The 144,179-nt window shown below is 27.8% G+C and overlaps 3 protein-coding genes across 4 annotated transcripts in view; 2 read left to right on the top strand and 1 right to left on the bottom strand.

Moving 5' to 3' along the window:
* Positions 1 to 9,657, top strand: part of LOC101237004 (RNA-binding protein Musashi homolog 1) — a 50,264-nt gene extending 40,607 nt beyond the window's left edge. The window contains exons 9-13 of one of the 2 annotated variants that reach the window (XM_065816279.1): positions 1,732 to 1,801; positions 1,937 to 2,104; positions 2,178 to 2,291; positions 8,461 to 8,505; positions 8,585 to 9,657. In XM_065816279.1, the coding sequence (XP_065672351.1) occupies positions 1,732 to 1,801; positions 1,937 to 2,104; positions 2,178 to 2,291; positions 8,461 to 8,505; positions 8,585 to 8,808 (621 nt within the window). In that variant the 3' untranslated portion in view covers positions 8,809 to 9,657. The remainder of the gene's footprint in view (positions 1 to 1,731; positions 1,802 to 1,936; positions 2,105 to 2,177; positions 2,292 to 8,460; positions 8,506 to 8,584) is intronic. The other variant, XM_065816278.1, reaches the window with a different exon arrangement.
* Positions 9,658 to 17,517: 7,860 nt separating this feature from the next.
* Positions 17,518 to 19,110, bottom strand: LOC136089509 (uncharacterized). The gene is made up of 4 exons (XM_065815551.1): positions 18,990 to 19,110; positions 18,389 to 18,554; positions 18,242 to 18,321; positions 17,518 to 17,935 (listed from the first exon to the last, which is right to left on the bottom strand). The coding sequence occupies exons 2-4, from the start codon at positions 18,483 to 18,485 to the stop codon at positions 17,663 to 17,665; spliced, it is 450 nt and encodes a 149-aa protein (XP_065671623.1). The 5' UTR covers positions 18,486 to 18,554; positions 18,990 to 19,110; the 3' UTR covers positions 17,518 to 17,662.
* Positions 19,111 to 42,829: 23,719 nt separating this feature from the next.
* On the top strand, positions 42,830 to 111,205 carry LOC101237349 (NCK-interacting protein with SH3 domain). Its single transcript, XM_065816277.1, has 12 exons — positions 42,830 to 43,050; positions 60,836 to 60,945; positions 68,959 to 69,543; positions 69,626 to 69,752; positions 76,524 to 76,685; positions 79,755 to 79,841; positions 79,992 to 80,130; positions 83,609 to 83,689; positions 98,176 to 98,298; positions 109,626 to 109,718; positions 109,815 to 109,987; positions 110,484 to 111,205. Exons 1-12 carry the CDS (start codon positions 42,880 to 42,882, stop codon positions 110,670 to 110,672), a joined length of 2,040 nt encoding a protein of 679 aa, XP_065672349.1. The 5' UTR covers positions 42,830 to 42,879; the 3' UTR covers positions 110,673 to 111,205.
* The last annotated feature ends 32,974 nt before the right edge of the window (positions 111,206 to 144,179 follow it).

Genomic DNA, 144,179 nt, shown 5'->3' with positions numbered 1-144,179 from the left:
TTTAATGTTAAATATATTTTTCTTATTTTTAATCTTTTTTGTTTTTGTAGTTTTTATTATAATTATTGTAATCATTGGTGTTATTATTTTTAACTTGATTATTATTTATCTTATTTTCTTGTTTTATATTTAAATAATTGTTTTTTGTCATTGTTAGTTGTTAAGTTTTATCACATTTTTAACTGTTTGTAACTGTCTAACTTTGTATATTTAGTTATTGTGCTAATAAAAACAAGTAACTTATTATTTTTATTGTTATTGTTTTTATCATCATTTTTTATTATTATTATTATTATTGTTATCATTATTACTATTGGTATCATTATTACTATTGGTATTGTTTTTTTTGTTTTTTTTTTAATTATAAATATTGTGATTCTTATGTTTATTATATATATTGTTTTTATTATTATAACCATTATTGTTTTAATCATTGTTTACTTGATGTTAGTAATGTTACTAATTGTAAACAACCTTGTAGACACCATCTTTTTCGAAAATATATCGATTGAATGATGTGTTATATGTAACCTTAATGTGTTAAATATAACATTGATGTGTTACAGTTTAAACTAGTTTAACACTAATAAAAAGCTATGTATTTAATAACATTGATTATTTTGATTACATTGCTGATCTTGGCGTATTTATATGAGAAATTTAAATGAATAAACTTGTTTCTCCCCACAGCGTCCTTGTTTATAAAGGTTTGTGTTTCCGAGTTAAAATGTTGAGAGAGGATTGTAACCACAATAAGGTAGCCTCCTTGACTGTAGTGGCCTCAGCCTTGGGAGATGAAATCTGCTCTGATAGCTGTTATTGTTGCTTATAATAGTTAATAATAATAGTTAATAGTAGAGTTAATAATTGATTTAGTTAATAATAAAATAGTTTTAATGTTAAAGTTGTAATAGTTCATAAAATTACAAAAAATCTTTAAAAAAAACCCAATATAACCCAGATTGCCTAGGTTTTATTGAATTTTTTTAGGCGGGTTTTTTAATGCCAATCCTGATCTTAAGGGAAATCTGATCCTGTTGTCTTGAGTGGAAATTATTCATTTGCATCTTTCAAAGTTATGCCAAGATGTTCAAATGAGCTCACAAGAAGGTATCATGAGTGTATATAACATATTTGCTTATGATACCAAAATGTAATATATATATGAGCTATTTATTTATATAATATATATAAGGTATTTGTTGAAATAATATTTTTTTCTATAACTAGCAAAAAAGTATCATTCCAACTAGTCTTTATTGAGTTTTCTAGGATTTCTTTTCACTTAAGGTGATTCCAAGAAATTTATTTCTATTTTGCTTTTGATAACCTTTAATTACCTTTCCTCAATTTTGGATTTCTTTCAATAATCTATGTAACCAAGTAAATTTATTATCTTTTCTTGTGGATAAACTCTTTCTTACTGCTGTTTTTTATAAGGTGGATATATTTTTAGATATTTTTTTTCAATTTTGGATTTTAAACTGATTACTTCTAATAAATATCAAAATCTGTCTGATGATGTGAAGATCCCCTCATTATTTTAATAACTATGGTTATTGTCTTTAGAACATCATTTTGTTAATAAATTCTTACTAATAAATTTACTAATAAAGATATATTTAAATAATTTCTTAAAAATATATAGATAGTTTTTTAGTTTTTATTTTTTTTTATTTTGTAAATTTGTAAACAAATCAAATAATATTTCAAAATGTTTTAAATATTTAGGTTGAAGTTAAAACAGTCCACATTCAACCAGCTAAAGATGACAACATTGATGCTGACAGCCAAATACAAAGTAGGTTGCTGTTCTTTTTGAGTTTTACTTTTTAATTTATTGTACTGATCTTTGTTTTTGAAAGTTAAATTTATAATTTTTAGTTAGTTGTTATCTTATTAATGTTTATAAATTAGTAAGGCAATTTTTTTACAGGTCCATCCTTGCCTTATGTACAATACAGTCAGCGTCCTGGTTTTTATCAAACTTACCCATCAGGTTTTCTAGGAGTTGGAGTTGGTCATAGTGGTGGTGGAATAAGTCCTCAAAATTTTTATGAGTCCACATATGAACCTTCTCCGAGTGGAAGTACCTCCTCTGCAGGTTAGTTTACTATTTTATGTGGTTATTTTATTTTAGTGTTTTAAATATTAACAAGATTTTTGTTTGTATGTAGCTTCTATAGGGTCTGCAGGGTATGGTGCTAGAGTTAATGCATGGGAACATCCTCAGCGCATGTCTTTTATGGAAGAATATCCTTATATGGCTTCTCTTTATCCAGCAATGAATGGTAAATGCACGTTTACTATAGTTTTATAATTGTGTAAATAGTAAAGTTTAGAAAATGAAAAGAGAGTGTTTACTGTAATTTAGAAGTTTTTAATGAAGGCTTTATTATATTATTATTATTAATGAAGTCTTTATTATAAGTTATTACTAAATAACAGTTAATATAATAAGCTACGTTACATAATTGTCCCATGTTACCCTTAATATTAATCTAAGAGTTATTTAGCAATAACCCTCAGATGTGGTTTTGCAGTAATACTCAATACTTCAGGCTTATTATAAAGGGTTGCAATTTGCACTCGCTTTTCAGGTATTATTTTGCATCGGTATTGTAATTTAGGAAACATTGAAGTGTTATCTGGATGGTAACAAATTTCCGCAAATTGACTACCCCTAATATATATATATATATATATATATATATATATATATATATATATATATATATATATATATATATATATATATATATAATATATATATATATATATATATATATATATATTAGGGGTAGTCAATTTGAGGAAATTTTCAAATCTAAAATACCATACACTCTAGATTTGAGGCAAATATTAAAAAATCAACTCCCAAAAAACTTGAGCTCAACAGGACCACTCAATCTTTAATGCAACATGTTATATACAACACACAATTTTTCATATTTCTCATCACTTATCACATCTATTCTACTAATTATGTTGAGATTATTATCAATATTTTATTATTTCCTAATCTTATGAGTCATTATGCATAAATAATTTTTTTAGAAAATTAATAAGTTAAAAATAAAATAAGTTGGCTGGAATTCACAAAAGCTAATGTAATACTTCATCATCCACTTAAGTTATTGCATCAGTATTGTACAACTGCCAAAATTAGTGCATCATCCTGTAATTTTAAATGAGTTCATTGTCTTGAATGAAACTACATTTTAAAAACACATAATCCGATAGATATTTTCGAATTCGATTTATAATGGAGCCTAGAAGTCAAAATGAAGCATGGTGTGTTGGTCAAGCTACAGCTGTGATCATAGAACAAAAGTTGCCATCTAAAAGGCAAGTTTTGCAAACTTATTTTTTCTTTAAAAATAACAACAATGTAAGAGAAAGTGCAGGCCTTGTGACAGATCTGCTTCTAGACTTTTGGCAAACAGCTAGAGTTCCGACAAAGCAACGTTATCATGTTATAACACAAGTTGAAAAACTTGTTGAGAAATACAGAAAGCTGAAAAAGAATAAAGGCCGCAAAACAAAAACTCAACAAAAAATGAAGAAACTTTTTCTCACGAAATACAAGAACTATTTGATATTGCTCATGAAGTTGCTTTAAAATTAATCACAATAGAAGATGACAAGACATTTCTTATACTACAAAGAGGAGGAAGAAATGGCAACATGAGTTCAGTTGATTGTGAGTTGTTCAAACAAGAACAGGATATTTTTGACAGAAAAAAGCAAATGAAGAAAGATAAACAAAAGAGCTAAATAGTAAAGAAAAAAAAATGTGTTCAACAGTCACAGACCCAATTTTGACAGAATCAAACTCCTCTCAGGGTACTGATAATGAAGTAGATGACTTAGTTCCATCAATAGCAAAAAAATAAAAAAGAGGGAAGAAACAAAAAGAAAGTGATAACTCCAGCATTTTGTTCAGCTCTTGATTGTTTGAAAATTCCAAATCGTTCTGGTTCTTGATTTTGTCTACAATTTGTCAAGGGTTAGGTGCCAATATTGAACATGTTTCAACACCATATGAATCTCTTCGATATGCACATATTGAAAATGGTAAAGAAGTTGCAAAAAGAATCATTTTAGAATTCAAGCCACAAGTTCAATTAACTGTTTATTGGGACAGAAAATTATTACCTGATTTGAACAACAGAGATAAAGTGTATCGGCTGCCTATATTAGTGACAGGATATGATTTAGAAAAACTGTTGTCAGTCCCAAAACTGGATAGATGCACCGGTGAACAAATGAGTTATGCAACAGAACAAGCTTTAAAAGATTGGAACATTTCATATGACAAAATTGTGGCACTCTGTTTTGATACTATTTCAAGCAATGCAGGTATACATGCAGGTGCTTGTACCTTGCTGGAAAAATTAATTGGAAAGTCTTTATTATACACAGCCTGTCAACACCATGTTCATGAAGTGATTTTATCCCATGTTTACAAAACTTGCTTTGGAGCATCTTATGGTCCAAAGGTCAAGTTTTTTCTACGATTTCGTGATCAGTGGAGTAAATTCAATTCTGAATTTAGCTCTTAATTGATGTAGATCTCAAAGTGTATGGTTCACTTGTACCATCAGCAATAGAATTTGCTGTAAATATGCTGCTAGGAACAAAATAACCTCACGATGAGTACAAAGAATTTTTGCAACTGTCAATAATTTTTTTAGGAAAAACTCCTCCAGGTCAAGGCAAAATAACCTTTCGTACTCCTGGTGCTATGCACCACGCATGATGGATGGTAAAAGCACTCTACTTTATTAAAATATACTTGTTTCGACATCAATTTCATTTAACAAAGAATAAAGAGAAGAATCTTCTATGATTTTCAATTTTGATTTACATGGAACACTGGTTTCGGGCTCCCATCTCTTCATCTGCTCCTCACAATGACCTGACACTGATTAAGAAGTTGGATAATTTCAAAATATTTGACAAAAAAGTTGCTGAGTCTGCCATAAAAGCCATTGTAGGACATTTATAGTAATTAACTGAAGAACTTGTGAGTCTCTCTTTTTTTAGCAATGATGTTGATAACCTAACTAAAGAAAAAATGTTGATTGCCAACTAAAAAGAAACAGGTAAAAAGGCTTGAAGGTAAAGGATTAATGGATACAATTGTAAAAATGAACTTGGATGACTTTGTAACAAATAGATCAAAATATGTGTTTGAAGTGTTTGGAATAAATTGTACATTTATGAAGGATCATTGCCTAGACACATGGAGTACAGTAACTGAATACCAGGAAGCATACAAAGTTGTTAATTCTATGAAATTTGTGATTGACACAGTTGAAAGAGGGGTGAAACTTGTTTCAGATTACATAAAAATCTTGACAAAAGATGAAACTCAATTGCAATATGTTTTACAAACTTTTCCAGATGCGAAAGTCCACAATTGTGAAGGCGTTAATGAAAACAAGTGAACAATCAACAAGTGAAAACAAGTGAACAAGTGTATCGAAATCTGATTAAAATAAACATTAAATTTGAATAAAAAAATTAAAACTTTGCATCCAAAAAAACTTAAAATACATTCGTTTTTATTTTTTGTTGACCCTAAAATCTGATAATATCAAGTTCATTGAGCAACAATATTTTGATATCAAAATATTATTATAGTGTTTTGATAAAAAAATATTATAATAATTTTTTGCACAGTTTATTTTTTATTTATAAGAAACACAATAAAGGGTTGAGAGTCCAATTTTGAACACTTTTTATTTTGTATTTTTTGTCACCCTAATATATATACATACATGCATACATACATACAGGAGTGGCGAAACAGTGGGGGTTTTGGGGGTTTCAGCCCTCTCACTTTTAAAAGTGTGGGGTTTTTAGTAATTATAGCCCCCGCCCCCTCCTCCACTCTTCAAGTCTGTAAAATTATTATTTTAAAAGTTTTTACCTTGTTTTAAATCACAACTTCAAGCAGCTAGAGGTCAATTAGTATTTTATATTTGAAATACTAACTTAACGTATTTGCTTCGAATCACGTTTTACAAGCTTCTAGGGAGCAATTAGCGTTTTGTATTTGAAATAATAAATTTATGTGTTTGCTTTAAACAGTGTTTTACAATTCACAAGGGAACGATTAACAGTTGTGAATATTATATAAATCTATACATAAGCACATTTTACATAATTCACAATTCCTAATCTTACGACTAGGATTTCCTTACAACTACAAAGAGTCATGATGGAACCATCTCATAAAAAACAAGGAACACTGATTTCTTACTTTGTACATGACAAGCATTCTTTAAGTCCAACTTTACCAACGAACGAAATTATTCAAGAAGGAAACAACATTGAAAAATCTTTTCCTGCTGTGAGTGGAATGCCCAAAAAACAGAAATAATTCCTGCCGATATTGAAGCAATCAAAAAATGTATGGCAAACAACTTAAATTTTTCAATGAAAAATGGATCATAGATTACCCTTGGATTCATCTGTCATTCCAAAAAGAAAGTATTTTGCTATATTTGCATTGGTGCTGTCAATAAAAATCTGGTATCTTTTGCAAAATCTGGTGAACAAAATTTTTTAACAATTGGTTATGAGTATTGGAAAAAAGCTGTAGAAAGACTGAGAAAACACAACCTATCATCATTTCATAAGGATGCACAGGAAAAATTATTTACACTACGTACAGCAGGTTTAAAAACCATACATCAAATGATAAGTGAAATGCATGATAAGCAATGCAATTAGAATTACGAGTGTTTAATTTGTGTAATCTCTACATTAAAATGTGTTACTCAACAAGGCTTAGCTATTCGACGGAATGATAAAATTGAAGGCAATCTTAATCAGTTACTTTTAATGAGGAGTGAAGATTATCCACCTCTATCGAGCTGGCTGTCAAACAGTAAGTACATGTCTCATGATATTGTTAATGAGATAATAGAACTAATGGCAAATTATGTGCTAAGAAATGTACTTAGTGTTTTTAAATCGAGAATTCTTTCTGTAATGTGCAATGAAACTCAAGACATTTTCGGTATTGAACATATGTCTATATATGTTTGATCAGTTTCTGAAAATTTTACAATATACAAAGATTTTCTTGGTCTCTATGCAGTTGATGCTACTGACAGTAAGTCGCTTTTTTATGCAAAATGTTTTATTAAGATGTGGACTAGACAAGAAAATGGTGCAGGTGCAAAGTTATAATGGTGCCTCTTCAATGTCAGGGCATCCAAGTGTTGTTGCTAAACTATTTCAAGATGATGTCAATGAAGCGATTTTTATAAATTTTTACGCACATCAACCTTGTTCTTCAAGATGCTTGTAAACAAGTCAGTTGTATGAACGTGGAACAGGAATTGTGCCAGCTGTTGTATAATTTCCATTTGTTTATCTCCAAAGAGACTAGGAAGGTTTAAAAAATTACAATGCAATGTACTTGACGAGGATGTCATGCAAATCAATTTAAGTGCTCTTTGTCCAACTCATTTTACTGTGAACCAAATCATATGGTTCAATTTTGGGAAATTTTAAAGTAGTTGTTTTAGAGCTTCAAGAAATTTCTGAATCAAATGATCCTAACAGAACTAAAGCGGAAGGCTTCTTTAATAAATTATTATCATTTCAATTATATTTTGGGCTTTGCTTGGCTTATGATGTGTTTGCAACTGTAGAGCAAGTCTCTCGACATATGCTATCTGGTGAAGTAGATGTTCAAACAATTGCTTCATCAATGGTGTTATTAAAAATTCATATATCATCTATGAGATCAGAAACACTTTTTAAATCATTTTTTGAATCTTGTGTTAATAAAGGAGTTAAGAAATTTGGTTGCAATTTACCTCATCCTTCTTTACCTCGCCGACGTTTAACTCCTTGCTTTGATGATAATACTTTGAACATTTACAAATGGGACACGATCGAATATTACCGAGCTCAGTATTATGAGGTACTTGATGTTATAGAAAGTCAATTAAATTAGCGGTCGACCTCAACTCAGAAGCGATTGAATTATCTTCTACTTGTTCAATTTTATAACTTGAACACCGCGGAAATAGATGTAAAAGCTATAGCAAAAGATTTTATAAATGGAAAAAGTAAAGACACCAGAATTTCTTACTTTGGAAAACGTTAAATTATTTTTAGAATGTAACATATTCTTTTGATTTTAAATTTAGTGAAATATGTTTATAGTTGATATTATACTTTATTGAAAATGGGTGCATGTGGTTTTCTTTTAAGAATAACTGAAAATGAATATTAGTTTTATAAAATTTGCAAAATATTTTTAGTCCCCTCTCCCCCCTACTTTTTATTGATTGGTATTGAGATCCTAAAAAGTTGAGGTAGAGAGTGGTAAAAGAAGAGAGAACAGAAGCCAACTTTTTTCTTTTTACGAACTATTTAGTTTGTTACTTGAAACTTTTTTTAATGAGTTTTTATTTTTACTTTCTATTTCAGACCTCTTGCTATCACCGCAACAACAGTATGCTCTAAGATCTAAACGTAAGTTTCATTTTTCTATTTTTACATTTTGTTTAACTTAAATTCTATTTAACTCTATTTTTATAATTTTTTTTTTCAGGTTTTATTCCAAGGCAATTTAGTCCGGCTGCTCTTAGTTATTCTATACAACCTTCTACCTCTGTTGATCATACAAACTTCAATCCAACGCCAACTGCGTTTCAAGGAGATCCTGTGTCATATGGATCTTCTTCGTTTTCAACTATACCTGCTGCTCCCGTTCATCCTTTTATTCCCGGATCCAATCCTCAATCAGTATCTTTACAAGGTTTCGCTTCAAGATGATTTTCTGATTCAACCCTTAATCGGTTTCTTCACACGATTTTGCATCAAGATGGTTTCTGGATCCAACCCTCAATCAGTTTCTTTACGAGGTTTTTTGCATCATAAATTGCATTGCGTTCATTTTTACCATTTATAGAACAGATGAAAAGATTTTCACTTGGAGATTTTATTATTTTGTTGGTAGTGATTTTATTTATTTTATTGGTCAGTCTGTTAATCAAACCAATTAAAATGATTTGGTTTGGTTTTTTTTATTGGTCACGTTGTTAATCAAACCAATTAAAATAATTTGGTTTGATTTTTTTTATTGGTCACACTGTTAATTAAACCAATTTAAATGATTTGGTTTAATATTTTTCTACTTTTACTCTAACTTTTTTAAAATTACAACCCCTTTGCGTAATCACAATTTATTTTAATATTTTTTTAAAGCTTTTTTTTGTTTTTAAATTTTTTTAACCCTGTTTCTTTTTCTTTCTTTTTTTATTAAGTATTAGTTAGATAGGCATCGTAATTGGAAGTAAATAAAAAGTGACATCCCCGGTAGCTTAAAGAAAATTATTTGCTTCTATTATTCTAAATGCTTGCTGGTGTTACCATCAAAATAATTTAAACCAAGCTGGCAATACCAGCAATCGACTTTAATATTTACTGTAAATGACGAAATTATTATTTTCATTTTAAACTGTGCATGTAAAAAATTTTCTTTCTGTCTTAGCTGTTAAATATATTATAAATAACAAGTGCGCATATTGTAAAAAAGAATTTATTTTTTCTTATAACTGTGGTATTATATAATTGTATTATTTTTAGTTATATTTTAAAAATTATTGCTTTGCTGTTAACGTATACTCGCGTTTTTCGTAATCCTGATTTAATAAATTATTAACACTTTTTTTAATAATAAAGCACACAAAGTTTTATTTAAATGTCCAACTTGGTGTTTTCAGTTTAATAAAAACTTTTTTTTTTGTTGATATTTTTTTACATATTAATGTAGAAAAGAGATTTAAAAGAGACTTTAATTTATTTACTTTGTCCACTTTATTATATTATATTATGTATAGAAATATATATTTTCAAAATTAAAATTATACACGTACACAGGCTTGTGCAACTAACTTTTTTTATACTATAAAAAAGTTTCAACTAAAGAAAAGGTTATGAATTTTTTGTTTGGTTTTTATTTTACTTATTGTTATTATTATTTTTTGTTTCTTTTCTTCAATTAGTTAAATATTTGTTACTTATATCGAGTACCTGAAAAAATTTCTCATTTAATTTCGAATCCTGATCGAGTTTTTATATTCATTTGTTTGGGAGTAATTTAGTTGAGATTATGAGAAAAAAGTTTACCGTGTTGATATGTTTTTTTTTTTTTTTTAACAAATTATGCACATTCTGTTTGCAATGTGTTTCTCGAGGAGATTATCATCAACTATTAATATAGATCAAAATTTATGTTTCAAAATACTTTAAGATAGTCGAAAATATATTTGAAATTTTGACATAAATATGGCGAAAAAATGTAAGTTTTATTTGGGAAAGTATTTTGTTTTAAAAAAACCGAGCCTTTTTTTCTTATTACTTTTTGATTTTGAATTGTTATTTTGGTAAATTTCTTTTTTTTCGGGTTTTTAAGAGTAGATTTAAATTAATTTCTCGTTTTATTATTTCAATTTAACAGCCATGTTAAAATATTTATTTATCTAAACCTTGGTAGAGTATTTTTTTAATGACATTTAAAAGTATCTTTGTTTCTTTTTTTGTTTGTAAAAATCTAGATAAAATTTGTGATATGCTTATTTTAACTACAAATATTTAGTGACAGTGGTGTTCTATCTAGTTTTGTTTATTCTATGTTGCAGAGGATGGTTATTAGAAAAAACATTTTTTTTTTTCAAAATAAAGCCCCCCCTCCCCCCTTCTTCCCTTTCTCTAACGCGTAAATATTTCAAAACATTGAAAACAAAAAAAACATTTAGTTTATTTGAATAATTACAATATTATGGAGTAGCGTAAAAGAAAAATTATACGATCACACATTTTTAAAATTATTTATATTATCTACAAATAAACATCTATTTAATTCTTCAGGCATACTATTTACCTGAAAAATTATCCTGTAATTAAAAAAAGCAATTGCTTGCTTTTTTAGTTACCCAGTAAATAAAAAAAACAGGCAATTGCTGTTTTTATTTACTGGGTAAATAAAAAAAACAATTGCTTGAGTAAAAGCAATTGCTTTTTTTATTTACCCAGCCTTATGGCTGGAGAAGTAAAAAAACATTTTTGTTTTATCGCTGAGCAATGTGTTCGTAAGTTTTTTCAAGTAAATAGTATGCCTTAAGAATTAAATAGATGTTTATTTGTATAATATAAATTTTTTTTTTTTTTTTGTTCTTTTTATTACATTATAAATAAGCATTTCGTTACAATATTTAAAATACAAATATATAATAATAAAAACATATATATATATATATATATATATATATATATATAATTATCGTTATTAAATAATAAAAGAACGCGGGAACTCGTAGAAGACCATACGGTCTTGTCGTCGAGTACCTCTAAGAAATGATCGTGTTAAAATTTATAAAATATTTACAAGATAAGAAATAAGTTAACGAAGTAAGAAACTTAAAATATTCCGTTACAAATACAAGATACATTATTATATATTACAATTGTTAATGATGCATATATAATTTTTATAAATCAATAGTTAAATAGGGGGTAAAAAGGAAGATCACTAAAAAAAAAAAAATATCAAAAGTATATTGTTACATCTTCAATTGTAAAAATGAGTTCTTTAAGCTTTCGTTTAAAAGAAAAGTAGTTACTTTGATGAATAAAATCCTTAGTAAAATTTTTTAAAACTATTTTATTCCATAAGAATGGTCCGCGATAATCAATACAAAATTTAAAAAGATTTGTTTGAAAAATGGGCTGCTTTATAAAATTATCATTCCGCAAAATGTATTTATTTTTATCTTTCGATGAATTATGGAAAGAAATAGGGGATGAATTGGTTTTACATTTAAACATAAAACAAAGAATATTTAAAATGTTAAGCTCATATATATTAAAAACTTTCATTTCAAATAATAGAGGCTTGGCATGAGTATAACGGTTTTTAAAATATATGAGACGTGCTACATGCTTCTGCTGACAATAAAGAGGTTTAAGTTTAACTTTCTTTGCACTACCCCAAGCAATGTTTGCATAGTTTATGTGACAATGAATAAATGAGTGATATAATTGTACTAAAGTACGTTTATTTAAAACATTTCTTGCTTTGTACAATATTCCTATACTTTTTGAAATTTTACTTGATAAGTTTTTAATGTGACTTTTCCATGTAAGATTTTCATCTATACAAACATTTATTAAATAATTTTAAAAATGTGTGATCGTATATTTTTTATTTTGAAATAATTACGGGGTTGTTTTTTTATTTTTTAAATGACTTCATTTGATTGATCTATTTTAAAAAAAAACTTTGTCAGCCTTATAAATTAAAATCTGTGTGTGAAATGTCGTTTTGATTCAGTTTTAAACTGTGCATAAGGATTTATTTATTTTATAATGATGCTTCAAACTGGTAACTTGTCAAAAGTAAAATGAAAGTTTTGTTTTGTAAAATAAAGCTCAAACCAATAAAAAGTTATAAAACGCGCCGGCTAAACATTTTTATATTAAGAGAACTTTAATTTATTTATTTAAGAAAAATAAACTTTTACATATATTCAAAAATGATACTTTTAATAAGTGATCATCAAAAATAAAACGTAATATAAAGAAAATAAAAAAATCTCTCTGAAATAAATCGCAACTTCAGGTCTTCTCGTTTAAATATCTGTTTTAACTTCAGGTCGCATGTTTAAACATCTAGAGAGTTTTTATAATTATGTGTGATCTTTTTAAATTTCTCTTATAATGCGACTACTACACGTACATTTACTTTAAATAGAGGTTTAACTTGAATGCTTTTCCAACTCATAAATCAGCCTTTAATTAAATCAGCCAATCACATCCGCCTTTAAATAATTCACTCTCTTGATTTGTTGAATTTTTTTTTTGTGTTTACATTCTTTACATTTTTTTTTTTTGTGTTTACATTCAACTACCATGTAACTCTATTTTTACAAATTGTTTAGGAGAATGAAAAAACTAATTAACTTTGAATGTAGAGAATAAGTATCATTCAGTCAAATAATTAAATAGCATAAGAAGTGCTTTAATTTAAATTATTTTGCATCAACTGTTAGAGCATTTTATAATTAGAGCTGTACGTTTTAATAAATATAATAACTTTTGTTTTTTTTTCTAGAAGAAGAAATTATTTTAAAAAATAGGAACCTTATTTGATGGTTCTTGTTTTTTTGTAGGATGGTTAGTGTTTAACTACTTTTTTATTCTTAAGTAGTTAATTACAGAAACAATATTAAGTAAATATATAACAAAAAAAAATTACAAAATCGCACGCTTTAAAAACAAAAAGCCGTAGCGATAAACGCGAGTTTTAAACAAGAAGTAATTACAATATTTGGTTGCATTAATAAATAATGCAACACTGGCCCCCACTTAAGTGTCCCTATTCACTAAGGGTATGTTCTTTTCATCAATAAAGGTTATTTTTAAAATTTTATTATCAGGAATTTGAATAGGCTTCCAATAGATATAATTTGATAAATACTCTAATTTAATAAATACTCTTCCAATAGATATAATTTATTGATTGGCCTTTTTATAATGTGAGGTTTATTACCAGAAATACATCTAACTGATGCTGCACAAATCTGATTATCATTTGATGATATTAATTCCTGTACGATCCTAACTTCCAATTGCAACGCAACGTTTTCGGATCATCTATTATAACGATATCACCAACTTTAATGATATGACCGGAGCTTTGCGACTTACAATATTTATGAAATTCTCTTAGTTCAATTGAATATTCATTTCTCCATCTCTGCCAAAACTGCTCCAGGATGGTTCTACTATGATAATATTGTTTACCTAAGTTGTGTTCTTCCTCAAAAAGAATATTTGAATCCAATGATTCTAAGTTAAGTTTACGTCTAAACATAAGATGATTAGGTGTTAAAGACTCGTTACCAGGTGGTTCATAAACAAAGATAATAGGCGTGTTGTTAGTTACAATTACTATTTCAGAATGAATTAAATGCGTTTCTTCATAATTTAATCTTGATGTAGTATGTATCTTTTTCAGAGTTTGTTTTATTGTCCTAACTATTCTCTTAAAGAATCCACCCCACCACGGCGCTGCAGCCACGTCGAAACGCCAACGGATACGATTTGAAGACACATAGGCTTGAGTTTCATCTGCATAAAAATTTGTACCATTATCACTGACTATCTCAAAGGGTGAACCATAACGTCCAATAAAACGACGTAGACAACGAATACATGACTGTGCAGAACAATCAGAAACAAGATCTAAATGAAGAAAACGTGTACAAGAACATCTACTCGAACGTACGTGTACACAATAATCTACTCGAACAATCGAGTAGATTATTGTGGTTCAATTTTTATTAAAAATATTTATTATGGAGATGAAATGTGTAAAGCTTGAATATTTATAGCATATTTATAGGCATATTTATTATTTAATCTTGATAGAGGTAAAGATGGTGAAATATTTATAAGGCTTTTTATCATATCGTCTACATACATAGCATTTTTTGATAAGCTTCCTAATAGTATTTCGAGCTTTCGGAATCCAAAATTTTGAACGCAACTGAGTTAATTTTTCCTTTACTCAATTATGTTTACCTAATGAGTGATAATGTAAAATTAATAATTCAGTAAACAAACCTTTTTTAGGTAAAAATATAGGATGCCTTGAATTGTATGGAATTGGGGCATTACTAAGTCGACCTAAACAACAAACAACACCACCTTCAATGAAAAAACCTAAACCTTTCTTAAGTTGATTGTATGATTTTAGTAAATTTATGTTTCTTTGAATATATGCAATCCAAAGAATTTCAGCAAAGTCTAGTTCAATAGCATTAGCAGTAGAAAAAAAATCTTCCACATCTATTTCTTTTTTAACTATAGGATAAAACGTAAAACAAATGAAGTGACTCTCAGGAGATGGTTATAACTTTTAAATCTCTCAATATGCACAAACTCTAAATTTAAAGGAGAATCAACTGATGTCATCAATGTTGCAACTTCAGCATGGAAAGATAATCCCTGTTTTTTAAAATTAAAATATGGCCAGGAAACAAAATTATCATACAGAAACTTAGCACCCGTGAACCAAAGTTCATTAGTTTTAAATCACTAAATTTCCTACCACGCGATATAATATCTGTTGTGTTTTCTTCACCTTCAATTTAATCCCAAAACTTAACCTTGTTAGTAATAACATGGCTTTTAATTCCAGCCTTGGAATTGTACTTTTACTTAAAGGAGAAACTCTAGATCTAGAAGTGACCAGACAAGTGCTGTAATTATTATCAGTGCAACATCTCAAATAAATGCAACAACCATGCGCTTTTAGACTTGCATCACTAAAGCCATATAATTCAAATTTGATATGATCTGGTTTATCAAACAATTTCGCATGCCACCTTGGCACAAATACAAAGAGCACAGAAATTAAATCACGAACAAATTAATCCCACTCATTCAGAATATCACCATCTATTATAGCATTCCAACCAAGTTTTAGTATACAAATAGATTGAAACAATATTTTACATCTCACAATAACAGGATTTAAAAGTCCTAGCGGATCAAAGAAACTTGCAATAAATTTTAGAATGTCTCTTTTTGTTGGTTTAGTGTTAACTGTAGAAAGAAGTTCTTGAAAAGAAAAAAGAAAATAATCTTCTGATTTATTCCATTTCAAACCTAAGAATTTTGAAATATTGCACGAAGCAAGTTGTCCTCTTGAATCAAATCGCATAACTCTTTCGAATTTGACTCAAACTTCCTACGATTAAAACCACCTTCTTTTAAACATAATTTGGATTTTTGATAAAAATAAGTCCTTCAGAAACAGAATCACTACTTGTATTTAAATCATCTACATGAAGTGATTGAATCAATTTTTTGACAAACTCAGGGTCTTTATCTAGATAATGTTCTGTATGAGTTAGAAGCGTTGCAGATAGTAAAAAGGGCGAAATAGTAAAAAGGGCGAAGATATTACACCAAATAAAACTCTGCATAAACGATATGTACTTAACACAGCTGAATGTAATTTAGTGCTATTTAAATCAAACAAGTCATCATACCATATAAAACGCACAAAGTTACGGTGCTTTTCAGCTAACGATATATTTAAAAATGCTTTTTCAATATCCGCAATGATGGCAATTCGCTTTGAACGAAAACGTACTAATACTTCAAATAAAGAAGTTGTAAGAAAAGGTTCAGAAAATAAGCAATCATTCAATGAGGGATCAGACACAGATGAACTTGCATCGAAGACTACACGCACTCTTGAAGTCTACTTATCATCACGAATAATTAGTTGATGCATCAACTATAACTGTCCACTATATACCACATGTGGTATATAGTGGACATCACCAACATTGCTATCAAAATTGGACTCGTTCAATAATGCCCTTTCTTAATTGATCCTTGATAATTTCATAGTAAGATGTAAATGATTTTGAATCTTTAATAAACTTTTTTTCCAATGCCAAAAACCTACTTTTGCTTAAATTATAATTACCACCTAACACCGGATGATCTAACTCAATGGCAACTCAACTTCATACCTTTGGCCATCAAACTTTATACTGTTTCGAAACTGATCACATAGAATTTCATCACTTACATTCATCTTTTTATCATCCCACAGCAAATTAAAATCCTTTTTAATTGCTAATAGACAATTAACAAATTCAGATTCAATTTTTATAACGTGTGTTGAAAAAACAGTTGAATCTATCCCATCTCTTTCAACAATCATAGGTCCGCTAATAATGTACCCCACTTTTGATTTAATACCTACTGGACCACTAATTCCTCTAATGACCTGATTTTCCACAAATTTCCATTAAAAATTAGCTCCAATCAATATATCAACAGATAAAGTTTCATTTAATTTATTTTCACCAGCTAACCTTAGACCTCTCAAATGACAATAGTTACTAAACTCTTACTAAAATCGGTTTTTCAAAAAACCAAATTTGGTTTTACGGCTTGTCCCAATAAACGAACCAAATTTGAATATCTAGAAAACCAATTTATTCTGGTTTTACAGAAAACCAAATTATTTTGTTTTCTGAAAAACCAATTTGAATATCCAGATAATCAAACTAAGCTGATTTTCTAGAAAAACGGCGCTATTTGGTTTTCTGGATAATCAAAATTGGTTCGTTTATTGGGACAAGCCTTAAAACCGAAAATTGGTTTTTCGGCAATAACGATAAAAGTAATATTTTATGTCAAAATGCTTAACACGAAACGCAATTTTCAATGCATTTATGATTATTTTACAAAACTTAACTTCATGAGTTATGTTTTTCAGAATAGAAATATTCGGCCAGAGATTTCAATTTAATACGAAAACTAAAGTTTAATAATTTATTACCATATTTATATATATTTTTGATACGTATTTATATACATTATATAAGTAAATGGTGTTATATATAAATTATATTCTATATAGAAATATTTAAGTGCTATGGAACATATTAATATTCAACTATATCATTTGAAAAAGAAAAAAATTCTCTATAAAAACAACTAAAAGTTTGTAAGCGAGTTCAAAAAATAAACTTGATTTAAGAAAAGTTTTTGAAACAAATTAATAACATCAGTATATTATTGAGTTTTATAATTTATATTACAAGTTAATACAACTAGCAATGTTTTGAATGTTGCCAGGAAGTTTACCATTTCGTTCCAAAACGTAATGCTCTAGAAAAGACAAGGTTTTTTGGAGTTTCTTTGGATATGCGATATCAAAAATATAATATGAACAGATGACAAGACTCAAGCCACAAGTTATATCAGGAACAGAAATGCTCACTGTCACCCCGTCAACTACAAGACTTATTCGTGTTGGATTTATAGCATCTCCCTCAATTTTCAGAGCTGGGGTAGGATAGATTGGATCCTAATAAAGAGAAGCATAGTATTAACAAATATTGAAAATTGCATTAGTTAACTTTATTTAATAATAATAATAATAATAATAATAATATATATATGCAAATAATTAGAATAAAAAAATATAAATGTTAAAAATATTAAAATGTATATTAAGTAAAAAAAGTTGATTTTAATTGTTTGAGTTTTTAAATAATAAAAAGTGAACTGAATTTTTTCTATCAATTTTTATTTAAATAAATGAATATTAAAATGATTTAGATGATAATGATATACAATCATTTAAATAATTATACTGATCAACAAAACTTACTAGCGTCATAGTGAATAAGATTGTTTCTTCGCCACAAAAAATGCTTGGAAGAATTAATGCATGCAGGTTTTTCATTGTTGCTAAAAATAGGAAAATAAAATTTCAGTAACAATTAAATAATTTTAATGTTAAATTAACAATTATTACCATCACTAATCTCGTCCAGTACCTCATTGCACAATGTTTTCCATCTAGCTAACAAAGGTTTTTTTAAATCTATCAACTTCTTTATTCCCTCCTTCATTCTACCCAATAATAACAAGTAGTTATTATCAATATCTTTATTTGTAATAGCTCTTGCTGCTGCAAAAAGCTAAAAATAAAACAAAGAAAATGATATCACAAAGCTGCTAAATAAAGAAAATAAATATTTACTCCCACCCAAATATTGCAGGGGCAGTTCTAGAAAAATTTGGGAAGCGATACCCCAGAGCAGCATAAATAAAAACACAGACTAATAAAAAATTGAATTAATACAGAAATATTAATCTTGATTTTCCCACGCCAACGAAGAAAAAAAAAATCCAACTAATAGTCTTATTTAGTTTTAATATAATTTTAATTTTGTTATGCATTTTATATATAACTTATGTTTATTTAAAGAATATTTTTTATAAAAGTAATATAACAAATGAAATTTCAGGATTTGCATTAAATTGGATAACTATTACTCATATCATGAACGTTGCGGTTTTAAGACAACATTAACAGAGCAATGTAGATATAAAATAAATAATAAACCACTTACAAATTTTTCATGGTAAAGTGCTGGGAATTTATTTAGGACATCCAAAGTTCTTTCATATTGGAATGTATATTTTAATGCCTCAAATGACAAGACAATCTGGTGAGCCAAAAATTCTTTATCAGGTCACAGTTTTTGACACTCATCAACCATGCTTTTTATAACATCTTGAGTTATACCATCATCCACATTCTATAATATAATAATTAAAATATAGTATTTTTTCATATAAATATGTATTAATTTTGTAACATCATTGATATTATTAGTTTTAATTATACAGTTAAATACTCACAGAGCCATTGCAGTGATGAGGTTTTAGAGAAGGATACTTTAGGAAAAGCTCATTTGCTATTTTGTAGAAGTTACTTGTACTTGGAAATCTATAAAGCATTCACTTTGGTGAAAAGCAATAAAATATTTTTATTGCTTTTCACCAAAAAACTTATCACGAGGGGGCAATGTCAGTTTATCTGACGGAATACTAAAAATAAAGTTCAAGACGTTAAATTAAAGACCTTAGTGCTAAAAGTCAACTTTCAGCACATCGAGCACATTTCTTATATCCCAAATTTCATTTTCATTTAGTTTACGACTAATAATAAGATTAAGGTTATCAGGTATTTTCTCAAGTAACACTGGGATTTACAAAGGGCCATACATTGAAGAACTAATTCCAAGGTTTTCTAAACTGCGAACCTGGATTTCAATTACATCTAAAATTCTTCTTAAAGAGTTGACATTGTTTATGTTAACTACACGCTCTAGAGATAAAAGTTTTTTCATGTGAGAAGATATCGATATTTATTTATTTGAAAAACGATCTTTCAAAATGTCTAATGCAATTATATAAATATCATTGGAAAGTGATAAGCCTGTAATAGCAGATAATGCTTGACCTCGGACAAAGTTTCCTAAATAAGTCATTTTTTGAATATTAGACAATTCATCATTTTTGTTTATAGCACAGTCGAAGCTTTTAAAAAAGGAATGCCAATTTTCTGTTTTACCATCAAATGGTTCAAGCTTTAATGCAGGGAGTTTAACCACCTTGTTAGTTTTAAATGTAGCAACAGAACTGGAATCGTTATTTATTAAATCAAATTTTTTTAAGAAAGTATTAATTTTCAAAATCTCACGTTTAAAGTTTAGCATAAATTGAGTAACAGTTTCATCATCGTGTTGTAACTCGTTAACATCTTCAATTGGAACAGAAATCTCATCATCGAGTGTTTTAGTTTTGTCAAACTTTTCTGATGCTGTGTCTTGTAAGGTAATAAGTTCATTTAAAAGTTCTACATTATCAGCTCTTATAAGTTTATTTATTTGATCAAATATTTTAATAATTGAATTTATGTTCAATGTACGAACTTGTCGATTGGTAGTGATATTAGACATCAAAGACCAAGTTTTAAATAAAAGAATAGTAGATGTAATACTTGTCTTCAGCGCAATAATCACTTCAATAGAAAAACGCCTATAATATTAACATATCACAGAAAAAACATAATAACAACTTAGCTTCAAGTATCTGGAAATATCTTAAGCACTCAAATAAATAAACTTTCAGCATCTTTAAATCAAATAATTCTCCGTGGGCTCCATGTTTAACTACTTTTTTTAAAGAAAAATAAAAGTTTGAAATTTACATACACTGCTGTGTTCATAATCTCAACTTAGTAGCACAAGATTCTATTAAAAATAATACAGAAATTACGAATTTAATGAATCTATTTCAATAATAGATTACATATGTCCGATGGTCTCCAACACACTTGAAATATTTCAACAATTTTTGCAACGAAAAGGATGTAAAAAGCTAAGCATCATAACAATCATTTTGTCTCTTTAGCTGGACCCTCAGAAAACATCTATTACAAGATGATTCGATGGCGATTAAAAACTAAACCGATTGCATATTGAAGATTTTTCTTAACCCAATTCATGAAGTTAACTTACTTTTAAATAAACATATTATTTAAAAAATAAATTCACTCTATTTATACAAAATGTTGAAAATCATTAAAAAATAATTTAAGAATGGAAATTTTTAATTTATAGTAGGCACTTCAGTCCATTTTATGATCTCGTAATATAATTAAGCTAAAATGTTAATTTTAATTTTATTGCATTCAAAATGTTAATCTTGTTATAAAATGGGTTTAACCAATTTTGTAGCAATTGTGGTTGTCAAGAAAATTTCTGGTTGTCAAGAAATTTGCATTTTTATACTACCTAATTTGACATTTTTTTAGACAAAAAAAATGCGTTTTTTTATTTTAGTTTTTTTAAACATTTTGCTTTCCAATTGTTTAGATCATACTCTCTTAAAATTTTGCAAATTGTCTTCATTAATAATGCCAAATCTTTCCCAATAAAATGCTCCATAAGTATACCCTAAAGTTCTGAATTAGGACCATTGCTATTCCTCATTTTTATAAATGATCTTAATATCTAAAATTTTAAAGGCTTATTATTTTGCTGACAACATAAAATTACTCATAACAAACCAACCATTAAAAAAAATTAGCAAATATATTAATCATTTATCCAATCTAGTTACATGCTGCACTTTAACATACTAAGTTTTAATACCAACAAAACTGAACTCATCATTTACAAATCACATTAATTTAAAAAATATAACAACCTAAACTTAAAATTAAAATATATAAAAACCTAGTTTCATTAAAATATCTTAGAATCAAAACTGACTCAAATCTATCCTACTCCTCTAGTCTTAAAAACTTAACGGTGAAATTGTGTAGCAATATAAACCATTCAATTTTTGGATCACATCTCAGATATGCTTATCAGGTTTAGGGACAAACCAAGTCTCGTGCATTTTTTAGATTATTTAACCTACAAAACAAAGCTTTAAAAATAATATACTTTCAACAATACAATTTTAACTCTGACATCAATTACTTTCTTAAAAAAAAAATACTCAAAATGTGTGATTTTGAATCAAAAAAGTAAGTAAACCTCCCTATAATATCTTCAATCTTTTATTAACTTTATTTATATATATATATATATATATATATATATATATATATATATATATATATATATATATATATATATATCGTCGTTGGCCAGGTAATATCTCACTTAAAAAAGCAAAATTTTACAGGAGACTTATATTATAATTTGGAGAATTATATTATAATTTGTTAGTTATTTGTTTTTTACTCTTACTTTTAAAACCTCATTTCATTGAAATATATAGTTTTTTCAGTCTCCTGTAAAATTTTGCTTTTTACACAAGTGAGATATTACCTGGCCAACGACGATATATATATATATATATATATATATATATATATATATATATATATATATATATATATATATATATATATATATATATATATATACATATACATATATGTGCATTTGTATATGTATGTATATGTGTATGTGTTTGTGTGTAACTTATATTAAAAACTAATAAGAAATTATTTAAATACAAAAAAAAAGTTTTTTACTTCAGATACTTTATGATTATGTGTATTATTCATTGTATGTAACACTAAAAATTGACCATCTTCAGAAGCTTTAAAATTCAGGTAGAATGGACAGTCTTTTTAAAAAGTTCTATAATTATTAGCACAATCAAAATTTAACATAAGACTTTTTTATTCGGTTAGTTATTGGATTATAAGTTATAATCCAATAACAATTATAATATAATATAAATCAAAGTAAATTTCTATACTTTGCTAAAAGAATAAACACAATAACTTACAAGTTTTACGCTTTCCTTGGCCACAACATTTAAATTTTTGACCACTTTAAATGCAACAATACTTTATAAAACAATATTTAATATCAGCTGCCATTAAAGCAGCTTTTTTAGGAATGGATTTCCTAGCAGCCTCAAAAGTTCTAGCATCTCTTACCCACAACTTTATAAAAGAAGTATCTTCGTACTTCCTAATAGCTTCTTTTAAAACTGCAAATGATGCAAAAGAATCAGAGCATGAAAAAGCCATAATTTCGCTAGAAACACAATAAAGTAAGTTATGAAAGCAGCTATATGAAAAGTACTTCGAAAAATGTGGTAAAAAAAGATAAAAAATATAAACAAGATTAAATTTTTAACACGTGACATTCTTAGCCAATAAAACGGACTTTCGGTAGGCAAATTTTTATTCTTTTGGCTACCGACTTTCGGTGGGCTATCCACGGCGGTTTTTTTTACCATCATAACAGCGTAAAAATTTTAAGCAACGACTTTAGGCAATAATCTATCTGTTACCATTAAACAATATACAAATAAAACAACTTTCAGTTCACAACTAATCTTTAGAAAAAGTATATACAGAAAAAATATATATACAGAAAAAATATATATAGCAGAAAAATATATATACATTGATATAGTCATAGACACATTACACATTAATATAGTCATAACTCTATTACAACATTAAATTATAAAAAAAAATAAAACACAAGGTTGCCCAATTTTAAATTTTCTTAAATATTATAGATACGATATTATAAATATTATAGATCAATATAAACGATATATATCTATACATATATGATATATGAAATATATATATATATATGTATATATAAATATATCTATCTATCTATCTATCTATCTATCTATCTATATATATATATATATATATATATATATATATATATATATATATATATATATATATATATATATATATATATATATATATATATATATATATGTATATATAAATATATATATATATGTATATATTTAAACAATATAAATAATATAGATTAATATATAAGACTAATTTATAATAATATTATATAATTTATAATATATTTATAATATAATATTACTAATGATATATAATAACTATGTACGATACGTTATAATAACTATAAACGATATAGACATAAATATTATAGAATAATATATATAATAATATTATACAATTTATAATATATGTAATATATTTCTAATAAAATATTACTAATAATATATATAACTAGTAATTATTTCAAATAAATTGTAAAATAGGTTTTTTACAAAATTATAACCTTTCCGTTTTCAAGGTCATCAAGCAATGGAAAAGTCCATACTTGATTTTCCTCAGTCTCATAAACCACATTAAACAAAGTTTTTTTTAAGTTAGGAGTTGACTCGTTTACTCGAAGAACTTCACCTGTACACCAAAAGTATTTTTTAGAATCGATTTTCATTATTTTATCTTGAATAAATTTTCCAACAAGATAATTAACATCATTTAGAATGACAGCCAAGATGTTTGTTTTTTGTTGATTTGCTAATTGAGACAGTCTTGCATTCTTTAATTTTTCACTTAACTCTTCTTTCTGTTTTCAATAAGAATAACTCTTCTCTCAATGGGCTCTGGAAAAGTCCTTGTTCTAATAACTGATTGTAAATTACTGAACAAATCATAGTTTGTTAAGTCTATTCGCTTACTAACATGGATTTTAGTTTTGTAAAAATATTTAGGTTCACATTAAACTTCCATAACATACCTATAAAAATCCAACTGTGCTCTTAATATTTTTTTGCTTTTCAACAAAACATATTCATCATCTCCTTCTTTTGAGGTCAACCACACCTTCGTCCTCAATTTTAACAACTCATTAACCGATGTAGCTTTTTTTAAGAAGGCTTTATCTTCAGCTGTTTTTTTAGCTTTATGCTTTTCAGACAACCTTTCACTCATTTCAAACTTTAATTCTAAATGACGTTGTTTGTATTTATCTTTTATTTTATTAAAGTTTGTTGAAGCTTTATTTAGCAATGAGTCACGCTCATCTAAAGTCTTTTTATCCAACCAGTCTAGTGTTTTGTTTTTATACCGCATAGTATAAGCTTGTATAGTTTGCATTTTGGCATTTGGCTTGGTATGAATTAAAAGATCCAATACTGCAAAGTCACTTTCTGACGCTTTGTTTGTTGTTGGAACATTCTCTGCAGCCTTACTTATATTATCAGAAGGATGCCAATATTTATCTCCAAGAAGTTGATCAGCAGATTGTCTTTCCAGAATAACTAACAAAGAATGACAAATTACTTCTAATGTCTGCTGTGTTAAAATATTTAAATCAGTGTCATTAGTCTCTTCAAATAATTTATCATACAAAATATCTTTATGAATATTAACATCACTTGGACTGAATATAGGTGTTTTCGAGAACATAATCGATGATGCATTTTTACACAAATCTGAAAGTTTCATTTTTAGGGTTAACAAAAGTGGATTCATATCAAGAATACTCTTTTGTGATTCAATTATCCATCAAAGTGGACCTGTAATTATTTTATCAACTATTCCAAGAGCCCGCACTTCTGCTAATTATAATTTGTTGCTAATATCTTCTTTAACTGCAAGTAAAAGATCATTTTGATTTGGCCAATTTTCAAGAAATTCTAAAATATCTTTTGAATGAAAATACAAAGCTGCAGCATTATAATATAATTATTAAATCTGTTACCAACAAAGGGTGCAAGCATACACTTTCTTTGTCCTTTACCAGCAAGAATTGCATTAAAATACCCAGCAACTCCAGCTTCATCACTTCCCCTTACATGAAAAGCTTTACATGCAGTTCTTATTAATTTAGTGTCACCCGATTCAGCAGTATTGAATGCAAAAATATTTTCATAACTACTACTAATTTTTCGAATGAGTTAATTGTTTTATCAGTTTCTGTTGCAAAGTTAGATAAATGCAATTTACAAAAAAAATGAGACATTTCAATGAAATCTGCTTGCTCACCTTTTTTTAAACCTTCCCAGTTCTTTATAACTTTAGGCAGTAACTTTTTCCTCATATCTTTAAGCTTAAAATTAAACATTAACTGGCTGGATTAACTGGTCCAAGATCAGACATGGTAGTTTTAAAAGAACATACAAGGTTAGAAAAATCGTTTTCCTTGCTACTACTTTCTAAAATGTCACATATATTATCTAATGTTTTGGTTAACGCATTAATAGTACAATCTGCATCACTGCCAGCCATTTCACATAATACAAAAGATAAAGTACTTCCATTTGTGGTAGTAACTTGGAAATTTTGAAAATGTCTATGATGTTTAGTGGTACTGTCACTGTGAAGACAATGCCCGAATTAATTTCTACAGTGTTTATCATTTCTTCTGCAACTTGAAGTTGAGCAAGTGCTAAAGCCTCAGTCTTAAATTGAGATTTTGTACCAATTGAGGGAAGCTTCTCTATATCTATCTTTGCTAGTTTTTTTAAAACAATTGTGATAACTTCATTAACTTTGTTCATGCTGACATTCAAAGAAACTAACTCCATAATAACTTCTCTTATATCATTAGAACGCCTTCCGTTTTGAAATGTTATTATTCTGCGATCATGGAGAAGAGAACTTAAATTAAAATCCTTATTTTCTTTGCTTAATTCTCTAGTGTTAGGAGAGTCGGTATCCTTTTCAGGACTATTTATTCTTGTTTACATAATACAATTTTTTGCATGTAATTCTTTTTTTCTCATGAAGGAGTGCAACTTTATTGTTACTTTTTTCAAGCTTAACTAACGAAAGTTTAACTCTTTTATTAAGATTTTTAATGACTTTATTATAAAAATCTTTTAATTCTTTTATTTTCTTATTTTGTTTTTTTTTTAATTGATGAATCTTTGCTTTATTACTTGCATGTAATAGTTTATATGTCCTTCTAGGATCGTTATATGTAAATTTTTGTTTTCATATTACGAATACGAACATTAGCAGATTTGAACTTACTTATACAACCAGATGAAGTAAGTTTAAATTTTTTAAAACAGTTTTTCGAAGTTTGTTGGTTCAATTTTCTTTTTTTACCCTTCGTTTTACTTTTTTCACTTGATATACATAATTCACAACTAGTTTCCGAAATAGGCGGTTTAAAGAGCATCAGCTTATATATATCTCTTCTTTTATTATTTTTTTTTAATGATTTAAATTTATCTACAACAAATTTAATTTTGTCGTACAAGCTCAAATTATTTTCAGTTACTGAAAACAAATTGGAGAATCAGCTTCTGAAATTCGAGCACAACATTTTCAAAGATTTATCACTCTAGCATAGATACCAATCATATATTTCTTTATTATTCATTATGATAAGGCTAATTTTATACAAATACTGTATTATACAATTAAATTTTTACATTGTTTTTGCAAATTAGTTACCGAAATAATTTTGAAGCAATATTATGACGGACTGAAAGGAAGAAGAGGACGGGATTAAACAGGTTTTAACTTAAATTTAAAAATTAAGCTGAATACCCGAATATTAGCAAAAACTTTATTTTTTTAAAGTTATTTTAGATCAACTTATTCATCACAAAACCTAAAATATATATATATGTATATAAACAAAGAAAAATAGTTATATATTATTTTAAAGGATGCTAGAACACAAATAAAATAACTTTAAGCTAAATAATTTAAATAAATAATTACAAAAACTTAATTAAAACCGCTCCTACAGCCAGATAAACTGATATTGAAAATTCTAGCAGATATTTTATGAAAGATTAATCATTTTACTTTTCGTAAAACGTTTTACTATGGCATAATAAATTGAAAAAATCGGTCTAAATTTAATCTGAAAAAGTCTTCTTTATAAAATATAAAAAAATATCTATATAAAAAAACTTCGCATATTTTGTCTACGGAATTTGTCACGTGACTGAAGTGCCTATTTTTTTGGCTTTTTCAAATATCGCAGTTACTGCACGTTTTGCAGTTTTAACCGTTAATTCAAATACACCATCATAATGAGGTCCTAACATAGCATTGCGTTTTAGCGCGTTTTAGACTTTGATAAATAATATTATTAATTGATTTACCATAGTATTTTACAAAAACATCAAACACAACTCGGGTGTTTGTAGTTGATTTGTACATATTGAGTACGCTTATTTAAATAACACTTTACCCATTTTAAAACGACTCCTGTGATTCCGTATGATTCGAGCTTTTTAATAAGAATTTGATGGTCATGTTTATTTCAGAAACATATAGCACGTTTAGTTAATTCTTGTGATCGACGAACTCATTCAAAGCCTCTCTCAAAAGTTGCAAAAGTGCTCATTTTACCCAGACCACTTGGTAATATGAGCACTTTAAATAAGCTCAAAAAAATAACAATAATTAAGTAAAAAAAATACCAACCTGACAATTAGAACTAATTTTTGGAATATAATGATTCGTTATTAACAAAACCCATCAATAAAAGTTAAAATTTTAAGCCACTTTTTGTTGAAACAATACTATGTCTTCCGCAAGAAAAAAAAAATTAGTTCGTTATTTTTTTAATTTTATTAACTCAAACCTTTGAACGATAAAAATTCAAATTTTTTGAATTTAAATTGCAGAAAAATATTTAGTATAGTTAAAATACGATAAATTTTTGCTATGTTTTTTTTTTATTAAAAAGCAATTAAAACCACAGCTATTTTAGGTTTTTAAACTAAGTAATTTCAATGAAAAACACTGGGTAATTTGAGCATGCTCATTAGGGGGTTGATTTTTCAACTTTTTTTTTTTTAAATCAATGGGTATATTTTTAAAAGCTGACATTTTTATATTTATTTATAAAAATGTATACCTTAAGATTGCAAAAATGTCACCCGTAAATATGAAATTGTAATATGAAAATAAAAAATTGTAAATGTTTTTTAACAATTTTTAATGTGTAGCACAAAGATATTGTAATTATAATAATTACAATATCATTGGTGTAGCGTGATACAAATAAACAAACATATAAGTATATAAGTTTGAGTATACATTGTTTGAATGCATCCGATGTTATCAATTTATGCAAGCACAAGATTGAATTATTGTCATTAGGAGTCAAGATAAACGTGTTCCAATCAAGGTGATTTTTTGTGTTTACTAGATTTCATTTTAATTTTGTATGTAACTTAAAATTATTTCAATTTACTTTATATTTCAGAATGTCCAGAATAAGCTCCGAGATAGTTGAAAAACCTGAAAATATCAAAGCCTGGACAAAAAATCTAGTCCACTTTGAGAAATCAAAATCAACAAGATCTCACATACACAAAGTTTTGCAGCCACTCGGCATTATGAATAAAATGCCAAAAGCTTATTCTGTTATTGGTCGGTATAATTACTTATCAAATTTAGAGAAGTCAGTGTATTCCAGATGTAAAATGGTTGGCGCAGAATTATCTGATTTATGGCTTAAACTGAGTTTACCAAAAATTAATGAAAGGTCTATAACAAAAAAAGTAGAAATTCTTATTAAGAAATATCATTCTGTTCAAAAATCCAAACAATGTTTTGAAGAAAAGTGGGATTATTTGATATAACCAAAGTGAATGGTAACTGGCTTAGCAATGAAGATAAAGAATTTTATATATTACAGGTGAAAACTGATGGTCAAGCTGGTTATTGCACATCAAAAATTGTTAAAGTACATCCATCTAAAGCTGGCAAGAAGAGAACTATCATAGCTGAAACAGGTACGGTAGAGGTCAGTGATGACAATAAAGGAGACAATGAACAAGATGATGAGCAAGATTCTGATTATAATCCGCCAGGCCAAAAAACAAAGAGAAAATATGAGAACACCACTGTTGCTGTTAACTTAGTTAAGAAGTCAAAACTAAGTATTAAGAGATCAGCAGAAGTTTGCAAAAATTTATCTGAATGTGGTGTTAATGTGCAAGCACCATCCAAATCTGGGGTTTATAGAGCTACAATGTCAGAAGCTCAAAAAATGGAAAAGCATATGATAAATCATTTAAAAAATGATGATTGGGTGTTGCATTTTGATGGTAAAAGAATTACCGGGATTGAGTATCAAGTCTTGATTTTAAAAAATGCAGAAAAGGAGGTCAAGTTAGCCATTTTGAAACTGGGTGATGGTAAAGCTAATAGTATTTACAGTGGAATAGCTGAAGTGCTAGATAAATTTCAACTATGGATTAGTATTAAAGTTATAATATCTGATACCACAAGTGTTAATACTGGAAGTAAAAATGGAGTTGTAAGCCAACTTCAAAGAGAGTTTGAAAGAAAAAATCTTGAACCAGTTCAATTTATTGGTTGTCAGCATCATTTGTTAGACACAATTTTGAAGCATTCCATGAATAAAATTTTAGATGAAGGAAAAAGCTCATCACCAGAAATACATGACAAATTTATTGTAAACCTGCAAAAAAACTATGAAAATTTAAAATCAAACTTAAAGCAAGGTGATAAAATTTGTAAAGTAAAGACTAATAAATGGAGAGATGATATGGACTTTTTTGTTTGAGTTGGTACAAAGTTACCGATACATGAAGGTGAATGGTAGCTATCCGGCTATAAAATTCAAAAGTCTGCCATCATTGAACAATGCCAGATGGAATTCAAAAGCAATCTATGCTCTTCTGGCATATCTTTTAAATGAGTCGAATAATAATCAACTTCGCATGGTTTGTGACTTCATTACATCAGCCTGGTCTGATATATGGTTTTCTGACATGCAATACTCAGAACATAATTTTAACAATTTAGAGCAAGCAATAACTTCAACCACAGCCATGAAAACCTTGAAAACATTTTGGTCCCAGGAGCCCAGTCGCATACAAGGAATTCAGAAATCTAGTATCTGTGCGGAAAGAGTCATAAAAATTATGCAAGAAATTTATGCAAAAGATATTGACAAGATGAACTTCAGATTTATTCTGCACAACAACTTTTAAATTGCACAAACAATTGATCTTTGTATATTAATGAACTGAAAGTTTTGTAAAAACAAATTGCTATTTTTCTGTTAATTTGTCGATTTTTACGTTATATTTTTTTACTTACGGGGGACATTTTTGAAACTTTAGTCAGTAAAACTTTTGCAATTGGTAATCTCATGTAGAATGTCAGATTTTGGCACTATACCCATGTATAGTTGTAAAAAAATCAACCCCCTAATGCTCATATTACACAAAAATGGCATCATTAAATAAAGTCAAAACTAAATGTTTTTATGTATTTTTTTTTTCAAACAAAAATGGATTGAATTTTTAGCTAACATATTTTCTTTATGAAAAAATTAGTTTCATTATTTTAGCACCAAAATTTCGCGCCGCAGGTTTATTCCTGGTTAATGATATATTAATTAGATGATAGCCGCTAATTACTGAATATAAATTTACATTAACTGTACTGATTCCTGTTATCACCACATAAAGTCGATTCAAAAAATACAAAGCAACTTTAACTTCACTGCTTAAATCTAAGAAATCTTTAAGTATTCTCATATTACCAAGGTGCTCATACTACCCTAATCTACCCTATATAATATTCTTTGTTTTATGTACAAATGTAAAACGCAATTATCTCCGTCTCCTTTACAAAGTTTATTTATAATAAACAAAAAAATTAATACGATCTACGAAATGATAATTTTTTGATGCAACCATTTTCGAAAGATTATCTTTGTAAATTTTGTATATCATTTCGTGGACCGTATCTTTGGAACAAAATTGTCTTAAACAACTTTGATTTTTCTTTTTAATGGAATTACATATCTTTTAAAAAAGGTTGAAAGAAGTAGTTTTTGGTATTGACAATATACAAATGTACTTTTAAAGCCTTTTGAATTTCTTTTTATCTATTATTTATAGCGGTTTATATGACTTGTGATGTATGACTTTAATTGTATGATTTGTATTTCAATTATTTACGATCTGCAAGCCTGTTTTGCTATTATATTGTCTGTCTATATTATCTATAAGAATTTAAAAAAAAAAAAAATTTTTTTTTTTTAATTCTTAATTTAAATTTTTAATTTTTATTTAAATGTCTTTTTTCTTGATATGATTTGTAATTCAACTATTTACGATCTGCAAGCCTATATTGTTGTTATATTATTTTTCTACGTGAGTTTTGTTTAGCAAATGTATTTGTATTGCAATGTATTGTAATGTAAATGTATGTCATTAAAGTTCATATCTATGGTAAGTGCAAGTTCAATAAATAGAATTATTAACCTAAAAAGATGTCACCAGTCTTTTACCACCTCAAATAAGATTTATTCCTCTTTAATGCTGAAAATGATCTCTTGGCTAAACAATCGGACGTAGGAAAGCATAGATATATCCTTAATGCTATATATAAGTAAAGAAACAGTTCTTGAAGTTTATCAGTTCTGATCATTTTACAAATATATTTTATAGTTTTAGATCTTGTGTTAAAATCATTAAATGACTTATGAATTGTATATACTCGTTATCAATTGAAGACGAAAGATCATTTTTATATTTTAAAGCATTTTTGTAAACTTCACATGATTATAGTTTTATTATTTGAAATAAAAAGTTGAATTTTTTATTTACTTCATCATAGCAAAATTTTTTCCGTTTTAATTCAGAATTTAGTTTATCAATAGTAGCATAATATCTTAATCCTTAAAGAGTTTCGAATTTTAAAATTTATTTCTCGTTTTCTTTTTTCATCTGCAGTTAATTTTCTTTTTTTTTGTGTCCCGAAATATTGATTGCTTTCTCTTTATAGATATCAAACATACTCCTTAGATCTAATACATATCGAATTAACAATTCGTATAAACTTACAACTACTTCTAATTCAATCTCAACAGACTGCAATTGTTTTCTAGTATATCATCCATAATGTGGTTATTTTAGCTGTTTCAAGACTGTTCAAATTTAAATATATACTTCATAAGCTTCCGATCTTGTGATTGACTTTTCTGATTTATCATCTTTGATAAAAGACAGTGCATTAATTATTTAATTTCAATTTTTGTTTCAACTAATACTTGCATCGGGTCTTGCTGACCACCTCGTATCTAATAGTTATTTATGTGATACATTTTCTGTTTTAATTTAATTGTTCAGAAGTATTTCCCATTTATATGTAGAAGCACTGAGTAATTTATAGATATTTTGATACAGGACAAAAATTCAGAAGCATTTCTACAACAGTCCACAGCGCATTAACCGACAAGATTTAAAAAGTGTGCCGAACATGGTACAAATATAGCTAAAGGATTAACTTCTTTAATGCGAGCTTGAAGTCCTGTATATCTACCAGACATGTTAGACACATTGTCGTAACTTTGACCACGTCAAATATTTATATCTAATCCATGCATTTTAAAACTAATAATATAGTATCTCTGCTGATTTTTCAGATTTATGACCAGAGTTGGTTTAAAACCCTAAAAATCTTTCTACCAGACATCCATTCTTTTGAACATACCGAAAAATGAATACAGTTGATCTACATGGTTATGTCAGGAGTAGAATCAATACTGGTGGAAAAATATCTAGCTTCCTTTATTTCTGTTACTATTTGTCGTATAGCATTATCTGCCATTATACCTATAAACTGCTCATATATATTACTGATAGATACGATGTTGAAACTTTTTCTTTATTGCCAAACTTTTTAATATGCTGTGTTAAAAAAAGATCAAACTGAGCAACGTGACTTTTATTTATCAAATCAACGTTTCGATAAAAACGTTAATTATGTGAAACTTTATGTGAAACTTGCATGTGGACTTTGATTATGCTATTCTGCCAACCATACACACAAAATACATTTCTAATGTTTATAAAGTTGGATTTTCAATGTTTACATTCTCGTTTAAAAAAACGCGCGTATATTTATAGGCAGAAAAAATAAATAATTGGAAATTTTGCCGCAAAAAACTTGGAGATATTTAGTATCTATAACTTGGTATAAAATAACTATTTTACAAATTTCTAAGATTCTACCATTCTGACGGCTGGCACTCTTATAAAACTTGGCGCCTGTCGCCAAAGCCCCCTGGCCTCCTCCTAAATACGTTTCTGCAAGTCGAATGTGGCAGTAATAATCATTTTTTGGTTGATTTTTAATCATCTTTTGAATAATTTTCTCTCGAAAGTTTAAATCCCAAGTACATGAGGTTTTTTCTCTTCGTTCCGTCATATATTTTTTTAAGTGCAACTTCCTAGACAAATGACGAATGCCCAAGTCCTTATTTAATTTCTTTATTTAATTTCTTTTGATTCCAGAAAGTCGTATTTACTTGAAAAATTAACTAATAACATAAATTTATGACGTCATCCATTACGTCAATAACTTCGTTTTACGTCTTATTGGCTAATCAATTCCCGTAAAGCCGTTCTCCATTCAAAATTTTTTGCGCTTTGGAGGATATTTCCGCGCGGAAAAGTTCTTTGAGCATGCGCAAACAGGCAGAAAACTTCAAGCGGATTTTAATCTCCATTCACCGCGTGGAATTTTTAAGTGTTTTTGCTTGTTGTTAAATAAAATAGTTTTAAACAGAAGGAAGTCACTAAAAAAAAAAGAAAGCTTTATAGCTGATATTAAAAAAGCGTCTCTTATTGAGAAAATGTAGAAAACAGAAGTTTAAAAATTGAGAAACGCCAACTTTCATCATAATTTTCTGCTAGCTTTTTTTACTGTTTTCACTGTTTGTGCATGCTCAAATAGCTTTTTCGCGCTCCAAAGCGCAAAAAATTCTGAATGGAGAACGGGCTTAATCGATTTTTACACGTGGTTTATCGTCTCCTAAAAGCTGAATAATCTGATATTTAGCTTTTGTAAAAACGTAAGGTAAGATATTTTACTTATTTATCTTATCTTACGTCCTTGGTTTGTGTGAAAGCAGACTTTAAAATAATTTTCTTCTTGTATAATACCGACACTTTGTTATGCACAGTTAAATAATCTTTGATTTGTTGACTTGATTTTTGATTTCTTCTTTTTAATATTCTTCCGTAGCAAAGAAACTATTCTTTTTTTTTATAAACTATCCAGAGGATAGTTTATAAAACTCATTTAACTAATGTTTACTTGCAGAAGTTGAGTGACTTTACTTGCAAATATTTAGTGACTATATATTTAACTTGAGTAAAGTAGAGTTTGTCATTGTTATTAGCGAAATTATTTAATCTGTAAGAGGATCCATTTAATTAACTTTCTATTGCTTTTTTTCGAGTATTGTGTGTTATAATATTTCGATTTTTTCGTATGCTTCGAGTATTGTGTGTTAATAACTTCTCGCATTTCGGATATTGTGTGTTATTTTAAACATCAGCGCCATAGTTCTTAACGTCTATCAACTGAGTTTCGTTTTTGGAATTTCATATCAGGTTATAAAATTGGTTAAGTTCTCAGCTGTTTTCGGCTGTTAAAACTTTATTGAAATCTTCAGTTTTAATAAATTAATACTTTTTTTCTTCTTTTAAATCATCTGAAAGTTCATTCTCAAGTTTTTATAAATTACCACGCGTACACACATACATATATATACATGCATACATACATACATACATACATACATACATACATACATACATACATACATACATACATACATACATACATGCATACATACATACATACATACATACATACATACATACATACATACATACATACATACATACATACATACATACATACATACATACATACATACATACATACATACATACATACATACATACATACATACATACATACATATATTATTATACATTTTCTTTTTGTTTAATATGAAGTTTTACATTTACATATATTTAAATTTTTATACTTTTGATATATTATAATAATATATTTTAATTTCTTTTTAAAGACTGGGAAAGTAATTGATAAATTAAAATTAGGTAAAAACGATTTTGTTCCAGAGATTAGGTACACAATAAGCTATACAGAAATGATTGAACTTTGTTTGACAAAAGGGTACATAGAGTAAAACAAAAAAAAATTGCGCCAACTTACCCCACCACGGGGTAAGTTGGCGCAAACTTTAAAAATGATTAATAATGTACTATTAAGTGCAAAATTTATAGAATTTGTTTTACTATCAATTTTGGCAACAAATTTAAGCCAAAATTTAACATTACTTTTAGATGGTACCAAATATTAGTACGTATAACAGCCAAAATAGTATTCCACTTGTTATCTGTGAAAAAAAACTAAAAAATTTTTTTTTGAATTTTTTTGTAAGAGTAATTTTTTTCAATATTGTTAAAAATTTATAACAAAAAAAAATTAATTTTATAAAAAAAATTTTTTTTTTCCATAGTAAATGCTATGAGCCAACTTACCCCAGGAAAATTTTGTCAATTTAACTCGAAAGCCTTTTTTTCAATGAACAGTCTATAGATCCTGAAAAACGGCAACTTTAAAAAAAGTTTGACTGGATATAGTAAACCAATTGTGACTGGAACTTTTACAATAATTTTTTTTTCATACGACCAACTATTTTCTTTGTAAAGTAAAAAGGAAGCGATGTTCCAAAAGTTACGATTTTGTCCAAAAAGCACATAAATTTTAATATCTCCTATGCGCATGTGCGAATCCTGACAATACTATAATGAATAATGAAATGATCAATTAGTAAGGTTCTGTTTAATTTTTGTCACTTTCTGATGAAAGGCTCTGAAGATAAAGGCAGTTCGTCAACTTACCCATGCAGCCAACTAGCCCCGGTCTCCCCTATACTTTGTTTTTAAGGTAAGAAAATTTTTAAAAATGTGTAATGGCGGATTGATTTTACATCGAAGTATAAAACATAATATTTTATATACATTCACTTCATAATTAATACTAAGTCTAATATTTTCAAATAAAATTTTTGAATGTGAAAGACGATTTTCAAAATAAACAAAGCGTATTAAGTGTTTCTGACGATGATAAAGAGTACGCAACTTACTTTTGCTTGCTTACCCAAGTAGTATTTGCATAGTTAGTATAACAATGTATAAATGATAAATAGAGTTGGATTACAACTTTTTTGTTCCGATAACTTCTTGACTTATATAGAGCTCCTATATTTTTAGAGAATTTAGTGCAAGTGTAATCAATATGCGGTTTCCATGTAACATTCTCATCAAGATAAATGCTAAGAAAACTAATAAAAGTTTCCTTTTTTTTTTGGCAGGGTTATTGGTTAAAATTTTTTTTTAAATATGGCTTGAAACAGAATGTATTTTGAATTATCAAAGTTTAAGGTCAATTTGTTACATTTAAACCACTCAGATACGCATTTAAGTTGTTTATTCATATTAGAAAACAGCTCATCAATATTACAGCTAATCTTTGGAGTATTACAAACATAATACTCTAAAGATTAGCTGCTTTACTTAAATTATTAATATAAATTAAAAGCATAAGAGGGCCTACAATAGAGCCTTGTGGAACACCACACGTTATTTCAACATAGTCACTTTAAAGGTCGTCCGTACAGGGAACAAACTGCTTTCTATTTGATAAGTAACTATGAAACCATTTTAGCAAACCATTGTTATTGATTCAATAGTATTTGAGCTTTCTAAGCAATATTTTATGGTCAAGTGTTGTTAGACCGAGCTGTTGGGGTCAATTTTAATAGAACAGGTGAAAGTAGACGATACTGTCTTTTTTTGCTCAATATTGGACTTGCTTGAGGATAGCAATATCAGACTGTAAATGCGACGACCAGGCTTGCACATTAAACTTGAGGTGGGGGCGAATGTAAATAAGATACAGTGTGTGCCATAAATAAAAACTACGACTGCGATATGTTTTTTTGAGTTGCCATTGCACTCTATTCTCTATTGATGCGGCTGAATCGACTTGCGGTCTAACGTTAAGGTCATTGAAGACCATCACACCAAGGTCTCGTTCGACTACAGTCTTTTGGAGTGGAAAATGCGTGCCGTCAACTTTGGCCATTGAGTATTTGTGCGTCAATTTGTTACATGCGCGACCAACATGCATTACTTTGCATTTCTCAATGTTGAAATGCATGAGCCAAATATGTGCCATTCCACTGCTTTGTCAATGTCAGCTTGAAGAGTGATGCCGTCTGACTCGTTTTTAACTATGCCAATGATTTTACTGTCGTCAGCATACAGTTTCATATAATCAGTGATGTTGTCCGGCAGGTCATTAAAGAAGATTACGTAGAGCAATGGGCCTAAGACCGACCCTTGAGGCACGCCACTAATGACCACTTGCCATTCAGATATGATGCCGTTGATGACCATTCGTTGACTTCGGTTGCATAACCGAGCTGAGATACAGTCTAAGAGCGCGCCTTGAATACCGTAGGCTCTTAACTTATGAAGAAGGCGTTTATGCGGCACTTTGTCAAATTTCTTTGCAAAGTCTGTGTATATGACGTCTGCTGCGTAGCTGCAATGAATTGCATCCCGAGTTTCTTACAGGTTTGAGAAGCAACCCATGCGATGAACAAAGCCATGCTTTGGAATAATTAAACCATTGGCAACACAGTGTTTAATTTGGCTTGTTTGAAAAATACCTACTATCATTTTGCATGGAATAGATGTGAGCGAGATAGGCCGCCAGTTTGATGCATTTAGTTTACTCCACTTCTTAAAAATAGGTGTTACATCCGATTTTCTCCATAAGTCGGAAACTACACTAGTCGCGAACGAGCACTTGTAGATAAGCAAAAGAGGTTTGGCAAAGGTAGCTGCATATTTACTAAGGACCCGTGCATGTAAGCCGTCGTACCTGGTTAACTTTCTTTTATCAAGGTGGTTGAGGCACTTTTATAAAATATCGATAGAAAAACTTGCTGGGTCAATAGCAAAAACTGCTTCAGTACAACTTTTAAAAGCTGGCAATGGACCTTTGGGCTCTAAAAAAAAACCCGAATGAAAATAGTTATTCAACAATGAGCATATATCGACGGTATCGGTAGTGGTGTTGCTATTACCTGTTTCTACCGATGTAATAGTGTTCCTGACGCTAAGTTTGCTTTGCAGATGTGCATGTAAGCGTTTAGAGTTACTTTCGGACTCTCTTGCGAGTTTCTTTTTGTAGTTGTGCATGGCAGATTTTACCATTTTAGTAACGTTTTTGCATGCGATGTGATTTTTTGAGTAATTTGTGCATATCGCAAATTGCATTAATGTACTTGGCCCAAGAGGCGCGTGTAGCCTTGACCACCTTAGTATAATCTAGTGTAACCCATTGCTTCTGTTTCTTAGTGAAGGGAGTAGTTATTGATGGGATGTATAGTTTGATGGTATTATTATACACGTCTACTAGGACCTGGTAGTTATTTTTTGCATTTAAACCAGTGAATTCTCACATTTTCAAGATGCAATTGAGAACTTGAAAGTTGTAATTAAGAAAAGTAAGATGTGATTGAGAAATACAACATGTAATTTAGAAGTCGCAATATGTAATTAAGAAACACAACATGTAATTAAGAAATTTTAAAATGTAATTGAGAAACCTAACATGTAAATAAGAAATCGCAAAATGTAATTTGAAAAACAAAAGTTGTAATTAAGAAATCGTAATATATAAATGAGAATACGTTATTTGTAATTGCGAATTCAATTTAAGCTTAAAGGCCAAAATAAAAGATCTTGGACATGCATTTTAATAAGTTAATAGTATCAAATTTAGCATTTGTAAGCACCAGCAATACAGTAATATAGTAATGCAATTCAAAGATTGTTTTGTTATTTGTCAATACACTATGAATACTAAGTCTGTAATTAAATTAAATCCGCGCAAGCATTTATTTCAACATATTTGTTTACAACCACTTCTGGAACAACCTGAACCACCTTGTCCAATTTGTAGACATGAAATACATACAACTGAACAAGTTGAAAGAAAACATTATGTTTTATCTTCATCGAATGATAGAAGAAGAGTAATTGAATGCGCTGAGCGAAACGCCTATTGGGTGACTCTGGCGCAAACTTTAGGTGTCAAATATAAGACAGCATTAGAAGAGGTGGTTTTAAACCAAAAAAAAATTAACCGATGATCAAATCAAAGAAACACTAACATGGATTGAAAGTGACTGTCAGTTAACATTGGTGGCTATTAAAACAAGGATATTAAGACAATTTAATATTAGCGTCAGCACAAGGAAGTGGTTTTTTAACAAAACGTTTTTATTTATGACTTTAGTAATCCCGTTAACTTAGCAGTTTTACAAACCGCGGCTACACCTTTTCAAGATGTAATTGAGAACTTGAAAGATGTTTAACATTGGACTGTAGGGTCCTAATCGTAACAACTGAGCCGGTAAATTATAACTTAATTACAACTTTTGTTTTTCAAATTACACTTTGCGATTTCTTATTTACATGTTGGGTTTCTCAATTACATTTTAAAGTTTCTTAATAACATGTTGTGTTTCTTAATTACATATTGCGACTTCTAAATTACATGTTGAATTTCTCAATCACATCTTACTTTTCTTTATTCAACTTTCAAGTTCTCAATTACATCTTGAAAAGGTGTAGACTAAAATCTGTATCTTGTTTATATTATTCTGCTATTTTACATGAAAAGAAAATATATGTAAATAATAATGAAAAATAAAAACTGCGTTGACTGTAGCTACCACTTTTTTGCATTCAACCTGATGGTTTTTAGCACGAATCTGGCGGTTTTTTGCATTAATTCTGGCGGTTTTTCTTATCATAATAAAAAGTTTTGGTTTTATTCTTTATGTAATTTAACTTTCTTATACAAATTAAGCTCGTTTTCGTTTTAATTTTTAAAACTCTAAAATGCATAACACACGAAGACAATGCTCAGAAATCAATGTTGAAGTAAGAAATTTGATCATTAATCTTGTAATTAACGAAGGGAAAAGTGTAAAAGAAGTATCGGAACTCGTGCATAGAAGTGAGACTTCAATACGACGCCTGGTTCATCAATATATATCAGCAGGTAATATTAATCATGGTATTAGAGGTGGTTCTAGACAGTCAAATTGTACTGATGAAATAAGAAATAAGCTGCATGAGTTAATTGGAGATAACAGAAACTATAATCTACAGAAGATAAAGATAGAATTGGGAATTGATGTTAATGTCTCTACATTATGGCCATGGTTAAAAAAAATTAAATTATACATATAAAACTTTATGACCCTTTAGTGTAAGACACGAGAGGTAAAAGGAGGAAGAAAAACATATTTTTCATGGTATTTAAACTTGACATTGCATCAACGTTACAGAAATATCATTTATATTGATAAAAGTTCGTCCAACCTTCATATGATAAGAAAACACGGGTACATTCTCCAAAGAACTACCCCAAATCAACGTGTATTGTCATCAAGAGGCCGTAACATAGCCATGATATTAGCATTAAATTGTCTAAACATAGTACAGAGTGAAGCAATAATTGGCGTAGGGTTGACAGCAGATGTTTTTAAAGGATTTAAAGGAAAAAGAAGAGTTTACCTTGGTGATGGAAAACGTTAACTTTCATCATTCATTATCAGATTTTTATCTGATAACTCACCTTTTCTAAATCCTTGTGATGAGACATTCTCGAAAATTAAGAATACTACAAGAGGACAAATAGCTCCAATCGAGTGATTGATAGTCACTATTATTGTTATTGTTATTATTATTGTTATTATTATTATTATTACTCATCGCTATTGGACTATTCATACTATTTGTTACACATCTAAATTTATTTTTAACTGGAGTATGTAGAATATTTTATATTACTTATTATTTAAGCAATTCATAACATGAATTATAAAATTGATGTAAATTTTGAAATTGCCAGATTGAATGCAAAAACCCCGCAGATTAAATGCAAAAAACCGCCAGATTAAATGAAAAAAACCCACCAGATTCGTGCTAATAACCACCAGATAAAATGCAAAAACCGGTAACACCTTAGATCCACCCCTTCCACCAAATTGTTTGAGTCCTGGAAAAGTAAAAGAATGATTTACTTGTTTAATATTTGGCTCGCCAACTCAAATGCAAAAAACTGTTATGGCGGGAAATTTAAATAATTTTTAGCAAACTTTTTTTTTTGCCAATCAAAATGCCATAAACAAGACGCGTTTATTACGTTAGAGGCAATCCGCCGGATTATCCGGTGAGCTAAATTTTTTTATTTTAACAAAACATGGCACTTCAGTCAATCAATCAATCCATGTACTGTTTACAATATAGTACAAAATATTATAATATTTGATTTCATTCAATCCTAATATATATATATATATATATATATATATATATATATATATATATATATATATATATATATATATATATATATATATATATATATATATATATATGTATATGTAAATTATGTTAGTGTATTTTACAAATAGAGTGCTCAATGATCTTAAAGAGCAGAGCAATAATAAACTATTAAAAAACAATAATAAATTAGCAAAAAGTTAGATAAGTGTTTTTACTCATTTATATATATATATATATATAAATATATATATATATATATATATATATATATATATATATATATATATATATATATATATATACATATACATTTATATATATATAATATATATATAAATGTATATGTATATATATAAATATATATATATATATATATATATATATATATATATTATATATATATATATATATATATATATATATATTTATATATATACATATACATTTATATATATATAATATATATATAAATGTATATGTATATATATAAATGTATATGTATATATATATAAATGCATATGTATATATATATATATATATATATATATATATATATATATATATATTATATATACATAAATATATATATATATTTTATATATATATATATATATATATATATATATATATATGTATATATATATATATATATATATATATATATATATATATATATATATATATATATATATAAATGTATGTATGTATGTATGTATGTATGTATGTATGTATGTATCTATGTATGTATGTATGTATGTATGTATGTATGTATGTATGTATGTATGTATGTATGTATGTATTAAAGTCTTTTATTATTATTATTATCTTGTTTAGTTTATAAGTTTTTAAGTATATTTCTAAGTTGGTTTAACCTTTTGTGTTTGTTAGTTATCTTAAAAATAAACTATGTATAAATCAGTTTATGCATTTAATGGTGATCAAAATGAAGATGTTTTAAAGTTCAACAAAGGATGTTTGTTTAATCTTCTCGAACAAGTTGATGAACACTGGTGGATTGCTGCAAATGAAGATGGCTATTGTGGTCTTGTACCAGCTTCTTATCTTGAGATTAATAAGGTTTTTTAAATTTTTTATTATAGTTGCCATAGTAACTAATATGACATAATTGCCTTGATTGCCTTGTTGGATTACATTATCATTATTTTGTTTTTATTAATCTAGCATAAATAGCATAAAAAAGAGTCTTTTAACAAATTTTCAATAACTTATTTTAAGTCTATTGATTTTTTGTAATCAATCTATAATTAAAAAAAATGAGTTAAGTTAAGTTTATAATAAGTTTATGAGGTAGCTTATGTCTCCAGTGCTGCACCCAACGTTAGTTTGGGTAATACTGTTTATGCCAGTTGTTCTTTCTCTCCCTAACCTCATCTGCTATTTACCCAGCACACCCCATCAAAAAAAATTAATAGACTGACTCTAATAACTGTTTCTTAGCATTTAAAGTTTTTTTTATTTTTTTGTTTTGATTCACTCTCAACAAGGCTAATTTAGAAATCAATTATATATATGGTTTCCATGTAAGGTCAGTAGTAAACAATATTCAAAGTAGATGTAAAGAAGAGAGCTCAGTGAGAGTTAATATCATTCAATAATATAGGAACATCAACAGTACTGCGATAGTTGTTTGCAATAAATAACTGAGTTAGTGAGATAAGATTCAAGATCGAAAAGAGAAGACTTTTTGTCAAGATAGGATTATAAAGTTGAGTCATTAGCAAAAAAAGTTATGTAAGGTTGTCGGGAAGATCATTAATGTTTTTTTTTTTTTTTAAGATTATTCACCTCCCCAAGGCCCGAGGGGGGCCACTACAGTCGAGGAGGATACTCATTTTTTTTTTTTAATATATATATATTTTTTATTTAGTCGTTTATTCGTGGTGCAACCCTCTCTCAACTCTTTAACTCCGAAACACGAACCTTGCCGAGCAAGGCCGCTGCGCGGAGAAACTAAGTTCTCCAGGTACTTCCAGGGACGTGGTGGGAGTCGAACTCCGAACCTCTCGCTTACAAAGCGAGCGCTCTTACCACTACACCACTACCGCAATGTAGATAAGAAACAAAACAAGACCAAAGATAGAACCTTGAGGTACCCCAGAAGTTACTGGAAATGAAAAAAAAGATGGCTGGCCTTTAAGGATGGCTTTAATAAAGCTGTTAGAATGAAACGATTTAATAATCACAAAAACCTCCCCAGATAAGCTTATTTTCCAGCAGTCAGGTAAACAAGGCTTAGTCAAACATTTATTAAACAGTTTAAAGAGAATTGAAGAGAGTTCACCAGAACAATTTTGTATATGACAAGAGTGTTGCCTGGACCAGTAAACGACTGGGGCTGATATTTGACTGGGACCGGGTTTGATAAAATATAGTCGGGGCAGGGGCCAGGTTTGTGACCAAACATTTGAATAAACTGAATAAACATTTATACATCCTAAAGTATATTTTTTTTGTTCAAAATTCATGTTATATTTTTTATATATATGCATATATAAACATCATTATAATCAACATGATTATCATAATTATTACCATCTCATTATGATCACGATCATCATTTAATCATCTTCTCTTTTAGCACACAGTGGGCCCAGAAGTGGAAATAGAGAAAAAATATTTGTTTGAGAAAGTCTATAAAAGTTATTTATTCAGAAAGTCAGATAAATTTGTGGATAAATAAAAAAAAAATTATGTTTCTAGCTAATTTCTATGTGATGATATGCAATTTTGAAATTGATGAATTTTCAATTTTTTTGTGTATCTATAAAAGTTTAGTAAATTCGGTTAGTTTCCATTCAAAATGAATTTACTGACATGAAAATTGATAAAACACTTACGTAAAAGTTGTTTTTAGTTTGATATGTAATATATTTTTGAATAAATAAATTAAAAATATGTTGTTTTTTTTATTATTTTTTTCTTCAAAGCTTTTAAAAATTAATTATGTTATTATGTTATATATTTATGTTGTTATTTTTTACAAAAAATCAGATTAAATCTTAAGTTTTTTTAAAAGTGCTAACTTGCCTCTACTGTGTCATACATTTTTAAAATATTTAACATTTCTTCTTTTCAAATATTTTAAGGAGAACTGAGGCAAGTTAGCACTTTTTTTTTATTCACATGACTTAAAAAAGTTGAACAGTGATAATTATTTTTTCCTTAAAATATGTGAATATTTTACTTTTAGTTACAAATATGAACATTTTAAATTTTTTAATATTTATTTAATATGGTTTTGTGTTTGTTTCAACAGAAGTAAAGTAAAATAAAAAATAAATGTAATGGAGGAAAATAAAAATGTAAAATACATCACAGAAATAGATTTATTCACACAATTTGTTAGAGCTGACAAAACTGTTAAGTCAAATTCAGTAACATATTCAGCCATTAAAGAAATACTTTATAAAGATTTTGAACTATCAGTTAATTCATTGGAGTTCGAAAATGTGTGTGAAAAAACATGGAAACGTTATAAACGCCTGAAAGAGAAACATTTCAAGAAAAATGGATATGCATTTATACTTTCACAAGCATCAAAAGATATCATTTATGAAGTAGAGGATGCTTGCATAACAGAACCATGTTTTTCAAAACAAAGAAAGTCTTTTACAGAACTGGGTGATAAGATGAAAAAGGAGAGGACACAGGAACTTCTCAATTATATAAACAAATCTATCACTAATGAGTGCCCAGAGTTGCATGTTAACCAGTTATTGGGTTACCTTTTACATAGAGTTAACACAAAAAATAATAAAAGTATTGCTCGTGTTGGAAATGCTATTTTTACAAACCATATGGAAACAATAGATATCTTTAGTATAGATGAATCCATTGCTCTAATGCATTCCCTTACATTAAGTAAAGAGCAAATGAGAAAATTAAGATTTCTTTTTGCTTCAAAAGGCATATATTTTCCAACAACCAATGAACTGCTTGAAGGAAGAAAAAAATTGCGCCCTACAATTAGTAATGTTTTGACTGGAAGAGGTGTTTCTGTTCAATACAAAGAGCTTGTAAAAATGACAATTGATTCTGTTTTGAATATTATTAAAGATTCTTTTATTCCAGTAGATGGTGATGAGTATCAGATGTGTTTTAAGGATGGTTGTGATGGAGCAGGGCAACAGGTATCAATGAAATCAAAAGAAATGATTGAAAGCAAATCAAATATCTTTCAATATGGTCTTATTCCTCTGAAACTAATATGCCATCGAGATAGTAAAAATATGACCCTGTGGCAAAATTATTCACCAAATGCATCGAGATCATTACGTCCTGTGTTTTTGATAAGAGAAACAGAAACTAATCAAGATTTGCTAGATCTTATTGTCCCAACTACTGATAACGCACGAGAAGAGTTGAATGCTGAAGGAATGTGTTGTCTATTTGGCAAAAATTATATCAATGTCAAAATTTATATTCAAGATACAATGAAGGATTTAAAGTTTAAACGACTTATCAGTGGACTAGGAGGTGCAGATTGTATACTTTGCAAAACAAAAACTACTGAATGGACAGATATTAGGAGAGTTAGTGAAGGATTTCCGATTGATCGATCATTAGAAGAAACTTGGATGCTGTACGAAAAGCTAGTTAATAAGGATGGTATCATTCCAACTAAAACTGGAGATTTTGCCACACGAAAAGGACTTACTAAAAAACCACAAACCAAATCTGACCAAAAAAGCATATGTATAACACATTCATATATAAACAGCACTACCTGGTTTTTAAAACTACTTTATAGGTGTCATATAGATTACAGACTTTGGGTTACAAAAACTGGACCACTTGGTGAACCAATACGTAACGCAAAAGACAGGGTTATTACTAAAATAAAAGAAAACACTGGACTGCGATTAGATATGTGTTGTAACTCTGGTGAGAAGGGAGGGACATCTACAACAGAGTCACAAGGTCGTAGATTTTTTTCTGAAGAACTAATTTCCAGCATAAATGATCTATGCTCTCCTATGTACAAAGAAAGCTTGTTATTACTACATTCTCAAATCAGTATAATACTTCGTATAGTTTCTTGTCAGCGTAAAATTAAAATAGAAAAATTTCAGGAGTTATGCAATAATGCTACACTTAACATTATTACAAATATGCCATGGGCACAAATTAACCACACTCTTCATGAAGTCCTTCATCATTCAGCTGATTTAATAACTCTAAACGATGGTTATGGCCTTGGCAATTTATCGGAGGAAGGTCTTGAAGCAAACAACAAAGATATTAGAAACTATTTAAAACTTCTCTCTCGTAAGACATCACATCTAGAACAACTTACAGATGTAATGAGTCGTCTTTTAGAGAGATCGGATCCTTGTATTTTAAACCAAATTATCCATTCGCATCCTCCAAAGTTATGCGAAGATTGTGGTTCAAATGAGCATACAAGTAGATCTCATGAGCGTATGTTTTCAAAACCAAAGAGATATTTTGATGATATGTTTGAAAACCTTATTTATGATTAATTATAAAGTTATTAACATTTTTTACTATTTTAACTTTTTATCTTCAAATATATTTTGCAAGTTCAATTCATTAGAACTCTTTCCTTATAATTTTATTATACTTACATTATTTTAAATCCAAATTTGACAGAATACTTGTTTTAAAATACTAAACTTCTTATCACTAGAATAGTAGAAACCAGACCCCCATATTATTTAAACTTTTGAATTTTTTTTTCTTTAAGTATATCTGATAAATTACTTTTTTAATTGTCATCTAAAAAAAAATTTAACTTTGAGTATTTATCAAAAAATACTAATTTATCAAAAATGACCAAATATGGTAATTTGAACCCAGTCCACAAATTTAGTTTAATATTAAAAATTTTAATTTTCCTATAACCAGCAAAAAAATATCTTTCTAAAAAGTCCTCAATGAGTTTTCTAGGATTTCTTAATCATTAGTTATGATCCTATTTCCAAAACTTATCATTCTGGGCCCACTGTGTAGCAAATACCACACCATATAAATACTAAAGTTTATATAAATATGTAAAGATTATGTCAGCATCTAAATAAATAGCAAACATGTATGTTCATATTCATAATATGTATGCATAAAGCGCATATCGGAAGCTTTTATTCCTTCTGGAATAAAAGTTTAAAAGCTTTTGTTCCTTCTCTTCGATTTTAAGTCAAGCCTCATTTTACTCCACATTTTTCACCATCTTGACCAGTTGCTTTATTAAACTTTAATCATTTTAAAAATCTTTTTTACAAGAACATCTCTCTTAGGAACCAATAGAGTAGAAATCTTACTCTTATTTGATTCTTGAATCTAATGGCCATACTCTTACTGCCAGTTAAACAGATTAACCCATTGTTAAACATCCAAATCACTCTGGCTTCCAATGCTTAAGTTAATTCTTAATTAAAAACTTTTACAGCTTGTGCTCCAGACAAGATTTCCATCATAGTCTTAAAAAAGTGTTCTCCAGAACTCTCTTCAGTTTTTGCTAAATTTTCAAAAAGTGCTAAATAAGTGGTTCTAATTTTTCAAAACACTTGAAAACACTTTGACCTCTCCAACTATCCTACGAATAGTCTTCACTCTGTTTTTAGTTTTTTTATATAAAGATTTTGAGATTGATTTATTTATTTCTAACTGCAGAACAAAAGTTATTCTTGAAGGCTACACTCTTCTTTATTTCAAGTAAATTTAAGAGTATCACAAGGTTCTATCTTTGCTCCTGTATTGTTTCTTATTTACAATATCGATCTTCATGAAAATTTTAGATCTAAAGTGGGTCTATTTTTAACTGCTTAGAACAAGCAGCTGGTTTTTAATCTGATCTCTCTTTTGTAACAGCTAAGGCTTACAGTGGCTTATAGATTATAATTCTGAACTTAAAATTTACAATTTTTGTTAAACAACAAAACTCATTTACTGCAAAAAAATATTGCAATAATGTTGGCATTCTTATATTGATAAATAACAACCCTTTTACTCTTAGACAAAGCACATTGTAAATGTAATTAGACCTGCTTTATCTTCCAAGCTTAAGCCACTCTCCCATTGTTGTAGGTTGCATTTCTTTCTTTCTTCTTCAAATACTATCATTTTAAATGCTCAAATGAGCTATCATCTCTATTATGACAAACCAAAACTCATTCTTATTTGGCTTCTTATTCAATAAGTTGCATCCTTTTACTGTATCTGTCCCTTCATGCTATAAAAACTTTTATTAATCCAGTTTTTTTCCTTGCGCATCAAAAAAACCTTATACCTCTTACCTATCTTCATGTTTTCCTTTTTTATACAACCTACAACTTTTTAAGTCTTTTAAAGTTAACCGTTTCCTAGTACTTTAGTTTATTCTGTATTTAAAGTAACTCATAACTTAATATTGGTTGCTTGTAATATTTTTGGAAGTAGATTAGAGTTTAAAAATATAAATATATGCCAGTATTTAAGTAATTAGTAAATGTAAGCATAAAATTATAATATATAAAGTATTAAAGAAAATTTTTCTAGCCCCAGCTATCAACCCCTGCTAAATCTTATAATTTTGCCGGGGCCCAGGCCAGTCACATACTAGTCTGGACCACAAGACGTGGAAAATTTCAATTGAGATATGACTTTAGCAACAGAAGCTGGAGTGATTTGAATGTCTAGTATTAGGTTAACCAATGCTAGACATTCAAATCAACGCTGTTGAAAATTTTCCAAAAGTCTCTAGAGTCTAACTTCTGAAATAAGATACAAGATTTAGTGAACTGAGAATAATGGAGCTTAGCATCTGACAGCACCTTTTTACATCTATTTCTTGCAATAATAAATAGCTGTTTGATCTCAAGAGAGTTGATCTTTAAAAAGATCTCCAATTTTGAAAAAAATGATCACAATTAGATATAGCAGCTGTGCAAGAGGGTGAAACTCATGGAGTAAAATGAGGCTTGACTTGGAACCGATGAGAAGGAATAAGAGCATCTATTCCTGTCTGAAGTTACGTAGGAGGCACATTTTTCAGCTGAGAGGGAAAAGATATCAGCCCATAGACCATCACAAAGAAAATCGCAAAAAGAATCTCAGTCAGCTTTAGGATAGTAGTAAGTAATGTGAGGATAGGGTGAGTTTGAATAGGAAGTATGAGGTGAAAGATTTAAAGCCACCTAAAGGAAAAAATGGAGAAACTTAACACAAACTAGGATCAGAGACCAGACATAAATCAAGAGTGAAGGTAAGTGATTGGGGCTTCCAGGAAAGCGAGTCACAAAGGTAACTATCTAAGTAAGAGATTAAGAAATGCAGAAGTTATTGGTTTTAGTGCTAGCTGGGTCAGTGGTGTTAAAACCAAGAGGGGTAAAGAAAGAGGGCATGGTCAATTTGATCAGAAATTATATCTAAAAGAGTGCATTCTTGGGAAGAAGGAGAGCAATAAAGAATAAAGAGAATGGTGATAGAGTGAAAAGGTGCTAAGCGGAAGCACATAAAAGAATGGTCAAAGGATTCCAACCTGATTTCATGACATATAGGTGAATTGATGCGTATGTATATCCCCAAGCCAAGCATGTGGCTATTGGAATCTTTGCAAATCAAAGGATAGTATACTTCAACACTGTGATCAGAAGAAGGAATAGCAGAATTTAAATTAGTTTCATTAAGAACATGCATAATTTTGCAAGAGATAAGATTCAACTGATGAAGCAGATTATTAGTAAAAGATATATTAAAACAGTTAGATGGTGGGGATGGTTTTTTATGTTTAATATTTCATCTATGCCAGCCTAATAGATAAAGGGGTACAAAGCAAATTGTTAATCGAGGTATTAAAAAATATTTTATTACCTTTTTTGTAATTTCACCATTTTATTTCTGTTTCTAAGCCTAATATTATTCTTACAATTCTGCTTTTTTTTTAAACATCTTTTATGTTTGATAAATAGCGTGTTCACCATAGAGATTTTTTCAAATGATTATAATTTTTCTTTTTTTAATTTGCGATTGTAATATAACTTTTTTTGTAGCAGTTTATAAAGCATTTCAGTTCTCAGATATCACTTTTTAAAAAATATAAAGTATAACTAAATTTTCAGTTATGTAATGACATGTTTGTCTGGCAGTATGGGAAGACTTGTTTTTGCTAAGGGCAACTTAAATTTAGAAAAAAAATTGCGTCGTTAGACTGGCAGGGTGACTAGACATCTGTTTTTCAGAAAATAGTATTTAATAATAAAACTATATTTTGAACTATAAAGATTTTATTGTTTTAAAGAAACTTTTTTTTTCAACATCACTTCCAACAAAACTTTGTTTTGTTGGAAGTGATGTTGAAAAAAAAAGTTCCTTTAAAACAATAAAATCTTCACTTCCAAACAACCATTATTAAGTTTGGAAGTTACTGGAAGAGAAAAGATGAAGTTTATAGAGCAAGATAATAATTGACAGATGACTTGAAAGATTGCAAATTAAATGAATAAGGAAAATAAGATGAAGGAAGTGAATTTTAAAGAACTGATGTTCGAGGAAAAAAACTAGATGAATAAGAATTTGTGGACCACTAAGGAACAGTCACAGTAAAAGAATGAGACTTAATTGAATGAAGAGTAACACGAGAATGAATTTAGTAGATGGCACAAGAGACACTAGCTCTTTAGAGCAGTGCCCATTATAGTAGAAAATAGAAAGAAAAACAATGTTGCGATGTGTGATAATGGTAGGTAGTTGGCTGCAAGAGCAGGTTCAACTATGTTTACAATGCATTTTTGCATTGTAAACTTAGTTACAATACATTTTTGCATACACTGTAAGAAGAAAGCTTATGGAGAAGGATAGCACGCCAAACTTTATTAAACGCTTCTGAAATGTTGAGAGCAATAGCCTTAGCCTCTCCACATCTATACACAATAATGCACAATAAAACCTATCAATTATTACCATTAACAAATCAGCAGTATAACGAGAAGATTGAAATCTTTATTGATGATCAGAAAGTAAGTTATTAGATTCAAGATGAGAGATTAAGTGTTTGTTAATTAAGACCCAAAAGGGTCTGGAAGGGATGGTAGTGAGACGAGTCAGATTTAAAGTAGTTATACACTGTGTTGCATAAAAATGACTGACTAAACAGGTAAAACATGCAGGGAGTGTACATATATAAACTGACTAAATAGGTAGAACATGCAAGGAGTGTACATACATCGACTAAGGGTTTCGGTTTAGGCAGGCAATAAGTTTATAAAATAGTTTGTGTTAAAAAGTGTTGTAAAAATCAAGGGAAACACTTATTTTAACAAAAAAAGTGTTTATCTTGATATTTAAGATTTATTCAGTCATCAATTTACCCAAAACTTTAAACGTTGGAATAGATTTTTGATTCTATCATCTATCTATTTTAAATGCACACTTAGGATAATTTAACAAAAGTGCAGACTATTTCAATGTGGGTAGTGAAAACAACTAAATATTTTATAATTAAATATTAGTATTAATAACTTTTTATTTTCACATGAAAAACCTGTTTTTTTAAAAAAAAAGTTTTTCTTACAAATAAATAGCAATTAGTAATAGCAATTAATAAAAGCAATTAATAAATTTAAAAATAAATTGCAAGTTTTCTCGCTTTCCTGTGCATTGATAAAAACAGTAAAGTTTAGCAAAAACATTTGAAAAATAAATTTAAAAATTATCCATGTTTCTAGCACAAATTATAAAGTATTTTGTTATTATACTGACTCAAAAAAATTGCGAAAAAATTATATATCAAAAAATGTTTTTATTTTATTTTTTTACAAAATTTAACTTTCTTTAATTTTCAATTTTTTTAGCTTATTTTATTTAGATTTTCTATTTTGTATAGTATTTGTTTTCTTTCTTCAAGTATTGCTATAAAATAAATATAAATTTATTAATATCTAATATAAATTTCATATATATATATATACAGGCTTCGGCAGGAGTAAAAACCGCACGGGCTATGAAAAGCCCGTCACAAATAGACTTTGCGGGCTAGAAAGGCCGCTCGTCTCGATGATCTCGCACGGGCTTTTACAACTTTAAATTTTTTTTTTTAAAGTTTATAAATTTATCTTCTAGTTTTGAATGAAAATGTCATTGAATATGAAATATTTTGTGAATTGAACTAAAATAATAACTTAGAGAGCCAATTGTTTGAGAGCTAATTAGAAAAAAAAATCTTTTATTAATAAAAGTAAATGAGTTGGATACTTTTCAAGTTTCAATAATTGTTTTTCAAAGTTTTTTATTTGCTCAGAGCTATTTTTGTTTCACGCGGGTTAGTTGTTTTATGGTTGCTTTTATTTAGATTTGTTATTTGAGTGAACTTTATTTAGTCTCATGTTCATTTTTTTTCTTTATTCCAGATATAGGCAAACCAATAAACTTGAAAACGACAGAAAAAATCATAGAAACAACCATGGCGTTTCATCACGTTTCCTTATTTAAGCATCCTGATGTGTTTTTTTACCAAAGTCTATTTTAGTATATTATTAGTATATTTTTTTACCAAAGTTTATTTTAGTATATTTTAGTATATCGTGCTTCTTTAGTTCCTTCGTTTCTAGTGAATAAAAATCTTATAGAATGATAAAATTTTCAAAATCTTACTGCGACTTTTTTAAGCTATAGCCACAAATAGTTTGAAATCTTTTTTTTTTTAAACCTTAAATGAATGAGTTCGATAGTTTAAGAATTGTTTGGTAACTAATGTTAATGTTTCAATTCAATTGTTTATATACTTATGCATTCTATTGGGCGTGAAAACTAAAAACTCACTTAAACTGTTTATAATTTGCTTTATAATTTTTATAACTTCGCTTTACCTATGCCTATCCTGATCGGAAATAGTTAATCTGATACGTAAATAAAAAAATTTGAAATCAAATTTCTCTAAATAAAATTAATAAAAAGTTTTTATTTAGAAGTAATATTAATTTTTTAAGATACCGGGCTTCCATTACTTCTTATACAATATAAGCATGTATTAAATAATTCTTATACAATATAAGCATGTATTATATACAATATAAGCATTATTCTTTTTTATACTGAATGCAAACTTTACACCATATCTTCACAACAAAAATTGTTCCATTCTCCACCTCGGTTTCTTTTCCACAGACTCCATCTTTACCCCAACTTAAAAATGTTGTTAGTGTAACTCTTCTACCAGGAGATGCCATTACTATCTTTTCTGAAAAACTAGAAAAACTTGAAAACTTGAATGACTGGATAACTTGAATAACTTGATAACTACAAAGCAGACACACTATTTATATTATTCTATAAAAATTGATTAGCCGTCTGTTGATTTTTAATGAGATATTTCATTTTTAATAACGAGTTATACAATTGTATATTAAATAAGCTGCTGTCTCGTTAAGAAAAACCATTAAGTTAACGCGGAAGTTAACAGGGAAATAATTTAAATGTCTTTAAAGTAAGACAAACTAGTTTATCGAAAAAAAGATCACATGGATAATTTTTTTTATTATCGTTATTATTATAAATACCAAAACCCAAAATAAAATCCTAATTTATGTGCATCAAATGCGTATATTTCCCTTTTTTAATCAAATAATTATTAAATTTATAAAATAATACGGTAACTCGAGATTATATCGATTCGATATTATACTTGATATAATACGGTAATTCGATATTATATCAATCAGTTATCGTCGTTTGAAAAACTGTACGATTTAGTTATATTATTTAAATTGTTTAAATTATAATTGTTTAAATTTTACATTAGAATATAAAAAATTATAACATGGATTTTGCTATCCATATTAAAATTATGCCATAAGAGAAATTTTAAAAGAGTACATAAATAAAAAAACATCATAAAGTTCACCTTATTTTTTACATAAAATTTATTTTTGAGACGGGCTTTTTTTGGCCCGTCTAAACTGACTTAGACGGGTGCGGAGACGGGCAAGGGCCATAGCCCGTCATTCCTGCCGAAGCCTGTATATATATATATATATATATATATATATACATATATATATATATATACATATATATATATATATATATATATATATATATATATATATATATATATATATATATATATATATATATATATAAATGTTAGGGTTGTCCACTATGCAAATTTTTTTCAAAACACTGGGATTGAAGTTTTTTCCATTCTACTATTAGGGTGCTATGTAAAAATATTTTTTACAAAATTTTAATAACTGTTCTAGAGCCCCCTTAATGCACCCAAAGACAAGCCCCAAATTCATGTTTTTAACAGTAGCAAAATTGCATGCATTTATTACAAATTTGGTTAATAACATAATACTTTTAGATATTGGTATAATTTATTATCTTATAACTGTTATGATAATTTACAGCAATATAATGCTAAATATAGTTTATTACAGTGAAATAAATTTAAAATAATAATGCTGACAAGAAGTGGCAAAGTTTTAGAAACATAGTGCAAGTCAACATCTTTGCCAACCAGTTTAAGTCAGTCTTCAGATACTTCCATATTGACTTCGCCTCCTTCATCCACAGGAAGACCTACTACTCATGCATCTACGAACTTTTGGCTGATTGGACACCCATCACCATTAATTACTGGTTCCAAGCTGCCTGATTGCCGACAAATTTAAAAAATTTTTCTTTTCCTAAAACATGATGAAGAAAATGTTCGAAACCATATAACAAATTAAGAAATTGGGCATACAGTTTTGACAATGTGGTCACTTTTTGGAACATGGCCAGAAAGGTCAATAAAGAGACAGAAAGGCAACCATGGATGGTCATGATAAAATTTTTGAGATCAAGGCACAATTGCAAGCAGTAAGATACAATTGGAAATTGATACTAAGCGATAAAGAAAAAGAAAGACTAGAACATGACCGCAGACTGGATGATCAAGATAATGAAGACATGGAAATCAACAATGAAGAACAAAAAGTGATCAGGATATTGCATTTGCTGTTACGTAAGTAGACTTGAATTATGAACCTCCAATGGATAGGCGATCAGAATTTGTTAATCTTTGTAAACATTCCCTCAAGAATTATGCAATGTGAAGAAATTGCATCAGCAGCCAACAGGCTGAGGCTGTCCGATAATCAGACAACTATGATTGTATCCACGGTGATTAAAGCAGCTGGTGGAAACTTGGACAATTTTGATATATGAAATATCTTGATTTTGAAACTTTAGAAATTGAAGGCACCTGGTTGAAAACTATCAAAGAACGACTATCGTGAATGTGCCGAAAACACACTCATCATATTTGGGCAAACTCGGTCTTGTGGTGTACATTTTCTGAAACTAGGAGCCATCCATTAACACAATGGATGGCTTAAAACATCTATGCTGGCAAAATGTTCGTGTTTTCAAGACAAATGTCATATGTGGAGATAAAGATCACGTTTTTAGAATGAATCGATTTCTTTCACTTTTCCACACACCAGCTTGGACAAAAGATAGCATTGGCGTTGAAGCGCCTTTCAATGATCTGCAGCTCATTCAAGACATGATAAATTTCAAAGAAATAGACAAGAATTATGCTGATGTTATTCTTTCAAAAATGAATTACAATCACCTATGGTATTTGACAGAGGAGGTAGTTCCATTTGCTTTCTTCAGTAAACATGTTTCATCCTCTGTGAACTGGAGATGGCTGCAAAACTCTTAAAAAGTCGAGTGCTGGAGAGTTTTTGTCTTGGAAAACCGAATTTTTGTAAAATCATTCATCAAACAGTTTTGACAAATCTTCTGGGACCTGATTTCCACACATAATTTAGTATTCTTGGTATCAACACAGACTGGCGTGCTAAACCAATTCACCAGCGGACAGAGCATCCAGGTTACCAAGAAACTGAGAAGTTTGTTTGTACGGTGAAGGTCGTTTATGGTACTGCAGAGAGAGGAGTGAAACTGGTTTCAGAATTTGCGACCATAATTACCAGTGATCTACAACAAAGAGCATGGCTGCTGCAAGTTGTAGAAAGTCACAGAAGCAATAGAGTCATACTGACAAATATGTATATAATTTGCAACATGACTTGTTGATTTTATATCAAAAAAATGACAGTAAATGATACACATGTGACTCATTGCCATTTTTTCGTTGCTTTTTAACTGAAAATTACCATAGTTTTAAGTTTAGGGGCGTTTAGGGGGCTCTAGAATGGTTGTTAAAATTTTATAAAAAATATTTTTAGATTTTCCAATTCTACTATTAGTACCCTAATAGTAGAATTGGAAAAACTTCAATCCCTGTGTTTTGAAAAAAAATTTGTACAGTGGACAACCCCAGGATAAATATATATATATATATATATATATATGTATATATATATATATATATATATATATATATATATATATATATATATATATATATATATATATACACACACACACACATATATATATATACAAATATATATATATATATATATATATATATATATATATATATTTGTATATATATATGTGTGTGTGTGTATATATATATATACATATATATATATATAATATATATATATATATATATATATATATATATATATATATATATATATATATATATATATATATATATATATACACACACACACATATATATATATATACAAATATATATATATATGTATATGTATATACATATATATATATATATATGTATATGTATATATATGTATATGTATATATAGCAGGCCTATGTATATATGTATATGTATATATAGCAGGCCTTGTTTTGAAGCGTTAAGCTGCTTACAATTTACTTATGCGTTAAGCAATTTTACGTACACCTAGAGCGATTTCCATTAAGTAACTTTTTATCATTTTTTATCTTTTAAATTGTTCTATAAGCAATAAAATAAGAAAAGCAATTAATTTTATAAAAACCCACATTAACTTTTGTATAACCATTATATAAAAAAGTTTGTTACAAAAGTTTGAATAACATGTTAGATATAAGCGCTATAAAAACTATGAAAAATTAATCTCTATTAAGTTAATTATTTTATCGAAATATTTAGTAACAAAAAACAAAATTGGTTATATTGACAATTTTTATTTTGTAGGTAAAGTTATTAAATGAAAGGTAAAAAAAAACCATAAAAAAAGTATATACAATGAAAACTTTTTTTTTTTTTAATTTTAATTAGGTGCGCCAATAAAATCTAAAAGCGGAAGAGCATTTAATTAGAAGTTCATGCCTCCTTCCTAACCGATGTTGCAAGACTTGCCTAGAGGTGGGGTTTGAACCACGGATCCTTTGTTTCTTAAGCTAAATTAATAAAAATGTATAATTTTATTCTTATAAAAAAAATATTTAATTTCGATTTAAAAAATATATAATTCAATTCTGATTAAAAAAAGTATATTTAAGTTAATTATTAAATTAAAAATTAAAAGAATTGCATTGGCTTAACTGTCAAATTTATTCGAAAATATTGTTCATTATTTTAATATTTGTTAATTCTTAAAAAAGAATTAGCTCATTTTTATTGCAATTGTTTTTTGGGTTTTCCTTTCTCAACATTTTTTTTTTACTCAGAATTAAATTTTTAATAAACCTGTTCTGAGGCTGCATCAAAAGTTTGCACTAAATGTAAGCTAAACTTTTTTTAATAACGCAAGTTATAGCGCAATAATTATCTTTAAATAAATGATATATACAATGATATTATTTTAATAAACGGTGTTTGGAAAAATAATCTTTGCTTTCACAACAAAATCATTTATAAGAATATAAAGTTTTAATAAGGTAAATAATTAGCGTAATTTTTTTTATTTGTTACTTGCTAATTTTTTCAAAATAAAAAATCATTTTTAGTTGCAAGCCCCAATTAGAAATTTAAGAAATTATCATTAAAAAAATTTAACTTATTTTAATTCATTTATGCAAATGTTGAGAAAAGAAAGAAATTTGTTAATATCAAACATTTTAAAAAAGGTAATATTAAATTTTGTTATTTCCTATTAAAAAATGAAAAATAAAATAAACATTCCCTTATAGTAATAATAAAAAAGAAGTTAAATAACATTTAACTTGATTTGCGGTAATTTATATTGCTGCAGTAATTAAAAAAAGTTAATGTCTTTGAAAAAAAAAAGAATTTTATGACGTCAAATTCACTTCAGGCTATTGTGCCAAGTTGTTAACATGTAACCCAGTACAACCTGCTTCATGTCCTACTGCCTTGTAGGATGGGCTTTTTTAGGCAAAGGCTAGGAGTAGACAACTCTGACTTAAAATACCCTCTGTCTTGGGCATATATCAAATCGATTGCAAAATTTGTATCTGGTAAGGTTGCATCTCTTTATCTTGCTTGACACTTTCTTACTCTTGATTATATTCTTTACATCTACAAATCTCTACAAGTCTCTATAAATCCATCCTTGTATGGAATATTGTTGCCATATCTGGGGTGGATCTTCTAATGATGTCCTTTCTCTTTTAGATAAGGTGCAAAAACATATTGTAAACATAGTTGGACCTGCTTTTGCAGCCAACCTCCACTCATTATCACATCATCATAATGTTTCTTCTCTTCCTCTTTTCTATAAATACTATAATGGGAACTGCTCTAAAGAGCTAGCGGCTCTTGTGCCATCTACAAATCATCATTCACATGTTACTCGTCATTTAATTAAGTCTCATTCTTTTACTGTGACCTAAAAATTCTTATTCATCTAGTTTTTTTCATCGAACATTAGTCTTTTGGAATTCGCTTCCTTTATCTTGTTTTCCTGAGTCATATAATTTGCAATCTTTTAAGTCATTGGTTAGTTGTTATCTTTATAACTTTCATCTTTTTTTCTTCTAGTAACTGACTCTAATAGTGGTTGCTTGCAGCCTTGTAAGAAGTGAAGATGTTGGAATAATATATATATATATATATATATATATATATATATATATATATATATATATATATATATATATATATATATATATATATATATATATATATAATATAGTAAAAAAAAAGAAACTCAAATATCAAAAAATTATTACACTCATTAGACCTATTATTACACTTAATCTTAAGGGATCCTCTTTTTTTTCTCATGGTTGTTAGAATTAAGTGCGATTGTTTTGGGGTGCATCTAATTAAATATACTGTGGCAATCCTTGCAGTGTTCTGTGGCTCCAGAAGCATGCCAACTGCCTTTTATGCTGTTTACCTGATGCTCAATACTTCTTTGTTTAATTTTCTTTTTTGTTTCTCCAATATAAATGCCACCGCATGTCTGCGTAAGCTTATACAAACCTGGATTGCTGTTTAGTAATAATTTGGATTTGTTATTGCATAAAGTTTATAATAAATATGTTTGTCGAAAATCGACATAAAAGATCAGAGAACTTGAAACAAAAAATCTCAAAATCAAAGACAATCCTGTTGATGTAGTTGTTGATAAAACATGGTTACTTAACAATAAAACTCCCATAGGTTCCAAGACTAGGATCAAAATTAAGGAAACAGCTCAACAACGCCAACTTTTAAAACAAATTTATGTAATAACAAATCCTAAATATTACCAAATAGCAATCTGGCTGTGTATAAGCTTATGTGCTCATGCATTGGTGTTTATATTGGAGAAACAAAACAAAAAAATTATACAAATAAGTATTGAGCATCAGGTAAACAGCATGAAAGGCAATGCTTCCAGAGCCACAGAATACTGCAAGGATTGCCATTGTATATTTAATTGGATGCATCCTAAAACAATCACGCTTAAATATTAAATCAAATTTTCAGCAAAAAATATATTCTATAAATTTCTCTTTTTGAAAACTATTTTATTTTCAAAATTTTCCACAATTAAAAAAAAAAAAAGTAATATCAGTTTGTTTATATGTTTTTAGATGTCACCTGATGATGTTATTTTGTCGATTGATAAATCGATTCAAGGAATTCATAAGCTTGCAGCTCACAAATCAAATGGACTTGATGCTTGTGACCTTCACAATTTACAGTAAGGTTTTAGTTATTCTTTATAGTATGAAACAAATTACTGATTTAAACTTTAAATGCAGAAATATTTTATGGGTTTCTATACTCTGGCAAATATTGGTTTATTTTCTTACAAATGCCATTTTTTAAGTAATTGAAACACTTTAAACTTTGATTGGTAATAATTCTTCACTATATATAAGACATGTACCACAGGAAATACGCAAATATTCTATTTATTCAACTATTGTATTTTGATATTAATGTTTTATATATTTTGAAAGTAAATATATTAATATTCTTAAATTTCACTTAAGTAAGTTTGTGAATTTGTATAATCGAGAGCGCATGCACTTTGCCTTTTACACTCGACATTAGCTTATGCACATTCTTTGGCTGGACTTTGTTGGTAGCTTTTATCTATTTATTTTTAAAGTCTTGGATGTTTTTAGCTACTTTTACCTGGAACCTTAGTTTTCCTTTGACAATAGCCTAATATCTTTTGATAGGACATAATTTGGGACAATATGGTAAATTGCAGTGTTTTTCAACAAAAAAAAAACTTTGTTTCTTAAGCTAGTTTAAAGTTGTCTCAGAGTAGTAACAGGCTTGGACAGGAATGGTGTGCGATTGAATGCTATTGTTGACCACACAATTTTTTTTTTTTTGACTACTTAATTTTTTTAATAAAAACTACAGAAAAAATTAATTTTTTCTGTAGTTTTTATTAAAAAAATTAAGTTTTTATTTAAAGCGTTTGCGTAAAATAAAAACTTAAGAAAAGATCAATAAATAAAAGTTATTCATAACATAACTTTTTTTTTTATTGCATTTAAATTGTTAAAACATCAAAATAGCAGTGGTCAAGTTGTAAAGAAAAAATCTATTAGCATTGTCAGTTACAGAGTGCGATCGCATGCCATTCCTGTCCAAGCCTGAGTAATATACTAAATTGGGCCATGAAGGATTACCTGCACAAGTCCTTAAAATCGGAAATTCTCGAGAAATTCTTTGATGTATGTTTCAGTGTTAATTGTTCCCCTAGTCACAAAGTAATTATTTTACTTTCACCACATTTACAAATTGCTTGCTAAACTAAGAATTTTTTACCAAAATTTGCATTTCAAAGCATTTATATTTGGAATTCAGTTTCTTGCAAATAATTGCTGAATAATATTAGTGTCTTGGAAGAGATTGGAAATATGCAACCTAATAAGTTTCAGCTTCAATAATCAAATAAGATTTTTTTGCAAATAATTTTTTATACAACATTTTCTTTTTTTTCTTTACGATAAGTAATTTTTTTCTTTTTTAATATTTATAGCCACAATTTCTCTATATAAAGTAAAAACTAATTTTCAGTTTATTTTGGCGTTTACTTCTGCTTTGCTTTATTTTCACTTACAGTGAAATAATTACAGTTTAATCGTCTCTTTATACTTGCAGATAATCAACAATTACAGTTAATTTCTTTAATGATGATTATGTTCTCTATATGTTTTCTTTGTTATTGTTTCTATGGCCACCCTAATATATGCATCAGGTTTTGTTTTAAAGTGTTAATCTGCTTGGAATTTACATACACCTAAAGCAATTTTTGTATGCCCAGAGAAGGTAAGCAAAAGAATGTTTTTTTTTTGTAGAGCGCAAGAACCAAATAAAATTAAGATTTTTATGTTAAAATGTTATAAATATAATAAGTATTCAAAAAAGGCGTCACCTTATATATTCTGAATTTTTTTTACTTGTAAAAAAATTCAGAATATATAATAAGGTGATTTCTTTTTTGAAATTATTACTCGTGTAAACAATGTGAACTTTTTTTCTAGTTTATCTAAGCTGTTTATCACTATGACATTTTTGTTCTCCTATTGAAATGACATTTTACAAATTCTTAATTTTTAATTAATAAAGAATTTTGGTAAAAAAAATTTATTAGAGATATTTGTTGAATTCTTAAATTTTTAGTTATAAAATATTATTAGATTTTACACTTAACAAATTTACAGACATCATTTTTTAAAGATATTTGCTTAATTCTTAAATTTTTAGTTTGAAAATATTTATAGACTTTACACTTAACAAATATACAGAAATCATCAATTGTTAGAGATATTCATCAATTGTTAGAGATATTAGAGATCATCAATTGTTAGAGATATTTGCTGAATTCTTAAATTTTTAGTTAAAAAATATTTATAGATTATACACTTAACAAATTTACAGACAGCTTTTTATTAATTAAAGTAATAATTAATGTTTTATGGCAATAATTCAAGACAGATGGCAATTAAAATTGTCAATGTGTTGCAGCATGCGTTAAAAAATATATTATATTTAATATTTCCCAATTTATGTCGTATTTGGCAAGTATTTTAAATTAAAACTTGTCTCTTAAAATTACAAATCAAAAAACTACCAATATTGACAATAAAAAGTTTTTTATTAAATGATTTCAATTTTAAAATTTATTCAATAATGCTACACTTTTTTGCAATCTTGACCAATAATTGTTTAATTTTAAAAATAAAATAAAATAAGCAATACATGTTTTACAGAATAAATTTATTAAATGAATATAAATATATTTTCGCATGATTAAATAAGAATTACAAGAATACTTGTACCCGATGAATCGTTTAGCTAATAAATGCTGTTAATTAAACCATAAGGTTAACTCTTTTGCTACCAGCTGTTTAAACAAAAATCTTTACACATATTTTTAAAATAAAATTTGGATGGCATAACATTGACAACTAATTAAAGTTCAAATAGTAAATCTTTTTAAAAGCATGACAAACCATATATCAATAGAAAGCTAAACAAATGAACTTTTTAATTAAATAAGTTTTTAACACATGTCATTAAATAATAAGAAATGCAAAGTGCTTAAAACCATTGTTTTATAAATAGTAATTAAATTATAAAGTCTGTAGATTGGGGCTTATATTTTAAAGACTTTAAGAGATTGGCTAACATGGAGATGGTGAGTTTCAAGTAAAACAACAAAGTTTGTTTTTCTAGGTATACCTTTATTATTTTGTTTTATTTAAAAAAATTGTGCCCAAACATTTTTTTTATTGTTCTCTTTAATATGAATACAACTTGTCTCAGCACTTTGGGATCCCTTTAAGCGACTTTTTATCATTTTTTAACTTTTAAATTATTCTATAACTGGTAAGATAAAAAAAGTGATTATATAAAAAACCACATTAACTTTTGAATGACAATTATCTAAAAAAGTTTGAATAACAATTATGTTAAATATAGATGCTATTTACAAATAAAAAAACTCAATTAAAATTAAAACTATGAAAACTTAATCTTTATTAAGCTAATTATTTTATCGAAATATTTAGTAACAGAAAACAAAATTGTTTATAGTCAACAACGATTTTTTTTTGTATACAAAGTTATTACACAAAACATTAAAAAAAACCATTAAAGAAATATATTTAAAAAAACTTTTATTTATCATCTTGCGAGCACAAGTATATTTATACAACTTTTGATTGCAATAAAAAAAAATGTTTAATTTTTTTTAATAATAAAAAATAAATTAATCATAGAAAAAATTTAAATTTTATTTTAACTTTATTTTATATTATGATATTTTATTTTTATTTTGTTTTTATTTTATTGTAAGGATTGATTTTTCCACTTGAAAACGCTTATACTTTAGGCTTGAAGCAAAGATCATAATAATATTTAATTATGATAAAAAATATAATTTTATTTAAAACTAGTTTAATAAATATATATATAATTTTATTCTGATAAAAAAAAAATTTAAGCTTATTAAAATTAAAATAATTACTTGGGCTTAACTTAACTGTCAAATTTATTTGAAAGTATTACTAAATATTGTTCAATATTTCAATTTATTTTAAAAAATAAATTAGCTCATTTTTATTGCAATTGTTTTTTCGGTTTTCCTTCCTTAACATTTTTTTTTTACACAAAATTAAATTTTAAATAAATGTGTTCTGAGGCTGCATCAAAAGTTTGCACTAAACATAAGTTAAACTTTGTTTTATAACGCAAGTTAAAGCGCAGTGATTATTTTCAAATAAATGATATATACAGCGATATTATTTAAATAAATAGTGTTTGGAAAAATAATCTTTGCTTTCACAACAAAATCGTTTATAAGAATATAAAGTTTTAATAAATAAGGTAAATAATTAGCGTAATTTTTTTTATTTGTTACTTGCTAATTTTTTTAAAATAAAAAATCATTTTTAGTTGCAAGCCCCAATTAGAAATTTAAGAAATAATCATTTAAAAAATTTAACATTTTAATTTATTTATAAAATGTAAATTTATATATACATATATATATATATATATATATATATATAGAGAGAGAGAGAGAGAGAGAGAGAGAGAGAGAGAGAGAGAGAGAGAGAGAGAGAGAGAGAGAGAGAGAGAGAGAGAGAGAGAGAGAGAGAGAGAGAGAGAGAGAGAGAGAGAGAAAGAGAGAGTCTTGCATGGTAGTCAAAAAGTTTCTTCCATTAACTGTAGTTTTAAAGAGAGTGTTAATAAACCAGAAAAAGTTTAAAAACTTAAATAATTTTTTTGTCTTAAATGATAGACTGCCTGCATTAACCAAACCCTCAGTCGATGCAGCAGCACTCCGTTGCGAGTCAGGCTATAAGATAATTTATGTAGCAACACTCTGTGCATGTTTTACAGTTAAAAAATAAAATAAAAACATTCAGAATGTTTTTAAAAAAACATTTTTTTCATTTTAAAGACAGGAAAAACTTTTTTTTTTAAATTATTTGATAGACTGCCTGCCCCAACCAAACTCTGAGTCGATGTAGTAGCAATCTGTTGCGAGTCAGGCTATTTGTCAGTCGATGTAGCAGCACTCCGTTGTGAGTCAGGCTATTAAATAGTCGATGTAGCAATACTCTGCGCATATTTACAGTTAAGAAATAAAATAAAACCATCCAGAATGTTTTTGAAAATATTCACAATGTTTTTAAAAAACATTCTTTCAGTCTTTAAATTTGCATTTTTGTGGTTGAATTACTTCCCGCAATTAAATCAATGCGTTTTGACATAATCTAACCTTAATTTTAACAGCTTCAATATCACGAACAAGCGAAGAGCCATTTTTTACCACAAACATGTTTTCTTAGCTGTAAACTATAAGAATATATATATATATATATATATATATATATATATATATATATATATATATATATATATATATATATATATATATATATAAATAGCTGTAAACTATAGGAATATATATATATATATATATATATATATATATATATATATATATATATATATATATATATATATATATATATATATATATACACACACATGCACACACACAAATATATCATCTGATCAGTTGTTTTTTTATAAGTAAGTTCTTATAAGTCAAATTTTTTACATCCCATTTTGAGTTAGTAACTTATTGTCAGACAATCAATACAGTTTTCGATCCTTTAACTCTTCAGCAGATTTGCTAACTAAAAAGATTTTATTGTTCATTAGATGGAGGCATGCTGGTCTTTTCCATAAGCTCTTCATATGGTATATCTGGGAAGTTTTTGAGATTATCAAATTTTTTCTTTCTAACCGCTTTATTAAAGTCATCCTTGAAGGCACTCTTCTTCATTTCCAATAACTTCTTGGGTACCTCAAGGTTCTATCCTTGGGCCTATTTTCTTTCTTTTCTACTTTAATGATCTTCCCAACAACCTTACATTTCAAGTACTTAAAGTAGCTCTTTTTGCTGATGACTCAACTTTTTACTCCTATCTGATCTCACTTTTGTAACAGATTGGGGTTTGCAGTGGCTTGTAAATTTCAACTCAAAGAAAACTCAGTTATTTGCTGCAAACAACTATCACAATACTGTTGACATTCCTATATTAATGAATGACAACTCTTTCACTGACTCCTCTTCCTTATGTCTTCTTAGATTATCGTTTACTACTGACCTTTTATGGAAACCATATATACAATCGATAGCTAAATTAGCATTCACTAAGGTTGCTTCTCTTTGCCATGTTTGCCATTTTCTTACTCCTGTTTCCATTCTCTACCTCCACAAATCTCTTATTTGTCTGTGTACCAAATATTGTTATCATATTTGGTTCTGGCTCATACAACATACAACTTTTCAAGCCTTCTGTCAACCGTTTCCTTAATCTATAACTTTTTTTTTACTCTAGTAACCCTTAACTTAATAGTGATTGCTTGCAGCTTTGTTGAAAGTGAATCAGAATTAAAAAAAAAATAGTAATAAATAAAATAAAAAAATGCAAAAGATAATAATAGAAATTAAACTGTTTACTCAAGTCTTTTTAAGAAAATTTCATATTTTATAAAATCTCTTTTATATAAAATTAAACCTTGTTATTTTGAATGGCAAAAAAAAAAGTTCAATCTGGGAAACACTATCAACAACTAATTAGAAAAACTATGAATACTAACAACTTTCTGTTGTTACATTTGTTATTTGTAATATATGTGCACATTATTTTTTATTAATATTAAATTAAGTTGCAGTAACACCCTTAAGGTGGAAAATTGTTTTCTTTTTTTATTCTGATTCACTCATAACAAGGATGCAAGCAACCACTATTATGTTGGGAGTTATAAAAAAAAAAGAGTAGAGTTATAAAGCAAGGAAACAGATGACAGAAGGCTTGAGAGGTTAAAGGCTGAATGAGTCAGAAAAACATGAAGTTGGGAGAGATTCTGAAAGGTTAAAGTGCAAAAGAAAAAAGCTAGACAAATAAATTGTTTGTTTATATAGAATGGTTTGTTAATGTTTTATAAATCAATGCGTCTTTTGCTAAAGTTATTTCATATTTGATAACACTATGGCAAAAGTTGTCATGGAATATTTAGTTATGTGGCAGTAATACACTTAAAGTGATTAATGATATTGTTGATTTAAATAAAATGATAATGGTTTGTAATTGTCAATCATTGTGTCTAAATCTTTCATTTAATCATTAATAATTTAATTAATACTATCTTACAGCAATGATCTTTTTTTTTGTTTATGGTTACTTTGTATAAACAATATATATTTTTTAAATTTGTTATTTTGTGTTCACAAGTTTTTTTATAAACCAAATAAAAATTTGAGGACAACTTTTATTGTTTTGTTGTCTAAATTTCATTGAAATAAAATGAATTTTAAAATGTTACATAATTATTTGGATTAATTATTTTAGTTAGTTATTCTGATTAATTAATTAGTCTAGACAAAATTGTTCTCAAATTTTATTATTCTCTAGTTGTAAAGTTACTAATCATTTTATTTTAAAAGTTAGCTAATGTTTTAGTTCTTATAATAATTTTATTTGTATATACAAGCCTTCCCAGGTAATGTGTGCGGTTTTTTGTTTTGTATTTCTACACATAAGTATTTTTTTCAGACAAGGTCACGGCTGTTTGCAAATTTTATTATATTAGGCATTGCTAAAAAAAACTAAGTTTCAAAAACAAAGAAAGCAAAACTAACAAAATAGGAAGTTAAAATAAATTTAAACAGAAAAAAATAATAATAATAATTTAAATAATCTGGGTACTTTTTTTATTTCTGTTTCTTGAGGGTGGTTGTTATTTTCAGCAACAAAATTGGATAAGGCAAAGCAAAAAAAAAAAAAAAGAAAGTTTCTAGTCAACATTAAAAAAAATGATTTTTCTATATTTTATTTGTTTTTTAATTAGGAAAACAAAAATATAAGTTGCTATCTGTTTGTAAAATATATTTCTATTGTTTTAATGTAACTAGTATATATTGTTCCTATATAAATATGCCTATGTAATTCATGCGTATATTTTTATGTATTTCATTTGTTATTATATTTATTTGTTTAATAGTATACGCACATTTAGCTTATTTGGATAAGGCATATGCTTCATACACGGAATGTCTGTGGTTTGAGTTGTCTAAAATAAAATACTCATGCGTGGACATAGAAGTCAAAAACCTGCACGCATTTCCCGGGAAGGCTTGATATATATAAAAATATAATTTTAGAAAACTATCCAATAACTCGAAGATAATATCTCAAGGTACTTCTCTTTGGAGCAATTTTCAAACACCTCAAGGTAGAGTTCATTTATCTGGTAGTAATGATCAAGGTTCATTAATTGTTCAGGCACCTCAAAAAATAAAATTAGACACAGTAAGAAAAGGCAAATCACCAAAAAGATATTCTGCTCCACAGCCACCTACTCAATCAAATCCCAATTTGCAACAAAATTTACAAAAATGTAACGAAATAAAAGTAAATATTAAAAATGATAAATCTAATAATATTCAGGTGGGAAGTGGGTCGTACAATAGTGTTGATTTAGTTTTTAAAGAAAGTAGTACACAAAGCAATTCACACACAAAATGTTCTCAAACAACCCCCTTATTGGAATTATCGCAACCTATTACAAAACTTCCTGATAGCTCACAAAGTATATCTGAGAAAGGTTCTCAAAAGAGTTCTGTAACTTCTTTCAATACTTGTAATTTAAAAAACTTTTCTTCACCTCAAGCATCATTAGCTAATGCAACTTCAACAGTGGTACCGAATGATCTTGGAAAAATACTTGTTGATGGCGTTCGAAGCAGGTAACATTTTAATTTCTTTTAAAAATTTCTTGTTTAAATAGTTAAATAAAGTGGAATAATTTTCTACTCTTTTTTTCTTTAGATGCAAAATTAGTTTTAATAAATCTCTAATTGCTGTTCGCTACGTTCTTAACCAATTAGGAAAAGACATAAGTTCAATTGAAGAACTTGTTAAAAATATTCAAGCACAAATTGAAGATGATAAATTGGTGAGACTTTTTTCTAAAGGTTGGTATAATATTAGCGTTTACAGGCCTTGTTATAAATAAAAATTGCTTAACGCATTCAGTTAATGGAGTTTTTGACTTTATAAAGTTCTTTATATTTGATTTTCATATTTAACGTCATTAACTTTTTAAGCAAAATTAGTTTAATTGAATAATAAACTCTAAAGAATACATAAATGTTATTATGTAATAATTGAATAATTAACTTAAAACAGTGTAAAAATGTTGTTATATAATAATTGAATAATTAGCTCAAAACAATGTAGTAATGTTAATATGTAAAAATGTTATCTAATGTTAACTTTGATTCCTGTTTTTTAAAAGCATAAAAATATTTGTTTATTTTCTCAACATTTGACATCATCATGTTTTGTCTATAACTAAATGAATAAAAAGGATTTTATTTTGTGGATAGGTATTAACAGATTATAACAGTTATTTTTATTTTTAGAAACTCAGCAAGTATTTAACTGAAAACTTTAAATATTCTAAGAAAAAGAAACCAAGCAATAGTTAATTTTTTTACCAGGAATTTTATGTAAAATTAATCTTTTTTTTTTACAAAATGATTGATATACGCTTGTGTTATTCAAATGTGTTATTAACACTTGTGTTGTTTAAGCAACTTTAATGTATGCTTTATTCATATTTTTAATGTTTAAAATGTATTTTATTTCTAGTAAATTAAAAGGTGGAATAAAAGCCTTATAGATTTAAACAATACATTATTCCGGTGAAAAATTTGCTTATTGAACATTATATACTAATAATCGCACTAAAATTTATAATCAATCAGGTTAAACCTAAACATTACATGATTATTTAAATAATGAAGTATTTTGAAGTTTCCACATTCTAGCAAAAAAAAACTTTTCTCATGGTTTTTATAAGTTTTTTATATTTCAATTTAAATAGAAAAGTAAGCTAAAATTATAATTGGAAAATGGAAAGAAAAAAAAAAACCCAGCCCTTTTTTTTAACATAGGAATAAGGTCAGCAAAAAAATGCTGACCTCAGACACTTTTAGGTTGGCAGTTAGTTTAGGATTGCAGAATTGTTATAAAGAACTTTTTAAAAGCTTTTTAAGTATATTATTTATTAATTTGAGAAGAACATTTAAATGCGAACAGTGGAAAGTTAATCATTTTTGAAAAGTTTACTAAAATTAAATCCGCTGGTGTCATGGAATCTACTGGGGCTACAAAAATTTTGTTTTTAAGTAAAAACATTTGCTATTCAAAATACTTTGTCCTATAACTGTTATTAGATGTTTCAAGCTGCTGTTGAAATATCTGTGTACTCTACAAATATTATAAATAATGTTCTACTTTTAGTATATCCTGATTGAAAAAGATTATATGGAATATACAACTTATATGGAATTATATAAGCAAACTCAGTATATTTTAATTTTAAATCAAAACCAAAAAATTTACTAAAAACATTTTTAAGCAATTTATATAAGCATAGTTATTAGGCATAGTAATTATTCTGCATATAATATTTTTGTATAGTAACCAAGGGTGTACGACTCGCGGATTTTAGTGTAATTCGGTCAACGGGAATTATGGGATGCCTAGTACAGCCAGATTTATAAACAAATATACTTTTACAAAGACAACTTCAGGTTTAATTTACTTTAAAAGCAAATGCTTTGTTTCAACAGCGCTGATGGAGCTGAAATATAATAAATAATTTAAGCATAGTAGTATATTAATAGTTTTTTATACTATTACGTTTGTTATTTATTTGAATAAAAAAAGTGGCATTATATTTAACGTTGGTAAAAGTAAGTAATAATTATGTTTTTTCTATTTATTTTAAAAAGAAATACACAACTGTCATAAGTTTTATTGAATTATGCATTACTGTTTCTGATATGCACATTTCAATTCTTAACTGCCCTCTACAGTATACAAGTAGGTTTGCAACATAACTGTATGATAGTAACAAATAATTTCAATTAAGTTTCTTTCAACTAAGTATATAATCTACTTATGAATAACACGAGCCATTTTCTTAGGACATTTTTTTTTACGTGGAGCTATGTTGTGATTGTAAAACTTGACATAATAATAAATCCGCATATCAACAAAATTGTGGATCAGTTTTTTTTCCAAATGCAATGCATGTTCAGGATGAAGATTATAAATGAAAGTAAATTTGCAGTCTTTCTTAATTGCTTCAATAATAGTTCCTGCTAGGTATTTGTATGCAAATATTTTCTTAATGTGCATAAGAAAAATGGCTTCCATAGTTTGTACAGCTTTATACAAGAAAGAATTTGGTTGTAAATAATTAATTCTTCCATTACAATTCTTGATACTGATAAACTCTTCATAAGGATTACCAGAGATTTCAGAAGGTGGCTGAGACAAAATATTTCTGCATAATTGACATAAAGAAACTTTTTGGATTAGCCAACCAGCAAGATAACACAGAATCGGTTCTACAGTTTCAGAATAAATTTGTAAAACTGAACCCTGAATTTGCATTGGAGGATTTACATTACATTTGTGTGCTAATTTTGTTTCATTGAATAGTGAATTATTCACTATATTACTTTTTTCATTAATTAGATTAACACATGTTTCTAAAGTTATTGCTACTGTGAAATCTGATTCTGAAACACAATTTGTGTTTGACTTAGTTTGCTCAGTAGATAAAAGAACCAAAGCATTTTGGTATGCAGATTTAAACTGTTTTGACGTTGGTCTGTCATTCCAACCGCCTTTACTTCGTATTATTGAGAAAAAATTTTCAATGCAGTCTTGATTAAAACGGGATGTGCAAATAAATGGAAAACCTTCTGCAAGAAACTCTCTGGATAATAATATAATGTTGTTTATTGTTGTTATTAGTCCCCAATGGCTGGAAATACCAGTCTGGCTCCTAGCTTTTTCAGAATACCATGTTGAAATCCAATTTTTGATTTCTTCCAAGTTTTTTATAGTCTCTCCTTCAGTTAATGCACATCTAGCTGGTTTGTCGGCAAATAACTTTCTAGAATTCATCATATCAAAAAGAGTGTCAATTTTTTTAAAGAACTCACATGTTGCCAAAGCATCTGATGGTAAAAGCTTTGCAATTATATACAAGGACATAGCTGCTGAAACTTGATGGCTGAAAACTTGTGTTGCCAATTTTACTCGCATAGATAATAATGGTCCAGGTTCCAGGTGGCTTTCTGTCAACTTTGGTGCAAGTCGAACTGGGTTTTGCTTGTCTATATTATACAAAGAGTGTAAGTATTTCCATGACACAGTTTTTCCATTTGTAGTTATATCATGCCGAATCAAATTATTTCGTAGATTTTTTATCAAGTGTGGAGGGTCAAAGATTATGTACACTTTTGCTTGAGCTGTAGGATGAGATATATATGGAGTTGTTTTACTGAATCCTAGTAACTTTAAAGCTGAAATATTGGTTGTATGTTGGTCACACACTAAAGCTCGTACAATTAATCCAGTTGAGTGCAGTTTATCGATGGCTTCCAATATTATTTTTGATAGTTTTTCTGAACGAACACAACTGTTGCTATAAAAATATGCAACAGGCTGCTTCCACTTTGTGGCAATACCGCGAATCATTAAAACTAAAGCTTGATTTAATGGCTTTCCATCTTCTTGAATGCCTATAATATGATCAAGATCCCTTTCATAATCTATATGTTGCTTGATTGACATCTCATCAAATACAAGACAACAATTGCGATCAGGGACATTCATATAATCAACTTGCATTTTGAGTAATGCAAAAACTTTTGCAGAAAATCCAGGCTGTAATTTTCCAAATGCTTTTGACAAGAAAACAAGAAGTGTTGTCTTACTTGGCAAAGTAAAAAATTCTCTCAAGCAGCGAAATGCCTGTGGACTATGATACATAATCCGTAGCGAAAGCAGTTTATCATGAATTGTCCATCTCTTTCCTTGTTTTGTTCGTTTGTTCATTCTGAGTTGACTCTCAAAAAATTTAACTTGATCTTTGGACAGGTATCTCTTTGCAAGTTCACTAATATGCTCAATTGATCCATTGCATTATTTATTATGCGCTTTTAAAAACAATATTTTTTTTTTTAACCGATAAATTTTCACACGGTTTAAGTGTAAGGCTTTTTGAAGCTTTCTCAATTTTTTTGTAGTTTTTTCCTTATCATCAGATTCTTCTGAATGTGCAGTGTCTGCACTATGAAAAATTGTTAACTCTTCAGACTGATTACTTGTGGTTTTTTTACTTTTTTTTCTTGGCTGAACTAGAAATCGTTCTATAGGTGCTTTTCTTTTGACAGAGATTTTTTTAGGAGGATTTGGTACATTGAAGATGGTTGGGATTGCTGATAAAATAGTCCTTTTGCCTCCAATATTTGTTGTGTAATACTGGGTTGGCTCAAAATGTTCACTGCACAGAGCATATGATTTATTCAGTTCTACTGAAGTTTTGTTGTCAAGATCTTGACGGCGGCAATTGATAACCCACTTTTTACATCTGAAATTAAAAGAATTATACATACATACATAACATACATACATAACTAACACACACACAGACACACAGACATACATATATATATATATATATATATATATATATATATATATATACACATATACATATATATATATATATATATATATATATATAAATATATATATATATACACGTATACATATATATATATATATATATATATATATATATATATATATATATATATATATATATATATATATATATATATATATATATATATATATATATATATATAATATATATATATCAATTAATTTCAATACTAGAAGGAACGTCTGAGTTGTTTTGCACTTGCAGAGCTCAGTTAACAATCCATACAACAGTTGTACAATTTTGGGCCAAAAATGGCTCAAAAGTTGTCTACCATACAGTTATGTTATAAACCTTCTAGCATACTACAGAGGGTAGTTAAGGATTGAAACGTGCATACCAGAAACAGTTAACGGTATAAATCATGCAGTTTTTATAATACTCCCTGAAAATCTCTTAACTAACAAAAGAAACTTTAAAAAGTCGTTAGAATCAACCTATTTTTGTCTTTTGGAAATCAAAAAAATGACACATTTTTATCGACGTTTTTCCCTCGTTTATGCTGACAATTAACAGCTGCACAAAATCCAGCAGACATGATTAGGTAATCTTTAATATATTTAGTTAATTAAAAAGTAAAACCAAAGAAAAATCAATTAAAAATGACTTTATCAACCAATCACACAATTTAAGTTAAACGATTATAGGTATTCTGTGGCTTTTGTTTACAATCTGGCTGTACTACACATACCAGAAGCCTTTGCGTCACCGATAACGCAAATTTAATGGATATTTTGCGGAGTCGTACACCCTTGATAGTAGCTATTTGACATGTTAATTATTTTGTATAGTAATTATTTTGTATAGTAAGTAGTTACTAAAATGTCTTAAATTTTATTATAAAAATGAAAAAGTTTATTTTTTAAATCAAATAATGCCTCAAATTCAGGTTCAAGACAATTGTGTTTGTTGCAAATAAAAATGAAGTACATATTTAAATAGTTCTATGAACTGCCACCAAGATTACCAAAAACAAAGTAATAAATAAATAGAATTTTTAAAGTTGGGATTAAGTTTTGGTTGAAACTTTTTACAAATTAGTATCTAGTCTCAAAATAGAATGTAATTCTCGCTTTCCACTTTTTATGGATCTTATTTTGATCTAGACTATTTTTTTGTCTACTCAAATAGATTTATTTGGTTTCAAATCTGGTGATAAATCTGACCAGGGCAATAAATCTACTTTATTTTCTTTCATTCATGCTTTGACTTCATGAGCTTTGTGAGCAGGCATATCTTGTTAAAACCACCACCATTTGTTGTGATCAAACACTATTTGTTTATATCTTGTTAAAACCACCACTATTTGTTGTGATCAAGCACTACCACTATTTGTTGTGATCAAACACCATTACTATTTGTTGTGATCAAAAGCCACCACCATTTGTTGTGATCAATCAGCATGTTTACAAGCAGCTCTCTAGTGTAGCTAGTAGGTGGTGATTTGGCCTATATAAATGGTACACACTTGCTTCCATTTATCGAAATACCACCCGATTCTTTTTTTGGACCACTCTGATTTTATGAATTGATCTCTGGTTGTCAACATACATTTTCTAACAACTTCATAAACAGCAATATTTTTTCTAACTAAAATGTTTTTAACTGTATTTGAGGAAAAGTGTTTTTCATGAAGCAATAACTTACTTGATAAAATATGTAACTGTTTTCTTGCTCTGTATTTTTTTTACATTCTGGGTTCTGCATGATGTTGGATACCAACTGTTGTCATTTTTAATGTTTTCAGAGTATTTCTCTGAAAATTTCTATTCTCTGAAATCTTCTAGCATTTTATGTTACTGATCATGGGACAAATAGTAAGTATGAACAATTTCATACCTATTATTTATCACTTTGTTGTTGCACTTGTTTGCAAGTTGAAGTTTCAGATGCATCACTTACTGTGATATAAAAACTTATAGAAAAACTATAAAAAAGTGTTTTAATCATTCTTATAAACACACATTATGAGTGTTTATAAGAATGAAAACAAATTATTGTTGCCATTTTATTATTTTTATTTTTACCATTAAATTCATATAAACAAAGTTTTTTTCTTTTTGCTTGTTAGAATAATATTAAAAGAAGTAATTTTTAAATTTTGGGATGTTTGACTATACATTCTTTTTGCAGGTTGATTATCATGGAAGTTTAGCTGCAGAAGATATGAATCATTTAATTGACATTTTTGATAAGTTAGTTAAACATAAAGAAGATTCTCAGCAGAGGAACTGGTCAATTCGTGAAGATTTCAGCGAAATTCAAAAATTATTGTCTCAACTTATAGAAACTTTGGTAAATTGTTGTTAATTATTTTATATTGTTAAATTATTGTTTTTTTGTGTGTGGTTTTAATCTTTTTGAGTGTTATGGCAACTAAAGGTGTATTATTTTAGTTTTTGAAGTGTCTCTGCTCATAACTAATGGAATATATAACTAATTGAATGTATGTGTGTATGTGTGTGTGTGTGTATATATATATTTTTTTTGTTATTCACCTCCTCAAGGTCGAGAAGGCCACTACAGATGAGGAGGCTATTTAATAGTGGTTATAACCCTCTCTCAACTCGCGGAGAAACAAGTTGAGCGCGGTACTACCAGGGACGTGGTGGGGGGTGGGGATCAAACTCGGAACCTCTCGCTTATGAAGCGAGCGCTTTACCACTACACCACTACCGCATTTATATATATATATATATATATACATATATATATATATATATATATATATATATATATATATATATATATATATATATATATATATATATATATATATATATATATATATATGTGATACCGCATATATATATGCGGTAGTGGTGTAGTGGTAGAGCGCTTGCTTCATAACCGAGATGTTCCGAGTATAATTCCCACCACAATCCCTGGTAGTATTGCGCTCAACTTGTTTCTCCGCGCAGCGGCCTTGTTCATCAAGGTACATGTTTATAGAGTTGAAAGAGTCGTGAGTTATAGAGTTGAGAGAAGGTTATAACCATAAGTAGCCTCTTCAACTGTAGTGGCCTTCTCAGCCTTGGGGAGGTGAATTGCAAATAGACCCATTGTATCATCTATTGGAACCTATAACTACCAACTAGCTAAATTTATTATCTCCATTAATAAACACTGAATTTTGTGCAAAAGATTCATTTTCCTTCGTTTTAAATGTTTTTTAGTATCATACGATGTAACCAGCTTATATACCAATGTTCCGCTTCAAGAAACCATTGAAATTGCAGTCTATTTAATTTTTATCCATAATAAAAACATTAAAATTACTAAAACTGTTTAAAAAAACTAGTCTGATTCGCTACTTTGCAACCACAGTTTCTTTTTAAAGGACAAACTTATGATCAAATCGATGGTGTAGCAATGGGTTCTCCACTGGCACTTGTTCTTGCCAATTTGTTCATGGGTCATTTTGAAAATAAATGGATTAAAAATTTCAATGGTGTAAAACTAGTTTTCTACAAAAGATACGTTGATGACATTTGTGCTGCTTTCCAGTCAGAAAATGATGCATATCTTTATCTTAAATATATAAATAGTAGAGACACAGTTCTATTTTTTTTTACTATGGAACAAGAAGTAAATTCAAAAATATCTTTTTTAGATGAAACTCTACACAAAACTAATTCTTCAGTTACCCCTACCGTTTTTCATAAAAAAGCCTATTCTAGTCTTCACACTAGTTTTTATAGTTTTACTCCATTTTCATACAGAGTTAGTCTAATCAAATGCCTGATCAATAGAACATTTAAAATTAATAGTACTAAACTTTGGTTTCACTCGGACATAAACGACCTCTTTAAAGTATTTCAGAGAAACATGTACCCATCTTAGCTCATTTTAAAAATATATAACTCTTATCTAAATAAGATTAATTCAAATACGTATTTGAATTAATGTTGTTATTATTCACAACCAAAAATCAAAGAATCTTTGTCTTATTTTAAACTGCTGTTTTTGGGAAAAATATCTGATTCAACTAAAAAAAGACTGATTCGATTGCTAAAAGATATTACCATCCAGCAAACATTAAATTAGTATTTACCTAACTAAAAATTTCTAAATTCTCTTCTTGTAAAGATCCTATTCCTCTAGAGTTCAAAATGTTTATGGTGTATAAATTTGTATGTGCAGGATGTAACTCTTGTTATATAGGTGAAACTACTTGCCATCTCAAGACCCGGATATCTGAACATAACAAGAGTAATAAAAAGTCTCATATCTATAAACATCTCCATGCTAATGAAAATTGTTTCATGCAAATAAGTGATGAGTGTTTTTCTGTTTTAAATTCGGCATCTAACAAATTTGAGTTAAAACTTAAAGAAAGTATGTTTATAGAATGGTTAAAACCTAATATGAATAAACCGGTTAACCATGTACAAATGACACTTTCTGTTTAGCTAGTATTTTTTATACATATTGTGTATCTTTTTAACCTATTATTTTGTTATTTACTATTTCTTTAGTATGACACTTTTTAATTGATTTATTGTATTTTTTTAATTATATTATTATTGGTTTGATTCCTTAACTTTGATTTGATTATTTTATGTATTTTAAATTATCTTGTTTTAATAAAATGTAGTATTGCTGATAGTATAAAGCATTTCTTTTAATGTGACAAAAAACAATGGTCTGACTGATTGATATAACACAATCGATGCAACAAAATCAGAAGTATTATTGATTTAAGTTTTGCAAATGATACTTTTCCATGTTTTTTTTTTTTTCTTTCTCATATAAAGCAAACTTATTGACTCAATGAGGAACTGAGCTATACATAAATATGTTTCTAAACTGTTATTTTTAAGTCAGAATTGTTCATAAAAAATTGAACTCAAACTAAAAATAAAATGTGAAAAGAAAATGCCAGAAGCATATAAGATATACTAGATGTGTATATAGGATATCTTCGATGTAGCTATAAACTTATTAGATGTGTATATAGGATATTCTAGATGTTGCTAGATGTAGATGTAAACCTATTTTTTAATCTAATTAATAAAAGTACTTTTTTTTTAATTCCAAGTTTGAAAGAACTTTACTCAAGTTGGTTTAAAATGATTATAAGAATATATATATTTTCTTTTAACTAGCAATTTTAATTAGCAAAATCTTGAAACATTGTCTTTTTTTTTCAGATATTTTATTTAAATAATGAAATATTCGGCATTACCTTGTACGTTACATTTAGCACAAAACATTTTTTCATGAAGGTTACCCATTTCCAGGCCTTTGCATGCAAATAGAATAATATCTCAAATAGAAAAAAGTTGTTTTATGAATAAAGTTTATAGATTAGTGTTAAAAAATGTGTTTTAATTGTTTTATAAAAAATTTTGTTTTCTGCAGGATGAAATTGACCCATGTATCAGTCGTAAGGTTCTTCAAGATGATGAATATCGTTATTTATGTGAACTTGTTATTTATTACCAAATGGCAAGATGTTCTTTAATTGTTTTTATGTTTCTTCAGTAAGAGATAATTTTTTTACTGCATTATATTTTTTCAACATCCTCAATATTTATTTTACTTTCTAAAATACTTTTCTCCTAATCTCTGACAGCTCTCAATTTTTTACTATTTTAGGAATCTCGTTCAAAACTAAGGGTCTATTTACTTAGTATATTTGAGCATTTTTGTAATTTTGGTCAGAATTTTGTTTCACAACTTTTGTGTACTGTTTTACCAACAGAGATAGCTGCTTCCATGATGCGTGAACAAAATGGTAACATTTTTATATTGCAAACAGGGCTGTTAAGAAATTTTTAGAAAATAAATATCTTGATAATATTTTTAATTATCCTCCTAATGATAAGCAGTTTTAAGTCAAAACCATTAGTAAGGTCAGTAAGTTATTCATGAATTTTTGTCATTAAGACAGTAGGGTGTGTCGATTTTTTTTTTCCATTTTGAAAAATCGTAAGGTTACTTCTAGTGAAGAATTTTATGGGGATTCCAAATCCGCAAAAAAAAAAAAAAAAAAATGTCTTGCTGGGTGGGTCAGCACTTTTTTGAATTAAAAAATGACTAAAATACGAATAATTAACAAGGGGAAATAATAATTGAAAAAAAAAATATTTTTTAAAAATTTTTATTAAACTTAATAGCTATTATGCTGAATTTTAAGAAAATTTTATATTTGGTTCAAAAATTCATAAAAATGATCACAGAAAGTGAGTTTTTGTGAAGGGTAATTTTATAAAAATAAGCCACTTTTATTATTTGTAAACAACAAGCCCACATTACATGCAACTGCTCTAAGGAATATAAAATTCCTATTATAGATATTTTTTATATTAAAACCGAAAGAGATAAAGTTGGTGCTAAAGGTTTGCTTCAAATATCTTCCAAAGATATGCCTGAACACAACAGACAAGTTAAAACATTATATAACCATTCTAATAAAGAAGCTTTTACAAGAAAAAGGGCAGACAGCATAACAACAAATAATGCATTAAACAATAATTTTTCAATGACTGAAGATGAACTCACTGATGAAGAATTCAACACAGAACCTAGTACTTCAATTTCGAAAGTAAAAAAGTCTAAATATAATACTAAAAGTGTACAAAATGTCGCAATACATAGTCTAAGGTAAAATATATATTTTTTATTTTAAATTAAAAAAAACTCTCTTTATTTAAATATAACTAAAAAATGTATATATATTTAGGTTCGGAGTTACTTCTAGAGCTGCTGCGGCTTTGACTTCAGCTGCCTGGGTTGATGCAGGATAGATTACTGAGAAAGATACACAGTTTATTGTTGACCATAAAAAAATTGTAAGAGCTCAAGATAAAGTAATGATGGAGTTAAAAAATGAAACTTTAAAATGTATAGACAATGGGAACATCAATTGTATTTTGTTTGATAGTAGAAAAGACGTTACAAAAATAAAGACAGAAGTAAAAGGATCCAGTAGTTTTTTTCCCGGATCTATTAAGGAGGAACATTATACAACATGCATTGAACCAGGTGGCAGATTTTTGTTTCATTTTATTCCATAAAAATCAACTGAAGAAAAAAAGCATGCTGAAATAGTTGCCAATCATTTAGTCGAGTGGATAATTCAACATGGTGTTGACAAATCGATTCAAGCATTGGGCGGTGGTCCAGTGAATTAGGCAAACTACTGGATAAAGTTACATATCTGGAAGTAAACAAGAACTTTGAAAGGGTAACTTTAGGTGAACCACCTATTGCTTTGCCAGACAAAATAGTTAAGGATCTTTTGGCTGATCAAGCTTACGGATACAGAATTGTAACAGCAATAAGATCTGGAGTTTTACCTGAAAATTTAATAAACCTTGAAGTAGGTAATGTTTCTCATTCAAAATGGCTTACTACAGCCAACCGTTTCTGTAGATTGTGGGTTTTAATTCATTTTTTAACAGAAAAGAACCTTAGAAACCTATGTTTAATTTTTGAATTTATAGTTGGTTATATTTTCCTTGTTTCAAATAAAGGTAAAACATTCCTGGATAGATGGACCTAGGCATATTTTATTCCAATTGAAACAACTAAAATGTCAAAAAAAAAGAGGTTGTTGCAATAGTAATAAAAACTGTAAAGAGATCTGTATGGTTTGCCTTTAGTGAATTCATTATTCAGACTCTTTTGTGTTCCAACAATGAAGAGGAATGAAAGTTCGGAGTTCAAAAGATACTAGAAATTAGAGGAGAAGGAAATGACAATACCCAGTTTAGAGATGATTCAGTAAGAAGTCACAAAACCCCATGCATAATTACTAATGCTGATAAATTGACCAACCTAATTGAGTGGAAAGATTCAGTATACAAACCACTTCTTACCACAAGCCTCACAACCCATGAAGTCAGAAAGTACTATTACAAGCCTATGGTTGTTCCAGATTGGCCATGCCATTCACAATCCATCAAACGTTGTGTCAAGCAGGTTTCTTTTTTATCTAATTATAAGAATATAATAATATAACCTATATAATGTTTTATATAGGTTACAGAGGCTTGTGCAAAAACATATTTGCATGAAAAGAGAGAAGAATATATAAGAGCACAAGAAGTCAGCAGTGGTTTCACGAGCAAAAACAATTCTAAATATAACTTAGCTGGACTTACAAATTTTAAATAAAATTTATAAACTATTATTTGTTAATTATATGTAAATTTAAAAAGGATAACAGTACCATATAATATGTTTATATACATATATTATAAACGTATTAGTATATAATATATTGTTTGTTTAAAAAAAAAATGATTGTCTAATTATTAGATTTGTGTTTAATACTCAAAAAAATTATTATTTAGAAACTTAAATATTTTGCTACATTTGGATTCCTTATAAAATTCTTCACAAAAATGTACACCTTTGATTTGAAAAATGTATTAAAAAAAGAAAAAAATGACGCACTCTACTGTCATATCTTACGTCTAAAAAATGAAAAAAGTGGCTTATTTTTGTAAAAATACCCTTCACAAAAACTCACTTTCTGTGTTCATTTTTAAGCATTTTTGAATCAATTATAAAATTTTCTTAAAATTCAACATAATAGTTATTAAATTTATTAAAAGTTAAAAAAATGTATATATTTTTTCAATTATTATTTCCCCTCGTTAATTAGTCATATTTTAGTCATTTTTTCGTTCAAATACGTGCTGACCCACCCAGCAAGACTTTTTTTTTAATTTTTTTTTGGCGGATTCAGAATCCTCATAAAATTCTTCACAAAAAGTAACTTTGCCGTTTTTCAAAATGGAAAGAAAAAAAAAAAATCAACACACTATTAAGACAGTAAGTTAGAATTCAGGAGCTGCTTGTTCAGATTTGTTGCATTTGCTGCAAAAGCAAATATTCTATTTAGTGGTTCTTTCATTTATGTTTACTATTATTTTTGCACTTTTTCTTTTAAGTTTATAGAAAGTTTAATAGATTAAATATATGCACAATATTAAAAAATTGAACATATCCAACATGAATTAAATATAGATGATAGGTTTGAAATTATAACCTTAGTGAAAAAAAAAAAGTAGAGAAAATACAACCTTTTAATGAAATTTTTGTTGGTTTATAATTAAATAAGACAATTTTTTAAGTAAGACAATTTTGTCCCTATTAAAAATTATCTCTGAAACAGTTAGTCACCTTGCACTAAAAAATAATAAGATTCTTAAGATATACTTAAGAACATCAAATTATATACTTTTTGTTTATGATTATTATAGATTTGACACTATTTCTTAAATCTTCGTTGGTTTTAACAATGCTGTTCTCAACTGGGGAGCCTGTTCCCTACCATCATTATAGTGAGTGATTTTTATCTTTTATACTATTTAATTAAATGATTCATAAGTCTTAAGTTTTATATATATATGTATATATATATATATATATATATATATATATATATATATATATATATATATATATATATATATATATATATATATATATACATATGTATGTGTGTGTGTATATACATGTATATATATATGTATATACCTATATATATATATATATATATATATATATATATATATATATATATATATATATATATATATATATATATATATATATATAAATATATATATATATATATATATGTATATATGCATGTATATATGTATATGTAAATATATATATATATATATATATATATATATATATATATATATATATATATATATATATATATATATATTTATAATTATAATTAAAATTATAAATATATATATTTATTTATTTACTTTTTTATAATTAAAATAAATTAAAATAGAAAAAAATAGAAAAAAAAAATAATTTAAAGAATTTGTGTTCTGTTTTTATTTTTGCTTCTTTAGGGTGGTTGTTATTTTCAGCAACATAATTGGATAAGGCAAAACAAAACAAAAGAACAGTTAAAAGTCAACATTAAAAAGAATGATTTTCCTATATTATAAACTAAAATATAAATTGCTATCTGTTTGTTAAATATATTTGTATAATTTTAATGTAACAAGTATATATTGTATTTGAATACGCTACATAATGCATGCGTTAACTTTATGTATAACTTTTTTTATTATATAATTACATTTATTTGTATGTAAGTATGCACACGTTTAGCTTACTTTGCTAAAGCATATACTTTGTACAGGGAATGTCCCTGGATTGAATCCTGCCACAATCTATTTTCTTATTTTTTTATTTTTTTTTAATACCGCTGTTCATATATTTGCTTTGTTACCATTTATATTTTCTTTTGTGTATATAAAAAATCTTATTGTTGTATCTTTTTGAATGATACACATCTCTTCTCACTCAGATTTCTTATACCATTTAAGTCGTTCAGTGTATTTTCTAAGTAAGGCACACATACATATATATACATAGTTTTTAAGCTTCAATTAGGCCATGCTGTCTACACATTTTTCATATACCCTTAATTGTTTGATATTACCTTTTTATTCCTGCACATTTTTTATCTGCAATCTTTAAGGGCTTTGTAATTATGGATATCTGCTCCTTTTTAGCATTGTGCACTTAATTCCACCTGCCCACTCCCATTTGGTCTATTCTGTTATTGGTGAACAATTATTAATAATAACAGTTAATAATTGTTTAGCAATTATTAATGATAATTATTCAGAATTGTTTACGTATATTTCACCAATAACATATTAGAACAAAAGGGAAAGGGCGGGTAAAAAAACAAAATAAATTGGGAAGTGGTGGTATTTGAACCACTGACATTCCATGTACAAAGTGAACACTATATCCAAATAAGCTAATCATATATATATATATATATATATATATATATATATATATATATATATATATATATATATATATATATATATATATATATATCTATATCTATTAACAAATAGATGTAATTATGTAATAAAAAAAAGCTATACATTAAAGTATACGCAAGCATTACATAGACGTATTTATATAGAGACAATATATACTCATTACATTAAAAATTATATAAATATATTTTACAAGCAGATAGCAATTTATATTTTCGCTTTCCTCTTTAAAAAAAAAAAAAAATTTAGGATAATCATTCTTTTTAATTAATTTTTTTGCTTTGCCTTTATTTCATTGCTAAAAATAACAATCCCCCTAACAAAAATAAAGAAAAGTACACAAATTATTTAAATCAATAATTTTTTATTTATTTTTCTTTTCTATTTAAATTTGATTTGATTTCCTATTTTGTCAGTTTTGCTTTCTTTGTTTTTGAAACTTAGTTTTTCCGTAATGCTTAGTGACAAACCTTGCAAGCGGCCATGACCAAATTGTCTAAAATAAAATACTCATGCATCGACATGCAAGACAAAGAGCCGAACGCACATTTCCTGGGAAGGCTTGTATATATATATATATATATATATATATATATATATATATATATATATATATTATATATATATATATATATATATATATATATATGAGGCACAAAATGAGATAAGGTAAAAGTCTATATTTCTAGATTTAGAGGTATGAACGTTTTAAGCAAGAGAGTTTGAAAAATTTGAAATTGATTTTATTGTATTTTCTAACAGTTAAATTATTTTTTATTATTATATGTTAAAAAAAAAGTAAAAAATTCAAGTGATGTTGGAGAAAAAGGACTTTATAAAATTTTATTAAAAGGTACCAAGTCTTTAAAAAAATTCTTTGATCGTTTCACATAAAGTGTTTACCTTTACTTATAAAATTTATAAGTAATTGAAATTTATAAGGAAATGGCGTTTATTACTGTTTATTTAATAAACAGTAATAAATGTCATTTCTGATTACAGTAATGTTAAAAATTTTTATTTTTTTAATTAAAGAAATATCTTATGTGCCCTAAAAACCTAACTTCGTATCAAAATTAGTCTCGATTCTTTATCATTTTATAGCTTTTGCTTAATACTTTATTTGAGTTGGTGTGTTGTATACAGCTTTGAATGTAACATATTATTATCTAATGTTTTGTTGTAATTATTGGTCAGAACAGCAAGAATTTAAAAAATGGCGTGTTTGAAGACTTGGTCCCTTTTCTGTTGAAAACATTTTTCATCTAATATGTCATTTTTTTTATGCAAGACTTGAATTAACAATGTATTAACAATATACAATGTAGCATTGTAGTATTTTACTTGTTTGAGCTATGTTGCTCCTTTTTCTTCATCCTATTAGGGTTTGTTATTTTATAATGTTGATGTCAGTAATGTTACTAATCGAAGACAGTAGACTTGGTACCTTTTCATATTGACACTGTTTAGAAATTTTTTTGAGTTTCTGTTAAAAGTCTTGAAAAAATGTTTGTTGTAATTGGTGTTAATAATCTTGAAAATATTTTTGTTAATAATCTTGAAAAATATTTATTGTAGAAGGTTTTCATTTCATTTCTAACATACTAATATAAGAAAAAATTCAAAATTAACACTAACTTCATTAATATGTGATAGTTATACAAATTTAAAGTGTGTCATACTTTCAAAATGTTTTTTCTCAATAATTTCATTTCTAAAGCGCTTCTATTCAAAGTTCTGTAGAATTGCTGATAATGATCCTATCAAGCTGATTTTTTTTTTATTTTGTAGCTTATTTTTAACTCTATGTATCTGTGTCAATAAATCCATTTCATAGACTTGGTACCTTATCTCATATTGCGCCTCATATATATATATATATATATATATATATATATATATATATATATATATATATATATATATATATATATATATATATATATATATATAAAAGCCTTCCTGGGAAGCAAGTGTGATTGCACGCCTTGTACGTCCTCGTCTAAGGTAATTTTTTAGACAACTTGACCACATTTGATATAGTAAGCGTTTTAAGAATTCGCGGCAAAATAAATCAATAAGAAACTAGAGAATAAATCAGCAATACTCAAAGAAGGAACCAAAGACTATACGAAATAGAAAATCTAAATAAAATAAGCTAAAAACAAATTAATTTTAGTACCTAAATAATTACTGTTTTTGTTATTTTCCACTACCAAAATTGATACAAGTCGAGGAAAAAAGTAGATAAGAATATAACAAAAATAAAAATAATTTTTTTGTAACTTTTTTCAGTCAGTATAAAAAAGGAAATTTATAAATTGCGCTAGAAACACAAACAGTTTTAAATTTGTTTTTCAAATATTTTTGCTAAACTTTGTTTTTATCAATAGAAAGCAAGAAAACTAATTGCTATTTGTTTTTGAAAATTTTAATTTTTTTAAACAAATTTTTCATGTAAAAAAATGAAATGATGCTGCAAAATTTTGTGGGCTAATGCATTGTTAATTTACTGAACTTTCTTAATGAAATTTTTGGGAGCTTATTTAAAACTTTTGTTTAAGTTTTTAAATACATTTTTTTAAACAGAAGAATCCTTATTTTCTTTATCTTTAGTAACTTGTATTAACATTGGAAATTGGACAATATAAAAGAAACAATTTCATACATGCATCAAATGTGGTAAATACATTTATTAAAGAAGTTATTCTTTTATTTAACTTATTCCGTCATAAACAAAATTTATTAATCAAATAATATTTTTTTACAAATAAGTAACAATTTATTTTCTTATTTTCCTATTCTATAAGTATTGAGAAAAAGCGTCAAATATAGCAAAAACTTTTTTTAAAAGCGAAAAGACAAACATAGCAAAAGTAAGATATATAGCAAATTAGTTTCTTAATTATATGGACTGATAAAAATCGTGAATAAATTGCATATCCAAACTTTCAATTGTTGTTAAATCGTTATAAAAGATCTACTTTCAACAATGGCTCTAAAAAAAAGAATAAAAAAGTTGTATAAAAATTTTATAAAAAAAACTTTTTTTTTAATTTTTTTTTTTTTAATTAATAATTTTCTAGTTTATTTAATTAAACTTGATATTTCATTACAGTTTTGTTTCCTTATTTAAGAGTTGTTTTTTTTTCTTAGTAAGTTTGGCTTTTTGCGGTAAATTATTGAAACGCTTTATAAGTTTAAAGATGCGAACTGCCATGGTCAGTTAGTCTAAAACAATTACTTTAAATGTGGACAAACAAGGCGTGTGACTGCACGCACTTCCCGGGATAGCTTATATATATATATATATATATATATATATATATATATATATATATATAATATATATATATATAAATATATAAATTAGTAAAAACACTTATCTAATTTTTGATTACTTCAACACTGTGTTTCACCATCAGTAGGTTCATCAGGAAGAATCTTCCTGATGAACCTACTGATGCTGAAACACAGTGTTGAAGTAATCAAAAATTAGATAAGTGTTTTTACAAATTTATTATTGCTCTGTTCTTTTAGAACATTGAGCACTCTGTTTGTAGAATACACTAACATAATTTATATATAAATATATATATATTCCTCAAATTGACTACCCCTAGTATATATATATATATATATATATATATATATATATATATATATATATATATATATATATATATATATATATATATATATATTAGGGGTAGTCAATTTGAGGAAATTTTCAAATCTAAAATACCATACACTCTAGATTTGGGGCAAATATTAAAAAAATGACTCCCAAAAATTTGAGCTCAACAGGACCACTCAATCCTTACCCCCTAAGCACTTTTTTAGAAAAAAAATTCTCAAAAACCTTCAAAAATCGCTAATTACACAGGTCCAGGGGGGAAGTTTAATTACAAAAATTTGAATTTTTTTTTTCTTGATTGTTTATTTATTAATAATACCTATATAATTGAGTAAAAATACATGGTATCATAGCTTTTTTCAAAAAATTCAGTTGTATTCATGTTCATTTTTACCACTTTTCCTTTTATCAAGAGAAGATAAGCTTTCAATAAGTTTACTTTAAGAAAGTTTGTTTGAACGTCTTCCAGATGTTCTGAAAGCACACCAAACTTTTTCAACAGTTAGCAATTTATTCTGTTTATTTTCCTCATTTTTGTATCGGTAAATAAATGATCATTTATTACAATTAAAGATTTGGCATAATTCTGAAAGTTTTTAAAAACAGATTGAGTAAACCAATCAGAGGGAAGCGAAAGCCAATCTTTTATTCTTTGTTCCTCTAATCCAATTCTATCAAACATAAGATATGAAAATTCATCAACCAACAGTGCAAGGGAAGAAGCATTTTCACTAATTTTGTTTCCCATTTTTGTTTTATCTTTTATATCTATTTTTGATTTGTTTTTAGTATTGTACCAAGTTTAAATCGGCATTTTAAAAGTTAGAATTACTTTTGCAAGGTTTGCTTTCTCCTCAAATGACAAATCATCATCCAACAGAACAAGAGGAATCATTGTTGAATCTAAATACCAACTATGTTTGTATAGAGAGTTTAAAACTGCATTGACAGCATCTGGTTTGACACAAAGTTTTTGGTACTGTTGCATTTGTTGTATTGCTTTAATATTAAGAAAGGGAGCTCTAATAGCAACATTAGCCTGTAAATACCATTTGGCATAGAAGCAAACTGTAAATTCACTTACTAGCCTGATTTTTTGAGTTTATTGTTCTGATTTACGAACTTAATTTGGCTGGATAGAAGCTGTGGCTCAAGGTAGTAAAGTGCTTTGGATAGGAACCTAGCATGATAAACATGCTCCGGTTTTCTTAGTGTTGCTGAAGACGGAGAAAGGTAAATCACAACAAGTTCTGCAAGCTTCTTTCTATCTTCTCTCATAAAATCTTTATTTTCTTTTCCCTTTGTAATCTATTCTTGACAAAAGTTCAATGACTCTTGTGCATCTTTCTCCAAGAAAGGTTCCCCTTACTGCTTTCCGATCAAACTTTATTAGTTCCGTTTGATTGTAATTAAAATGAGGACATTCAAAAACAGTTTTTAATATTTTAAACATAGGATTAACTGGTCCTGTGGAATGTTCATCTGAAACTGAATTACAAAAATGAGCCATTCTTAATTCACATATGTGATATCTGCTTTCAATAAGTAAAAGGTATTTGCCTATATTGTTGAATATTCTTATTAAAGAACCTTTCTTTAACCCATTGTTACTTGCAGTAGTATCAAAACATATTCCTCCTTCTTTGGCTTCAAGGTTGTACTCCTTAAGAAGGTCCATTACACCATTGCACTGATCTTTACCAGAGGATGATGCTAAAGGAACACTCCAAGCAGTTGTGTCTCACCTTCAATATTAACAAGTACAGCCAGTCTATCAGTTTTAATTGTTTTTCCTTTGTTTAGTTTAATTAATGTTTTGCCATTAAAATGCACTATGCATGGGTATATATTATGATTGCATATACTATGATTGGCATATTTTATTTTCTTTGCTGCTGTAGACTGGCTACATTTGAAATCTGTCAGATCAGCTCCTGATTGAGTTAGAATTGCACTTGTAACTTTATGCAAAATACTTTGAGAAATATTACTGATTGTAGCCATAGGAGCTACATTACCAGCGAAAAAATCTGTGGAAATTTCAGCAGTGACTTTTTATTGAAAAGGTTTTCTTTCAAACCACTCTCCAGGATTAAAATCAGAAACACCCAAGGAGTCCTCTCTAGTATCTGTTTTAATCTCAACATTAGTTGTACCCTCTAATTCTTTATATTGTTATTTCACACGCTGCTTTCTCTTTCTGCTACTCACTGTTGCCTAAAAATCTCAAAAGAATTGAATAATTAATAATTTAATTTTATTATATGAGAAATTGAAATAGTGAGTGAACATTGTTTTTTTTGTTTAGCTGTTTTTATTTTTAATCTTTTTAAGTGGTTTGCAAATTGTAAGTAAGTTGCTTAGAAAGCCTTGCAAACTTTTTTATTTGGTTTTGAAGAAATGCATACTTTTTTTATGTACTTTTTATCTTCTGATCCAAGCATAAATCTTCTTTCTCCTTCTTGGTCCTCCAAAAACTCCAAATTCTCAAGCTTGTCTGAATCAAATCTTTTTTTGTCATTTTTAATTGTATTTCTAAGATGAGGAATGCCAGCCCACAATAGTTTGTTCAGGTAAACTTTGAACTCTTGTTGATGTGCTAAAACTGCAGCGGCTCCCCGGTTTTCATGCTTCTAAAGTTTTGAATATACATTGTCCAGATTTGAAAGATTTTTCACTAGACTTTGATCATTTAGTATAGAAAATTCAGCTTTTATCCATGGCTCTTTTACCTTGGCTATAATACATTCACACTTACTTTTTTATTGCACATCTTTGAAAATTGAGGAGAACAAGCAAGAATAGTGGCTTTTTTTTTGATGTTTTTGGCAAAAATGATTGTTTGTAAACTAAGTGCTGCATCCCTGTTGGAAGCTGACAGCCATAATTACAAAAAAGAAGAAATAAAAAGTTTAGCTAAAGTTTTTAGCTTAAGAGATTCATTGTAAAACTAATTATTACCTTTTATTGCTGATTTTGCTTCTTCAATAATGAATAGTTTTTTTTTAGACTTAAGTGTTCTTTCACTCTCTGTTTTCTAACATTTTTCTTCTTTATATATATTTAAATTATTAATTTAATTTTTACTTATCTAAAAAATCAAATTTAATATAATTATTGTAAAACCATTTACTACTGCAACAAATAGAACCGTTGAATTGTTCTTTGAGCTACTATAGCTCAAATTTTTTGGGAATTGTTTTTTTAATATTCACCCCAAATCTAGAGTGTATGGTACTTTAGATTTGAAAATTTCCTCAAATTGACTATCCTTAATATATATATATATATATATATATATATATATATATATATATATATATATATATATATATATATATATATATATATATATATATATATATATATATATATATATATATATATATATATACAGAGCCGGCTCGTAGCATTTGCGAAGTGTGCAAAACACACAGGCGCAAAATTAAAATTCTGCTTAGAAACAAAATATATAGGCCTTTCTAGATCTATAACTAAAAATGCAAAAATAACTAAGTCCATTTTTGTAAAAACTGAGTTATGCCCCTTGTCCAATCCAAATCAGTTTTTTTTCAATGTTTTCTGCTAACCAATCAGATGAAAGTTTACATTTTATTTTTACTTCTGGACAAGATGGCTGACATTGATGCTAGCTTTACTGATATAGGTCCCTGCCTTAAATTTCTATTGTCAGTTGTGAATGACATATCTGCACATTATTTTCCAGATTTAAAAAACATTTTCTTGAATGTTTTTATTAAAAAAAATTAAAATCTCCTTGTTAGTCTATTTATACAATTATTTTTACAAATTTTTTGTTTTGGTTATTTTTATATATATGATAATGGATCTAATATGAAAGGTAAGATGTTTAGAAATTATGAAATTTTTTTCACAAATTCAAACTATGTATAATTTTTTCTCTGCGACTACAAAGCGTTGGCAAATTTTTGAATCAAAATGTTGCAAATTAACAGTAAAGTCATTAAGTGCTACCAGATGAGAAAGTCATGTGAATGCTGTTCATGCTTTAAAATTAGGAATAAAAGAAGTTTATTGTACATTGAAAGAAGTTGTTAACATTGAAACAGATTCTATTACTAGATTAACTGCTGAATCACTTGCATCAAAGTTAGACAGTTTTGAATTCATATGTAGTGTTGTGGATTGGCACGATGTATTAATTGAAATTAATTGTACTAGCAAACTATTACAATCTCAAACTGCAGACATGAAGACTGCAGCAAATACATTAAAGAAAACTATCAATTTTTTTGTTACTAAACGCACTAAAGATTCTTACAAAATATATATTTCAAAAGCTAAAGTTCTAGCTAATGATGCAAATTTGACTAACGAATTCAGTTCTATTTCATGTGAAAGAGCAAGAAAAAAGAAAAGATTTTTTGAAGATGAACCTTTTGAAGAAGATGGTGATATACAACCACACCAAAAATTCAAAAAGCAGTTTTTTGATGTTTTCTTTAAAATAGCTAACAAATCAATAAATGAACGATTTGAAAGCTTTTCAAGTACAATATAACCATTCAAGTTTTTGTATGATATCAAAGATATTGATAAAATAGGAGAAGACATAATTAATAAATGCAGATTACTGGAAAAAGTATTGACTCAAGGTGAATCAAAAGATGTGTATTCAGAGAAATTGGTTTCTGGAACTTAATTTGTTATAACGGAAATTAGATGGTAAAAAATCACTGGAATCTGTGCTTAAATAGATCTATGATAGTCAGCTTGAAGAACTGTTTCCTAATGTTTGTATTTCCCTACGAATAATATTAACACTACCGGTAACAGTAAGTACAGGGGAATGTAGATTTTCCAAATTAAAATTAATAATAAACTATTTACGATTAATAACGGGTTAGGAAAGTTTAAATGGTTTATCAATAATTTCCATTGAAAACAAAATTGCTGAATCTGTAGATATTGATACTTTAAGATTAAATATTGCAAAATCTAAAGTTAGGCGTGTTCCATTTTCTAACTAAAAATATGTTTAAAATCAACAAAATTGTTAAGAAAGTTATTTTATTTGTAGTATGTATTGTTTTATAATTGAAAAAAAGTTACATTTTTCTCGAGCAAGCAAACGCTTGCGAGCTCGCTTGAACACAAAACGCACACAAAAATATATGTTACACAAGCCGGCTCGGTGTATATATATATATATATATATATATATATATATATATATATATATATATATATATATATATATATATATATATATATATATATATATATATATATATATATATATATATATATATATACATATATATATAATAAACTTACTTTAACTAACATTTTAGAAATGCTAAATATTTCTTATAAAGCATGTATTTGTTTAAGTTCCTGATTTTTTTAGTATTATTTGACTGTCCGCTACATTTTTTAGGTAATTTTCTGCTTCAATTAAAATTCCGGATTACTTTTGTTGTTTGAAAAAAGAATGAATTATAAAAGTTATAAGTGCGTTAAAAAATAATAACACTATTACTTTTTTAATGCAGTTAGTGACAAAAGTGTTATTACTTTTGTAGTTGTAAGTTGCCCATCCTATTTTGACCCTCATGAACAAATTTTAATACGCGGAGTGTCATAAAATATTCCTAAGGTATTTTTTTCTTAATGAAATTTTTTTATTTTGGAAATTATTTATACTCGTGCCACTCTTTTAAATTTTAACATTTTATTATTTTTTGAGTTTTTAAGGGCATTTTCAAACAAACGGCACAAATAGAAATTTACAAATCATTAACTATATAATAACATCATAACAAATAATGGAAGGTTTTTCTATCTATACTGATTGTGCGCATTTTTATTACTATTATTTTTGTTAACTGGTGGTATTTTAAAAACGCACAAATTCCTTATGAAATTAAAAAAACTTGTTTTTTATACACGATAGCGTTGAGGCCTAACACACACCAATTAGAAATTTGATAGATGTTTATCTCATACAGTTGACCCACTTCAAGCCCTGGCTATTTAAAAAGGGTTTTTACAAGATTAGCCAAGTTTCCTGGTTGACCATTGTTCTTGTTAACCTCCTGCCATCATGTTGGAGAGCTTCACATAGCTGCAGCCATAAATGTAACTGTTAACCCGGAGAATAAACTATTTATATCATAAAACCATAAAAGGTTAAAAAATAGTATGGTAAAGTCAAAACTACTTCACTTTAAAATATCTTTTTGCAAAAACGAAACAAATAAGTTTCTAATTTTAAAATTATTCACATAGACTTTTGAGAAGTGCAGAGATTATTGTGAACTTGTGGAAAAAAATCAGACCATTAGGTGAAAATTAACAAATGTGGAACTGTTTCACATGCCTTGAATTTAATAAAGTTCAAGTTGCATTTCTCTAAAATCAGGCAGGTTTTTATTCTGAGTAATAAAATACTCAAAGAGATCAATAGAATAGCTGACTACACTTCTCTCTCCAGGGCATCTCTGTTTTTGACCTACAACTTTTCTGATTCTGCAATTTTTAAAGTAAAATTTAATTCATAAGTTTAGATATTTTAGTCTTATTATTTAAGAATAATTTGTCATAAAGTAACAAATTGTTTAAAAACAATGGCTTGCATAATGGTTTAAAATCTGATGTAAAGTACAAAGGAAATAACTTAAATCCAATTTTTTTTTTCCAATGACAGACTTTTCTTAAAATCTGTAGAAATATAATAAAAAAGAAATCAAAAGAAATAGCGCTTTGATTTAATCTTGCCGAAATTAAATGTAATAATTTTTTAACAGTTTCATTTTAAACCTTATTTTATCGCATTATTTTTAATTTACACTTTTAAGATCAGCAAGTCTATTAGAAGATGTATATTGAGCCTGCTGCAGAGGTGAAATTCAAATCATGGTAAAACCATTGAGGTATTTGGTGCTAGTGTTAGCATCTTTTGACCGAGATTACAATATAAAAATGGTAAATTGTTCTATATTCAAAACAAATGGAGGTCCGAAAAGATGTAAAAGCAGCTAGAATCAAATTTGAAATCCTTCTGAAAGTAGTTTTTGTTGATGAAGACCAGCCACTAGGTCTCGACCTGTATATTTCATCAGGCTACTGGTTAATTTTTTGATATTCTAACTCATAGTTTGAAAAAATGTATATGGATGAGACTCCCTTAGACTTTTTGGATACAATGAATTCCAAAACTTTAAAAATCTTTCAAAGTTGCTAACAATTCATCAGAACTCGCAGCAAAATTGTAAATCTATTGACCATAGTTTAAGAAATTTATTTCTCAAAACAAGAAATATTTTTTGTTTTTTAGAAATTAATTGCATGGCAAGATATTTATTTCTTAAAACAATAAACGTATTTCTTGTTTTAAGAAAAATATTTTTTAATAAAAAATTCAATTTTGTTGTGCTTACAGTAAAATTTATTCAAGATAATGTAGAGCGTGTGATGAGCTTGGAGAAGCTTCAGAAGCTACTTCAAATGAAGAGTTATTGTAAAAAACCATTAAAAAAAGAAGAGTAGATTCAAGAAGCTAGCTACGGCGACTGGTTTCTCACCTTCTTGTTATTGAAAGGTTCTAATAACTTGAGATTTGATCCGATACCTAACTGCAAACCTTAAAAGTACATTAAAAGTTATTGTTTTACATATTTTCTTGAGATATTTGCCTTAAGCTTAAAATTTATATGTATATACTTATTGTACATTTAAATGCTGAATTCTGATACAAATTTGCTTCAGAAACAAGAGATCTGTGGCAGTAACGGATCCAGCATTTTTTGGTGTTTGAGCTAACATAAAGTAAAATCCAAACATTTGTATGTTTATACTTATGTCAAATATTGGTGCTTTTTAAAAAGTTGCAATGATTGGAAGCTGGGAACAAAAGAGCCCTAAAATTTTATCTCCCGTGCCCCAAACGTGAGAGCGACAAATTAATGAAATAATTTTTTTGCTGTTCTTAACTAAATTTATTTTCATCAATAAATTTTAAGAATTGTTTTACAATTTCTAAGCATTCAAAAATTATGACCATATAAAATTTGAAACTCACTCAAATTGAGGGGGGTTTAAACTTTATCTGTCATAATTTATGCTGAGAGATAATACTATGAAACTTAAAATTTATTGTTGAATATTAATTTAGTTAAGAACAGCAAAAAATTATTTTACCAACTTGTTGCTCTTATGTTTGGGGCAGAGGGATGAAATTTTATGACCTTTTTTGTTCCCAGCCTCCAATTATCGCAATGTTTTGCAAAGCATCATTATTTGACATAAGTATAAACATACAAATGTTTGGAGTCTGCACCATGTCTGTTAGCTATCTCAAACACTAAAAAATTCTGGATCCTTCACTGATCTGTGGTTCGATGCATACTCTAGGCTTTTTTTTGACATGAAACAAACGTAAACGACCAATTTAAATGCTCTTCTGCGATGCGACTGTTTGATCTTCCTGGAGCACCTAAAATAACCACAGAAAAATGTGTATATATATTTTTGAATCACATTGATATGTTTTGATCTAGTTGAGTTTACAACAAAAGATCAAAAGTCCTTTACCCAATCTTTTAAGAAAATCATTTTGGATTTGGAATTGTTTGATCCAAGACTCCAGCAACAATATTTTTTAAAAAAATATCATTTTATACCAAAATGAGTTAAAAATCATAAAGTTTGTCATATGACTGGAAAAAAGCTCAAAGATCAACAAAAAATCGCTTTATAATAGCCAAAATGTTAATTTATCTTTTGTAATCAGTGAAAGATAGGTACAGGCACACATTAAGTAAATATCGTTGAACAAATTAACTGGGTTTGACATCAGAATCTATTTGTGCTAATGCTTTGAAATTGCACTAATTTTAGTCAAAAATCATAAAAAGCCACTCCGCATAAAAATTGGTTGTCAAAAAAAATTTATGGAATTGGCTATTGTAAGTTTATTGTTTTGTTTTCATAACTTATCTGCTAGCAAATTTATGCTAATTTGCTCCATAAAAACAAACTACACGGTTTTGCATAAATTAAAATTTTGAAGACCAGATATTTTTCCAGATATTGCAAATCGCAATCGCTTAATTCAACCCTTGTGTATATATGTATATATATGTGTGTGTGTATATATACATACATACATACATACATACATACATACATACATACATACATACATACATACATACATACATACATAAACATTAATTTAATACTGTTTTGTTTTTTAATGTTAAAATATATACTATTGCTTATGTTATGATGCTTTTTTAGTTTTTAAAAAAGTTAATATTAAATGATTTTCTTTGATTAGTTTTGATAACAGTTTTTTTTTCTTTCTTAGCTCAACTTAATGAAGCATTTGTTAACTTTTTGTTGGACCTGATTGAAAATCCTCCCCAAAATGATGAACAAATTTCGGATAGCCTAATGGCTTTGATACTTTCATTCAACAAACATTTTAGAGGTAAAATAATGCTTAAAATAACACACCATTTAAGAACAAATTTAAAACAACCTATAAACTAATCTATAAATAACAAATTAGACTAGCATGCTAGACTTTTTTTGAAAGCCTTTGTTATGTCTTTTGAAAGCCTTTGTTAGCAATAGCCCTAGTAAGTGATCGAGGCCATCGGCTAAAAATAAGACTTTTTCAAACCCAGCCCGGTCCCAGCTAAACTATAAGATCTAGCGGGGTTGATAGCCGGGGCTAGAAAAAATTATAATACTTTATATATTATAATTTTATGCTTACATTTACTATTTATTAAATACTGGCATATATTTATATATTTTCAAACTCTAATTTAATTCCAACAAGATTGCAAGCAACCACTATTAAGTTATGAGTTACTTTTAAAAAGAGAATAAGTAAAAATGCTAGGAAATGGTTAACTGAAGACTTGAAAAGTTGTATATAAAAGAAAAACATGAAGATGGCTAATAGTTATAAGATTTTTTTGATGAGCAAGACAAAAAACTGGAGTAATAAAAGTTTTTATAGCAAGGGACAGATACAGTAAAAGGATGCAACTTGTTGAATAAGAAACAAGCAAGAATGTTTTGGTTTATTGTATTAGAGATGATAGCTTGTTTGAGCATTGGCCATGATTGTATTTGTAGAAAAAAGAAAGAAATGCAACCTTACAACTATGGGAGAGTGGTTGGCTTGATAGATAAAGCAGGTCTAATTTATTATTATTGTTTTTTTTATGTTAATTCACCTCCCTAAGGCTGAAAACACCACTACAGACAAGGAGGCTACTTAATTGCGGTTATAACCCTCCCTTAACTATATAACTCCAAAACACGAACCTTGACAACCAAGGCCGCTGCACAGAGAAACAAATTGAGCGCGGTACTGCCAGGGGCGTGGTGGGGATCAAACTTGGTACCTCTTGCTTATGAGGCGAGCGCTCTACCGCTACACCACAACCGCATTACAATGTGCTTTTAGACTTTGTCTGAAAGTAAGAGGGTTGTTATTCATCAATATAGGAATACCAACATTATTGCAATATTTTTTTGCACTAAATAAATGAGTTTTGTTGTCTGACAAAAATTGCAGATTTCAAATCCATGAGTCACAGCAAGCCTTAGGCTGTTACAGAAGAGAGATCAGATTAAAAATCAGCTGCAAGTTCTGAGCAATCAAAAAAAGAAGATTTTTTGTCAAGACAAGATTATAAAGTTGAGTCGCTAACTTATAGAGCCACTTTAGATGTTAAATTTTCATGAAGATTGGTATTGTAGATAATAAATAATACAGGAGCAATGATTTAAGGGTACCACAAGATACCTTGTGGTACCTTTTAAGTTACTTGAAATAAAGAAGAGTGTAGGTCTTCAAGAATAACTTTATTACTGTAGTTAGTAAGAAATAATTTAATAATCTCAAAACCTTTATATAAAGAAACTAATAACAGAGTGAAGACTAATTGTAGGATAGTTTGAGAGGTCAAAGTGTTTTCTAGAGTTTTGAAAAATTGGAACCACTTGTTTAGCACTTTCTAAAAATTAAATATTAAATATTATAAAATTAATAAGATTAAATGTTAGACTTACTTTAGTTAATGACATTCTTGATGACTAACCAAAAGTCTCTAGAACCTAACATCTGATATAAGATACAAGATTTAGTAAACTGAGAATAACAGAGCCTAATATCAGACATGACCTTTTTACATTGGCTTCTTGGAATAATAAAAGGACATTTGTTCTTAAGAGAGATGCAATAAAGATTAAATAAAGGATCAATAAAGCAACTGCTCAATATGATGAAAAATATGGAGTAGAATGAGGTTTTACTTAAAATTGAAGATTAGGAATAAAAGCTTCCAAACTTTTAACTTTTGAATGAGCTTTAGTTGAGAATATGCTCTAGATTGTTTATTTTAGAGAAACAGCATAAAAGAGGAAGGCTAAAGCCTGATGATGATAATGATCATCATCATCATCACTATCAGGCTTTAGCCTTCCTCTTTTATGCTGTTGATGACGATGATGATGATGATCATCATCATCATCATGTAGATCATAATGATGTTTATATATACATATATATTCAAAATAGCATGAATTTTTAATTTAAAAAATATACTTTAGGATGTATAAATTTTTATGCAGCCCCAGTCACAACCCTAACCCCCGGCTATATTTTATCAACCCTGGTCGAGGGATGGCAATCCCTAAATCCCAAATAGTTTGTCCCAAAATCCCGGGATTAGTCACCGAAATTTCCTGGGATTTCGGGATTGTCTTAAAAAAGTAAAAGTACGAAAAGTTTCAGCTTAATTTGTATTTAAGAAATTTAGACATAAAATGTAAATATAGGCTTTGGAATTCTAGTTGCTTGGTTTTGTAGCTGTTTATCCTCTTTGCAATGTTTTTTTATTCTCCCTCTTTCTGTATTTTATCAAAAATGCAAACTAAAAACATTATTGCTAATTTGCAATATTATACATACATATTATACTATACATACATATTTTATATGTTTAATCGCGCATATTATGTACGATTAAACATATAAAAATGTATATATATATAGTATAATATTAAAACTAATATATTATTAAGAATAAATAAAATTTTAGCACTTGCTAATTGGAAGATTAAACATTTTTAATAAAAGAAATACTTTTTAATTTTGAATTTTCTAATTCATTCTAATTCCAATGTTTGCGTGATTTTAATTTCATTTTTATGTCCACTCAATTTAATTACAAATATGTGCGTGATTTACAAAAGTTTAATGAAGTTATCAAAATATAGAAGGTTTATTAAACAACAAAAGTTTACTTAACGTCCATTCAACTGATGAAGTTATCCAAATACATAAGGTTTATTAAATAAACTCTAGTCATCTTTATTTTAAATAGAAATTGTTTTTGAAGAGATTATATTTGAGATTCGAATGATTCATTGTTAATTAATGAAACATCTGAAGTTAAAATTAGGCACCAAATTATTGGTTATAACAAAAATGTCAGCAAAGTTGTACAAATGTTTAAAAGGTTCCCAAACAGACATGAAAATTATTTAAAATTGAGTTTAGAAAAATCATCCATTTAATCATGGATTGCAAAATCCAATGTAGCAGCTTAAATGAGAACTTAAAATTAAAAAAATTATTGTGCTAAAAAGGCACTTCTAGATTTAGAATTGGATTCCAACATTGATGATTCAATTAAGATGAACGAGAAAGAATGTAGAATGATATCTGATTTAGTAGTACTTTCACTCCCAATAAAGCAACTGTGGTAGCCAGAGTTGGAAAAAACCCGTTTTTTTTTTTAAAAAAAACCCAGCCCACTGGGTTTTTTTAAAAATAGCTTTTTTTGCTTAGAAAATGAAAGACATAATACCTATTTTGCATTCAAACTATCTTTAAACATTTAATTTTTTCAAAATAATAATTAAAAACACATGGTAATAGTTATATTTATTTATTGAAAAGAGCTTTTACAAGGAAAATTTAATAAATAGAAGAACTGTAAATAAAATTCTCCTTACATAATTTTACTTTGTTTGATTATTACAATAATTTTCAATTCTTGTCAGCTTTTCAGATGTTTTTCACAGATTTCCAGTTAACACTTCCTCTGGGATCATCAAGAATAAACTAAAACAAATATAAATTACACTTAAATAATAGAAATAGATTTTTTTTCAGAATTTAGATGGTTATACTGAAGTTAAAAACGATTTTTCCTACTACTTACCTACTTATTGATCAGATTCAGTATCATCACAGGAACTGCTGTCAGCTGCTGAGCTATTGTGAAATGATTTGTAAATCTTCACAAGTTTCATTGCCTTATCTGCACCAAGACGATTCCTGATCTTCGACCAGACAAATCCAAAGGTTGAAAACCATCTCTCAATTGAGGCTGAGCTAGCAGGACAGGAGTGTAGAGAAGCTAGAAAGCTGCAGAAATTGGCAGAAACCTCTTTATCCCAGATTTGAGATCTAGTAACCTTTCCTTTCATGATGTTCCACCATTCTGATGGAGAGATAACCTTCAGTGGTTCTGAGAACATTTGCTTGGGGAACACCTCCCTGTCCTTCAAGTTAAACTTGTATAGTAAACCCAAGAAATCAGGGTTCCTGTCCTCTAACCATTGTTCTGCACTGTTTTCATTATCATTATCAATGAAGCTTTTGTAATCATCTACATAGCGATGGTATTGTTATATAGGCCAAAATATGAAAGGGTTGTACAGCATCTTGAAATCTCTTTTTTATTGCATCATAGTATATGGATAGCTCTTCATCCATTATCAATGAATACCAGATATGAACTGCGTCAGAGAGATGACAAGAATCACTCTGCATCTTGTCTAAGGCAATCCCCAATTTTTTCATTTGACTAAGAAGACGACTTGCCTCACGTTTGATGGCTATATTCTCAATTATTCTTCCAATATTGGCTGGAAAATCTTCCATCTTCTCTCCATAGATAACCTCGTAGAAGTTATAATTTTTCTGGTATGTCTAAAAGCAGGCAACTTGAGAGTTCCAGCATGTTTCAATTGGCAGCTGAGGCATACATACACCTTTTTCCTTTAACAAACCCATATGCACATTTCTAAAATATTTCTGAACTTTCACAACCTGTTTTAGAAATGTTGAAAAAGAATTGCAAATGTCTTTCTGTAGCAAACTCATATAGTGTGCATTACAGCCATATGTTAACATATCAGGATACTCTTGTTTGATCAGCTCTTTCATTTTCTTCATCTTAGCTTCATTGTCAGTGCAGACAGCAAATACAAACTTATTATAATCATTTTTTATGCTAACTATAGCTTCATTGATGATTTTGAAGCAGTATTCTGCAGTTTTTTTTTCTGATCCTGAGTCAACTATGTTGTTCAGATAACTCTTTTTTCCATCTTAAAATGAGTGAGCAATTATCGGGTCATTCTGAATACTAGACCATCCATCTTGACAAATTACCAACGTGTCTTTGGTTTCCAGTTCGTTCTTTATACCAGCTGACAGATCATCATAGACTTCATTTAATAGATCTCCACCCAGTTTCTTTCGGCTTGGTGGGACATACCCAGGACAAAGAAGAGAGCAAAGTTTCTGAAACTCACAATTTTCCACTGAATTAAAAGACATGTTAGAGCTAAAAAAAAACCGGGCAACTTGCTTGTCTATGGCATCTTTCTATTCATTTGATGTTCTAACTACAAAGTTATTTAAGATACTACTTTTAAACCTTTTTGTTGGTGTGGAGCTGGACATAATAGATCCTTCGGAAATTGAAGTATCTGACTCATTTGACAAGAGGCTAATATTGCTCATTGAGCTTCCAGGTCTTGGTTCTTGTTCATCAGTGTCCTTCTTTCTCTCTTTACGCTTCTCCAAATGAGTACGAACTCTCAATTTTTCCACTAATCTTCTCTGAACAATGGTCACACTGAACACTATTTTTGTCCCCTTCTATCTCACTGACCTCCTTCCACTCCCATCCTTTCTTCCTTCCACTTCCGGGCATTCTTATAAAGATTTTTTTCTAAAAAATACACATTGCATCGAAATATGCAAGTTAAATATACTTAATGCTACACAAATAATAATACTGTTTGAATAAAAGTATCTTGAGTAATTTGTAAGATAGATTAGACAGGCCTGATTATATATATATATATATATATATATATATATATATATATATATATATATATATATATATATATATATATATATATATATATAATTATGTTTAAATGTTTTCTGAAATAAATAAATCACAGAAAAAAACCAAGCAAAGAGAATCCTTTAAATAAAATATTATTTTAAAAAAAACCCAAAAAAAACGGTTTTTTTTGGGTTTTTTTAACTGGGTTTTTTTGGGTGGGTTTTTTAATGCCAACCCTGGTGGTTGCACTTTGTCAACAAGACACAACTTTAATTTCTTCTGACAATGCATAAAAGTTTATGTTGACAAAAATAAATGAACAACAATCTAAAATCGGAAAACATTTGTATAATGCTTTGAGTCGGCAAATTTAAGAGTGGAGAACACCGTTAAGGAGCTTAGTATATCTTTGTGGCCAGGTTACTTTATAAAAAATTCCAGAAGTTTTTCTACCAAATACAAGAACCAAAAATAAAAAAAATACTCAGCAAATATAATAACAGCAGCAGACTTGAGTAGAATAATGTCAAAACAATTAAAATGAACAAATTAAATGAAACGATGGAAAAAAGATTGGCAGCGATAGGAACACAAAATATAAAGGTAAAAAATAACTTATAAAATTCAAAAAGAAATACTTATTTGAAAGTAGTACCTTATGATTAGATCACCAGATCTTAAAAAAATATGATTATTTACTTATCTGGCCAACAAGTATGAATTCCGAAAAAGCATTCTCAGTATATGTTCAAAAAATCAAATATGATTAAGCAATGAAATGATTGACACTTTGATTTTTTAGGGTAGTACTTTCAAAAACAAATATAACTCATGTATAATCATGCATGTTCATATTATTTTTAGTTATTTATTTTTATTTATACTGTGTTCATTTTAAAGTATTGTTTTATAATTTAAATTACTTAGGTTCATTAATGAATGAAGTACTTTATTTATATCATAATTAAATTAATCACTTTTAAGTATTTGATAAGTACTTAAAACGTTAGTTCTTCTTATGCTTCTCTTTCTACAATTGTGTTTTTTTCTATTCAATCCCGGGATTACCTGGAATCAACTTTTTCAACCCTGAAATCCCGGGATTGAAAATTTCCGGGATTTTTGCCATCCCTATCCTGGTCGTTTACGAAATAGCCCTTACCTTACCTTGCCACTTCCATCTAATATACATTAGAACCTAATATACAATAGAACCATCTGATACACAAGAACCCAATAGAACCAGGCACTAAAATAAAACTCAAAGAAGTACTTGTAAATAGTTTAGAAAGTAATTAAACAAGTTTTGGAAAACACTTTTGTAAAACTTAAACAAAAATTTGTCTGGACCACAAGCTGTAAGGAGGTTAAAAGGAGAAATAATTTAAGGGTTAAAGAAGTTTAAAAGAGAAATAATTTGAGCAATAGAAGCAGGAAGATTACAAAAAGAATCCTAGTTAGCCTTAAGGTAGTGGTGACGTGCAATGATGGGGTGAATCTGATGTAGAAGTACAAGTTAATAGTTAAAGTTAGATAATTACATGATCAGAACCACCTAAAGAAGAACAAGGAAAAAATACAAATCAAGGAATGAAGTGATAAGAGTTGTTGGGAAAATGAGTGACAAATTTAACTGAGTAAGAGATTAAGAAAACCAAAAAGATTTTTAAGCCTGTCCCATTGTCAAAGGTCGCATCTCTTTTCTTTAAGTTGTTTTAAGTTTTGCTTCGTTTAACTAAAATTACTTCTATGGTTGCTGTTTAAACATATTTAAAGTCAATCTCTTTAGGTCGTTTTTCTGCTTTCTGTTAACCTAGTCCCAACTTAATTTATTTAGAGATTCTTTGATAAAAGTGAATTTGTTTTTTCTTTATCTGAAATGTAAGAGTGAAAAAAGTTAAGTTTAAGTTTTATCACTGTCATACTATGATGAAAAAATTTTGAAACTCTTGTTACTTTCTGAACTGTTGGAAATGGAACATTAACTTTAACTTTGTCCTTAAACTCTCTAAACCTGTAAATGGTGTCAACCAATCAGTTTTTTATTATTGTTTGCAAGCTCTTGAAGCTTTTGATAAACAAACATTTGATATCTTATCTTGATTCAACATTTTACTATCTCATCATCAGATTTCAGCATTCTTTAAGCTCTATAAGTTTTTGATAAACAAACATTTGATATCTCATCTTGATTCAACAACTTACTATCTCATCAGCAGATTTCAGGTTTCATTCTACTGCAATGGCGGAAAGGTTCATAATATGTGCATGAGATGGTTTTTCATAAAGTCTGGTGTTCTGGTTCTCTCCATAAGGTCACTTCATTAAATGTATCTAGAAAAATTTTAAAAAGTTTCATCATTTCTGAAAATTTTCAGAATGAATCATTTCTTATAATTGCAGAGTTCAAATTGTAAGATACTAAAAAGTTTCATTTTTTTTCTCTTTAAGTTTTCCTTACTCATACAGTTTACAGTTTCCTTAGTTTTCAGTCAACCATCTTCCTCATTTTTTCTCTTCTTTGCTTTCTATTAAATTCCAACTTAAATAGTGGTTGTTTTTAGCCTAGTTAAAAGTGAGTTATTTGTTGTGTTTTAAAAAAAATCTTTCTATCATCTTATCTATCTAATAATATTATGATGAATGAGTTATTTTAAACATATTTTATGATGAATAAATTAGTTCAAACTAATACCTTACTAGCAATAAGCAACCCATAATATGAATTATGGTCAGTCTGTTTCACATCTACCATTTGTACAGTGTATCAATTGCAATTATAAAATTTTATATCAGCTTTTCAATTGCAAGTATAAAAACATTAATATCTACATTAAAAGTGTTGAGAGGATGTTATAAAAACATTAATATCTACATTAAAAGTGTTGACAGGAGGTTATAAAAACATTAATATCTGCATTAAAAGTGTTGAAAGGAGGTTGTAAAACAATCTGTCAGTTAAAAATCTTACACTATTTAGGCGATATACCTTTTTTTATTTTGTAGTAAACAATTCTGTTTATTACAAAATAACATACAATTTTACAAATTTACTTACAATTAAATATATGCTTTTAAAAAATCAACAAAAATTTACAAATTAACAAAACATAACATTTTGATCTTCTGTATCGCATACTTATGTTGTATAATAAATCTAAAATAAGAATTGTAATGGATAAGTAAATATGAAAAACAAAAGCATTTATAAAAAATTGAATAACAATTTACCTGCTTCTGGCAACCCTTTGTGATATACTGCAATTGCTGTAGTGATGCAGTCTTTGTTAGTCTTGTTCAATGACTTTATTTCACGTTGGTTTTTGGTAAACAATTAACTTTGAAAACATCTTAATAGATTCCAACTACATAAACGCAAAATATCGAAGAACATAAGTTTATTCTACAAGGCAAGACCATTTTTGTTTCGTCTAAAACTTGTTTACCTTTTCATTCATGGCTACTTTTCATACATGGCTATCTTATGTATGTCAATATAGATTACGGCAGTACCCACAAATCTAAATTAGAACCAATTTTCTTATGTCAAAAACATGCTTCAAGACTAGTGTACAACAAAAACAAATTCACTCATGCTCAACCCTTACTGGAACAAATGAATGCACTTAATATATTTCAAATAAATATTTATCAAAATATAAATTTCATGTTTAAATATAAACAAAGTCTGATTTTACAGCACACCTTTTTAAAAATCCATCTTAATAAGAGCAAAACAAAATAAGAACAACACTAAAGATAAAAAATCAAATTGAAATATAAACAAATTGTATTTAGAGCAATATGTTTTGACTTGTCTTTGTTTTTTTTTGGCTTTAAGTGTGAATGATGAGATTAATAAGAGTTTTTTTTTCAAATTTCTTTAAAACATTTTTAACAATTGACACCAGTGAAAAGGTAAATCATGCCAAGCTGTCTATCAACTCAAAACATCACAAGAATAATGTCTCAGCGATAACACACAACAATACACATACATATATATATATATATATATATATATATATATATATATATATATATATATATATATATATATATATATATATCCTAAAGTTGTCTAATACAAGAAAAAAAAGATAAAATAAATTTTAATTAGGCATCAATATGATATCAATATGACAGCCCAAGAACCCTAACAAAGAAATCCATGAAAAGAAACTATCAGCTTTAGTGTAGTAATAAGTAGTGCCATTATAGGGTAGTAGAAGTAGAAGTGCAAGATAAAAGATTTATAGAAATCGCTTCATGGTTGGAACCACTTAAAAGAAACAAAGAGAAATAAACACAAGGTAGGGTCAGAGACAAAAAGTCACAAAGTTAACTATCTGAGTTAGAATTGAGATATACAGAGGCTATTTTATAAAGCTTAAAACAACTTCTGTATATCTCATTTCTAAAGCTTTAGTGCCTGCAGGGTCAGTGGTGTTAGAGCTAAAAAAAAGAAAGAAAGAGAAAGGTGATTAAGTAAAGACTTGCTAAGCAGAAGAATGGTAAGAGGATTCAAACCTGATTCCCCAACAAAAAGGTAAATTGGTGCGTAAGTATATGCCCAAGCCAAGTCTATATAGTAGCCATCTATACTGAGATCCGAAAATGAATTCAAATTAGTCTTACAACAAGCAAGCAGGTCTGTTGAATTTAGCAAGTGAGATTAAACTTGAATTTTGAGGTGAGATTAAACTGATGGAAAATTACTTTGGAGACCACAAATGTTTGTAAAAGATATATTGAAAGAGTGATGTGGTGGTGACATTTTATTTATGTTTAATATTTTTGGATAATTTGGTTTTGATAAAAGTCTATTTTGCAGAACTCCAGAAAAGAACAGAAAAATTATGCCTAAGTAGCTAAGCGTGTTGAACATTGACTTTACAAATTATATTATGATGATGTATGAATTAATCCAAACAAGTATCTTATGATGAATGATTGAATTTAAACTAATACCTGTTTTTGTAACTTTAAAATTTAAAGAGTTTAGTAGTCTTAAGAACTTTAAAACTTAAAGGATATTTTTTTGTTTTACTGAGCTTATCAGTATTATATATTCATTTTTGTTTGTTATCTCTCTATTATTATTGTTTATTATTTGCCTTTAGTATGCATTTATTTTGAGTTAAGCTTTGAAGAAAAAAATATGTGTATTTGTAACCACATTTATAACATACTTTTCACATATTTTCAGAAATTGTAATAAAATGTGACCTGTTAAAGTAATACTTACATTGACAAAATTATTAAGGTAAAAAATCTGATAGTCTTACGAAAATAAACATATTTAAAAAGTTAAAACAAAAATTAAGTCTGAGTAGCACTCAGACTTAATTTTTGTTTAACTTAATTTTAACTTTGTTAAAACTCAATTAAAAGTTTTTGTATTTTATTTTTATTTTTTGTTATTAATATAAATAAAATTGAAATCATAAGCTTTCAGCTTTTAAGGCTTTTTTTTATTTCATTAATTTTTATTTGATTTATTTTTTATTTGATTTATTTTTATTTTTCACACTAAGAAGTTTATCATTTAACAAGACGTCAATACCAGTTGTTGATTTTGCAATAACAAACTGGATTTTAATAAATTAATTGACTTAATGTGTAACATTACGTTTAGCAACAAAACATAATCCCATTATGCAAGTATTAAGTAGAAGGACATTATTTCGAATGCTTTCTGAAAAACTGATGCTCTTGTTTAACCGTGAAAGTAAGTTTTAAAAATATTCAAAAAATTTATCTTCAGCTTATTGTTTTTAGTTGAAATTTTAATGTTAACAAATTTCTTTTTTTTTTTTAATTTTAGCTGATCCTGTTGCATTGTTTTCCTTTAGTATAAGCTGCCCTGATTCTGTACTTAAGTTTCTTAATGATGTTTTTTCTACAAAAAGGGCATCTACTATGTTTTATACTAGCGATATGTCTGTCATGATTGAAATTATACTGCGTCAACTGTTTAACAGACCCTCCAAAGATCAGGTATAATATAATTTTAATATATATATATATATATATATATATATATATATATATATATATATATATATAACACTAAATGTATATTATACTTTATTATATATAGTATGTATCTTGTTTTAAATTCTATAGAATTTCACATTCAACACTCAGAAATAGCTACTTTTAGGGCAATTATGTTATCATATGGCTTTTTTTCTTCTTTTATTTTGTGTGTAAATTCGTCTCAGAATGATTCCAACACATTTTAAATAATATTCAAATCGAGACTTCAAGCTGACCACACACACACATGTTTGTGTGTGTGTGTATATATTAAATATTATATATATATATATATATATATATATATATATATATATATATATATATCAATCTTACTTGATATTAATACTAAGTAAATTTGACAACCTTAATGTTTTTGAGATTGATACATAAGTAAAAGATTCACAATAATTGTTTTTTTTTTCTAACTTGTTTCCTCTGAATAAACTTTTAGGTTCGTACAGAATATCTTTCTTTGTTTCATGCAATTCTCACATCTGATGCTGGCGTTGACCTCAAGAAACACACTAACGAATTAAAACGGTATTTTGAAAACATTTTAACAGATTATGGAAATGAAAGTGACGTTGATGTTTATATTGTTCGCGAAATAACAAATCGTTTTCCTGATTTATTTTGCTAGATGTATTTTAAATTGCAATGAGCTCTTTTATTTTCTTTTTATTTATTTACATTTGTTTATTTATTACTGATATACGCGAAAGTGTGATTGGCGATGGTCGGTTCAACGTATCAATCAAACATCAAAAACAATCAAAATTTGTAAATGACAAACAGTAAGTTTTAATTAACGAAAAGTGAATTTTATATATATTAATATAAAATTTTTAAAGCATATTTATAGTCTTCTAAAATAGAACTTTTACAGAAATGTATACGTAATCCCGGCAGGCACAGATGTCCGTAAAACGTCCTTACGGCGTCCAATAAACGTCGCGCGTACTTATTACGTCAATAAGACGTCTAGCAGACGTACTGTGCTCGCTGGCACTTAACGTGATATTTTTTTTTAGCTCTAGTTAATTTTTCATTATTCGTTCCTGTTCTTTAACGTTTTGTATTTCATAATTTATAGATACTTAAATAGTAAAAGCATTTTTTTTTACTGAGAACATTACTTTTAGAATTTTACTGAAGAATATTACCTTAAATAAAGTTGGTAGTTATTATTTTTGTTAAATCTTTATTATAGTGGTTGTTATAATAAATAATTTTTTCATGAGCCGATTCGCCATAATAAAATGTTTAAAAATTGAGAAATACTCACATAAAACATCGCTCTAGAAAGATGTATATCTTTCTAGAGCGATGTTTTATGTGAGTATTTCTCAATTTTTATGTGAGTATTTTTAATTTGTAAAATCGCATAAGTTCGGTCATTTGTAACTTTATTCATTTAAGAAAAAATATAAAAAAAGCATGCAAAACTCAAATTTTACAAACTTTTTTCTCAAATAATATCTTTAATTAGTTTATAAATATGAATCTATAAAAAAAAATGTTGATATGCAACCTGCTGAAGTAATACTTTAGCAAAACAACAATTTGAAAAAATACATGCTACTAAAATCTAAAATAAGCAAATTATAAAAATAAATGATAAAATTTAATCTTAGTATTATTAAGAATCATTAAATTCTTAAAAATCAAAAAGGTGGTAGTCTACCTTTAAACCTAAATCCTAGAATTTTGTATAAAAAAACCCAATTTTTGGCTGCAATATAAAAAACCTTACAAAACTAAGGAATTTAAATTTTCAAATTTGGTTTTGGAACGCTGTTTTTTGGTCCGCGGGACCAAAAAAAGGGCATTTACGCTGCGATAAATAACTCAAGAACGATTAAAGATACAGTTCTGGATGTTTTTGTACATCATCTAATAAGGAAGTTGAATTGGCTGAATTAAGGAAAAAAAATATTATTAAAAAGTTTTTGTTTAAATGATAATTCAAAATGGCAGCAAAACTTTGACCCAAAATACAGATTTTGAGCCCAATTAACTAAAGAACCAAAAAAGTTAAAATATTTTTTTTTAATTCAGCTAATAGATTACATATAAAAGAATCAATGTACCATATTTCAGGTCCATAGCATTTGATTGAGAAAAGTTATTTATCGCACCGTTTCAAAAAACCTTATTTTGAGAAAAACAGAAAAGAAAAAGAAAATCCAACTCTGTTAGTCTAATTTAAGCCAAAAACTCACAAATTGCATTAACAAAGCATTATTTTTGAAAAACAAACTGTTTCAAATCGTTATTGGCTTTAGAAATATTTTTTTAAGACTTCAAAGTTTAAAAACCACTTTAAAAACAAGAAAAGAATAAAAATACAAAAAGCAATAAATTAGTAAATTGTAAATTAGTAAAACGCTATATATAATAATGTAGGAAAAATTGTTTAATAACGTAGAAAAAAATAATTTAAAAAAGACCAGTCTCATATACTATTCTTTCCATTTCTTCATTGGCGTCTTCTTTTTTTCCGTTTAAGCTTGACTTTCGGAGTAGACTTAAGATTCATATTAGCGACTCTTACAAAATCTTTATTTGTGCAAAACTCTTGCGTAAATTTTCCATTACACATATTTAGAATAGCAAATACATTTAAAACTCCATTTATTCCCTCATTAAAATTTATGATTGCAGATGAGACAATTTCTAATGTGTCTCTAGCAACAAAAATATCCTTCGGACATCTTTTCCAAATAATTCCATTTAATGATTCATTGTTGTTTTGTGTTTGCCCATGCAAACACTTACTTAATAAAACCAATTCTTCTTAGTTTAAGTGATGATGATTTACTATGTCTCTTACAACAATGGGTAGTCCTGGTTTTTCTTTATACAGGGCTGTACCATTTATTTTATCAGACTGGTATTTACACCAACTTTCAGGGGTTCTTGGACACATTTGATGGCGACTATCTAATGTAAGTGCATCTGAGCAATGGTGAAGTACTGCACCAATTGCTTTTTCTAACTGGTAAACTGTTCCACCATTACATTGATGTATTGCAATTCCAAAATAATTTTGAAGTTTATTAATTTCTTTTTCGGTAAGACGATTTTTTCCACCAAGTGGTTTCCCATCAGACAATTTTAGTTTATAAGTGGCTTTAAATTTACGAAGTCTGCTACCAACTCTTTTTTGTATGTGTACAACACATTCTAACTTTTGGACAATAAGATTTTTGTGAGGATTACATTTAGCAACTTCTAGATAAGATTTTGAGTCACCGTCACCAATATAATAAGCATAACGTAAATTTCTGCCTGACTCTGTTGATGCAAAACATTCAACAATTCCAGCTGCCTCCATTGCGCCTGATGAGCCCTTATGGTTAATGCTACATTCATGTGTACTAAGAAACTCATCATATTCATCAGTGCCTTTTTTTGTTTCCCATTTATCACATTGATGGCATACTTTAGATTTAATGCGGTAGTCAATGCATTTTCCAGTATCGCTTGAAATTATAGTTACAACACCATTTAAAGAAGAGAATCCTCGCTTTTGCCAGGTGCCATCACATGAAACTGTAATACCTGTCTTGTTCTCACCAAGACCTTGCTTAATCTCAACAGCTTTACCCTAAACTTTATTCATAAAGTTTAGGGTAACTTGCTTGTAAGCCACTAATATATTCCTTTGAATATCATGAAATGTTTTTTTATGCATTGGTGGAGGTAAATTCATAAAACCACAAAAGGTTGTTAAAGCAGCATGCCCCTTTCCTATTTCCCTCATCGCAATAATGGATCTCATATTTACATCCGATTGATATTGCCCACGAGATTCATTATCAATTTCTTGGCTAGTGTAAACCCTTTTACTCCATGAGCAGACTGAGGCTGTACATGTAAACTCTAATAAAACAGACAGTCCTTTCTTTCTTGATAATTCTGTAGAAAGTTCAGGGCACATAGCAATTTCATCTATGATACTTTTTAAAACAAAGCTATCCAACATGATGTAACAGTGTGGAAAACTCGATTTGTTATTAGGTAATGAAGTTCGTTTTGTTGATACTGTTGTTGCTTTATGATTTAATTATGTAAGTTTCTTTGATGAAGTTGAAGCATTCAAATTACTTGTTGAAGGTATGTTATTAACAAGACTATTTTCCGAGTCAATGTTGGGTTTAGGAGCTTTAAAAAAACTTTTGCCATGAAAACGTCGTTTTTTGAAAATTCTTGATCCTCCCACCTTTCGTCTTTTTCCAGCATCAAGTTTTTTATTTTCCATACTTATTATTTTTTTCTAAATTTGAATAATAATCATAATCATCTAACTGAATACAGAAGTAGGAATTCTAGCACGAATCAAACAAATTATAGTAAATTAAGAACTATAATAATATGTAAATACAAAATATATCTGCCACATCAGCAAAAGCATGCTTCTATTAAATTTTTTCGAATATATTTCGAGTTATACTTTTGGTTATACTTTAAATTTACATGTGAATGTCCTGAATTACTTTTAGATGCTTACCAATGATTAAAACAAGTTCAGGTTCGTTTTTTAAATTTTTGTAAAGATCCGATTTTAATTTTTTTTTTTTTTTTTGAAATTTATCCGATTTTTATAAAAAAAAAATATAACACCTATATCTAATGATAAAATCATATAAGTTGTAAATATTTTTTTGAAAAACAAATATCACCATCATTTTCTACGTATATGATATTGGGTAAAACAGTACAATTTGAAATTTTGAAAATTTTCATATTTTAAGGTAGACTACCACCTTAAATGAAAAAAATAATCATTTTTATTAACAAATACACTCCTTAAAAACTTTTTTTGTTTTGCTGAGTCAGCAAAAATAAGTAAAATATAAACACGCTTTTAAAACTTTATAAGTTCTAAAATACATCCAATGAGCATAAAAATTTCAGAACATCTTTATTATTCAAACACGGGACTGTAGCAGAATTTTTAAATAAAAATTTGTACATTAAAAATGGCGGATAAAAGCAATGGAAGCAAAATAAAAATCGACTTTTTATTTGAGATAATTATTCCAAACTAATAATAATATCATTAGTTTTGTATAATTTGCTACAGTCCCTCAAGTAATTGTTAATGAGTACTCCCTGAAAATTTTCAAGTTGATTGCTTTTATACTTTTTAAGAAAATCCATTTTGAGTTTTGCGCAATATCGGAAAAAGCAATTCTGTAAAAAACGCATTTAAAAAACATAGTAATTTAATCTAATATTTTCATGAAAAGTAAGATTTGCCACCTACATCCTTTTCTTTATTGATAAATCCCTTTTTGACACCGCTTATAATTTTTCTGTCCTTTTTAAGTGCTTCAGAAGATTTTCTTTTTAAAATAACGTTGACGGTGGCTGTCTATTTTACACGAATCATAATTACCAAGATATACAACTTTGAAATTAAATATCTCAAAAACTTTTGAAAAACCAGACATTCCATCATTGAAATGAATAACAACTGAAGCTGCACAAATATCTAAAACTTTTTTGCAAATAAATACATCTTTAGGACACCTTTTCCAAATTATTTGATTAAATGCTTTGCTTAAATTTTGGGTAGTACCATGTAGATATCGTTACAACAGTTTTCAGAAGAGAAATCAATAAAAATTGGTTTTATTGCATTATGAATAGCTAATGGCTCACAACTTTTAGGTTGCAAAAGCTATTAGGTACTGAAAATTTAATAAATAGTTGACTAAAAAGACAGGAAATCACCGTTGACAGGGGCGTTGCTATAGAAGCTGTAAAGACTACCTTTAAAAAAATGGATATTACTTATAATATTGAGTTTGAATGTATATAAATATATATATTTTCTGAATCTAGAATAAGTTTCAAATAAGACAACATTAAATTTTTTTTTTGATTTAATAGTGATTTTTAACCATAAGAGCCACCTTAACGGATAAACAACAAAGGAGAAAATCAGCAGTAATATTGTAAAATGTTGATAAGTCTTGCGAATGTAAAATTTACCGGTAACTTTACCCGTAAATTTACCAGTATATTTTGACATTTTTATAATGGATACACACCATAGTATTTTATTTGAATAAAAAATTTGTTCGTAATTTCAAAATTAACTTACGCTTCTTTGAGTCCTATAATATATCAAGCTTGTGACTTTTTTTTGGAGATCAACGACAATTACGGATGCGTTGGAAATCCTGTGACGATTGGTTGTGTGGATCTTGCTGTTTTACTATGGTCAACGATACGTGTAAGAATTGCCATTAAACATACAAAGCTCATTTAAAGCAAAGTAGTGTTTTTTTGTTAATTGAAAAAACCTTTATAGATTAATTGAAAAATATATTTTTGATTTTATTAACCAGTGGCGTAGCAAATGTGATAATGGCCAATGTAATAAAATAGTTGATTAATTACAATAAAAATTAAAAATTCCACAACTTATATTTAAAAAGACCTTTTTTTATGTGCTCCTTCTGGTTTTCTTTGGTGTCCCAAAAGAACCCAGGACGACGCCCTCCTTAGTTACTGATATTACCTGAATTTATATCATAATTTTACAATAAAACAACTATTAAAAATTAGTTTTTATTATTTGTGACGTTAAGTTTGTGATACGTTATTAATATTTTTATAGCTGCCGAACTTATGAGATGGTTCGGTTAAAGTAGTTGTTTTCATTTTAAATTAAATATTGAGTACTAGTTTTTATTTTTCATTTTTTTTAATTTTACCATATCAATTATCAATATAATTTTCTGTATGTTTCCGGAAAAAAAATAGAATTTTTTTTTTATTTATGCGTGATAAATAAATGTTCAAAGCATAAGTGACCGAACTTAGGCGATTTTACGGTACCATAAGTATATATAAAAAGCGCAGAGGTTAAGGGGTCTAAGTAACAAAATAAAGATTTTGAGAAAACGTGTCAAAGTCAAAAAGTTTTTGCAATAAGAAAAATTAAAATTGCATTATTTTGACGGCATATCAAAAAAATAATCAAGTTTTTGTGTTTATTAGGGCCGCACTGATGTCATTTTGGCAATCTTAATATCACGTAACTGATGTTTTTGAATAAAATTCCAATTTACATGTGTTCTAACTTTTTAATGGTCACCTTAAATCTTGAGTTTTTTAAAACTTATCCAGTCAAAATAATTATGTCTCAAATCTGAGCATATGAGAGACAATTACTAATTAAAAAGAATTGTTAATCAATGTTCTTATGTTTTATGTGGCAGCATTACTTTGGTTGTATTAAATTTACTCTTTTCAATTTTTACTTAAATATATATTTATTTAGCATGGTGAGTTTTAATTTACTTAGTAATTAGTATGGAACAACATAGACAAAAGCCAATTTCTGTGTCTCGATGCCAAGTTTGCCCGGTACATTTGTGTAGCCCTTGCTTTTATTGTTACAATAAGAATTAACAACATTTGATTATGATTTTATAAAATAAAAATAATTGATGGGTCCTCATAAGTAATATATGCTACAATGTATATACAAAGCCAACGATAAGGTTTTCAACGTAGAGGAGGAGGCACAATCGTCATTTTATAAAAAAGGTTTTATATATATGTTGTTGGAAATAACACGGTTGTTGGAAATAACACGCGGAATTACACAAAAAACGTTGAATGTGATTAAGCAGATAATCGGTTAGCTGATAAAATTCCAAAAAACACCCCAAACTTTGAATTTTATATGAAATCAACCAATACATCTATGAAAAAAGTAAAATTAGACATAAGTGAGTTGCGAAATGCCTTTAAGGTGGCTACCCACTATTTAAAAAAAATATTGATAGAATCGCTTTTTTACCTCATACTTAAACATTTTAGTAGCATTGGAATCAAAACAGATAAAAAATATATAAAAATTTTTCATATTTTCAACATTACGTCATTAATTATGTGCATAATTAACAATAAAAACAGCATGTTTTTCAACAAGGGTAAATAACTGCCAATTTTTTCAAATTAAGTCAAACTTTTCAAAAACATTGTTTAATGTATGAACTATGTGCCGAGTCAAAAAAAAAATTATATATTTTTTTTAATGCTCTGGAATTTGCAATTTAGTGTAATGCCTAAATTAAATACCAAAATAGCCCAAGTTACCCAAATTTTTATTTGAATAGGATACCATAGTGTAAATATTTTTAACTCAGCACATTTACCTAACTACTCTTTATCTCTGTAAAAAATTTCAAAGAAAAATATTAAACCAAATTAAAGATATCTTTGTTAGAAGATAGAAAATTTTTAAATGGAGAAAAACACAAAAACAAATAAAATTAAGTCAAAAAATAGCATACAGTTTAAGTAAAAGAACCAGAGGCATAAAATTCATCCTCATTTTCATTTGTTTTATCACTGTAACCTTTTTTAATTGATCTTAGCTTTCTCCTTCGTTTTTTGGCTGGCTCTGCTGACTTTTTGTTCATCTCTCTAACGCGTTTAACATCAATATTTTGCAGTCCTTTTAAAGTATACTTTCCAGGTACAATACCGATCTTTAAAAATATAGTGAGTAGTCCCTGGGAACCTTCATTAAAGCAAATAACAGCAGATGCTGCAGCAATCTCTAATGAATCTTTTCCTGTAAGCACTCTTTTTGAACATTTGGTCCATATCATACCATTCAGAGATTCATTTGCATTTTGTGTTTTACCATGCAAACATTTTTCCAGGAGCTTTTCATTTGCAAGATCCTGATATGAAAAGATTGGTTTAAGGATATTTGCAACTGCTTGAGGAATAGTTATGTTAGACTTATAAGTGTTTTTGCCTGTAGCTAGGTCTGAGTTATATTTGCACCAAGATTTGGCTCCTTTTGGACAAAGTTCATGACGTTTGTTTGAGTCATCATTTTCACAGCAATGAAAAATGATAGCACCAATTGCTTTTTTCATTTTGTAAAGATTATCTGTATTTTGGCGTATTGCTAAGCCATAATAATTTTGTAGTCTATTAATTACTTTGTCGGTAAGGCGTCCTTTACCTGCCAAAGGTTTACCATCTGTTAACAGTTTACCACAATAGTTTATTCGCAAAGTTCTTAGCCGTGCACCACATCGTTTTTGCACATCCCCTACACATTCTGGTTTTCTAATTTCAAAGCCTGGATAAAGATTTGATGTAACAACACTTTGGTATGACTTGGTATCTCCATCACCAATGTAGGTAGTGTATCGATGTTTTCAATTATTTACTGAACGACCAAAGATCTTTATTGCACCTTCTACTTCCATTGCACCAGAGCTGCCCACATGGTTGATTTTGCAGTTGTGTCCGAATTTCCACAAATTGTAGTCAGCTGACCCCCACAGATTTTCTTTCGTAAAAACGTCTTTTTTTTGCTCTTACCTTCTTATATCTGTTTTTAGATCCCATATTATAATAATATTATCAACATAAATTCTTAATAACACTGGTGAACTCAACAAGATATTTTTAAAAACAAAAAATTAAAAATATCTTGTTGTTAAAAGACAAATTATTATGATTTGTATGATGTGGTATGATTTTAGTACTTTTACAGTCACCGTTTTACATTTTTAACCTTTCACAAAATCCAGAATTGTACCAGAGAAATTAAAAATTTCTAAGATCATACCTATTTTTAAATCTGGCGATGACACAAATATGTTTAATTATAGACCTATTTCTATCTTACCATGTTTCTCAAAACTGTTAGAACGAATTATGTATGATAGACTTAATAGTTATTTAACTAAGAGCAATATAATGTATAATGTATAATAAACAATTTGGATTCAAAAAGAATCACTCAACGGATCATGCGATAGTCGAGTTAATAAGTTACACTTTCAATGGGTTCAATAATGATTGCTATACATTAGAAGTTTTTATTGATTTGTCAAAAGCATTTGACACTGTTAACCATTATATTCTTATAAAAAAAACTAGAACTGCATGGAATACTAAACAATAACTTACTATGGTTTAAAAGTTACCTGTCAAACAGAAAACAATACATAATATATGCAGCAAACGAAACAGAAAAATATATTATAACTTGTGGTGTTTCCCAGGGATCAATTTCAAGCCCGCTATTATTCCTACTCTATATAAATGATTTATATTTAGTATTCAAAATTTTTAATGTTATTTTATTTACTGATGTTTCGAATTTTTTTTATTTAAGCAGTAATATAAAAGACCTGTCTAGAATATCTAACGAAGAATTATTAAAAATAAATGAATGGATTACAAATAATAAACTTTCAGTAAATGTTGAGAAAACTACATTTATTTTATTCCACAAAACTAGTAGGAGAGATAACATTTCTTTAAAATTACTTAATCTCTTCATGAATAAAACAGTTATTAAATTAAAAGAGAGTCAACGGTTAACTTTCTAGGAGTGATCATAGATGAAAATATATCATGGAAATATCATATTAAATCTATTGAAAACAAAATATCTCAATGTTATGTAACGTTAAATCATTTCTTAATATTGAGTCTTTAAAAATTATATATTTTTCATTTATTCATAGTTATCTTTCCTATTGCAATATTGCATGGGGGAGTACCAATTATGGGAAGCTTAAAAGAATCTATAGCAAACAAAAACATGCAAGTAGAATTATTTTTGGTGTCAACAGAACTGTTAATGGTTAATTTCTTTTAATGGATCTTAATGCGCTCAATGTTTATAAACTTAACATATACCATGTTATGCTTCTAATGTTTTGCTAAAGTCAAAACATGGTTTATCTCTTAATATATTTTACTCTTACTTCACCGAAATTACTCATAAATACCCCACAAAGTTTTCAACTTTGTGGGGTATTTATGAGTTTCATTTAAAACTCAGTTCATTTCAAATTCAATACCGTGGACCATTTACATGAAAAAGTTTTTTGAAAAATATTATTAAAAATAAAACTCTTCTAAACGTCTCCCCAGAACAATTCAAAAGAAAATTTAAACGATTTTTATTAGAAAATAACTTCGATCTTAAAAAATTTTTTAAAAATTAGTACCTAAAATAATTAAGGGGCTATCCCCCTCTAAAATTTCAATATTTTCAAAAAAAAAAAAATTGTTTTCAACTACTTTTACCTGTGTATGATTATAAAAATTGTTTTAAAAGTAGCAAATTAACCTATAACTATCTTAATTTGTCTATTTAAATAAACAATCTTAACCTGATATCCCTAGCAAAGCCATAGCAACGCACTTGTTTAACTGTAAACATCCTACATTTTATCTTTATTCAACCCTAATGTGTGTTATAATCACTGATCTCAAAATATAACTGGATAGCGTATGCGGCAAATTTTTTGAAGCCAGTTTTGGCCTCCCAAGATGGTGACGGTTTCGGTTGATTACAAATGAAGAACTTTTTGTTACGAACTTATATGTCATTTACATATATAAATATTATGAAATGTACATGCTTCAAATATAATTTTTAGTTTTACATAACAATAATTAAAAAAAAAGGCAATATTACATATTTACGTAAATTTCTCTATTGTTTAACAAAATATATTCTAAACAATAAGTTTGTATAATATCTTGCTTTTTTAAAGATAAATGTTATTAAATAAGATAAAAATTTTTAGTTTTTTTACTAAAAAATTTTTATCTTATTTAAATAAGGAACTAGTAGTTATACAAGTTAACAATTTCCAAACAACTTTCGAATAATTATTTTAAGTTTGAAAAACTGAAATAATTTTATTCATATTTTGTTTATTTTTCATTTAACTACTTTCTTTTAATTTTAGTTTTACTATAAATTATTTGTTTAATATTGTTTATAATACAATTTATGCACCTTTTAGTTCTTAACTACCCAATGCTGTGTGCTAGAAGGTTAATAACATAACTGCATGGTAGGCAGCTAAATATCTTTTTAAAATAAACTATTATGAAATTAGTTTTTCAAATTAGGTATGTTACATCCCGCAGTATGATAGGATGATGTTTTGTAGCATATTTTTTTAGAATTTTATATTAACTTAGAAGTTTTTTTAAAAGTAGAATGGTTGAACTTTTTTAAAGAGTATTTTTTTATTATATTGACGAAAGTTAAAGTGTTATTTATTGATATCAAAAAGTGTGTTGTACTTCTTGTGCTTAGTAAATGTTGAAGATATTATCTTTTTTTTTTCTATCCTATTCTTTTTTTTAAGTTTATACGTTTTCTATGCACATGCCAAATTTCAAGAATTTATTTTAACTAGCAGATACCCTATTTTTACCCTCACTTTTGGTACCTAAATTTTGTTTTTCCGTCTTCTGTTTGGGGGAGTAGGGGGGGGGGGGGGTACTGAAGGATATTGAATATTCCTTTTTAAAAACCAATAATAATAATTATTAAAAAATTTATGTGATTTTTCTATAAAGTGATTTTGTGATATAAGTACTAATATTACATTTATAAAGTATCAATGTCAAAATAGCATTTATTATATATTAAATCAATAATACATGTTTTTTGCTCAGTCCAATCATACTATTACATTTTTAAAAAGCTTTATATCATATAATAATATAATATATTGCTTTTTTACGTATTTAGAATATAACATATATTAGTAATATACTAATATTTGTCTAAAAATATATAGACATATATAATAAATTTATAGTATATTAAATTTAATATACTATTTATAGTATATTATATTTATACTATATTATATACTTAATATATACTATCTTATAGTATATATTAAATATATACTATAATATAATATATATATATTTAATACATACTATATCAATAATAATTATGAATGATATGATTCCGATAGAGCAATGACAGTCTTGCACAATAGCAGAATACTAAAACTTAAAAAAAAACATAGAAAGGCTATTACTATTTCTTACTGGACTAGAAAAGAAAATGATTCTGAAACTGTTGATTATTATATGAAAAAGTTCCAGCTGGTTGCTAACATTGTAGTTGATGTTTTCATTGAGTTGATGTTTTCCTAATGTGAATATGTTGCCATTATTTTTTGATAATTGGACATGCATTTTATTATCTTACTACATGATTTTACTATTTTTCGACTATATATATATATATATATATATATATATATATATATATATATATATATATATATATATATATATATATATATATATATATATATATATATATATATATATATGTAAATTATGTTAGTGTATTTTACAAATAGAGTGCTCAATGTTCTTAAAGAGCAGAGCAATAATAAATTAGTAAAAAATACTTGTCTAAATTTTTCTTCAACTTGAAGCTTCACCATTGCTGGATCATCAGGAAGAGTTCTCAGGAACTCCTCCTGATGATCCAGCAATGGTGAAACTTCAAGTTGAAGAAAAAGTTAGATAAGTGTTTTTTACTAATTTATATATATATATATATATATATATATATATATATATATATATATATATATATATATATATATATATATATATATATATATATATATATAAATATATATATATATATATATACATGTATTATGCAGCAAGTAGTGGAACTTGCAAATAAAGTTACAGCGAGTAGTGGAACTTGCAAAAAAAATTATAGCGAGTAGTAGAACTTGCAAAAAAAATGTACAGCGAGTAGTGGAACTTGCAAAGATATGTACACGGAGTCGTGGAACTTGCAAAAAATATGTACAGCGACTCGTGGAACGAGCAAAAAAAATTTACAGCAACTCGTGGAACTAGCACAAAAAAAATTACTGCGAGTAGTGGAACTTGTAAAAATATAAAGTGAGTAGTGGAACTTTTTTTTTGATAGATGGATCTAGCTTACATTCACGTCGTGTCTATTGTTAACAATGATTACTATATAGTTTCATTAATGGAATTTAATATCTTAATCATTAACTAAAAGCCAAGATGTAAACTAATTAAAATAATATTATAAAACATTTTTTGTTTTTAAAAATTTTTTCAGGTCAGAGGGGGAACCATCTATAACTATCACTAAGCATTATGTGATGTATTTTGAATTTTGGTAAAAGATGTTTTTATATTAAAGTTTATTATTTTAATTACATTTAAATATTTTTTCGAATCTCATTAAAAATATAATTTTTTTTCAGGTTGTAAAAGAGGGGGGGGGCGATGATACGCCCCTTCCCCATCTACACCCCTTGAAACAAAGGTTGCACTGCTAGTGATGTGAAGTAGTAAAATATAATTTTTGATTTGATACTAGCTTTCTTTTTAATTATAAAGATTAATATTTATTAAAAAAAAGAGTCATTTTTGACAATAGGGTGTTTGAAACCATCACCCTTACATCCACCCAAAGACAATGATAAAACTTCTATATTTGACTGTGGTCGGATAGCTAATTACAAAACATCTTGTATATAAAAATTTATATTTTCATTAAAAAAAACCACTTTTTTACGAATACTGTTAGTCTTTATTGCCGGTATTGATGGTGGTTTTGTGCCCCCTCTTGCCCCCGGATGCACCCGTAATCTAGAAACCTTTATAAATTTGTAGATAACTCTTGTATCCATCTTTTGATACCAAGATGTAAACTTTTGGATAAGAATTGATTAAGTTATAATAGTTTTAGTTAACAAAAACTTTATTTTGATCACAGTTTCTTCAACAAATCCTAATATCAAAAAATCGGTACTTAAAACGTCATAACTTTTTGTAGGGTGGTTCAATTTTGAAAATTTTTTCACTTTTGGAATAATGAAATAAAGCTCTTTTTAATGATATATAACAACCTAGAACTTGATGAATTTAAAAATTTCATGTAAAATACCTATTCAAATAGATATCACAAATTTACAAATGCTGCATCAACTATTAGCTGAGCTCTGTGAGTACACACAACTCAGGGGTTCCTTCTAGAATTTTTTTATATAGTTATTTGTGTCATTATTTTATTATATATATATATATATATATATATATATATATATATATATATATATATATATATATACATATTTATTTTTCTAGTTAATTTGGCAGCCAAACTGCCAAATGAGCTAGAAACAAGGAAAATATATTGTTATCACTTATAGTTGAGTCAAACACGAGGAGCTAGATCAATTATTATTTTCAAGAAATCGACTGATCTCAAAGCAGCACTTGCTAATGCATTTTGAATTCCAATTTCATTTGGAAAGAGGCAATCTATTAAAACAACCAATTCATTTGGAAACACCTTTCTGTTTCTTTGCATATAACACTTATGGTTGGTTTAATCAAACCTCCTGTCTTTGAATTTTAAAAAGCTATTTTGTTTTAAATGGAAAGGGAGTACTAGTGCATTCTGACATTTAATGAGGATATTTTTTTTTGAAGTCATTTTATCTACGTTTCCAGCAATATATGGGATCAAAGTTTTTTTGTATTCAAATAGATTGTTGCAGTTTGAAATATCTACATTATCGTGATCACTAACTGTTGGTTCTCTCTCCAACAAATCATATTTTCTTATTAATTCAATTTCAGTAAAAGATATTTTAGTACTAAAATCACCAAAAGAATCGTCTAAAACATATATATGAGTTTTATCTCTGATGCTGCAGTTTTCATTTGAAAATTGAACGGTACTTTGCATAAAAAGTTAGAGGGTAGAAATGATTGCCGTTTATCATACTGTTATGTTATTAATCTTCTAGCATACAGCATTAGGAACTAAAAACTATAAGACTTATAGTTTTTAGTTCCCAATACTTATACATAAGACTTAACTAAATTTGTAAATGCCATTTAATAATAAATTCAATTATACAAAAAATAATTTCTTTTTTTCTCTAATATTTATAAAATTCTTTTGTTTTCTTTTATTTTTAACAAATTTATAAGCTTATTTAATTATTTTTTTTAGTAATTTGATATAGCCATTTAAAATGTATATCGGTTTCACCGCTAGGAACTATAATCGCCGCCATCTTGGGAGGCCAATTTTAGCTTCAACTTTTTTCGGAAAAAACAATAGAACCAGCTATCCAGTTATATTTTGAGATCAGTGGTTATAATAGTCATGTACAAGCTTGAACAGCTTCTTTATGAATTTTTCGAGAATTTTTGTAAAGGTTGCTACATCAAGTACGATAATTTAAATCAGTTATAGTGTTATTTTATCAGCTTAGCTTTATTACTGAAAATGGAAAAGATTGTCGAGTGAAGCAACCTACACAAACTCGCCGTAAAAGAAAAGGATTTATTGGAAATCTTAATAAATCTGTGAACATTGATAGTGTTTCTGATAATGTTAGTATTGAGTTGCCAACAATTAATTTAAATGCTGCTAACAGCACTTGTGTTTTGGAACAAAATAATGAAAACTCACCTAATTTGTCAGCTTCGTCTCGAAAAGTTGAAGACTTAGAAGATACACTTGTTTTGAAACCTTGTATATCTGGTTATCGTATCATTGATGTTGCTGTTTTGGTTTCTGTTTTTAGTTCTTTTCTGTGTCCAGAATGTGGTAGTCCCACACTCTCATTTGGTGAGAGATATAATAAACAACATGGTTTATCTTCCTTGTTATATCTTAAGTGTCAAAAAAAAGATTGCAACTATCTTCATCAGTTCTACACCTCTATCAATGATAATAATAAAAAAGGATTTGATATTAATAAGCGAATAATTTATTGCATGCGACTATTGGGCCATGGATATGCAGGCATAAAAAAGTTTTTGCACTTTTATGAATTTACCTAAGCCTATGACCAAAAACAACTTTGAAAAACTACTGAAAATAATTGCGACAGCTGTTAAAACTGTAGCAGAACAAATAATGATAAATGCTGCAAATAAATTGCAAAAAACATCTTTGGCAACAACTGATATTTGTGTATCTTGCGATGGTACATGGCACAAACGAGGATATTCATCGCTGAATGGAGTCTTTTCTGTTACCTCTACTGTTAGTGGCAAAGTGTTAGATGTTGAAGTCATGTCTAGATATTGTAAAGGTTGTAGTATTAATCAAGACCTTCAAAAGTCTAACCCAAATGCTTATGCACAATGGAGAAATTCCCATGTTTGTAAGTATAATTATTAAGGTTTTGCTGGTGGTATGGAGCCAGAAGGAGCAAAACATGTTTTTCAGCATTCTATTGATAATCGCCAGTTAAGATATATTCAATATTTAGGTGATGGAGACAGTAAAAGTTACGTGAATGTTAAAAATACATACCCTGATATAGAAGTTGAAAAGCTGGAATGAGTTGGACATTATCAAAAGAGAGTTGGAACACGGCTGCGGAATTTAAAGAAAAGAGAAAAAGGCCTTGGTGGTAAAGGGCATCTTACAGATGCGACAATTGATCGCTTACAAAATTTTGTTGGAGTTGCAATCAGACAAAATGTAGGTAACCTAAAAGAAATGAAGACAGGAGTGTTAGCATCGCTATTTCATGTGGCTTCATCGAAAAATAATAGTTTACATTTTCCACACTGCCCTACTGGTTCAGACAGCTGGTGCAAATACAATGCTGATAAAATAGATAAAATAACAACATATAAGCCAGGACCGGGTTTACCAATGGACGTTATTATGAAAGTGAGATATATATTTAAAGAGTAAAGTAAAGACAGTGAGTTACAAAAATGTTTGCACAGCAAAACACAAAATGCTAATGAATCATTTAATAGAATGATTTGGGACCGTATACCAAAACAAACATTTGTCTCGCTTACCCAATTAGAAATTGGTGTATATGATGCTGTTGCTTACTTTAATATTGGAGCAAAAGCATCGTTTGATATTTTTAAAGAACTGAACATGGAACCAGGCTTTCATATGATTGCAGGATGCAAAGTATTAAATAATGAAAGAAAAAGAAATGCTGAATATCGAATAAACCCTGATAATAAGTCAAGACGGCAATTTTTACGTGCCAAAAAGTAAAAAAAAAAAGACAAAATAATTGAAAAAGATGGTGACTTGTATGTACCTGGTGGATTTTGAAAGTTTGGATTATTATTTTTACCTATTTTATGAATAAAATATTACTGTATTTAAAGTTTTTACTTTAATCGAGTTTTTCTCAGAGTTGCAATTTGTGGACGTCGGCCAATATATTTGGAGAACGGTATGATATTTTTTTATGAAATTTTTATGAAGTGTTGTCCATATTATGATATGAATGGAATGGATTTTATTTAAATTTAAAAAGAAAGTTTTGGGTCAATAAAATGATAAAAAATTTGACCTTAAACTTCGGTCGTCCTGTTGAGGTGATGAGAAAAAGTTATGAAAAATCTGTTCCACTCATATCATAGACCTGCCTTATAGCAACACTATGGTTCAGTATGGAAAGGTGGAAATGACTCAATTTCTTTGTATTTTGGCCGGCGTAAAGTCATTTTTTGGTCATTTTAGGGATATTTTGTGGTTACCATGGCAACAATATGGACTTTCAAAAAAAAAGTTAGTCCATTATTCTTAATTTAATATAAGCATGTTACCAATAATCATTTTTTGTAAAAATGCTTAGATTTAAAATCAGAGGGGTTACCCCCTTAAACTGAAAAAAGTCGTCATTACTCACTTTTTTTTATTTTTATTTATTTCTTATTTTCTTATAAAAATGAAAAATAAATAACTAAAAGAAAAAATATCTTATTATACGATTTACTATTTGTAATATATTGTGTTTAACTATATAATTTTCAACATGTAAATTTTTAATTTTTAGTTTGTTTCACAAACTGAAGGCGACAGTGTAAACGGGGCTCGGCGATAAGACAATATGCGTCTTCTTCTTGCTCCGGTCATTTATGAAAAAAATGTACGATCTTTCTTATTGTAAACTTTGTTAAACGGCAAAGTAAATAAACATAAGGAAAAAATATATATATATATATCTTTAACTTTAAATTTAAAAAAAATCCTTTAGAAAAAAAGTGGGGGCAGAGGCACGCGCTACCTGCTCCTTCCTGGCGTCGTCGACTTTGATGTAACACTTTTGTATAACTTTAGTAGGATATATTGCTGTACCAGTGCAAAACCACAACATCTCAAAATGTATGTATTTTGAGTTAAATACACCTCAAGATTCAGAAAGATTTGGAGATCCAGAGCAATACTAAAACGCCTAAAAATGTTCGCTCAAGCATGAAACTTGGCTAACTTGTTGAAAGTATTGAAATACTAATTGTAAGCCTCAAAATAATTTTAAAATAACGTTTTTAAAACGACGCTACCTGTTGTTTATGTAACGTCTTTACTTATTTTTAAAGACCTCAGGAGTCTTTTTCTTGTTTTAAATCCAATTATAAAAGTTTACTAAATTAAAACAATATTTCAATTAACATTTCAGCAGCAGAAAAACCAAAACAAAAATAGTAGTAACAAAATGTGGAACTGAAAAAGAAAAATCGAAAGAAAATAGATTTGAATCAAAGTCTTTAAACCTTTGAAGCCTTTTATTAAAAGACTTCAAAAAGGCTGTTAAAAATTTAAACAAAAGCCTTTTTAACAAAAACCGTTCATTAATAATAGTTATAAGTAGGGTGTGTCATACTCAGGTTAAAACTTAAAAAAAAATCAGGTTTACCCTTTGCATTATTAAAAAAAGATGAAGTTTAACATAACAAATTCAGAACTACCAAAAAATTTAAATTTAAATGAGTTTAAGCTACCAGGGGACTGTCTTAAAAATTGCAAAAAAATGCGATATTTTCATATTTTCAGGGTCATTTTTAACATTTTTAGAAGTAAATCAGCTTTACAACAAATTTATTTTAAAAGTTTTATAGAAAACTTATCTGCAAAAATTAATTCAAGATAAGCTTAACACATTTATTAGTTAAAACCGTTTCAGAAATTTTGATTTACAGAGTACTTAAAAAAAATGGAGGAGGGGGGTTGCTTTTTCCAAGTTTTGTATGTAATAACTTCAACTCATATATAGGGTGGCCGTCAATTTTTTTCAAAAAAACGGGAAAATATGCAAAAAATACGGGATTTTTGTTAAAAATACGGGACATTTGCTAAAAAAAATTTTTTGTAAATATATTGAAGCAAAAAATAGTTTTAAACTTATTTTTCGAAATATTTTAAATTTGGTTGTTATTAAAAAAAAAATTGCTCAACATTTTCAAATATATTTTATTTCTTTATGAATGACAAAAGTGCATTTAAGTAAAAAAAGTTGAGATGGCAAAACCTTATTGTACTGCAAACAAATTTTTTTGTTTAATTTAAATTTAAAATGTAATTTAATGGCTGATAAAGTCAGTAATAACTGTGAGATATTTTTAAAAAAAATCAAGTTTTAAAGATAAATTTACTTTTATTTTGAATTTTTTTTTTTTTGTTTTTACAATTTTTACAGTTTTTTTGTAATTACAGTTTTGTAATTACAGTTTTTTTGTAATTACATTATTAAGGAAAGAAACATTATCCAATATTACAGACTATTAATGGATTCAATATTGAGCATTGCAACACTGAGGCCAAAAAAGGTGGTGCTCATTTATATTTTCAGACTAATTTAAATTATGTAGTTCGTCATGACTTAAAGATTTACTTACCAAAATTACTCGAGTCTGTTTTTGTTGAAATCATTAAGCCCCATAAAACAAATGTCCTAATTGGTTGTATATATCGTCATCCATCAATGAATCAAAATGATTTCAATACAACGTTTTTAACTCCACTTCTTGAAAAGATAAGCAAAGAACGAAAATTGATCTTTTTAATGGGTGATTTTAATACAGATATACTGAACTATAGTGAATCTAATCCTATTTCCAACTACCTTGATACCTTATGTTCTTACTCGTTTAATCCTTCCATTATCCTACCTACTCGTATAACAGCTAAATCTCAAACACTCATTGATAACATCTTTATGAACTTCTACTCTTCTGATCATCTCTCAGGTAACTTAACTATTTCTATCTCGGATCACATGGCACAATTTGTCTGTGTTCCTGGCACATCCAACCAACCAAATAAAGTTAAAATTTCTAGACAATGTCTAAAAAAAGTAGACTCTAACAAATTTGTTCTAGAAATTTCTAAAATCAACTGGGAGCTTATGGTTAAAAATGATGACAATATTAATGAATCCATCAATCAATTTTTAAAATCATTTAATAAAGTTTTAGATAATAAGCCCCTATAAAACTTTGACTAAAAATCAAATCAAACTTAAATCTAAACCCTGGATCTCTAAAGGCTTACTTAAATCTATTTCTGTAAAAAAAAAACTCTATAAAAAATTTGCAAGATGTAAAAACATTAATACTAAAAACGAACTTTTCACAAAATTTAAATTCTATAGAAATAAAATTAGCAACTTATTAAAAAGTAGTAAAAAATCATACTACATAACATATTTTAATAACAACATGAACAACATAAAAAATACATGGAAAGGCATAAAAGATATCATAAATATTAATGCATCATTATATAAAACACCTACTCAGCTAAATCTGAATGAAAATATCATCACAGACCATGCCACTGTTTCAAATATATTTGATAACTACTTTGTCTCTATTCGTGAAAACTACTCAATAAAATCATGCCATCAAAACGTAATTATAGTGACTTTCTTAATTTGCCTAATGCTAATTCTTTCTTTATTGACCCTGTGAGTGAAGATGAGGTATCTAGTCTTATTAATAATGCTCTTAAAAGTGATAAAAGTTATAGACCTAACAGCATACCTACATTTTTTCTTAAACTTACTTCTCACATAATCTCCGAACCTCTTAGCATTGTGAAAATAATTCTATTAAAAGTGGCAAATTTCCTGAAGTTTTTAAAGTAGCTAAAGTCATTCCAATTTATAAAAAAGGCTCCTTACTTGACTTTTCTAACTATCGATCCATTTCTCTTCTTTCCAACCTAAGCAAACTTTTTGAGAAGGCTATGCATAGCAGGCTATACAAGTTTCTAGAAAAATTTAAATGCTTGTATCAACATCAATATGGATTTTGAAGCAAACATTCCGCAACCCTTGCACTTATTGAAATTACTGAGAAGATTAGAAGAGCTCAAATGGCGTCCCACAAGGTTTAGTTTTAGGACCACTTCTTTTTCTTCTTTTTATTAATGACTTAAATACTTCTTTTAAATTTGCAACTGCTTACCATTTTGCTGATGATACTAATATGCTATTGGCTGACAAATCACTAAAAAAAATCAACAAATATATTAATCATGATCTTGGAAATCTTGTTCAGTGGCTCCGTTCTAATAAACTTTCTCTCAATTCTAACAAAACAGAGCTGATCATCTTTAAATCCAATCTGGCACCAATTAATAAGCATTTTAATTTCAGGCTAAGCGGACAAAAAATTTATCCTTTAGACTCTATTAAATATCTTGGGATTAAAATTGATTCTAATCTTTCTTTTCAAAGCCATCTGAATGACTTAGCAATAAAACTCAGCAGATCTAATGGAATGCTAGTCAAAGTCCGCCATTATGTAAATCTAGAAACTCTGCTAAATTTATATCATGCTAATTTTGAGTCCCATCTAAGATATGCATGTCAAGTATGGGGACAATCCCATAAGCAAACCATTTTGAGGTTGTCCCATCTCCAAAATAAAGCTTTGAAAATAATATATTTTCAGTACAATACCTTTAAATCAAATGTGCTATAGCTAATTTTTAATATATTAAAATTAAGCGACCTTGTGATATTCCTTAACTGCCAATTTGTCTGGAATAATCATCTTAAAAAAACCTTCCCCTATCATTCAACAATTTCTTTACAAGTACAAATAGTCACTATCCTCTTCGCTTCATCAGTAGCTTAAACTTAGTTATTCCAAAACACCACTGTGCTAAATATGGAAATAAATCCATTAAATATCAATCTATTACCTCATGGAACAAACTACCTCCTGATCTAAAATCTCTTAACTCAATATTTGAATTCAAAATCAAGCTTTTTAATTACTTGTTAAAAAAATACAATTAAATATTTCTACAAATTAATATTGGAACTCTTTATTATCTATATCAATTCGTGATCCTTCAGTTTTTTATTTGATATTTTTAACATTTTGAAATTTTTTACTATCTGCCATTTTGAAACTTTTTTCATTCTAATATTATTAATATTAGTATAAATATTTCGGCATTCTTTACTTATCTATCTATTTATTTATCTCTTTTAATTCAACCATTCTCTACTTCGTACTAAATTTTTGTTGTCGCTGTCACTATTCACTAAATTTTTGTTGCTGCTGTTATTGTCCTTATTTATGAAATTCTCTTTTTATTATAATTGTTATCATTTTGTTACTATTATTTTTATTATTGTTGTTGTTGTTTTTATTACTATCATTATTATTATAATTAGTATTATTGTTATCAGTTATTATTACTAGTTTCATCAATGACTATAAGGTTATGTTGTATATTCAGGTATTTACTTTATATCAGTACTTGTACTATTGTAAATTTCCTTGAAATGTTATAACTATTTCGAAATATATTTGATTTGATTTGATTGATTTGATTTGATTTATCCTTAATTAGATTATAAAAATGTAAGCATTTTAAGTTAGAATTGTATTTAATAGTTGTCAATGAATCAATTGTCTCAATATCAAGTCGGTTTTTGTTATCATTCTAGATCTGATTAACTATCGAAAACAATCTCTCAACTTCTGCTAATGAGCCAGCCAAACAATATGCAAATTCTGCTAATTTTTTTAAACTTGTTAAAGGTGTGGAATTTTCTCTAAAATTTATGAAAATCTTAACCCAAATGCTTTCTGATGAAAGTTTTAAGTTAGACCAGCTTGATAATTTTTGTGTAACATAATCATGCATTAAGCCATATTCATCAAATAGTAAATCAACATTAATAATATTATTGAACTTCTCTCCATATCTTTTCTTAACATATTGAGTTGATAATTTGACATCATCCCAATCAGGATATTTATTCATTATCGTCCATATAAAAACTTGCGAACCGTCTATTGAATTTTCCCATAATTGAATATAATTGAATATAATTTCATAAAAATCATTCGCATTGATCATTACTTGATTGTTCTTAGATTCACTTAGCTTTTGAAATTCAGGTTTGGAATCAGTAGGTAGAAATCTAAATGCTTTTCTATTTATTATTTTTCCTTTTAATATTTTCATTTAATTTGCTGCTTCAAACCTTGTTGTAGATGATGATTCGATAAGTTTCATTGAATCATTGAAATTTTTAAGCTGATTTGCAATAAATAACATCCAAAATTTGATTTCACTGCTGTCAAAAAAAGATTTGATAACTGGTGGACACTTTGTTATCAATGCAAAGTAGTCCTTCAAAGGATTGTAAAACTCAATTAAACGAAAAATTGCAGGTTGAAGTGTTAAAAAACGTGGGCTTGAATGGTTTAACAAAGGTTTATAATATAAATCAACTTCATCACAAAACTGTTTGAATTTTTCTGTTCTCACAGTGTAAATGTGTTGCTGTGAATGCAACTACTTTTTCGTTTAAATTTTGTTTTTCAATTATTTCTAAAATTAAATTAGAAATTGTTGTTGACTGTTCATTTGGAATTGTTTGGAGTGAAATTTTTTTGTTAAGAATACCAATGACTGGATTAAAGAATCTTGCAATTACAGGCAACATTTTGATGCTCTTATGATTGGAAGTATCTGTTACGAGAGCTATAAAATTAGCCTTTCCTAGTTCACTTTTTGTTGTCACATCAATAAACGGTGAAACTACTTGTGTTATGACAGCAGCTGTTTTAGTTTTTCCAAGTGTAAACTTTTTGAAAAAAAATTTCGTACTAATTTTGAAGTACAATCATTAGAACAAAATGACAAATAATGCTTAGCAAATATGATACGCAAATGTTGCTTCCTTAGCAGGAATTTCAAGATCATTATTTGATGCATCAATTTTTTTGAAGAATTAATTTACTTTTCTGTTTGATGATCCAGCAGCAATTGACGACTTATGCTTTTTAGTATCAATATGTTGAACAATATCACTTCGACCTCCAAATTCAACTGAAAATTCTGCTGAAAATAAATTCCAATACGCTTTACTGTCGTTTCTGACCACTTTTTTAATAAATTCAAATTCAGTTGCATATTTGTCACTCCATTTTTTTTTTGTTTCTTTTTCTCAGACAATATGTTATAAGAAAGTCAAATTATTAATTAAAATAATCTTAATTGTATATTTTTTACTTACTATCTTATTTAATATAACTAGTTTAACATATTAATCATATTAAGGAATCACAAATATAAATTTAAATATTAAAATAAATAATTTCTTGTCACTTAAAAAAACTTTCAACACATGTTAAGATAATACGACGAAATTTGAAATTCGACGGCATCATAAATTGCAAATTTAAAAATTCGGGACAAATGTGGTCAAATAAAGCACACAGGACATTTTGTAAAAATACGGGGCTGATCCGGCTTAACACTCGCAGATGGACACCCTACTCATATATTTTATTAAAAGGTCTCTTTTCAAATGGCTACACAGAAAATTTATTTTTAAATACCTTTTTTTAATAATTTAATATATAAGTTATTGATTTTTATATATTGTATATAGTTGATAAAAAGTATAATTAAATTTAAAATGGCTGCTGGAGCTTAGGAAAAAGGAAAAATGGTTCTTGTCTACGAGAGTATTCGGATTGTAAATATATGATTTCGGTTTGTTCTGATCAACACTGTCCTCCTGATTGTAAAATTGGTGCCCATATTATTTGTCTCAGGGAGAAAAAATACCGATTAATGGACAAGTTTATATAAAAGTTATGAGTAGATATGCTAAAAGTACTATAAAAGTATTAGAAATGCTAAAAATGACTTCTTGAAATAGAGTATTTTTTAGCAGTGTACTTTTCTGTCTGATTTAGTATCAAAGCTAAGCAGAGTTGGATAGAAGTACCAAAACATGTTCTTTACCAGCTTCAAAACCAGTCACTAGATAATCAGATTATAGTCATTATTCGCAATCTGCCTGGTTTCAGTCTTCTTTAAGTCTATTCCTCAAACTATGCTTTGTTCTGAGAACAAAGAAGAGAGAAGTTTCAGTTTAAACAAAATTATTGAAATAAGAGGAGAAGGTGATAAAAATGTACATCTAGGAAATCTATATGTTAGAACAAGAAGGATACCAGATATCAACACTAAAGCAGTTTTTCTCAAAGATCATATTGATTAGAGTTAAGGTTTTAAATCACCATAAACTAAAAGGTAACTTTATTAAACCAATGGTTGAACAAAACTGGTGTTACGACAGTTAAGCTATCGAAAGATGTGTAAAAAAAGTCACCTAGGCATGTGAAAATCTTTTCACAGAAGATAGGAGAGATGGTTAGAATAAAGTAAAAGAGTTATCACAGAAATTGATGTTGCATAATTTATCCAAACAAAACTTTATTGGCTTGACAATGTTTAAGAAATAATCTTTATTATAATTTTTTACTCTATTTTATTGTATCAGTAAATATGTTTCATAGACCTATAAAAAAATCTATCTTTTGTTCTATAATAATCTCATTTTACACTTTCAGCAGTGAGCTGGGGGTGGGGGTGGGGGGTGGGGGTGGGGTGGGGTGGGAGAATGGACAACTCTTTTTGGTGCTTATAAGAAACTGAAATTATAGCTTTAGAAATAGAGAACGCTTTTAGCAATTTTATAATTAAAATAAAAAAATCACAAATTTTTCAGTCCCAATTACCGTGCCCCCCCCCCACCTCTCGCCCCGGGTTTTGGTAAAACCATGGAAGTATAAGATAGGTGGAAGTTCAATCGCATAGAAATTCGGGGCTATGCTTGTAACCTCTTGTTTTGTAAACAAAAAAAAAGATATCAAGACTGTACTTAAACGCTTAATATTTATACGTTGATGCAAATACGTTCGTTCATAATAATTTAAAAATATAGTATTTTCACGGTTCACCATTAATATTACAAATGATATCAAGATTAAAAATGGCGACAACGAAACGGAAATAACAACTTTTTCTTAAACTTCATACTAAATAAATGAAGTATTTCAAAAATGAATGGAATTATGATATACAACTAATTAAATTTTAAACTTTAATAATTTAGAAAATATTTTATTTTTGTTTTTTGAAAATTGTTTAAGCTGTCTTTTAATTCAAATATTGTGTTATGATTTGAAGCAAGAAAAGAACCTTAAACTTACGTATGCTATAAATATAAATAATAATCTTTTACTAAAAAATGTATAGAGTAGTACTAATTATAACAAGTTTAAAAAACTTTACAGCATGCAAAAACAATCGTGCAGGATTATTTTTGGTCCACACTGAACCTTTTTTTTAAAGGACTTTAAAGCCTTAAACATCAATAAACTCAATTTTTACTATTCAAGTTTTACTATTCATGTTTAAAACAAAGCATGGATTTTTTCCTAATTTATGTCAAATTAAGTGATATCTTGAACAAATATTCTTCTTAATTTGAAACTAACAACTTTGTTTTTCTAAGATCTAATTTAAAATTAATAATTCATACCGATAAATTCTTAGCGAATCCAATATCGTAGACTGTTTTTATTTTTAAAAATTATTACTAAAAAAAAATACTGTCTAAAAGATAGGGATGTACGGAATGGAAATTTTAATTTCCGGCCGGATCTGGATTTGTCGGAATTGTTAATAAAATTCCGGCCGGAACAAGAACTATATTTATGTTATTTTTACCTTCAAGATTAAAGTGAAAGCCTGCACCTTAATAGGACAATGATTTTATGACTTAATTTACTTAGTCTGTGACGAATGTCTTAAATAAAATAAAAAATAAAGGTAAAAAATAAATTATGGCATTCCGGTCTAAAATATTGTAATTCGGGTTAAACTGGAATGAACTTAAAGTCCCAAGTTCCGGCCAGAACAGAATTCCGGCCGGAAATTACACCCCGACTAAAAGATCAAATAAAAATAGTCTAAAAGAATCTAAGAGCCTCTTATTACAAAAAAGACTTTCATATAAAATGTATATTTTTAAATAAATTGGTATTATTTAGTAGAATTAAACTTGAAAACTTGTTCTTCTTTTCAGCACAAAATGTAAATTTTTACTAAACAAGGAAAACCTAAAAGCAACAAAAGCAGAAATAAAGTCAACTAATGTATCTTATTTTCTGTAAATAAGATTGAGTTTAACACACGCATGCAAGCAGGTATTAACAAGAATTGCAGACAACATCAGCTATTGAAAAAAATACCTCTCAAAAATGCACGTAAAAAATTTCCTATCATGTCTTCCCTACATGTGGTTAGTTGACTCAACTTATAAAAAGCACTTCTAGATTTTCTTATACTGAAATTTTTTTGCTACATATATAGACAACTAATAAAATTATTCTAGATCAAATGGAAGATTGTCTTTGTAAAGACCCTAATTTCCACTAATATGTTACTGCGCAACAGGTTAAGTCTTTGTATTCGAGATGGGCCAATAAGTAAAAAAACGGATATTTTATATAGAATCAGAAGAAAAAATATGCCTATTGATGTGGAAGAATTTAATATTAGACAAAACTTTTTTAGCACAATGACAAAAATGTTGATAATAATGATCAAGATGATGAATACGCAATAGAAATGCACAAGAACATGCCAATATTATAAAATGATACACTCTGACATCTAATATATAATACTGCCATAGATAGTTAACTAGTAAAAAATTCACCCATTTGATAATATGATTTTTTTATATTACCATCGTATTTGTTTATTAGATTAGTTAGTTAGTTAAATTACACGGAACGGGCGTGTTCAGTAAACCCATTACCAGCTATTTTGGTTTGATTCTTAAGCTTAAAGTTATTTGTGATTTGAACGCTTTGGTCTTTTTCAAATGTTGTCGTTGACTCGAGTTGACTTTCGACAAACGAAACAGTGGCGTTTTGTTAGTCGAAAGTCACTACTTTGGTTTGGCGTACTTACCTTTTTTAAAAGAGAGCTGTTAAAACGGGGAGAGTTTTAAGCGTTTTTGGCCAATTGATTTTGCCATGTCAGAGTGCAGTGGTCTTGTGGGGTGCTACCAAGAGGAAACCACTATTAATGTGGCTTACTCAATCAGCCGTTATACTAATTATGAAGTCGGGCGTGTTTTTGAATAGACCGTTGGCTTGGGATCAATAACGTGCTGGTGTAAATGTATTTCAAACAGGAATTCGACAAATTTTGTCTCTAAACTAGTTCCAGCGCCAGTGTTATTGATCCAGTTGTCATGCCATTTGACGTCTGGGAAATTGAAGTCACCAATGATTATTAAACCGCTAAATTTTTTGACCACCAAGATGGGTTAAAAGTAAATTTTATTACCAAAGAGGGAGCTTTCTATAAGAGAGACAGTTGCGTGGTTGTGTAATACAACAACGTTTGGTACCCTGGTGCGTTTATAAGTGAAATACTTTAAATATTAAAAAAGGTTTACAGATTATATAAACAAACCTGTTTAGGAGTCTTTTAAAGTACGTACGCATATATGGGGGGGGGGGGGGGTTACTCAAAATTGGACGAAAGCAAAAAATAGGTGTAAGTGTTAAAGAAAACGAGTACATACGCAGTTTGCCTCTCGTTCGATCTCTTGTTCTCTATCGCTCCTAAAACTTAATTTCTTTTTAATAAAGGCATTGAAGTTTAAAAAAATCGATATTATGTTATGTACAGAGAAATGTCGAATTAACTAAAAGATTTTTCGTTTTTAATGTTTTGAAAAGTTTTAGTCTGAGCAAGAGGGGGATTTGCAATAAATTATTTATACTTATTAAAACATACAGTTATAAAAATATGAAAAAAATCAGGGTTTTTTAACTTTTAAAAATATTTCAAAAGTATTTGCCACAGTTATGCTATGGCAAAGATTCTACATAAGTATTTTTTCTGTAAATGGCTTAACTTTATAAACCTACTACATGATAATTTTATTTTCAAATTTTAAGAAATTTAGAAAATAATATTACCATGCTGTAGATAAAATACTTACATTTCTTAAAATTAAGAAATGTAAGTAATTTAGGTTACCTAATTAAGGTTAACCTAATTTAGATTAGTACTTAAAAAACCTAATTTAGGTTTAAAATTTTTAATTAAAAAAAGATTAATAATTTTTTTTGTAATTTTCCTTTTTTAAGAGGGGAATTTTAGGGTTAAAAAATATCATGTTTTTGGTGAATTTTTGAACTGTTTGTGATAAAAATCAATATTTTGCATCATACTTATATATTATCAACTTAACGATATATTCAAATAATTTAAAACCAAAAAAGTCAAAAAAAAGTTTTTTCGTAATAGTTTTTTCATGTTTATTTCAGTCCCCATAGATTAATGGATTGAATCATGTTACTACAGAGGTAGCAACATATTCAGTCCATTAATCACTGGCAACCAATTGAGTTTTCAAAAATAAAAAAATACTCTGGCTACTTCTGTAGTAAGATACTTCAATTCATTTTTATAAATGTGACCTGTATAGAGAACCAACTCAGGGTATTTTCCTGAAATCTTTTTTATTTATAGTTATAATATAACAAAATGAAAATATATTTATAGTTATAATATAACAAAATACAATAAATAAATTTTTTTTTTTTGTTTAACATGGTAAAATAATTTTTACAATGCTCGTTTAAATATATATAAAATAAACTCATTTACAAGAGTATACTCTAGTATTTCAATAAAATAAGGTTAAAGAAGATAAGAACTCAAAGAAGATAAGGATAACATTACGTTATCGCAATCTTTTCATAGAGTCCCTTTTTAAAAGAATAGTAAATCGTAGATTTATATAATAAATAAGACAAAGTAATAAATCGTTTTAATAAATCGTAAATATACAGCATTAATATCGAGTATAATATAAATATAAAACTCATATTAAATATGCTAAAGAGATCGTATTAAGAAGTATACGTATAAAATAAAGCTCTAAAGAAGCAAATAGGTAGCAAAGTTACGGGTAAAATAGTCAAACCAACAAAAAATTAATTAGTTAAAATAAAAATAATTTTTTTTCTCTTGAGATCATTACATTTTAAAAATTTCTTTTTTTGCTTGAAACTTAAATGAACGTAAGGACTTCACCGTAAACTTAAAATCCTTTTGACATTCATTCCATAATTTAGGTCGGTCGTGGTCGGTCAGTTTAAGTGCGGCCGTGACGCAGTGGTTAGAACGCTTGCTTTATAAGCAGGAGATCCAGGTTCGAAACGAACTCTGGACATATTTTCGCGTTACGGTAAGGAAGGAGGCGTGAACTTCCTGGTTAAATGCACTTCCGCGGTGCTCTGTGACAAGACCGTTAGGACTTCTTGGGGCACCTAAATAAATAAATAAAAAAAAAAAAAAAAAGGTCCTCGATAAGATATACAATATTTTGAGAGTTTGTTACATTTCCGAGGCAATTTATAGTTAATGTTTCTATTTGATCTTAGATTATACTTATCACTTAGCTTTATTTCGAACTTATCGTTAAAATTTACTGGTAAAAGATTGTTGTAGTATCAATACATAAAAATTAGATGCTGGTAGATATTTATTTCAAATATATCCATCATTTTCATATCTTTCATAAGAGGTTTTGCATGTTCACTTTTATTTTTAGAGCATATGATTCGGCAAGCGTGTTTTTGTAGCTTATAAATTTTTTCAAGTTTTGATTTATGCGTACTTGCCCATGATATATTAGCATAGTTAATGAAACAGTGAATTAGCCCAAAATATATCAATTTGAGACTTAAAATATTCACGTTTGGGCGGACTCGATACATTATGCCAATAGTTCTGGTGATTTTTGATTGAATATAGTTTATTTGGGGAAGCCAGGATAAACTTTCATCGACAAGAATTCCTAGGAATTTTATACTTGTTTGCTTTTTAATTAATTCTTTATTTAAATAAAGTTCAGGCAACTTAAGTGGAATGTTTAATTCTTGTTTTTTTTATAAAATAGAGTATAATTTGTTTTCTCAACATTAAGTGACAGTTTGTTTGCCCTAAACCAAATATTAACTTTATTTAATTCCATATTCATATCTAAATAGACATGTTTAATATTATTATTGGTAAGAAATAGATTTGTATCATCTGCAAGTATTATTGAAGTTAGTTTTAATGATGCATTACAAAAGTCATTAACATAAATAAGGAATAGGAGCGGACCAAGGGTTGATCCCTGCGGAACTCCGCTTACGACATTTAATGTTCCGTATTGTTCATTATGAACATATTGCTTTCTATCTGTAAGATAACTTTTAATCCAAGAATATGTTGTATTATTTATACCGTAATGCTTAATTTTTTCTAAGAGAATACAATGGTCAACTGTATCGAATGCTTTAGATAGATCTACAGATACTCCTAAAGTATATTTTTTATTTTTAAAACCGTTAGTTATACTATTGACTTTTTCAATAATTGCATGTTCAGTTGAGTGATTTTTCTGGAACCCGAATTGTTTGGGGTAAAATAAATTGTTTATAGTGAAATACTTGAATATTCTATTATAAATTACGCGTTCAAACAATTTTGAGAATACAGAAAGTAATGATATAGATCTATTGTTTGTAATTTCCGAATGATCGTTGCATTTGTAAATTGGGATTATTTTAGCTATTTTAAGAGCATCAGGGAAAATACCGAACTTTAATGAAAGTTTCAGTATATGAAACAAAGGTTTGCCTAAGCTAGTTTTGTTAAAAATCACTATATTACTAGAGGTTTCATCATATCCTGGGGATTTATTTTTTTTTAAAGAAGAGTACGCTGTTTCAAATTCTTTATAAATTAATTCATTATCAAATAATATTTTGTTATTTGAGGGTTTTAGATTTTTATATTTTAAATGATTCTGATGTAGCCAATATTTTGTTGGCAAGTTTAGGTCCAACATTTGTGAAATAATTGTTGAACTCTTTTGAGATTAGGTTTTGACAGAATATATTGGTGTTGTTAATATTAGTTCTCTTAGGCAGTGAAGGAGCAATATTTTTGTCTTTTCCGATGATGTTATTAATTACGGACCATGTTTTTTTACTATTGAATTGGCAATTCGAAATTAGCCTACTGAAATAACTTTTTTTTACATTTTTGATTAGTGATTGGTAAAAGTATTTATATTTTTTGTAATTTAGCTCATTTTTTGTTTTTATTTTTTAGAAATTTGTTATATTGTTTTTGCTTTTTTTTTGAGCATTTTAATAGCAAATTGGTCATCCATCGATTGGCAATAGCTTTTGCCTTAACTTTAATATCCTCATATGGACAGGTTTCATTGTAGTGTTTTAATAATGTATTTAAAAAGTTATTAAAAGCCTCGTTAGTATCATTGCATTTATATAAATTACTCCATGATTCTTGTTTTAATCTAAACGTTAGTTTGTTACAAAATTTAATGTTACGTTTAAAAAACATAACAAAATTTAATATTACGTTTTTTCAAATTAATAACATTTAGTTGACTAACAGACGCAGTTTTAAAATAATTTAGTTTTAAGAAGATAGGAAAATGATCACTGATATCTGTTAGGAAAATTCCAGTTTCAAATGTTGATTTTAGGTGGTTATTAATAAAGATATTGTCAATCGCAGTTGCTGAGTTTTTTGTAATACGTGTGGGTTTATTAATTATTGATAAGACGTTAAGTTTAAATAGCATTTCAAAAAAGGATTTTATTTTAGGAAATTTTTGATAAATCAGAGCATCAAGGTTTATGTCTCCAATAATATATAGGTTTTTATTTTCATTATTATTTTTATGATAGAATTTTTCATAAAATTTTCAAATGGTTTAATTTTACCAATTGGCGGACGATAAATACATCCTAATAATTTTATTACTATATTTATTGTCTATAATTTCGATGAAAAGACTTTCGTAGTTAGAATTAGAGAAACATTATACTTTTTTAACTTTATACATATATTTATTGGAGACATAAACCACTAATCCTACACCTTTTTTCCCGCTGGCTCTTGGTTGGCCAACTAATTTATAAGAATGCAGACTACAGATAGAATTCAATTCAACAGAACTTTCTGCATCATGCCGAGTCTCTGTAAGAGCTATGACACCAAACGCGTAATTTAAAATACTTAAAAATTCTTTCAACTTCTCAATATTTTGCTGCATGCTTCTAATGTTTACGTGTAATA

This window comes from Hydra vulgaris, chromosome 13, assembly GCF_038396675.1.
Source record: "Hydra vulgaris chromosome 13, alternate assembly HydraT2T_AEP".
In the NCBI taxonomy this organism is placed as follows: domain Eukaryota; kingdom Metazoa; phylum Cnidaria; class Hydrozoa; order Anthoathecata; family Hydridae; genus Hydra; species Hydra vulgaris.
The sequence above is the reverse complement of the archived record's forward strand: the minus strand, read 5'-3'. Positions and strand labels throughout refer to the sequence as shown.

What these genes read in the sequence shown, in the direction of transcription:
- LOC101237349 (XM_065816277.1), top strand. Translation starts at nt 42,880, where the DNA reads ATGTATAAATCAGTTTATGCATTTAATGGTGATCAAAATGAAGATGTT. An exon ending in CTTATCTTGAGATTAATAAG is followed by an intron (nt 43,051 to 60,835) that starts GTTTTTTAAATT and finishes ATATGTTTTTAG; the next exon opens with ATGTCACCTGATGATGTTAT. An exon ending in ACAGACCCTCCAAAGATCAG is followed by an intron (nt 109,988 to 110,483) that starts GTATAATATAAT and finishes ATAAACTTTTAG; the next exon opens with GTTCGTACAGAATATCTTTC.
- LOC136089509 (XM_065815551.1), bottom strand. Translation starts at nt 18,485, where the DNA reads ATGAAGGAGGGAATAAAGAAGTTGATAGATTTAAAAAAACCTTTGTTA. An exon ending in ACTGGACGAGATTAGTGATG is followed by an intron (nt 18,322 to 18,388) that starts GTAATAATTGTT and finishes TCCTATTTTTAG; the next exon opens with CAACAATGAAAAACCTGCAT. An exon ending in TCTTATTCACTATGACGCTA is followed by an intron (nt 17,936 to 18,241) that starts GTAAGTTTTGTT and finishes TCTCTTTATTAG; the next exon opens with GATCCAATCTATCCTACCCC.